We start from the raw sequence: 128118 nt of genomic DNA, 5'->3' as shown, positions 1-128118 counted from the left end.
AACATACATAATATGATGACCCCCCAGATGCCACCCCCAGTCCAGCCAGGGTCCTGTACTGACCACACGTGTCCCCAGGGCAAGTGTGTCACAGCAAACCCCCAACCTGGGGTCGACTTTATCTGTAGACGTCTCCGTATACGTCTTAGAGAATGGGGATGCCCTGTGTCTGCATGCCCCCCATGCCATTCCCCCCTACCCCATCCCCCTCATTCCCCAGAGAATCAGCCCCCACTGAGGTGCCCTGAAGACCGCAGGGCCTGTATGACTGGTGTCTGCACCTTGCCGGCCTCGCTGTCTGGGGGGCTGGACTGAGCAGAGTACCCTGCTGTCCCCCCTCCTAGGCAGCAAGCCCTGTTCCACATGCTGTTGGCCTATTCCGTGTACAACACCGTGAGTGTCCCTGCCCCTGGACCTCCTGCCCTGCGGGTGTCCTTGTCCTGAGTATTGGTGACCAACAAGACTCATAGTTAGGACCCCAGCTCCCACTGTCCCAAAATGCAAGGGAGGATCTCTCTCTTCCACGACCCAGGTAGGGGGCTGGGGCGCAGACCTCCCTGTGGAAGGGAGGGCGCCTGAATACCCAAGTGCTGGGGCTGCCCAGGGCTCTCGCATGCACCGCTGCTGTCCTAAACTTGGGTCTGGACCCTGACGAGATGGGACTACTAATCAGAATGTTGTGCCCAAGATTGTGAATCCGAGAAACCACCAAGGAGCCGACACCGAGGAGCAAGTACACAAGGGTTTATTTACAAGCTCAAGCATGGATCCAAGTATACTCCACACAGCAGAGCAGGGTCTTGGACCCAGAAGTGGGTTACAACTGGGTTTTTTTATGGGCTGGTCTAGGAAATTTTCAGAAGGGGTGGAGGAATTTTTTCCATTCCAATATGGGGGACAGGGTGGGGGAGTTTCTTAAGATGTGATATGGGATTCCCTGCCGAGGACATTCTGCAGTTTTTCCTGTAAAGTTCAGCTCTTATTCACAGGGGCCTAAGATGGCTGTACTTGTGTTAATGCTAAACTTGAGGTGGAATGGCCTTAATTTTCTTGGCTTCCACAAGAACCCTGGGCGGGAGGAAGGCTCCCATTCCCCCGAAGTGCACGAGGTCGTGGCTGACCAGGAGGCCGCTCTCCTTCCTGGCGCATTTCAGAAGGGTCTCCCAAGGAACACCAGCTCAGACGCTCAACGACTCCGTGGCAGGGTCTTGTCTTGGCCCTGCTCCCCTCGTGGGACCCCCCAGGGGCCACAGTCAGGCCCCCGACTGCCCTCATGGTGGGGTCTCCAGACCTGGCGGGTCTCCTGCAGCCTGGCACACCTCCTGGTCTGAGGATGGGGGACCTGGCATGGTAGCTGCAGGGTTTGATAGTGGGGCTGCATGGTGCTGGCACCTGAGCTGGTCTGGGTGGCCCCGCACCCTGCTCTCCTCACCCTCTGGGAGCACCCTCTGGGAGCCTGGGCTGTGAGGGAGCTGTGGGAGCCTGACGCCCACGTGGGGAGGGCTCAGATGGGGCCTCAGGTGTGGACACCCTCCTTGGGGCTCTGGCTTTTGCAGGAGGTGGGCTAAGGTTGGCAGGTGCCAGGGTATAAGCCAGATTGTGGCCATCCTGCTGATGTTCCTGAGTGAGGAGGATGCCTTCTGGGCGCTGGCCCAGCTGATGACCGATGAGAGGCACACCATGCACAGTAGGGGCTGGATGGGCCGCTGGACGGGATTGGAGCTCAGGAGAGCCTCCCTACAGGGTTGTTGTAGCCGTGGGACAGGCAGGGACCCCCACCCAGCCCGCCTCCCCACTGGCAAGGGCACTGGCTCCCCAGGTGGCCCTTGGGGTCCTGGAGCCACAGCCACTGGCCCCACCATTGCAGACCAGTCTTGCATGCCCGTTGCTCCCTCAGCCTCCCGGCTGGCTGCCTTTTCACCCCCCAGACCCCCTTGCCAACCCACAGCCAGACAAAGCCCAGGTGGCAGTATCTCCCCCACTCCCGGGCCTCCAGCCTGACTCCCAAGCTCCAGAGAGGGCCGTGCACATTCATCACTCTCCCCGGTGGCCTGCACCTAATGCCCCTGAGTGCTGGGGATCTGCCTGCCCCTGCAGTGGCCACTGCAGGAAAGAGGGTGCTGGGTCAGATGGGCCTGGTCCTTAGCCCAGGGCACCTACCCTGCGGGGTCTCTGCGAGGATGAGGGTTCCTGGGCCCTGCCACCCCTGCCCTGGAATGCAGTCTTGCTCTCTGGGAAGAGTGGGTCTAGTCAGGGCTCAGAGGGCTGTGGGCACATGGAGGTCAGGGCATGGGGGAGGAGGCCCCTGACAGGATACCCCACCCCCTGCCTGGTGCAGGAGGAGGGCCTGATCGTAGGGGACCTTCATTCTAGGGTTCCCCAAACTGCTGAGGTTCGAGGCCCATCACGAACATGTTCTAGACAGAGCTCTTCCCAAGCTGAAGAAGCACATGGCAAATAGAAGCTCCCCAGAGGCTCCATCCCTGAGGCCGGGGGGCAGAAGGGGGCCAGCACAGCCCTTCTGAGCTGCCCAGAGTTTGGGGTCACGTTCCTCCTCCTGGGGGCCCGTGGGTCAGGACCAGTACAGACTTTACTGCAACTCAGCCTGTGCCCCGTGGGCCAGGACGTGGCTGAGAGAGAGTGACAGCTGGGGAGCTGGTGGCCTCAGGTCACGATGGTCTGTGCAAAGCACCCTGGGAGGTCTGTGCTCCTCTGCCCAGGGGGCCCGGGCTGGCCAGGCTCCGGGGGCGCTTCCTCCCTTCCTCAGGGGTGCCTGTGCTCCTGGGGCACAGAGGGCCAGCGGGGCTATCAGCGTAGCCCTGGAGGGGATGTCAGGACAGCAAGAATTGCAGCTCACACAGCCTGGGCCACCCTCGCTGGGCGGGCTCAGCTTGTGCACCTTGTGCTGCTGCATCTCTCCCACCAGCATGTGGAAGGCATCCTCCATGCTCTAGCAGGTAGGGGCTGGGTGAGGGTGGGGCTCAGCCCGGGGGCCAGGCAGCTCAGGGGACCAAGGGACCCCAACCCCCAACCCACCCCCACTCCCACAACAGGCAGCCCCAGGGCTCCCCCATTTGGCAGCTTTTTCCCTAGGAGCTTCCCCAGAGGGTGGCCCTGAGGTCTGGCTCCCACCTGGAAAGACATGGAGGAGAAGAGAAGCAGTCAGCGCTCAGCTGGGACCCACTGCCAGATACGGGAATGTGGCCAAGCTGGACCTTCAAACTCAGCTGACCCTCCAGTGGAAAGTCACTACACGAGTGAGCCCAGGGTCGACCAGGAGAACCCAACTAGCCACCAAACACCAGCACCAGAAATGATGTTGTTTCAAGCCATTTCGGTGTTAGGATGACACAGCCCAAGGATCAGATAGCTGCACGGCAATAGATACACACACACCCCAAGACGAACAAAAGTCAGAATCCCACTCAATGTTGTCAAACAGCAGCAGAATGGTTACATACACGATGCTCTAGTCACATGATAGAACAGATTGAGATGCTAGAAATCACAACTGCTGAGAGGTGTTGGAGGCATGTGCTTGCTGGGTTCAGACAACAAGCGAGGAGAGATAGGAAACATCTTACAGAGGGTGGGCTCTCTTAGGAAAGGACATCAGATCCCTTCGAAGTCTACAGATGGTGAAATCTATCCTTCTCTCTTTTGTCTTCTGTTTTTCCCCCTACTTTGTTCTTCATAATTATATTTCGGCCTCCACCCTTCATCCAAGCCAATGACCATACAGGCTTTTTTTTATGACATTGGGTCCTAAAGGAGGCAGAGCTTTGGCTACCGGGTTCAGGAATGGTTATTGCCTAGGTTTATGCTGATCCACCTAACTGATGCCTTCACAGCTCTCCTCTCCTTGCAGAACAAGGGGAAACACAGGTCTTACAATGAAGGAAGCCCATTCCTACTCGGGTGGGACCATCCCTTGCGGAGGATGTCATCTGGGCAAAGTAGTGAAAGCGAGGGCAATCAAAAATATGTCACAGGTTGGACACAATCTGGTTTGAGTTTTTCCCTGAAGCAAGCACTTACCTTCGATGTCATGCTTTATTTGTTCATCCATTTATTATTTTTTAAATATTTTATTTTTTATGTCATCTCTATACCCAACATGGAGTTCAAACTCACAATCCTGAGATCAAGATCCACCGACTGAGCCAGCCACGCATCTCAGTGCCATGCTTTATATCTCTTTGCTTGCTTGCCTATCTCTGCATCCAACTGGAACATTGAGTCCATGACAGGGGTGTGTTAGCTACCTCCATATCCTAGAACGTTCTTGCTATATCCCAATACTAGAATGACGTTTGCCATTGAATAGCACTTTAAATAAATCATCAGTAAAATGAATACTGGTAAAGGAAATTGTCAACTTTTCATGTGTGTGGTTCTTACTCCCTGGGCTCCCAGGGAAGCTATGCTTTCTTCAACATTTATCAAGGTCCAAATAACTCCACCGAACCTCAAAGTGTGGGCTCAATTTCTGTCCTGACACATGCTGCATGTCTGGTTCAATTAATAGGTATCAATCAATCAAAGGGAGCCTGGCTGGCTCAATGTGGTTGGTAAGATCATGTGACTCTTGATCTTGAGGTAGTAAGTTCAAGCCCCACGTTGGTGTAGAGATTACAGAAAAATAATGTCTTTTTAAAAAAATCAATCAATATGTCAACCACTAAAAAAAGAGCCTTCCAAACATAAAGATGAGAAAATGAAAGAGAAAACCTTCCTGGTTCTCGTAAGATGAAAGTCCTACAGTCTTGCACATATTAGAAACAGGAAATAAACTCTGTAACATTCTTCATCAGATGACTTGTGCCACTTTATGGAAAAAAACAAAATCAAAGCCATATTAATGTTAAGATACCACAGGAAACTCTGGCAGGCTCCAGGTGAACTAGATGAGAGCTGATACTTGCCCATGCAACCTGTGTGGGAAACATTACAGGATAATAACCAGGGTCTCAGATGGCCATGTGCAGTTCTTTAAACATATCTAAGTTCTCTTGCATATACAATGAGAAAAAGCCAGCTAGGAGACTAAGTGCCCAGAAATGAGGAAGCCCTTTGGTTCCATCAGTGAAGCCCCCACTTTGGGGGAGGAACCAACACTCTCAGAAACACTCAGGCCTCATTTCCTTTGTCTGTTGCTGCAGCTTTGGTATCTTTGCCTGAAACCGGCTGTGTACTACCTGGAAATGGGAAACAACTGATCGTGGTAATGCTATCTTGTGATTGGATTTGTTTTAATAAAAGTATATTTTGATATTATATAAATCTCAGACATCCATCAACATTAGGCTAATTGTGTTTCTGAAAGCTTTCTTGAAGGATCAGTGACACTGGAACCAATATATTGGCAGCTCTAAGGTGAGTCTGATGACTCTTTTCATCCAACTGCTTAGTACTGAAGAAGCATAGTTATATAGACATCAAAGAACAAGCATTTCAGTTCTATTATTCAAATGTTTAAGCAATAATACATTTTTAATTCTAAGACTTTTAAAATCTGAATATTGGGTTTGAGTGTAGAGTGTATGATGTGTAAAAGAAATAGGTAAAAAATTGGTATAAAATAAGTGTTCATAAAATGTGAATAGAGGATGTATTTCACACTATTTCATACCTCCTTTGATTTCCTATAAGGATGTATTCACTGGTGTCCACACACACACACACACACACATCGATGCACAAAAAAATTTTTCATAAAATTAATTATAAAGGTATCTGAGAAGGTCTAAATGTGCAAGAACAGAGTACATCCCCTGACTCACACCTGCTTGTAGGAGCACATAAAAACAAACCATGGTTCAGTCTTATGCACACACACACACAGATACAGATATACTTGTCTGAAATAACTTGCTGACAAATTTTTAAATGTGCCTCACAAAGGAAGCACTGACCAAAGTGAAGGAGGGCACAAATAAAATGCTAATTCATGCAAGGAAAACACCAATATCATAATGCACCATTAGAATAAAATAATGATATATTTTAACATTATCTTATCAGGTAAGGACTAAGAAGGCAGTTGAGAAAAGATAAAACCCTGGTGAGAGGAACTTGTACAAATGTTTTACTGCTTTATAGGATTATGTGTGTGTAATTATATATATAATATACATATATATATATGAATGCTTAATGGCTACCTATCTAACAGATATAAAAATAAAAATCTTTTTAAGTTGAAAAATATGAGGCAAAGGAGATGTCCACTAAACGAGAAGAAAGAATGCAGTTGTCTCCCTATGTTATGGTTGCTTCCAGTGCCTTGTTGGACAGCACAGTTGAAGGGAACTACAATACTCATGTCATAGTCCACCACCTTTTTTTTTTTCTCATTACATTCAGGAAAATTATGAGCCTTTAGTAGCACTGGGTATGAGAAAGATTAGATGGAAAATTGCATTTTCCCGTCTCGTCTAAGGAGTGAGCTCTGCTGATCTGGGTCACTTTATTCCCTTCCTCCCCCTATTATCAGCACCCACCCCCTTCAATCTGTGTGCACCACCACACAATGCAGTCTTCCCAGAGAAAGGATATGTTTTGACTAAGATTAAATGAGAAATTTCATTTCATTTCCTTCTTGCCACATTTAAAGAATTGTGTGATTACAATGAGATACCACCTCATACCAGTCAGTATGGCTAAAATGCATATCTGAGGAAACAACAGATGTTGGTGAGGGTGTGGAGAAAAGGGAACATTTTTGTACTGTGAATGGGAATGCAAGCTGGTGCAGCCACTGTGGAGGTTCCTCAAAAAGTTAAAAATAGAGCTACCCTATGACTCAGCAATTGCACTACTGGGTATTTAGCCAAAGGATACAAACCTAATGATTCAAAGGGGCATCTGCACCCCAATGTTTTTAGCAGCTATGTCCACAATAGCCAAACTATGGAAAGAGCCCAGATGTCCATCAACGAATGGATAAAGAGTGGTATATATATTTATATATATTATTACTCAGACACTAAAAAGAATGAAATCTTGTCATTTGCAATGACATGGATGGAACTAGAGGGTACTATGCTAAGTGAAATAAGTTAGTTAGAGAAAGACAAATACCATAGGATTTCACTCATGTGGAATTTAAGAAACAAAACAGATGAACATAGTGGAAGGGAAGGAAAAATAAAATAAGATAAAAACAGTGAGGGAGAGAAACCGTAAGAGACTCTTAATCATAGGAAACAAACTGAGGGTTGCTGGAGGAGAGGGGGGTAGGGGATGGGGTAACTGGGTGATGGACATTAAGGAAGGTACACAATGGGATGAGGACTAGGTGTTACATGCAGCTGATGAATCACTGAATTCTACCCCTGAAACTAATAATACACTACATGTTAACTAAATTGGATTTATTTTTTTAAATTTTTATTTATTTATGATAGACACACACACACACACACAGAGAGAGATAGGCAGAGACATAGACAGAGAGAGAAGCAGGCTCCATGCACCGGGAGCCTGACGTGGGATTCGATCCTGGGTCTCCAGGATCGTGCCCTGGGCCAAAGGCAGGCGCTAAACCACTGCGCCACCCAGGGATCCCCTAAATTGGATTTAAATTAAAATTTGGGGCAGCCCAGGTGGCTCAGCAGTTTAGTGCCACCTTCAGCCCAGGGCCTGATCCTGGAGAACTGGGATTGAGTCCACATCAGGCTCCCTGCATGGAGCCTGCTTTTCCCTCTGCCTGTGTCTCTGCCTCTCTCTCTCATGAATAAATAAATAAAACCTTAAAAATAAATAAATAAATACATTTTAAATGAGTGCACAAATACCTCTTGTATACCCTGATTTTAATTATTTTGGTTATATACCCAGATGTGGAATTGCTAGATCATGTGGTGATTCTATTTTTAATTTTTTATGAAAAATAGAATCAGTCCACAATGGCTGTGCCAGTTTTCATAACCTCCAAAAAGGTAGTTTCCAGTGTCTCCACATTCTCACCAACACTTTTTTATCTTCTGGGATTTTGTGCTTAACCTTTTTATTATTTTGTGTTAATAAATAAATAAGTAATTTATTTATTCATGAGAGACACACAGAGAGAGGCAGAGACACAGGCAGAGGGAGAAGCAGGCTCCATGCACCTGGAGCCCGACGTGGGATTTGATCCAGAGTCTCCAGGATCGCGCCCCGAGCCAAAGGCAGGCGCCAAACCGCTGCACCACCCAGGGATCCCCCAACTCTGCTCTTAATCAAGGCTTTCTTTATCTGTTTTCACACAACTACAACAGAAATAAGAGAAACAGAAAAAAAGTATAAAAGTATTGGAGAGAACGTGGAGAAATTGGAACCCTCTTGCATTGCTGGTGGAAATGTAAAATGGTGTAGCCAGTGTGGAAAACAGTTCAGAGGTATCTCAGAAAGTTAAACAGAGGACAGCCCCAGTGGCTCAGTGGTTTAGTGCCGCCTTCAGCCCAGGGCGTGATCCTGGAGCCACAGGATCAAGTCCCACATCGGGCTCCCTGCATGGAGCCTGCTTCTCCCTCTGGCTGTGTCTCTGCCTCTCTCTCTCTATGGCTCTCATGAATAAATAAAAAAATCTTAAAAAAAAAAAGAAAGTCAGGGATCCCTGGGTGGCGCAGCGGTTTGGCGCCTGCCTTTGGCCCAGGGCGCAATCCCGGAGACCGTGGATCGAATCCCACATCGGGCTCCCGGTGCATGGAGCCTGCTTCTCCCTCTGCCTGTGTCTCTGCCTCTCTCTCTCTCTCTCTCTCTGTGACTATCATAAATAAATAAATATTTTTTAAAAATAAAAAAAATAAAAAAGAAAGTTAAACAGAATTATGAACCAGCAATTATACTCCTAGGTATATATCTAGAAGAACTGAAAATGGAATTAAAAAAAAAACCTTGTATACAACTGTTCATGGTAGGGCACCTGAGTGGCTCAGTGGTTGAGCATCTGCCTTTGGCTCAGGTTGTGATCCTGGGGTCGCGGAATCAAATCCCACATTGGGTTCTTTGCACTGAGCCTGCTTCTCCCTCTGCCTATGACTCTACCTCTCTCTGTGTGTTTGACATGAATAAAAAAAAAAAAAAAAAACTAGGACAAATGTTCATGAGAGCTATTAATGACATTCAAAAGGTAGAAAGAGCCCAAACACCTGTCACACGATGCACAAATAAACAAACGTGGTATATAAATACAATAGAATGCTATTTAGTTTTTTTTAAGATTTTATTTATTTATTCATGAGACACATACGCGCGCGCACACACACACACACACAGAGGCAGAGACACAGGCAGAAGGAGAAGCAGGCTCCATGCAGGGAGTCCTATGAGGGACTCGATCCTGGGACTCCAGGTTCACGCCCTGGGCCTAAGGCAGGCGCCAAACAACTGAGCCACCCAGGGATCCCTAGTTTTTTTAAAAAAAGAAAATTCTGCAATATGTTATGGCATGGATTAAACTTGAAAACATTGTGCTAAGTGAAATAAGCCATATACACACATACACATATATACACCACTACATAATTCTACCTTATGAGATTCCTAGAGTCGTCAAATTTTTAAAAAAGATTTTATTTATTTATTCACGAGAAACAGAGAGAGAGAGAGAGGCAGAGACACTGGCAGAGGGAGAAGCAGACTCCATGCAGGGAGCCTGATGCGGGACTCAATCCCAGGTCTCCAGGATCATGCCCTGGGTTGAAGGTGGCACTAAATCGCTGAGCCACCCAGGCTGCCCTAGAGTAGTCAGATTTGTAGAGATAGACAATAGAATGCTGGTTGTGAGGTGCTGGAGGACAGAGAAGTGAGTGGTTACTGTTAGGGAGTGATAGCTTGATGGGGACCCAGTCTCCTTTGCTGTAGTAAAAACGATGTGGAGCTAGGTAGAGGTGATGGTTGCACAAAGTTGTGAATGTACTACATGCCACTGAATCCTATACTTTATTTTTTGAAAGATGTATTTCTTTATTTTAGAGAGAGAGAGCACATAAGCGGGGGCGGGGGCAGAGGGAGAGGCACAAACAGACTCACTATTGAGCTCAGAATCAGATAGGGGCTGGATCCCAGGACCCTCAGATCATGACCTGAGCCAAAATCAAGAGTTGGGCACTCAACCGACTAAGCTACTCAGGTGCCCCTGAACTGAGCCACTCAGGTGCCCCTGAACTGCCCCTGAACAGCCACACAGAGAGAGGTAGAGACATAGGCAGAGGAAGAAGCAGGCTCAGTGCAGAGAACCCAATGTGGGATTTGATCCCGCGACCCCGGGATCAGTATGTCACAACTTGACATACTTTAAAATGGCTAATTTTATGTTCCATAAATTTCGCTTCAACTTAAAAAAAAAAGGAGAGGCTTCTTCATGGTGAACAAAGGCCTGGAGACAGTGTGCAGATCAAGAAATAGAAAAGAAAAGAAAAAAAGAGATCTTTGGCACCATGTAGGTATGCAGGCCAGGAGCTGAGCCAGCCAGCTTCCTTACTGAGCAGGCATTGACCAGTGTCATCCTTAAGTGACACGTGGGTTTTTTCTTATGATAAGTACCCCCAGTATTATCCCCAAGTCTGTACTAATGTTTTCTTCATTGTTGGAACCAATATCTTATCTTGAGAACTGAGATGCTTGGAAAACCAAGAAAAGGAACTGTGTATTGCAAACAGCTTTGGTCTGGAGAAGAGGTTGTATGCAGAAAATAGAGCAAGAGTTAAGAACAAGGATGCAGACAGCCTTCTGGAAAACTGGTGGGACAAGCACACATTCAGAGGCCTGAGAAAAGGCTGGACTTCCAGCCTTTGCTCAGGTGGGCTCATAAACTCTTATTATATGGAAATCTAGAGAACTTGGGGACATCTGTGTTATACTGAGAAACACACACACATACAGCACAAACCTGCCTGTGCAGTGCAATTCTGAAAAGGCTCATGGCCCAGAACATAGTCCACCTTCCAGGCACAGCACCTGCCAGTCCCAAGATTGACAATTCTCTAGGTAACCACGAGAGGGAGGAATTCACACAAAGATCAGACCAGCATCTCAAAATCTGGCTCAGAACCCTTGTCTCTGAGACCCCAAAAGTTGCAGGGAGATGGAATGAAAAGTGCCACAATAGGAGGAGTTTCCTGGGAAGGCTGGGGCTTGGTAGAAACTGTCATTAGTTCTGGTTGGCGGCAGCCTGCCCTGGCACCAAGCACGTGGAATCTCTGGGGGATCCAGGATTGTCAATGATGACTCCAAAGCACAGCTGGGGGAGACCCACGGGACACAGGCTATGTGTGGATAGAATGTTGGCTAATGGCACATAGGAGGTGATAAAAATAATTATATGTATCTGAGTGAGAGAGAGAGGAGAGGGCTTGATCCCAGCTGCAGAAGAAGAGGACTTACTGAATTCTCACTAGCACATCACTGAGAACAACTAAAAAGAAAGCTGCTGAGTCAGAACCCAACCCTATCTAAACCCAGAGTGGGGAGCAGCATTGCAATTTCTTCATTACAATCCATTCAACTTGTTGGTTTTTGTTTTGTTTTGAGTAGGCTCCATACTCAGCATAGAGCCCAGCACAGGGCTTAAACTCATGAGTTGAGATCAAGACCTGAGCAGAGATCAACAGTCAGATATTTTACCCACTGAGCCACCCAGTTTCCCCTGTTTTGGTTTGGTTTTCATCCTTCTATTTTCAGATACTAGTTTGTCACTTATCACTCCATAAAAATTCATTTCACAAAAAACTTAAAAAGGGATCAGAAAAATAAGGCTTCAGGAGTTTTTTGTGTCTCCTTCTGGTAGTTTCTTGTATACTCCATGACAGTTTCACTTTAAAAAAAAAAAGATTTTATTTATTTATGAGAGAGAGAGAGAGAGAGAGAGAGAGAGAGAGGCAGAGACACAGAGGGAGAAGCTGACTCCATGCAGGGAGCCTGACTTGGGAATCAATCCCAGGTCTCCAGGATCAGGCCCTGGACTGAAGGCGGTGCTAAACCGCTGAGCCACCTGGGATGCCTGACAGTTTCACTTTTAATATTGAATAAATACCAGCTGTGTAAATTGACTTCTAAGTACCTTACTGGCCATATCTCATGAAGGCCAAAGAAATATGATAGAATGTACTGCAGAGGCACCAGATACTAGGAGCTCCCCAAGACCTCATATGGTTGACCCTATTTTGCACATGAATGGGACCCTCAAGAAGCTCCTTAAACTCCTTTAAAAAGAAGTGAAGGAAGCACAAAATTAAAAATCAAACTCTTTTTTTTTTTTTTAAGATTTATTTATTTATTTCAGAGAGAAGGCAGGGGCAGAGGGAGAGGGAGAAGCAGACTTCCCACTGAGCTTGGAGCCCAATCCCAGGCTCCTGAGATCATTACCTGAGACAAAAGCAGATGCTTAACTGGCTGAGCCACCCAGGTGCCCCAAAGACCAAACTCATCCAACAGACTGTCAGCTGTCAGCTTCTAGCATCCAGGGATGTACAATCCTATGTAGTCTTAGGCTCTAAAACATCCTCTGCTCCCTTCTCAGCCAAAAGGTCTATATTTTTATTATAAACATTGTGCATAGAATATTAGTAAGTCCATTAGATTTCCATGACTACAGTTTTGGAAGGCAACTTGACATTATTAATTAATTATAATTGACAACACATGCTTATACCCAGGTACCCATTTCAGGTACTATAAATATATATATATGTGCAGGCTTACTGATGATGTTCCCATCCCCCCAAAAAAACCCTCAAAATATAAAAAATAAATTAGAAACAATTTGATGCCTACCCACAAGAGAAAGATGAGTTGTGATCTATGCAGACTGAGATACATGGACGCTCACAAGGGGGTCAGAGTCATGTTGGCTGCCCAAGGTTCATACTCTAGGGCATCATATGACTTGGCACTTGCTTCTTTACTGAGACCAGTGAGCTCTGACCTCCATACTGTCCCTCCTGTCCTGCTTGCCTTTGTCACATCAGAGGTTCCCAGCATCCTCATAAAAAGAAGATCCACATACTCTGCCTTAATCTGACTTGGCCTCACAGCCCAATCATCACACCTTTCCTCTGAAGCACTTTAGAATTCAGAAGCTCACCATGTTCACTGTCATCTCTCACCTAGACCATGGCAATAGCCTCCTGACCAGTCTCCTTGTGTCCACTCTGGCCCCTATATCCTATTGACCACACTAGAATTAAAGAAAGCATTGCACCACCCAAAGTATTTTGTCATTCTTGAAACCTCTGATGGACTCTACCACATTTGAGAGAAATTGCCTCACGGAGGCCACACCTCTTGGCTTTACTTTTCTCTCTGCTGCTCTCAATTGTCTCTCAGCCGCCCCAAACTCATTTCCTTTCTGAGCCTTATACAAGTTATTCCTGGTGTTTTGAACACTTACCTTTCAGATCTCCTCAGAAATGAGAATAAAAATAAGACTAAAATTTTTTAAATGTCCATGATAAGAATGAATATATAGTGATAACTCTTTTGCACATACAAAAAATGAGCGTGCGTTTATGTTTTTTAATCTTTTTTGTTTATATTATTAATAAAAAATTACTTACGACTTGGGTCTTTTTTTAAAGATTTTATTTATTTGACAGAGAGAAAGGGGTGAGCACAAGCAGAGGGAGCAGCAGGTAAGGGGAGAGGGAGAAGCAGATTCCCCAAGGAGCAGGGAGCCCCACAAGGGTCTCAATCTCAGGACCCCAGAATCATGACCTGAGCCAAAGACAGATGCCTAATGAACTGAGCCACCCAGACGCCCCACTTATTACTTTTGTTAAAGGTAGTAAGGAAGATGTTAAGTGGTCTACTACAATGGGGTTGTGTAGTTGAGGGAGAGAGAGAGAGGGTTTGACTCAGAATACAGCAAAGAAAAAAGGGAATTTACAGCCCAGCAGGTCAGTGGATAGAAAACTAAGAGGAAACACCAAGGTGAGAGGGGATTCTGGCCAAACAGGATCTTGCTGAATAGGATTCTTGCTGAAAGCAGTCTTAGGATGATCAGATGTAACCTCAATACCACTGGAAGAGGTCATGCCTTGAGCTTCAGTAGTTGGCATCATTGTCAATGAGCTAATAGCATGCTGAGAACAAGTAGTCCCTGTAGGGGAGTGTCTGTGGGCATGAGTCACAGGAAACACATGTGGGGGCCCTGCTAGGGGTAGGAGCCAAGCCTGTCAAAAGAGAAGGCAAAGAATATCAAAGACAAAAGTCACCCAGGAGAGCCCTGCCTCAGCTGCCCAGCAGCCTCTGCCAGCCCTCATGAAGCAAGTTCACCTGGAGCTATTGTTCTAATGAGGAGGTGGATGCCCCAGATTCCTTAGCCCTTTCCATCAAGCAGCTCTGTGACTGCCTGGGAGAACCTTACATGTAAGCATAAAGGTCCCAGGATAAAGATGTAAGAATCTTGCATACATTTTTTTTAAAGACTTTATTTATTTGACAGAGAGAGAAAGAGCAGGGGGAGCGGCAGGCAGAGGGAGAGGGAGAAGCAGCCTCTCTGCTGAGCAGGGAGCTCAATGCAGGGCTCCATCCCAGGACCCTGGGATCATGACTCTAGCTGAAAGCAGACAACTAAGCCATCGAGGCACCCCTGAATCTTCCACACATTTTAAAAGAACTAGAGGTGTATAAAAGACCATCCATCTCAGTACAATCAGGGCTGCCCTGGTTTTAACACTGAGTGTCCCACATCTTGGGAATTCCTCAGTCCCATGCAAACGAGGCCAGATGATCATCTAATCAGAGGCTCTAAAGCAGAAGATAGGTTTGAGCATCACTCTCTCCTCCCTATTACACTGATATGAGATGCTATTTAATAAAGCTGATTTGATTTCTACAAGAAAGCTAGACATTAAGTAAATAGGTTGTGCACATATTTGGTAATTAAATGAGACTACATACAGTCTACATGGTTATCTTATTTCTATTATACAATGACACCAAATATTACAGTGAATTTTCATTAATCTCTCTTCTACTGGATCACTGGGTGATGAAAAGCTTTATAATATATTCTTATGAAAATATTTGCATGAAGAATTTTATTCTTCATGTAATAGTTCAAATCACTTACTCTGAAATTCCACACTGAGAGTTTTTGGATGGAGGAGGTGGGAAGCAATAGCTTTTGATTGTTATATCTCTTATATTACAGTGTCAATGAAACAACATTACTCTTTGAAAAATTGATAAAATCCCTGATAATTTTCCTGGCCATTCAATATTTTATTATCTATAATCTTTCAACACATCTATTTGGATAAAGTGTATTCAGTAATCAATAGATTGCATATATGTCTGTTACAGTGATTTAGATTGTATTTTCCTTTAAGTTTATTGTCTCTGTTTTATGGGTTTCAATAGAGCCCAATGGCTTTCAAGTAGGACTATAAGAAACCCTAGCTTTCTACACAGGTTACATATGGCCATTGGTCTTAATTCAGATCATGAAAGTTGCTTATTTATTTACACCCAGTATAATTAATGTACAGTGTTATCTTGGTTTCAGGTGTATATAGTTGCATTTTTATGGAAACAAAGCTAAACTTGGGATTGCACTCTGAACAAAGGCTCACTAACGGCAGATAAATCATAACCTGACAAGAAATGTCTTAAGGGAAAAATACTAAAGTAATCCACTTTAAGCATTTATGTGGTCATGCTCCCTGTCATTGTCTTTGAAATCATGAAACAATAGTAGAATACAGATCATCCTTGTTTAATATATGAGAACACTGTTTCATGGTTATGAAGTAACTTGGTCACGGTGACACTGGTTATAGTGGCTGAACTTTTGAGAACTGGAAAATAATCAGAGCATTGTTGAAGCTTTATCATGGTGTTGTGATCCATTTTAAAGTCGTTAAGCCAATGTATGAGTATGAAGAAAGACTTCATAAACACAACAAAATGTTCTAACAGGAAATGAGAGAAAGCTTTATTCAGCACTTTTTTTTTTTTTGCAAAAGATTTAAAATAAGCATAAATGAGGTTGATGTACTCAGAGAACTGTGGAATACTTTCATAATTTTTTGAAGAATGGTAGTGACAACAGAGTATCCCAAGATTTCCCAGCTGTTAGTAACACAGTGCTACCATGTGAACATGAATACCAATCTCACAGCTCTTAGACTCTATCACCACATGCACCTGCTCACACTGGCTTTCAATGTAAGTCCACTGTACTGTTGGGTCTCTCTCTGGTGGTGGTACTTTACACTGTAATGTCTGGTGCCCTTTGAGCCCTGGATGCAAGGTCAGTGGTGGAGGCTTAGCCTCCTGTTGCTCCACACAGTTCTTAGATGAGATGAATGTTCCTCTCTTAATCCATGTCTACCTGGGTCATCTGATCCACAGTCTCTGCAAAGCCTATAGAAGCTGTATCAGTAACACAGAGCTGTTTCGTTCATTATTTATCCAATTCGACAAATCCAATTTGTGAGATAATATCAAATTGTGGTGAGAAACTCTGGGGTCATTCTAGCTCAGTTTGAATCCTGGCACCACCACTCATTGGTGGTGTGGCCCTGGGTACCATAATCAGTCTCTTTATTTCTGTTTTCCTGGATTTTATTTTAAGATTTTACTTATTTATTAACGAGAGACAGAGAGAGGCCGAGACATAGGCAGAGGGAGAAGAAGGTTTCCTGAGGGGAGTCTGATGCAGGATTCAATCCCAGGGCTACAGGATCATGACCTGAGCCAAAGGCAGATGCTCAACCACTGAGCCACCCAGGCACCCCTCTTTTTCTGCATTTTAAATGCAGATAATGCCCACAGATTTCTCCTGACGCACTGACTGTGTATTAATGAGTTAGCACAAGCTTGGCTTCAGTTAACTTTCAGTAAGTATGCTATTATTCTTTCTGTATGTTGACATTGGTATACAATTGTGAATAAGACATGGATTTGTCCTCAACATGCTTCTAATTCAGTTTATTTGGGTTGGATGAGTTTATTTCAATTCAACTATTTGTCAACAGATAATAATAAAAAGCATTTTTCTCAAAAAGATGAGAGTCTACAAAGAAATACAGGCTGTTTGGTAAACAAATAGTTGTAATGAGTACAATAAAAGAGAAGTGTGCACAAGATAAAAGGTAGCAGCCACAGAGAAAGACATTAGGAACTTTAAATTTTGTTGTAATGTTAACCTTAAAAATAAAATTGTCAGTTATTTTGCCAGCAAAATAGGTTTATTTGGGAATAACAGAGAATTGCAATTCAGAACATGCAAGCTATAGCAAAACCAAAGGCAAGTCCAACAAACAAAGGAGATAAGTGATTTCACAGAGAAGATGGAGGAAGTTGGGAGGGGTTGTTTTGAGTGAATATCCATTGAAGAAAAGCAAGAGTTCAGGGTGATGAGTTTTTCACTGGCCGAGTTGCAGGGATAGTTGATTTCTTGCAGGAGATGCAGTGAACATCTATTATTATTGGGGCCTGTACTTGACATTTCTTCCCGTAATTGATGTTGAATAGTAGTGCTGGCCCTTGGAACTTCCCCTTCCAGCCTCCCAAGTCTACTTCAGTGAGGCTTTCCTTTATTAATTTCCACAGTAATATGAGCCAGAATTCATTGGTTGACCTACATTTCCCAAACACAATCCACAGAAAGCCAAATGGGCTCAAGTCCTAGGAGCATTCTACCGTTTGAGTAGAGTCAGTGATAAATGGACACAGAAAGGTGAGCTTTGAGCCAACATAGAGAGTGCTCAGGTCAAATCAGTGGACCTAGATCAGCTGACCAGGCTGAGGGGAGAAGCAGCACTAAACATGGAAAGCAGCTCAGTGAGTCAACAGCAAAAAGGTGAGAGTCTTGGCTATGGCTTCAGCTGGAGTTTGGAGGTCTGGAGTTTTCTTCCCAGGCAGTGGTCTTCAGGATTTTGATGGTTGCTTCTTAAAAGAATATTAAATAACAAGCCAACAAACAGAACCTATTCAACACAACCCACATTTTTAGGTTATTTAAATTGCCTTAACGTTAGTTTACAAATACAAAGAATATATTTGCCAGGATATTGCAGACAGGCTTTTAACATAGTATTGTCAAATTTTTGGAGACAATTTGAGTCTTCCACTTTATAGAAAATAACCACCCTTGGACCTACTTGCTAAAGCAGTCCCTCGGTGTCAAACCAATCAGCCAAATCCAACTCCCATTCTGACAGGAAAAAAAATATTTTTTAAGATTTTATTTATTTATTCATGAGACACACACACACACACAGAGGTAAAGACACAGGTGAATGGAGAAGCAGGCTCCATGCAGGAAGCCTGATGTGGGACTCGATCCTGGGACTCCAGGATCATGCCCTGGGCCAAAGGCAGGCGCTAAATTGCTGAGCCACCTAGGAGTCCCATGTGTTGTCCCATTTGTTGAATTCAAATAAACACGGTACTAAAAGTCTGTGACAAGAGACTTGACGGGAGCCTGTTGCTTAGATCATTCTCAAACTATCCTCTTATCAGCCCTCAGAAGTATTTAAATCCATGCTCCACAATCAGATTTCCAATGGATCAGAGGCTTTGGTGAAGTGAGAGCAAGATAGCTGTGGAAGGGAAGTTGAGAAAGAAGAATTTGCAGAACAGAGATGCTTTTTATAACAGGTTATCTGTAGAAAAGAGTACACATGTAAGGTGAGAATCTGGAAATCGGCCATCTAAAAGCTATTCATGGCCATGGAACCTCTGGAAGTCTTCCCATATCCCAAGGGGTATACATGCCCCAGTTAGAACACCAATGATCTGAGTTCCCTTAGGTTCATAGTGTGTGCCAGGATTGAGTGGATTAAAAAGTACACTATCAGGGGGCACCTGGGTGGCTAAGTGGTTGAACATCTGCCTTGGGCTCAGGTTATAATCCCAGGACCCTGGGATTAAGTCCTGCATCGGGCTTCCCACAGGGAGCCTGCTTCTCCCTCTGCCTATGTCTCTGCTTCTCTCTGTGTGTCTCTCATGAATAAATAAAATCTTTTAAAAAAAAAGTACACTATCAAAGTAGTCACAGATAATTCTAGGAAAAATTTCTTCAAACTTGGAAATTAAAAAAAGAGATGCCATATCCATTAATGTTATATTAGAAGACAATTGCTCAACAATCCCGCCTAAGGGTCATCTAACTCTCTAGGAAAAGAACTGATTATTTATTTTTCACTATTTCTTATTAATTAGGCCCAGACATTGTATACCCCTGTAAAGCTAGGAGTTAGCCTATAAGAAACTGATCAGTTGATTTTTTTTCTATTTTTTCTGCATCTAATTTAGCATTAATAAAATAAACGATTTCACTAATACGTGGAATTCGTTTGTAAGAAACAAAACAGGGATCCCTGGGTGGCGCAGCGGTTTGGCGCCTACCTTTGGCCCAGGGCGCGATCCTGGAGACCCAGGATCGAATCCCATGTCGGGCTCCCTGCATGGAGCCTGCTTCTCCCTCTGCCTGTGTCTCTGCCTGTGTCTCTGCCTGTGTCTCTGCCCGTGTCTCTCTCTCTCTGTGACTATCATAAATAATAAAAAAAAATTTAAAAAAAGAAACAAAACAAATGAGCAAAGGAGGGAGAGAGAGAGAGAGAGAGAGAGAAAGACAACCCAGGAAACAGACTCTTAATTATAGAGAACAAACTGATGGTTACCGGGTGTGTGTGTGTGTGTGTGTGTGTGAAATGGTGGATGGGGATTAAGGAGTGCACTTGTGAGGATCACGGGGTGACATATGAAAGTGTGGAATCACTATGTCATAGACCTGAAACTAATATAACACTATAAGTTATCTAACTGGAATTAAAATAAACAAAATATTGGCATGTGCCCACTAACTCTTTGGGTGAGAACTATGTTTTTAACGTTTAGAGAATTACACGTTGACAGAGAAATATGCACGAAGTGCACAGAAGGTATAAGGAAAGGTGTATGATACAGAAGAGGAGATATGAAGAATACTAGGTGAAGGAAATACCTGAGTTGAGGGGGAGGGGTGCAAGTTATTCTAGACAGAAGAAGCCTCAGGTATAGGAGCACAATGACTGGGCATAGAATGATGCCAGATGATGAGGCTGAGAGATGGGCAGACCTAGAGATCCAGGGCATGCTAATGAATTGGAGATTTACCTTGCATAAAATCATGATATTTTGAAGAATTTTTAGCAAGGAAATAACATAAGATATATTTGTATTGGAAATACCAATTTTGTCTGAAGAGTGCATACATAGATGGAAATAAACACAAAGAGACACTAAGTTACTAAGAGATGAAAAGGGTATCAACTAAGCAGTGGCAGTGGAAGTGAGCAGGTGCAGAATGATTTGAGATAGAGAATATATAGGGCACAATGGTTGCTTGGATGTGTGGGTAGGGAAAGAGAGGCAGGAGGTGAGAAAAGCTACAAGTAATATTGGATAATTGATTATGAGGGGGTGGCAAGAAGGAGGAGCCGAACTATATCAGCCATAATTCCTGCTTTGGTCATAGAGATTGTATCAGGTTATAGCAACACATAATCAACATGTGAAACAGAGAAGTAGGGCAAGGAAGAAAGTCCTTAAGTTGCTCACCTTTTACATAGTTCATACACATTGTAGGATAAACACTTTGTCTCTAGCTCACTCAGAATTCCATCCTTCCTTATGAAATATTTGCCTATTCAATCTAATTCTGAATCATCCTAGTATACACTACAGCCAAACATAGTTTTTTTCCAAAAGGTAAATCACAGGTAGCCCTGGTGGCTCAGTGGTTTAGCGCTGCCTTCAGCCCAGGGCCTGATCCTGGAATCGAGTCCCACGTCGGGCTCCCTGCATGGAGCCTGCTTATCCCTCTGCCTGTGTCTCTGCCTCTCTCTCTCTATATATATATCTCATGAATAAATAAATAAAATCTTAAAAAAAGGTAAATCACTTCTACCTTTTAACCAAATTTGCTAAGTGGAATTGCTCTGTAATGCAAGAAATTGAAAAAATTAAGTAAGGATAGTTATCATGAAAAAAAAAGGGGGGGCAACTAAAGTGAATTCTTTCAAATAACAGATTTAGAAATATAGATATGTGGATACATGAGAGGGCCTAGATACATTGACATGTCTGTAGCAACAAGCACACCCACTGCCCAAATCTTGATTTCTAAGTACCACTCTAATAAAAGGAATCAGAAATTGCTGATTCTAAAGATGGGCTAAGAGAGAAAATACAAGATGACCCTGGAGCATCTTGTAATGTCAGAAAATAAAGTTTTTTGTTGTTGTTGTTGTTTGTTTTTTAAAATGTGTTTTCTTTAGAGGACACAGGAGAAAACCTGAAGGAGTCCCCAGTGGCCAAAATGGAATGATCTGAACAAAATAGAATTCTAGGTTGAGACTGACCTTTTTTCTTCTTTCAATACTCTAACAATGCTGCTCCATTGCCTTCTAGCTTGCTTGTTACCAAGAAAAATATGCTCTAATTCTTATCTTTGCTCTTCTATATATGATGTATTTCTTTTGAGGGACTGCTTGTAAGATTTTCTGTTTATAACTAGTTTTTAAAAATTTGATTATGATGTGCTTTGGTGTAGCTTTCTTCATGTTTCTTGTCCTTAGGGATCCTTGGGGATTCCGGAGCTTCTTGGATCTGTGGGTTTATAGACTTCATCAAATTTATAAAATTTTGGCCAATATTTCTTCAGTTTCTGTGCCCCTCCCCATCTTCCTCTGGGGACTCAAATTATATAAGCTAGTATGTGAATCTGCCACACACTGAGGCACTCCACTTCTTTTCCAGTTTTTCTTTTCAATCCGCTTCATTTTGCATAGCTTCTATTGCTATTTTCAAGTTCACTAATCTTTTCTGCCAAGTCTAAAATGTCATTAATCCCATTCAGGGAAATTTTCATCTTTGACATCTTATTATATATTATTAACTCCGATAGAAACCACAGCAGAATTTCTTTGTATAACCTGAACGGCTGATTCCATTATATTCTTCTTAGAAATATCTGATATATATAATGGATTTCTTCAGAACTGGTATTTTTCCAGGCACCTTGCCTTCAAAGAGCTCTTCTAGGAGCTGCCTAGAAGGAATATTACAGGCCCGTGCATGTAGTTGGAGACGTGATTTTGAGCAGGTGTACCTATATGTGTGTGTTAAAGGGAAGATGATGTGAAGTGAGAAGTTATGCCGGGGTTATCAAAGGAATTAAGTCTTGCACTGGTGATGGGATCCTTTCTTTTTTTTTTAAGATTATTTATTTAGGGATCCCTGGGTGGCGCAGCGGTTTGGCGCCTGCCTTTGGCCCAGGGCGCGATCCTGGAGTCCCGAGATCGAATCCCACGTCGGGCTCCCGGTGCTTGGAGCCTGCTTCTCCCTCTGCCTCTCTCTCTCTCTATCATGAATAAATAAATAAAATCTTAAAAAAAGATTATTTATTTATTTATTCATGAGAGAAGGAGAGAGGCAGAGACATAGGCAGAGGGAGAAGCAGGCTCCCTGCAAGGAGCCCGAGTGGAACTCAATACCAGGACCCCAGGATCATGACCCCCGCCAAAGGCAAATGCTCAACCACTGAGCCACCAAGGTGTTCCTGGTGATGGGATCCTAATGTGTTTCACTCCTGCACTCCTGAGTACAGTTCCTTTTACTTTTTGTTGGTTTTCCTAATGTCTGCCACATGCTGTTACACTCACAGAACCTCAGCAATTGCTCTAGTTCCCTTTCAAGGCCCATGACTCGACCAGAAGCACCACTGTCTTTAGTAAGCAGTCCCGAAGCTTTAGTCTCAGTGAAAACTCCACTATTCTAACTATTCCATTTGTGCGCAAAGGATGTGAGGAACCTGGCTATTTTAAGCAGACTGCTCCTACATCCAGTTATTCAGTGAGGCCTTTTGGTTCTGCCTGCAATCTGTATCTTTCCATCCCCATTGCCATCACCCTAATCAAGTCTCCACAACTTACACGGACTATTGAAATAACCTGGTTCTCTTACTTTTGTTCTCACCCTTCTCAAATTCATTCCCTAAAAAGCTACAGAATGATTGGCGGGGAGTGCGGTGGGGTGAGATCTATGTTCTATTATTTCCTTTGGGAATATTGACTAACTTCTTTTTTTTTAAAGATTTTATTTATTTATTGAGACACAGAGAGAGAGAGAGAGAGAGGCAGAGACACAGGCAGAGGGAGAAGCAGGAACCACGCAGGGAGTCCGATGCGGGACTCGATTCCGGGTCTCCAGGATCATGCCTTGGGCTGCAGGCAGCGCTAAACCGCTGCACCACCGGGGCTGCCCCCATTATTTCTTTAAATATACTTTCTATTCCTTTTTCTCTCTTTTACTTCTAGGATATATTGTATATTCCGTAATTCAAACATTGATTTTGTTGACCCTTTCCCATTAATCTTGCTTTCTTCACTCTTTTTCATTTTATCCCCTCTGATTGGATACTTTCAAATGACCTTTGAGTTTGCAGATTTTTCTTCTTGAATGAATGTTGTTGAAGCGCTCTATTGTTTTCCATTTCATTCATTCATCGTATTCCTCAGTACCAGTATTTCTATCATTGTTCTCTAAATTCCATTTCTCTGTGGAATAATTTTTTTATGGTGAAAAAATTTATATTTAGATTTATAGCCGGCTGGACTCAGTTTAGATGATCCCAATCCGATCAAGGTGTTGACCTTGGCCACATCAATGTCATAGAGCTTCTTCACAGCCTGTTTGATCTGGTGCTTATTGGCCTTGACATCCACAATGAACACAAGTGTGTTGTTGTCTTCTATTTTCTTCATGGCTGACTCAGTAGTCAGGGGAAACTTAATGATGGCGTAGTGATCAAGCTTGTTTCCCCTGGGGGCGCTCTTTCAAAGATATTCGGGCTGCCTTCGGAGAAGCAGGGTCTTGGGTGGTCGGAATGTAGGTAACGTTCGGATCTTCTTTTTTTGTGACTGTGCATGCCTTTCAGCACCGCTTTCTTAGCTTTCAAAGCCTTTGCTTTGGCTTTGACTTTGGGAGGGTCAGGGGCTTCCTTCTTTGCCTTCGGAGCCATTTTCGTGAAAGAGGTCTCTGTGGAGTAATTTTATTCAGGTATTGTTTTCCTGATTTTATTGAGTTGACTGTGTCCTTTTGTGTCCTCACTGAACTTCTTTTTTTTTTTTTTCTCACTGAACTTCTTTAAAATAATTATTTTGAATTCTTTGCCAGGAAGTTTCATAGACTTCCACTGGGAACTGTAACAGGAAAATTATTCTCTTACATTGGTGGTTTCTTTTCTTGATTTTTTTGTGTTTCTTATAGCCTTACATTGATGACCTTGCATTTGAAAAAGAAGTCCCCCTTTCCAGACTTTAGAGATTAGCTTTACTGGGCAAAGACTTTCACTTACAGTTGGGTGTGAGGGTGCTGGCTAGGTGGGATTTGGAAGCTCCAGCTCTAGAGAGTGAGGCAGTGTGGACTCTCAGCAGCTCTGTCAGCTGAAGTTAGTATCAGTAAATACCGTAGAGACCCTTGGCAGCTAAGGCTGCAGATGAACATGGTAGCAGCAAGGACTGCTGGAGTCCTCAGTGACAAAGAATGCAGTATTGTTTACTTCATTCTTAAAATTCCGCTGTAAGGAAGCATGATTAATTCATCTATATAGAAAAAAACAACTCAACAAAAATATACAATTAAAATGAATAAATTCTTGTATTCCTCCTCTTAGGAAACAATAACTGTATTAGCAGGGGTGCCTGGGCCACCCAGTCAATTAAACATCTGTCTTCAGCTCAGGTCATGATCTCAGCGCTCTGGGATTGAGTCCCTTGTCCGGTTCCCTGCTGAGTGGGGAGCCTGCTTCTCCCTTTTCCTCTGCCTGCCATACCCCCTGCTTGTGCCCTGTCTTTGTCAAATAAATAAATTTTTAAAAATCCCAAAAAAGAACTGTATTAGCACATTTTGCTCTGACATGGTAATACTGATCATCAACAATTGTTAGAAGGTGTAAGAGGGATAGTAAAGTATCCTCCAGACTGAGAAGTCACTTTAAGACCAAAAAAATGAAGTGAGCTATTCCATATCATTTACACAGTTTTATTCAGGGTAACTTAATGGCAGTGGGGGGTTGGTGAGGGGCATCAGGCAGATGACCATCCAGATGCTGTGCAGCTACTCTCTGACAAGTCTAGACCTTAATCCACAGATTTTACAGAGTTAAAGTTGTGCCATCCGTGTACCAGAGTGGAGGGAGGGGAAGAAACCCTGTTATCTCTCTCTACTAATTATCTAAAATGGGGTCATCTGTGTGCCAGAGGGAAGGGAGGGAGAGAAACTATGTTATCTCTACTAATTAAAGAAATTTAGGGAAGTTCAGAACAAGCCTTCCTGCATTTTGGTCACCGCATACATTAACCTCCAAAGCGCTTGGAACACATAGCCCTGAGGAAGGTCATTGCACAAACACAAACAAGATATGGGGCCAAAGATGGAGTTAGTATTGTTAGCATTCCTACCAACATTATAATGACATCCTTATCTTGTACTGATTTTAAGATTAGCCTTAGTAGAATCACACCTTGCCCCATATATCCTGCCAATGTTAGAGCAAATTTTAGTGGATGCTATGGTAAAGAAAAAATAAACTTCAAAAATCTCCATTGCTCTCTCTAGAACAACTCTACTGTGAGTGTATCTTTTTTTTTTTTAATAATTTTTTAAATTTTTATTTATTTATGATAGTCACAGAGAGAGAGAGAGAGAAAGAGGCAGAGACACAGGCAGGGAGAAGCAGGCTCCATGCACCGGGAGCCCGATGTGGGATTCGATCCCGGGTCTCCAGGATCGCGCCCTGGGCCAAAGGCAGGTGCCAAACCGCTGCGCCACCCAGGGATCCCTTGTGAGTGTATCTTAAGAATGGCTTACAAATTTTTCTGGCTTTTGGAAATGATACTCTAGCTCATCAGTGATATAATTATAATCAACCAGCATGACATTGTGCTCATATTTTCCTTCTTGTTTAGAAAACGATGTTGAGGGGATCCCTGGGTGGCGCAGTGGTTTAGCGCCTGCCTTTGGCCCAGGGCGCGATCCTGGAGACCAGGGATCGAATCCCACATCGGGCTCCTGGTGCATGGAGCCTGCTTTTCCCTCTGCCTATGTCTCTGCCTCTCTCTCTCTCTCTGTGTGTGACTATCATAAATAAATAAAAATTAAAAAAAAAAAAAAAGAAAACAATGTTGAGGGATGCCTGGGTGGCTCAGTGGTTTAGTGCCTTCCTTTGGCCCAGGGCATGATCATGGAGTCCCAGGATCGAGTCCCGCATTGGGCTCCCTGCATGGAGCCTGTTTCTCCTTCTGCCTGTGTCTCTGCCTCTCTCTGTCTCTCATGAATAAGTAAATAAAATCTTAAAAAAAAAAGATGTTGATATTAAATACTCATTCAGAAAAGTAGGCAAATTCTAAGTATATAACTGATGAATTCTCACCAAATATACACATCTGTGTACCCAGAGCCCAGATCCAGAAAGAGACCATAATCAGCCCTGTAGAAACCTCGACAATACTATTACCCTGACTTTGAACAACACAAATCAATTTTTTTTTGTATTTTTGAGTCATGTAAAAGAAATATTGTCTACATTCTTTTATGTTTGGCTTCTTTGGCTCAACATCAACTTGAGATTCAGTGATGTTATTGAGAATAGTTAGAATTCATTCATTTTCATTGCTCTGTGGTATTCCACTGTGTAAGCCACCATGATTTAAGAGATAATGAATATATTTTCTTTCCAAAATAATATGCTGACTGCAATGCACTGTACAAATTCCTTTGTGTAAAACAGGTTTTCTGAACCTTGGTATCATTGACATTTTGGAGCACATAATGCTTTGCTGCTAGGGACTATCCTATGCGTTGTAGGATGTTTATTACTATCCCTAGCCTTTTAGCAATCTCCTCTTTCCGGTGGTTGTTACAATGAAGAACATTTCCAGAAACTGCCAAATGCCCCCTGGAAAGCAAAACTGACTCAGGTTGAGGACCATTCATTTGAAGAATGGAACAATTTCATAGACGCTTGAAACTCATATATGTGCCATTAGAGAGAATCTACTTAAAAAAAATTCCTCTTGTTTTTGCTTAGATTTAAGCATGTGAGCAAAAGTAACCCACTCATAAGTAATGTAACAAAGAGCAAAACCCAATAATATTTTCTTTACAATGTGATTTAATTTTGTTTTGTCTTTTATTTAAATTCCAGTTAACATACACTGTAATATTAGTTTCAAGAGTACAATATACTGCATACAACCCCCAGTACTCATCACAAGTGCCCTCCTTAATCCCCAAGAAACAGACTCTTAACTCTAGAGAACACACTAATGGTTACCAGGATGGAGGTGAGTGAGGGATGGGTTAAATAAGTGATGGGGATTAAGGAGTGCTCTTGAGATACCCAATACTATTTCAACAAGGGAGGAAGTGTAAGTAGCACATTAAAAGAAGCAACAAGGACACCTGGGTGGCTCAGCGGTTGAGCGTCTGCCTTCGGCTCAGGGCATGATCCTGGGGTCCTGGGATTGAGTCCCACATCGGGCTCCCTGAATGGAGTCTGCTTCTCCCTTTGCCTATGTCTCTGCCTCTCTCTCTGCGTCTCTCATGAATAATAATAATAATAATAATAATAATAATGAAGCAACAAAGTCAAAGGCTTCTGCAAAGTGTGTGTGTGTAATATTTTCAAACGTTGCTCAATTTTTTCCAGAGTCACTAGATGGAAAGAATATCCAGAAAGAAACTAATTGAGGGACACCTGGGTGGCTTAGCAGTTAAGCATCTGCCCTCGCTTAGGTCATGATCCTGCAGTTCCTGGATCAAGTTCCACATCGGGCTCCCTGCATGGAGCCTGCTTCCCCTCTGCCTATGTCTCTGCCTCTCCCTCTCTCTGTGTCTCTCATGAATAAATAAAATCTTTAAAAAAAAGAAAATGATTCAGAGCTTTACATAATAATCTCAACTAATTGTCTCAATCATCTCTACATATATATAACCACATAATGTGCTTTCTTTAATCATCACAATGGTCCTAATAATAAGGTAGGTATTAATACCTCAAATTTGTAAATGGGGAAAATGAGGATTAGGAAAATGAGGATTAGGGAGGTTACACCATTTTCTCAAGGTTACACAAGCAATAAGTGGTGAAATAGATCCCAGCGCAAGTCAGTCTTTCAACTACTACCGCTACCACTTCCTTCTGTATATTTCTTAAAAGTTGCCAATTAAAGAACCACAGGGTTTTTAAAAATATTAAATACCAAAAAAATATATATTAAATACCTGATCCACATGAACCTCAACTAATAACTGCAGCTAAAGTTCTAATCCTTGGCACAGACATACCAGGTAAGAACAAGAGGAATGCATCCTAACACTTGTTCACAATTCTTTGGGTTGCCACTTGTTCCACTTGTACCTATGAACATTCCTGTCTTCCAAAACAGGAGGGGATCCCTGGGTGGTGCAGCGGTTTAGCGCCTGCCTTTGGCCCAGGGCGCGATCCTGGAGACCCGGGATCGAATCCCACGTCAGGCTCCCGGTGCATGGAGCCTGCTTCTCCCTCTGCCTATGTCTCTGCCTCTCTCTCTCTCTGTGTGTGACTATCATAAAAAAAAAAATCAATCAAAACAGGATTAACAACACACAATATACTGTAAGAGTCCAATAAAATGAAGGAGGAAAGACTTCCAATCCATATTAGGGGGTCTTCCTTCCTAAATACGGCCTGTTTGAAACAGTATTAACCTGGCTCAATTTATTCTACAAGCATTTACTGAACATTTCCTATGTTCTGGGCACTGAGCCAGACCATGGGACTACAAAGATAAGTGAGAGAAGTTCCTTGTTCTAAAGCATATGGTATGATAGAATTCTAAGATGGTCCTTACAATTCCTGTACTCTAGTGTGCATACCCTGCATTATCCCTCCACTTGACTGCAGGCAGGACCAGTTAATATAATGGAATATCACTGCTGTGATTAGGCTACCAATAAGTTGTCTTTGGGTTAATCAAAAGGGACATTATCCTGGATGGACGTGATCTACTCAAGTGAGCTATTCATAGGAAGGTGAAGTCTGAGAGAAGTGGGAAGGAGCAAACTGTTGTGGAGAGCACCACTTAGCAAGTAACAGAACCAGCCTCTAGATGCTGAGAGCAGTAGCTGACTAACAGCAAGAATATGGGGCCCTTAGTCATAAGACCACAAGGAAATGAACTCCAGCAATAACTTGAAAGAGCTTGGAAGCAGATCTTTATTAGTTGAGCTTCCAGATGAATATGGAGTCAGCAGACATTTTGATTTTATCCTTGTGGACCCTCAGCAAAACCAGTGAAAATCTGCCAGATTCTTGACCCACAGACACTGAGATAATACATTGGTGCTGACTGAAGTCACTAAACTTACGGTAATTTGGTATGTTAACAATAGGAAACTAATAAAAAGTGTATAATTCATTATATTTTTTTAGATTGGGAAACTGATCTGTTTTATTTTACTGATTATAAAGGTATACTATTCCATATTCATAGCCCCAGATCAGAAATTTATATGAGGCATGCCTGGGTGGCTCAGTGGTTGAGCATCTGCCTTTGGCTTAGGTCATGATCCCAGGGTCCTGGAATCGAGTTCCACATTGGGGTCTTGCAGGGAATCTGCTTTTCCCTCTGCCTGTGTCTTGGCCTCTCTCTCTGTGTCTTTCATGAATAAATAGATAAAATCTTAAAGAAATTTATACCAAATACATTCTTAATTCTAGACCCAATCATTTTTTTAAAGGTTTTATTTATTTGTTCATGAAAGACACAGAGAGAGAGAGAGAGAGAGAGAAAGGCAGAGACACAGGCAGAGGGAGAAGCAGGCTCCATGCAGGGAGCCCAATGCGGGACTCCCGGGACCCCAGGATCACTCCCCGGGCCAAAGGGGTGCCAAACCGCTGAGCCACCCAGGAATCCCCCTCTACAAGGTATTAATCAGTGTTTCAAGAATAAAAGTGTTTGAGAAACACTACTTACTATATGTTCTCTATGGAAAATCATGATATCCATCAGCATATTAAAACTAGAGGAGGGCAGCCTAGGTGGCTCAGCGGTTTAGCCCACCTTCAGGTCAGGGCATGATCCTGGAGACCCGGGATGGAGTCCCATGTCAGGCTCCCTGCATGAAGCCTGCTTCTCCCTCTGCCTCTCTCTCTCTCTGTCTCTCTGTCTCATGAATAAATAAAATCTTAAAAAAAAAAAAAAAAACTAGAGGAAATCTGGCAACAAAAAAAGAAAACATTTTAATTTTGTTATTATTTAACACACAGTTATTTCCTACCAGGGGAACATTTTTCCTCCTGCAAACCTATTAGCAGAAGAACATCTTTTCATTAATAATATGAATTCAAACAACGGAGATATCTAAACCACTTTTGGATGAAATAAGGTAACACATGTATCTTTCAGTTACTTTCCTAGAGTCTAAGATGTTGAATTAAATTATGTGGACTCCCAGGTCTTTGACTTTGATTAGTGCAGAATTAATGAAGAGGTAAGGGTAAGGGTCCATTTAATTCCTATGGTATAGCTCTCAACATAATGTAATTATACAATTCACCTTTTAAAAATTACTTTTATGAGTCTCCAGATGAAGGGACCAGACCTCACAGTACCATCATCAATACAGTGTTATATTTATGGCAATGCATTTTAAACAGGATTTTCATAAACTGGTATGCATTTGGAGGATAATCAGGAAAGATGGCAGGTTATTCTTGACATTTTAAACAACTGCAATAACACATTTTTGTGTAGATATAGAGGGTAGAAGGATCAAAGCATAGCTGAAACAGGCAAGCAGTCTTTGGCTCAATAAAAAGATATAATTCCAAAAAATTAAAGCCTTCCATAAGTGAACTGGGTGTGTTATATCCCTTCTCTGGCTATATTTAAGTAGAGGTTAGATGACAACCTGCCTGAGATATTGTTGGGAAATTTTGTACTCTCAATTTCATACTGGTGAGTTCTAACATCCCATCAGTCTTCTATTGTGAACTAAAGAGTCTTCAATCAAGGCCAAGTAGCAACAAGTCCCTTCATTAAGAGGCAATCCAGGTTGGTCACCAGAGATCAAGAACGGTGTTCTTTCAGGAAAAACCAATTTTGGAGATTCATGTGCTTTAGGAGGCAATGTCTGAACAGAAAGTATAAATTAAGCTATAGCTATGAACTAAATTGTATCCTCTCCCAAAATTCATATGTTGAACTCTTAACCCCTAAAGTGATGCTATTTAGAGATACGGCCTTTTGAGAGATAGGTTTGGATGAGATCATGGAGGCAGGAGTGCTCATGATGGATTTGTGTCCTTATCAGAGAAACCGGAGAGCTTGTCCTTGTGAGAACACAGTAAGGTGGCCAGGAAAAAAAGCTCTCAGCAGAATCTGACTACTGGCACCTTGAGCTCAGACTTCCAGCCGTTTGAATTGTAAGAAGTAAATTTCTGTTGTTTAAGCCATCTAGTCTTTGGTACTTTGTTGTAGCAGCCTGAGGTGACTCAGACACCAAAGTTCTACTAGCTCAAGGCCTGGGAGGCACCTAGCCAGTGTGCAGACTATGTCAGAACACACAAAAATCTTTAGGATTGTGCATGAACTGTTTGAAACGTTAACTTTAAAAGTAAGGCTGCCAGTTCTTTTACCAGCAAAAAATGGGCTTATTGAGAAATATCAGAGAATTGCAATCCAGGGCAAGAAAGCAAGGTAGTGTGTCAAAACCACAGACTAGCCCCAAGAACCCAGAAGAGGAAGATTCTCTTACAGGGAAAGTTGGGAGGGCTGTTACCAACAGCAAGTCCACTGGAGGAAACCAGGATATTGAGTATAATGGCTTTTCACCGGTGGGGCTGTTGAAGCTTGGGAGAGAACATTTCTCCCTCTTGCTGGAATAATGCTAAAGCAAAGCAGCATGGACTTGCAGGGTGTGTCTCTTCCCGTTGGGTTTACAGGTGCCGGGATGTGGTGGGGCATGAGACCTCCCCCTTCTGGCTTCCTTTTATTAACTCTCTCAGAAATAACACAAGTTGTAAATCAATAGTGGACTGATTGGACTTATTTCATTGTTAGTTAAATCCATCTGGGTCTCCCCAAGAAGGAGAAAGGCATAAGGTCTTCAGGGTTTCAAGGTATTCCTCTTCTTTCAAGGAGGACTGAATGCTCAACCATCTACCAGGACAAAGTATTCTAACCATATTTGTTCTCCAAACTGGTGCGGCAGCCCAGCCTGTTAGCTTTGTAGTTACCAAGTTACAAAGTAGGATGTATCGTTTCACAAAGTCTCACGACAGTGTAGCTTCCTCCTTCTGCACATCTTCACCTAGCCTCCAGCCACTATCCCTACTTCACACATGAAGTTCTGTGATTCTAGCTATCAGTTCATACTCGCCCTGCTGGAACCATGGGCCTGCATGTTCCCAATACCGCCCTTCCCGCGCACCCCACAGCCTGAGCTCTCCAGCAGCTTCGTTAGAGTTCGGAGAGGAACAGAACACGTTCGTTACAGTGCACGTAGCACTTTCCCGGTTCTGGATTCCAGACCGTGTCGGAACGTGTCCATTTCTGTACCTGGTGAGGACGCCAGGAATCATCCCAGAGGAGCCCTCATTACAAAAACCCCACGCATGTAGGACGGTTTGCCAGACTGGGCGGTGTCGCAGGAAACAGAGCGCGGCCGGCTTCCGTTGCGGCGGTCCTGGGGGATGACGTCCTTCCGCCGCGCGGCGAGGCCCGGAAGCCCCCGCGGCTCCAGAGACCCGGAGGCCCCTCCCGAGGTGGGCGGGGCGCTGCCTGAGCCCTTCGGCGCGGGCGGGGAGCTAAGGCGGGAGCTGAGGCGCGAGCTGAGGCGCGGGGCGGGGCTTCCTGAGCGTCCTGGGGCCGCTGACGCCGCTGGCAGCCACCACAATCGCAGTGGCTGCGGCGGGTACCTCCGGCGGCCTCTACAGCTGCGCTCGGATCCTCACCTCCTCAGCGGCTCCAGCTCCAGCCGCCCTTACAGCCCTCGGCGTCGCCGCTGGCGCCGCCGCCCGACCCGCAGGCCGCCGCGGGCCGCGGAGCCCATGAGGGCGCGGGCCCCGCCGCCGCGTCCGCGGCGTCGCCGTCGCCCCGGAGCGTCCCGAGCCGGCGCGGGCATGGCCGCGGCATGAGCGAGGACCCGCCGCCAGAGCCGGAGGACAAGACGGCGTCTGTGCCCCCGGCGGGAGCCATGCCGGAGAAGCGCCCGGGCGCGCAGGCCGCCGGCGGCATCTCGGTGAGCGCGAGCGCGGGTCCTGGCCGCGGCGCTCGGCCCGAGGCCCCAGACTAGGGGAGGCTGGGCGGGGTTGGGGTACCGGGCTGCAGGGCCGGGGCGCGGCCCGGGGCTGAAGTGCAGGGCCGGGGCCGGGGTGCGGGGCTGGGGCACGGGGCAGAGCTAAGGTGCAGGGCCGACGTGCGGGGCGGCGGCCGGGGCGGGGGTGCGGGGTCAGGGCTGAGGTACAGGGCTGGGGTGCGGGGCGGCAGCCGGGGCGGGGGTGCGGAGCCAGGCGCTGCGCCCCTCGGGGCTTGGGGAGACGTGCAGTGTCCGCGTCGGCTCCGGCTCTCGGAAAGCCGGTCCATTCCGGGCTCAGCCATTGGACTCCTTCAGTGCTGGACTTTCCTAGCGCCGCTCGTCTGCTGACGGAACTCGGTGGTGGTGGGGGTGGTTATCGTTTCAAAGAACGCTAGACACGGGGCTGAGTATAAGTAATTTAGTTCTTTCGGGAATTTGTAGACGTGCGACTGGCCGAGCCTAAATAGATGTGTGTGGGCCTTTGGGACCGTGGTCCGGCCCTCCGCCAGGGAAGTTGGCGATGCGGGCTGGGCAGCGCCTCGGCTCCCGCCTCCTGGACAGTGGGAGGGCGGATCTCGGAGCTATAGCCGCGGCTCTGGAGCCCTGGCTTCACGGGCCTGCGTTCGGGAGAACAGGCTTGGTTGGTGGCGCTGTGCTTTGCTGTGGTGAAGTAAGCCTAGAGAGCCAGTCACTTCTTAAAGACCTTTTTTTTTTTTTTTTTTTTTGTCTTGTTTATTTAGGACAGGAAATATAGCAACTAACCCCGAGAAAACTAGAAATTTTGAGAAAATTAAATGTATGCAGTTTCAGCAGACATACCTCTATTTGCTTTTAACCAATGCTGCATGATTATTGTTTGGTGATGGGAGTCCCCATTAGTAGAATTGGGGGTCGGCGGTGAAATCGAAGGAGCAGTAGGTAGAACGGAGCCAGAAGAGCTGGTTTCTACTCTTAGTTCTGTGGGAACCAGGCTGCACTATCAAGGTCCCGACACAACCCTGCTTCTCAGTGCCCGATCTTTCTGAGAGCTTAGCAATGTTGTAGGACCCTCCTTGCTCAAGTGAGGTCTTAGTTTTGAAAAAGCGTTAGGGGTTCCTCATTTCAAAGAAACATTTTGTAAAGAGAATTTTATTTGGAGGGGGGGAGGAAATTCCAGAGAATTGGTTTTTCTCGTTTTGTTTTTAATTATTTAAAAAGTAGATTTGTCATCTCCCCCCACCCCCCAAACTAAACCAAACTGCCAGGTCCTTCTATCCTTGAATTGACAGACCATAATTACCAACCAGAGGCCATGCTAGTAACATGAGAGGTAGCCTCCTTCATCTCTCTCTGTGCCCACAACATTGAGTGCATTACTAAGTCTAGCAGATTTTACCAGGCCGAGATTTTATGTTATTTTCTTCTCTGCATCCCTATGGTTCATTTCCTCAGCATTTTGACTTAGATTCTGACTTATCTCTTGGGGCCTTTACTTACATTATCATTGGCCTGTTGTCCATAATGTCAGCGTGACCTCACATGTAAATATGATAATTACTGCTGTCTTTAAATTTTTTCATTGGCTCCCTTTGGTTTATAGGATAAAAAAAAATAACCTGGCAGGTTGAAGCAGTATAGCAGAGTGATTAGGTGAGCGTGCTTGGAATCCCATTTCCTGCCTTTTATTACCTGCATAACTTTGGGCAAATTATGTTACTTTTCCCAACTAATAATAGTATTTACCTCAGAGGATTGTAAGGGTTACTGTAATCTTGCATTGAGTAAGTTCTCAGTAAATATTAGCTGTTATTAGTTCTCAGTATTTTTGGCATGAATGATCAGAATATATAGGTGATCCCTGGCAGTCATTTACTAAAAATTAAAGTTGCTAATTTTATGTGTTTAGAGCTGGAACTTTTGAGGGATGTCTACTCAAGGAAACTTAGACTCTTTCCCTAATTCCTTCTCCTGATGCTAATCAGAGGTTAGGGGCACAGGTACATTTCTGTCCAGTTCCTAGTCTCTGAAGATGCACGGAGTCACTATTAATAAATGGTAATGAATACTGTCTTGAGTTTTCTTTTTCTTTTTCTTTTTATTTTATTTTATTTTATTTTATTTATTTTTTTAATTTTTATTTATTTATGATAGTCACACAGAGAGAGAGAGAGAGGCAGAGACACAGGCAGAGGGAGAAGCAGGCTCCATGCACCGGGAGCCCGACGTGGGATTCGATCCAGGGTCTCCCGGATCGCGCCCTGGGCCAAAGGCAGGCGCCAAACCGCTGCACCACCCAGGGATCCCTCTTTTTATTTTTTAAATATTATTTATTTATTCATGAGAGACAGAGACAGAGAGAGGCAGAGACACAGGCAGAGGGAGAAACAGGCTCCTCACAGGGAGACTCATGTTGGGGACTCGATCCCCGAATCAGGATCATGCCCAGAGCCAAAGGCAGGCGCCCAACCGCTGAGCCACCCAGGTGTCTCAGAGTTTTCTTGATGCTTGCTGTGCTTAGTGAAATGACTAGCATGGGCAGATGGCAGAGTTCAGACACTGGTGCTTTTGGGAATGTATGGTGGCTGGGAAAACAAATGAATGCCTTTAATCATGTAGGTTCATGTTGTATGCTGGTACCCCCAAATTATGCATCTTTCCTGCTTGCACTTTCTGTTTAGTATCACTTCTAGGAGCTATGTTCTCCAGCCTCCATGACTTGATTTCATTTAATGTATTGGAATTTCCTTACTGCTTGATTCTAGTGACACTCATGGTTTCAGGTTCTTAGATGCTAATACTTATGGGGAAGACTGCCCAGTGCACAGGGAACCTGCCGACAACTTATTTCAACCTTGTTTGTCAAAGAGATGTATTGACCTGAAGAGATTGGTGGAAAAATGTGTTGACTTGAGTAACAGAAGGGAATCAAGTATTTGCTCAAGAGATCATTGCCTTGTAGAAAAGGGATCTGTGTTTAGCAAATAATTTCTTGTTTTATTATTCCCTCTTTTTTCTATCCTTCCCTAATCATGTGTGTACAAACAACTTGAGGTGTTTTATCAGAATTGTTTGCATTATCATTAAATGTATATTTTCCATTATACTTAGCCTTCGTAGCCAGGTAAGGGAAAATATTTTTTAGCATCATTTACCCATGAGCATCTGATGAAAATAAGGATTTGCTGCAGAGAAAACCCAACTAAGTTTAGCATACTATTTCAGGATGTTCTTGGACTCCCAGAAGCCAATGCCTGGAAATGGGTTAAGAGCCCTGATACAAGGCTTCTTAGGATTAATATTGTTCTGGTGACATTTGATGTCTCAGAAATTGATTTTCCTAAGACTGTTTTGGAGAGTTTTCTATTAAGGCTAATTTTGATTTTTGAGAGCAAGAATATTATTTATAATGTAGACAAAACAACTAATACTGAAGAGCAGCTTCAGGTTAAAAAAAAAAAGCACTAAAGGACACCTGGGTGGCTAAACACTAAAACAACTGTGTTATGTTTGTAAAAAGATAAAAGAGGTTCTAAGAACATATTAGAGAACAATTAACTTTAAGCTATTTTTTTTTAAGGTTTTATTTATTCATGAGAGACATAGAAAGAGGCCAGACCTAGGCAGAAGAGAAGCAGGCTCCCTGTAGGGAGCCCGATGTGGGACTTGATCCCACAACCCCAGGATCATGACCTGAGCCACCCAGACTTCCCAACTATAAGCTTTCAATTCTTTCTTGACACTGTTAGGGAACAGTATGATCATTTCAATAACAAAATAGTACTGGGACATTGGCATAACAACTTCTCTTGAGTAAATTATAGGAGATAAGGGGAGAAACTCAAAGCATTTGTGAGCATTGTTAATATTGCAATTTAGAAAGGCAAATAATATGTGGTGCTTTCAAAGAAACATTTATTATATTTCATATTTAGAATTGTACAAATTTCTGGTCAGTGTACTATCATCACAGCTAGTCTTTGTCATAACACAGGGTTATCCTTGCTGCTGTGTTGTTCTCAGGCCTGCTATAGGCAGGATTTTGTAGACACTGCTTCTTAGGATATTTGAGCATCCTTTCCCATCATTTTTCTTACTAGATTAAATCTTTGAAGATATGGACTACAGCTGTGCATCTTTTAATCTGAACTAGTTTAGGAGACGATCAATAAAAATCAATAAAGAAGTTATTCAGTCTAGCTTTAAGCCAGTTTTTTTATTTTTTCTTTCTTTTTTTTGCTTATCATTTATTTTTATATAATGTGCTTTGGCATTATACAACAAGTTGGGGAGTGCTGGTTTCTATTCTCTGAAGGTTTTGTGTAGTATTGGTAAAATAATTATAGAACTTTATGCCTTAAAAAAAAAAAAGTAGTTGTATAACAGTCTGGGCCTACTATTTGATTTTTTTTTTTTTCTGTTTTACTAAGTTGTATTTTGGTAGGAATTTGTCCATTTCACCTTCAAATTAACTGGCATCAAGTTGTTCCTAATAGCTTCTTAATCCTTTTTAAACTACTATAAGATCCTTACTGTTTTTATTGTTGACAATGGTAATTTTCACCTTATCTTTTAAAAAAGTAATTTTCTAGGGTATTCTAGTCATTAGTTCTGCAAGTGGTAATAATTTTGTTTCTTCTGTATTTCTGTTATATGAACTAGAATATCCAGGGAAAGATTCAGTAGTAATGTTAAAAGTACACAACTTTCTCTTCATAATACATTTTTTTCATTGTTAAGGATGCTGTAACTATATGTATGAGATAAATATGCTTTATTACATGATGGAGGCATCTTTTTATTTCTCATTCTTTCTTGCATGTGTTCTCCCTCTCCTCTCCCCTCCTTCCTTCCAGTTCAGTGTCTCATAGAACCCTCACCAGTAGGTTACGAAGTCTGACACGTGCCCAGGAGAGATTGTGGCATAGTAAGGGCATTGCTTAATGAGAATTGGAGAGAAATGTGTCGTTAATACCTGTAATCAACTGTAATAAGTAACCTGCTAAAACATGTAATATTTGTGAAGTTATGTCAACTTTTCTTTAGCTGCCTGGCTTTTTAATACATAGTTCTCTATTTGCTTATATATATATATATTTTTTTTAATTTTATTTATTCATAGAGACACACACACAGAGAGGCAGAGACATAGGCAGAGGGAGAAGCAGGCACCACACAGAGAGCCCGACGTGGGACTCGATCCCAGGTCTCCAGGATCTCGCCCTGGGCTGCAGGCGGCGCTAAACCGCTGCGCCACCAGGGCTGCCCCAAGTTTGTGTTTTGACATGCGTATACACTTGTGAAATCATTACCACAATCAAGATAGGGAATATATCCATTACTCCCAGAAATCTCCTTGTGCCCATTTTTTTTTTAAGATTTTATTTATTTATTCACAAGAGACACGCAGAGAGAGAGAGAGGCAGAGACACAGGCAGAGGGAGAAGCAGGTTCCATGCAGGGTGCCCGACATGGGACTCGATCCCCGGTCACCAGGATCAGGGCCTGGGCTGAAGGCGGCCCTAAACCGCTGAGGTACCCAGGCTGCCCTCCTTGTGCCCATTTTTACATCCTCTCTCCACCTACCCCCCAGGCAATCATTTATCTACTTTCTGCCACTATATATTAATTCTAATTTTTTAGCATATACTCTTTTTGGTTTTGCTTTCTTTTCCTCTATATAAATTATTTCGAGATTTATCCATGTTGTATATAAATCAGTGCATTCCCATTCTTTAGTGCAGTAGAATTGCTACTAAGTAGTAGTATTCCATTATATGGTTGTACTACAATTTGTCCATTCAGCATTAATGAACATTTGGTTTATCACCAAGTTTTGACTAGTATAAAGTTGCTATAAGCATTTGTCTGCCAGTCTTTGTATGGGAAATACTTTTATAAGAGTGGAATGACTGAATTATATGGTAGGTGTATTGTTTAAATTTTTTAAAAAACTGCCAAACCATTCTTTAAAGTTATTGTGCAATTTTACATTATCACTAACACTATGAGAGTTCCATTTCTTCAACATCCTCGACATTTAGTTTAAGCTCTTGTAATAGATCCTTAATAGTGGTATCTTACTGTGTTTTAATTTGTATGCCCCTATGGCTAATGATATTCAACATCTTTCCATAAATTTGCCATCTTTGTATCCTCTTGGTGAAGTGTCTGTTTAGGTCTTGCCTATTTTTGTTGTTGTTAGGTTGTTTATTAAAATAGATTTTTGAGAGCCCTTTTATATTTGGGATGTGAGTCCTTTATCAGATATATGCTTTGCAAATATTTTCTTCCAAGCTGTGTTTTTAGAAGAGCAGTTTTTGATTTTGATGAAATTTATTAATTTGTTCTTTTATGGATAGTGTTTTTGGTTTTAGATTTAAGAAATGGTTATTTAACTCATTATCACAAGGATTTACTTCTATGTTTTTAGAAGGTTTTTTGATTTTACAATTAGGTTTATGACCATTTTGAATTAGTTTGTAATATACAAAGTCAAAGTGTGGATGGAAGTTCATTTTTTGTGTATGGATAACTGATTTTTGCATGATTTGTTGAAGAGACTTTTTTTTTTTAAAGATTTTATTTATTTGAAAGAAAGAACATGTGGTGGGGAGGGGTACAAGGGAAGAAGGAGAGAGAGAATCTTGAGCAGACTCAGAGCCAAGTTCAGAGCCTGCCAAGTTCAGAGCCTATCATAGGGCTCAGTCCCACAACCCCAAGATCATGACCTGAGCAGAAACTAAAGAGTCCAATGCTTAACCAACTGAGCCACCTATGTGCCCCCAAAAGACTTTTTTTATTTTCTAAATTGTGTTTGCACTGTAGTCAAAATTCACTTAACCCAGATATGTGTCCATATATTCTGGATTCTTTGTTTCATCTATTTGTTTATATCAGTACCACTTAATCTGTATTACTGGAGGTATGTAATACTTGAAACAAATAGTGTTAGGCTTCCAACTTTGCTTTTTTTTTTTTTTTTTTTTTTTATGATAGTCACAGAGAGAGAGAGAGAGAGAGGCAGAGACATAGGCAGAGGGAGAAGCAGGCTCCATGCACCGGGAGCCCGATGTGGGATTCGATCCCGGGTCTCCAGGATCGCGCCCTGGGCCAAAGGCAGGTGCCAAACCGCTGCGCCACCCAGGGATCCCTCCAACTTTTCTTTTAAAATTGTTTTGGCTAGTCTAGGTTCTTTGCATTTTAGAACTATAGAATCAGATTGTAGACTTCTACAAAAACAAAAACCCGGGCAGCCTCAGTGGCTCAGCGGTTTCGCGCCACCTTCAGCCCAGGGTGGGATCCTGGAGACCCCAGATCAAGTCCTGCATCAGGCTCCCTGCATGGAGCCTGCTTCTCCCTCTGCCTGTGTCTCTGCCTCTCTCTTTTCTTTTCTCTTTTCTTTTCTTTTCTTTTCTTTTCTTTTCTTTTCTTTTCTTTTCTTTTCTTCTCTTCTCTTCTCTTCTCTTCTCTTCTCTTCTCTTCTCTTCTCTTCTTTCTTTTCTTTTCTTTTCTTTTCTTTTCTTTTCTTTTCTTTTCTTTTCTTTTCTTTTTTTTCTTTTCTTTCGACTCTCGTGAATAAATAAAATCTTTAAAAACAAAAACCCCTGCTCCTAATTTCATTGGGATTGTGTTGGCTCTGAAGATCTGTTTGGAAAGAATTGAAGACAACATTGAGTCTTCTCATCCATGAAGGAGGGACTGCTCCATTTATTTTAGATCTTATTTAAAATTTCCCACCTGTGTTTTGTAGTTTTCAGCATATAGGTCTTTCACATTGTCAGATTATACCCTATTTCATATATTTTTTATTTCATATTTTTTGATGCTGTTGTACATAATAGCATAAACATATGAAAAAATGTAAACTCTTAAATTCAGATTCACAATTGTTGCCAATATATAGAAATATAGTTGATTTAAGAAATTTTTAATATTGCAATATAATACACATAGCATAAAATTGACTATTTTAAGCATTTTTTTTTCCTTTATTTAAGTAGGCTCCACTGTGGGGCTTGAACTCACAACCCTGAGATCAAGACCTGAGCTGAGATCTAGTCTGATGCTTAACTCACTAAGCCACCCTGGCACCCCTTAAATTTTTTTTAAGATTTATTTATTTATTTATTTGAGAGTGTGAGAGAGAGCATGAGCAAGGGGACAGTCAGAGAGGGAAGCAGACTCCCCACTGAGCAGAACACCCAATGTGGGGCTCCATCCCAGGACCCCAGGATCATGATCTGAGCCAAAGGCAGATGCTTAACCAACTGAGCCACCCAGGGGCCCCAACCGCTTAAGTATTTTTTTTTTTTTTTTTATGATAGTCACAGAGAGAGAGAGAGGCGCAGAGACACAGGCAGAGGGAGAAGCAGGCTCCATGCACCGGGAGCCCGACGTGGGATTCGATCCTGGGTCTCCAGGATCGCGCCCTGGGCCAAAGGCAGGCGCCAAACCGCTGCGCCACCCAGGGATCCCCCGCTTAAGTATTTTTAAGTGTGCAGTTTAGTAGTGTTGAATATATTTATGTTATTGTGAAACCATTCTCTGGAATTTTTCAGTTTGTCAAAACTAAACCTCTACATCCATTACATAGCATTTACCCTGTCCCCCATTCCCTAATAACTGCCTTTCTGCTTTCAGTTTCTGTAAGTTTGACTACTCTAGATACCTCATATATAAGTAAAATCATACACTATCTTTTTGTGACACTCAGCATAATGTCCTCAGTGTTGTTGTTGACACACGTTGAAATATGTTTTCTTTAAGATTGTTGAAGCCATGTGTGTGTGTCTCAGAATTTCCTTTGAGACTGAATAGTATTCCATTATATATATATGCTGCATTTTGTTTCTCCTTTTATGTGCTGAGTATTTCATTGCTTCCTTTTTTTTTTTTAACTATTGCGAATATTGCCACTGTGAACATGATTGTACAAATAAATATCTCTTTGAGACCCTACTTTGAATTCTTTTGGATACCTACCCAGAAGTGGAATTGCTGGATCATTGGATAATTCCATTTTTGATTTTTGAGGTACCGCCATGCTTTTTCCCTTGGTGGCTGCACCATTTTAAATTCATACCAACATTGCACAAGGGTTCCAATGTCTCTACATCCACACCACACCTGTCATTTTCTTGGTTTTGTTTTGTTTTGGAGAGTAACCATCCTGATGAATAGGAGGTACTATCTCATTTTGATTTTGCATTTCACTAATAATTAGTGATTTTGAGCATCTTTTCATATCTTATTGGCTATTTGTATATCTTCTTTGGAAGAAATACAACTTTTTTGCTCATTTTTTTTTTTTTAAGATTTTATTTATTTATTCATGAGACCGAAAGAGGCAGAGACACAGGCAGAGGGAGAAGCAGGCTCCTCACTGGGAGCCCGATGTGGGACTCGATCCTGGGACTCCAGGATCACGCCCTGAGCCCTGGGAGGTGCTAAACAGCTGAGCCACCCAGGGATCCCTTTGCTCATTTTCAAATTAGGTGGTGGTGGTTGTTATTTTGAGTTGTAGTGGTTCTTGATAAATTATGGAAATTACCTTCTGATCAGATACAGGCATTGCAAATATTTTCTCCATAGAAAATATTCATTCTGTTAATGGTATCCTTTGATGTGCAGAAGTTTTAAATTTTGGTAACATCCAATTTATTTGTCTTTACTTTTGCTGTCTCTTTTTTGGGGGTGCTCATATTCAAGATATCATTGTCAAATGCAGTGTTATGAAGCTTTTCCTTTATGTCGTTTTGTAAAAGTTTTATGTCTTATATTCAGGGTTTTGGTTCATTTTAAAAGTTTCTGATTTTGATGCAGCCCAATATCTACTTTTTCTTTTATTGCTTGTTTCTTTTGTTGCTTTGGAGTCATGTCTAAGAATCTATGACCAAATCCAAGATTTACTCTGTTTTCTTCCAGGAGCTTTGTGGTTTTAGCTTAGATCTGATGTGAGTTAACTTTTGTATATGGCGTAAGGTAGGGTTCCAGCTTACATGTGGAAATTCAGTTGTTTCAGTGTCATTTGTTGAAGAAGCTATTCTTTTTGATTGGATTTGGCACTTTTGCCAAAAAAGCAGGACATAGATTCATGGGTTTATTTGTGGAAACTCAGTTCTAGTAGGTTGGTGTATATGACAGCCTCTCTATTCCGCTTTCATGTGGACAAAGTCATTGACATTTACTGTTTACTGTGATCTTTGAGTTGGGGAATCATGTCTGGGACAAATGGGAGTAGCTTTCAACGTTATCTTTTTCCAGTTGAAAGCAGGTGACTTGATTGAGAAAAGCTAGATGCTGGTTCATCTGATGTTTTCTGGTGATGTCGAGAAAGCAAGTCAGGAGTTTGGTGGAGATTGTTCTTTTGCCCAGATACACACTAGCCAGGCCACACTAGTTTGGAAAAGGGGGTGGGTGGGTGGGTAAGTAAAAGGCTGCACTTTGCCTGAGGAACTGTCTTCATTTGGCTCCTGCACCTCTTTCTCAGGTTGCCGCAGTCCAGGACACCTGTCATATGTATGTGCTGATTTCCATTTGTGGAGAACTTTGGGCTCTCTGAGAAAGGTGGTATAAGTATTATAGTGATTAGTAACTTGCACTCTGGAGATAAGTGATTCTCTGGCTGGAATACTGGCTTAGGCACTTAGTAACTGTGCAACTTGGGCGAGTTATTTGATTCTCTGCATCTGAGTTTTGTCATCTATAAAATGGGAATAATAATAGTTTCTATCGCAATTCAGTAAAGATAAAATGGTAGGATCTGTAATTTGCTTTGATTAGGTCTTGGCATAGTGTCTGTGTTGCTTCTGCTGCTATTGTAGGCTAACTTTTTCTTCTGTAATTACTGTGGCTGGAACTCCCAATACTGCGTTGTATATACAGTGTTGAAAGCAAACATCCTCTTCATGTTCCTGATCTTAAAACAAACGTTTTTTTCAGCCTTTCACCTAGTGACTGTGATATTAGGTGTGGATTATTTCCTATATGCCATTTACCATATTGAGATAATTTCTTCTACTTTTTAAGAATTTTCATCATGAAGAGCTGTTAATTTTGTCAAATGCTTTTTCTGCATTAGTGGAAATGATCCTGTGTCCGTTCCCCGCCCACACTTCATTTTAATGTGGTGTGTTCTGTTGATTGATTTTCATATGTGAACTTTTCTTATATTCCAGGAATGAATCTCACTTGGCCATAGTTATTAGAGCCCTTTATTTTTTTTAAGATTTATTTTTATTTATTTATTTATTCATGATAGACATAGAGAGAGAGAGAGAGGCAGAGACACAGGCAGAGGGAGAAGCAGGCTCCATGCCGGGAGCCCGCCGCGGGACTCCATCCCGGGACTCCATCCCGGGACTCCAGGATCGTGCCCTGGGCCAAAGGCAGGCGCGAAACCGCTGAGCCACCCAGGGATCCCTATTAGAGCCCTTTAAATAGGCTGCTGAATTTAGTTTGCTAGTATCCTGTTAAGGATTTTTGTATCGTTAGCATAAGGGAAATTAATCTGCACTATTTCTTGCATCTTTTTCTTTGGTACAGGTAAATGCTTTTTCTTCATAGAATGTGTTAGGAAGTTTTCCCTCTTCATTTTTGAGAGGACTTTGAGAGTGATTGACATTTGGTCTTGTTTAAATGTTTGGTAGAATTTACCAATGAAGCCATGAAATCCAGGACTTTTCTTTATTGGGAGATTTTTGATCACTGTTCCAATACTGTTACTAGTTCTAGGTATATTCATATATCCTATTTCTTTATGATTCTGTCTTAGTAGACTTTTCTAGGAATTTGTTCATTTCATCTAGATTATCCAATCCATTGGCTTACAATTGCTGATAAATATTTCACTTCCAATTTTAGAAATTTAAATCTTCCCTCTATTTCTTGTGGTCAGTCTCACTAAGGATTTGTTAATTTTTTAATAGTTTCATTATTTTTTGATAGTATGATAGTTTGATAATTCTCTGTTGCTTTTCTGTTCACTGTTGTATTTATTCCTGCTGTAACCCATTATTATTTACTTTTTCTTGCTTTGGTTTAGTTTTGCTTTTCTGGTTTCTTACAGTGAAAAGTTAGGTTATTGATAGCGGATTTTTTTTTCCTTTTTTTTTTTTTTTTTTTGAATAATAAGGCATTTACAACTATAAACTTCCCTGTAAGCACTGCTTTAACTGAATTCAACAAACTTTGATATGTTGTTTTTATTTTTATTCATCTGAAAGTTTTGTGACCTTCCTTGTGATTTCTTATTTGACCTATAGCTATTTAGGTGCATATTGTTTAATTTCCATGTATCTGTGAATTTTCCATATTTCTTTATGTTACTGATTTCTAGTTTCATTACATTGTGGTCAAAAGAATGTAGTTTATATGATTTCAGTCTTTTTAATTTATTTAAACTTGTTTTATGATATTTTTGTGTACACATGAGAAGAATGTATTGCTGTAGTTGGGTGGGGTGATCGGTAAATATTTGTTAGGTTTACTTAATGTAGTGTTATTAAAATCTTTGCTTCTATTTTACTTCTGATTGTTCTATCCATTATTATAAGTGGGTATGGAAGTCTCCAACTATTATTGTTGAATTATCTGTTTGTGTCATTTATTTTTAAAGGGTGTAAGTGCCAGTAGGTGAGGGAGAATGAATGATTTAATATTACATAATATAAGTATCTTTGATACTGTGAAGAAGTCCTATAAACATGAAAGATTCCATTCTCCAATGAAAAAATATGCGAAGGAATGAACAGTTTGTAGACAAATAAAAATAACTTTCAAAAAAGTATAGGGAGGAAGTTCTACGTCTCTTGTAATCACAGAAGTGCAAAATAAAATGATATAAACATTAAATAAACAATAAACATTAAAAAGCCTAACTAGAAAATACTTAAAAATTATTTGCAGTCTTAGGATATGGGGAGACAGGTATTCTTAAACACTGTTAATGGTACCACAAGTAGCTCTTACAAATTTTTTTTTACAACGTCTTTGAAGCTTTTTAGTTTTCCTACATTTTGTTATGAATACTCCCCCATATTCATCACCCTACTTCAACAGTTAAAATCATACAAGGCCAAAATAAAAAAACCAACACATAAGGCCAATCTTATTACACCTGTATTTTTATTAAGCTGGTCATTACATATTAGTTGAATTGAATCCAGGTTTTGTGTTTGCTTTGTTTTATCTTGGCAAGGATACCTTATAAGTTATTTATTTCTTGTGTATCTCATCATGCAGCAAATAACCTTTGACTCTCTTTGTGATGTTATAATTGATCAGGTTTAAGGAAGTCTTGTCAGCTTAATTCCCTTATAAAGTAACATATCAACTTCATGGTTGTTGCCTAAATTGACTATATTAGTGAGGTTACAAAGTGGCAAGATTTTTTTTTTTTTTAATTTATGATAGTCACACAGAGAGAGAGAGAGAGAGAGAGAGAGAGAGAGAGGCAAAGACACAGCAGAGGGAGAAGCAGGCTCCATGCACCGGGAGCCCGACGTGGGATTCGATCCCGGGTCTCCAGGATCGCATCCTGGGCCAAAGCAAAGGCAGGCACCAAACCGCTGTGCCACCCAGGGATCCCACAAAGTGGCAAGATTTTAAGTTAATCATTCCTTCATTCATTATCAAAATTCCTAAAAAGAACTTTTCCTAGTCAAATATTTGGTTATCCTAGGATACAGAAGAGCGGGATAAATGCTTCCTTTTTCCACTTTCCTTATTTAGCAGTTTTCAAAATGACGGCTTGGTTTTCTAGCATCCTCCAAAGATTGATGAACTTGTAAAATTGAACACATATGATATGTTTCAATCCATGGCAGATATTACTCTTTTACTCAGTCTTTGTCCAGTAGTAATTCCTCAGATTGGCTCCTGAATCCTTTTGATGTGACTGTAGTTTTCAGTAACATCTTTGCTTTTGGCAAGATAGGTTCCAGAATCAAATAAATTTCTTGCCCCAAACCTGGAATCAGCTTTGTCCAAAAAGCCCCATTTTCTTTTAGTGGGAAATGATATTTGAAAAACACAATCTTGGGCTATAAGGGGTGTTTGCACCTGTATGGTTGCTCATTTTTTCTAGGTCTTTTCAGTGGCTAGAACTAGAAAATTTTAACTGTTTTCTCATTAAGGTAATGTATATCATAGTGTGTATATTTTCTTAAACCAAATTTAGAATTTCAGATTTTTCTATTTTGATTTTATATTTGTATCTTCTCTATTACAAGGGAAATCTTGGTTCTTAGTCACAATAGCATAGTAACTTGTTTATTGTATTCTTATATTTGAAAGTTTCAGAATATAAAAACATTATTACTACCAACATGATTACTTAAAACGGTTTAAGGTTTGATTTTCTTTTTACCCTCCCTTAGAATATAGCTTCTAAGGATATTCATTCAGATTTGGTGTTTTAAAGCAGCTGAACCACAACTCGATAAATAGGTATGTTTGACATATTTAATTTGGATTTGATTTTGTTTTAGAATTAGCTAAAGGATTTACCTGGTTCCAAAGTTTAAACGTATCAAGAAACATATGGAATCTAGCTTCCATCCTGTCACTTTAACTCCCTTCTCTCCTTCCGGTATGTAATAGCTTGGATGCTTATTTTTCTTGACATCTTGTGTTTTGTTTAAGCAAATGTGTAAGCATTCATATTCACATATTTTTCAGTCCTCCCAGGTATAAAAGATACTGTACATTACACATTATTCTGTACCTTGCTTTTTGTTTGGCTACTATGGTAGCCATATGCACATGACACCTCATATTTTTGCCATATTGTCTTATGACAAATCCCTAGAGTGGGGTTGTTGCTTCAGAAGATAAATATGTAAGTATTGCCACATTGTACCATTTCTCATCCCCATTAGCAGTGTGTGGTCATATTGTCAAACTTCTGAAATTTTTGCCATTCCAATAGTGAGGAATTATGTCTAACTATAGCTTGATTTTGCATTTTTCTTATTATGAATAAAGTTGAAGGGCTATTTGATATCTTATTCTATGAACTGTTCATATCTCTTGCCCATCTTTTTGTTGGGTTGTTAGTCTTTTTCTTCTTGATTTTTTTTTTTTAAGAAACATTTTATGTTAGAGATATTAACTGACATAGTAAGCTGAAGTAGTTTTTTCACCCACAGTATGTACAGCTTTTAAAAAATATATATTTTATTTATTTATTTAGAATGCACATGAGCAGGGGGAGGGGCAGAGGGAGAATGGGAGACTCAAGCAGACTCTGTTGATTGTGGAGCCAACGTGGGGCTCGATCTCACAACCCTGAGATCAAGACCTGAGCCAAAACCAAGAGTCTGTTGCTTAACCTGCTGAGCCCTCCAGGTGCCCCTATACAGCTTTTTGATTACAATTGTAATTTTATTACAATTGAATAAATAAAAAGCAATATATTCACATAATGGAGTATTATATGGCCATAAAATTGAATGATGGGGCAGCCCGGGTGGCTCAGCATTTTAGCGCCGCCTTCAGCCCAGGGTGTGATCTTGGAGACTCGAGATCAAGTTCCGCATCAGGCTCCCTGCATGGAGCCTGCTTCTCCCTCTGCCTGTGTCTCTGCCTCTCTCTCTCTCTCTCTTTCTCTCTTTCTGTCTCATGAATAAATAAATAAAATCTTAAAAAAAAATTGAATGATGAACATGGATGATTCTTGAAAACATGCTAAATGGAGGAAGCAAGGCACAGTAGGCAACATATTATATGATTCAATTTGTGAATTCCATTTAATATGACTCCAGAATACACAAATCCATAGAGATAGAGTACATTAGTCATTGCTACGAAATGGGGTGAGGAGAGAATGGGGAGTGACTGCTGATGGATATTAGGTTTCTTTTTGGGGTAATGAAAATATTCCAGAACTAGATAATGGTGGTAATTTTACAACCTGTGAATATACCAAGAAACATTGACCTGTACACTTGAAAACGGCTAATGGAATGGAATGTGAATTATAGCTGAAGAAAAAATTAAAAATGCATATCCTCAATCTAATAATGAGAGTATTAAACAAATTCAAATTGAAGGGCATTCTACAAATGACTGGTAAAGAATATATCAGTGGTTCTCAAAAGTGTAAAGATCACGAAAGTAAAAAATAAAAGCCTTAATAGCTATCTCAGATTGGAATAATCCAAGAAAACATGAGAACAAAATGCAGTGCTAAATCCTGGGTTAGTTCCTAAATCAGGAAAAAGAAAGCGTTAGTGGGGAAAATGGTGACATTCATATAACACATATAAATTAGCTAAAGTAGTATAGCAATGTTAATTTCTAGGTTTGGGTAATAGTACCATAGTTATCAAAGACATTAATATTTGAGGAAGTTTGGCGAAGGATATACCAGAACCCTGTGCTGGTTTTGCAACTTTTCTGTAGGTTTTAAGTTGTTTTAAAATAGAGGTGACTGGGTGGTTCAGTTGGTGGAGCATCCGACTCTTAGTTTCAGCTCAGATCATCATCTCAGGGTCTCTCTCCCTTTCCCTCCACCTGCGCGCCCCCGCCCCCCCATTCAGTGTTTAATATTTCCTGTGATGGGTAGTATACAGACAGTCTTTTAAACACAATACTGGGGACCATGCCTTTTATTCATCTACAAGCTAACTTCAGTATGCTAGGAAAATCACGAGTTCACACCCTGGAGCGAGGGCCTTTTGGCTCCACTTTAGAGAAGTTTCCCTGTGTTGATTTTCAAGTATGTGTGGGCTGAGGGATGAGATTAGAGAACTGCAAAAGGGATCTCAAGACAGTTTTAAGAGTTTAAACTTAAACATGAGGGCAGAGGAGGGGACTTCATCACTTAAGGATTGCTACATAAAGCCAAATTTAGTGGCCTTAAAACAGCAACCATTAATGACAGTTGTTTGGGCTAGCTCAGCTTGGGGTTCTTCACTGGATTTGTTTGCAGTTACTTGTGCTTCTGTAGTCATCTGCAAGCTTGATGGAGTTGTTGTTTAAGTTGTTTAAGACGGCCTTGCTCCTCTGTCAGGCAGTTGGTAATAGCTGTTCACTGGTTGGCCTAGGTGGCCTTAGTAGGGAGGACTTCATATGCTTTCATCCTCCTGTGTCTAGAAGGTGTTTTCATGTGGTCTTGAAGGCCTCTGGAGGCTAGGTTCAGACGTCCATGTTGTCCCTTCACCTGACATCTGTTGGTCAGAGGAAGTTGTAAAGCCAGCCCAGATCCAGGGATATGGAGAAATAGACTCCACTTTCTTTTTTTTTTTTTTTTTTTTTTTAATTTTTATTTATTTATGATAGTCACACAGAGAGAGAGGCAGAGACATAGGCAGAGGGAGAAGCAGGCTCCATGCACTGGGAGCCCGACGTGGGATTCGATCCCGGGTCTCCAGGATCGCGCCCTGGGCCAAAGGCAGGCGCCAAACCGCTGCGCCACCCAGGGATCCCCTAGACTCCACTTTCTGTTGGCATACACAGCACAGTCACATTGCAAAAAGATTACATGTACAGGAATGAGGTTCAGAATTTGTAGCTCAGTTTCTGCCGTCTTCTGCAGGTATCATAGGATGACATGTATATTTTATTTTAGAGTGATCACTCTTGAGTGTAGTATCAAGAAAGATTTGGAGAAGGCAGGGAAGAGAAGTCAGGGTAGGGTTAAGAGACTGTTGCAGTTGCCTGTGGGAGAGATGGTAGTATGAATGTATAAAGACATCACCACATATTTATCATCTAAACATCTCAAGATCTGTACTGATTTATAAAGGGGCAAATGGAGAGAAAAGACATTGAACTGATCCAGAGAGGCTGCACTAGATTAGGTTCAACTAGAAATGATTGGTTAGGTTTTGTTAAAGTTTTTCTGATTAGCTCAGATAATTTAGGGGAGAAACTTGTGATACTGTTTTTATCAGCATACTGGCCACCAAGACCTTAGAAAGAATTGGAGGGAATGCAGATTTATTTTTGTCACCTTCTTATATCCAGTTGCCCACACTAAATTCCCACCTTACCAGGGCCTGCCTGCCTGTCATACTACATTTCTCTTATGTAGCACTGGTATTGGCTAGGAATAAATGATAGTTTAGTTAAAGTAATTTATGTAGAGGTGAGAATAAGAAGGTGTGCGTTTTAGAACAGGTTTTTGTTAAACAATTTCTAGTTGATGCATCTAAACCTATATATAACATGTAAACAAAAAGGTTATTTGTTTTTTTGGTAAGGTGTTAAGATAGCATAATATCCTAAAGATGTATCACACAGATTAAAGTGTTTATCTGTTTTTATGTTTACTCAGCATTGCTGCCACATGGATCTCTATCTCAGTGGTCTCCCTAAATAGAGCTTCATTGCTGACGAAAGCACCAAACCATAGAAACTGCAAATGAGAAATAGGATTGCCTTCTTATGCTTCCTACTGTGTGCTATTTTCAGAGTTTTTTGAGATTCTTGTATGCATGATGCTTAATAAATAAAACAAATGATTCAAGAGCAATAAATAGTTCGGATATTTATTGACATGTTCACCCAGTGTTCGGAAGCAATTGTTCTGTCATGTGGGATGGGTGACTATCAGAATTTTTACCCAAATAACTAGATATTATTAGTAATGCATATAGGCTGATTTACTTTTTTTCATTTTTGCCACCACTTCTACATTTTTTTCTGTAGATTTTAAAACAGATTCTGAACATACTTTTCATTTCACAGATACATTAGTGTGTATCTCTAAGAGAGAAGGATCTTTAAAAAACACACCTTACTTCAATACTATTATTACAAGGAGTCTGCTTCTTTAGTATTAGCTAATACCCAGTCCGTTTTCAAATTTCCATGATTGTCTCACAATTGCCTTTTTTTCCAGGTAGTTTGTGTTAAACTCCAAAGTCTCACATACTGATTTTGGTTAATATTTCTTAAATTTCTTTTAATCTATATTCAAACATAGTTCTCCCTCCTTTTCCTTTTTCTTTTTTTTCTTTGCCCATATTGAAGAAACTGGGCCATCTGCTTCAAAAATGTTTCTACATTTTAGGTTTTGCTGTTTAAAAAGATCAGAGAAAAGATGTTCGTCTCAGAAGAAGAGATCCTTCTTCCATATTTTGTGGAGTGCTTATTACTTTAGTGGGGTGAGAGAAGGGCTGTTTGGATACATCATTGAACAAAGACAAAAATAATTTCCTTCATAGCATTTAAATTACCATTCCATGGGCAGAAGACAAAAATGAATTATGAAGTTTGTTGGAAATCCTCTAGAAAACAATAAGAGCATAACAAGGAGGTAGGGAGATGTTGGACAAGTGGGATGTGGGGTGAATGCCCTGGACATTTCAGAGAGTGGAGCAGAGGAGTTGCCAAGCTCTGACTTCTATTTAAATGGGGCATGGTACTGGCAGCCCAGGTGGCTCAGCAGTTTAGTGCCTGCCTTCGGCCCAGGGCAGGATCCTGGAGACCCGGGATTGAGTCCCGTGTCTGGCTCCCTGCATGGAGCCTGCTTCTCCCTCTGCCTGTGTTTCTGCATGTGTCTCTGCCTCTCTCCATCTTTCTCTCTGGTCTCTCATGAATAAATAAATAAAATCTTTAAAAGTAAATAAATGGGGCATGGTGGCTGATGTGCAGTGGGTGAAGGAGCAAGCGTAGGAAGCTACTCTGTAATTTAGACAAGAGATGCTAGAGGAATAGATGGAAGGCAGTGTGGGGAGAGCAAGGGTGATAGCCAAGTTTCCATGTCTAGCAGCTGGAATGGCTTAGCAGAGGGTCTCAGAAAGCTAAATCACAGGCAGATGCTAAAGAGTTGCTGCCATTTCCATGCACTATTCTGTTAGTAAAGGACTATGGAAATCTAGTACTTTTTGAAGGCTATGTTCAAGGGCTTTTGGCTTGGAGAGTTGAGTTTTTACAAGTTTGTATTTTTAATAACATTTGTTCTTGGCTCTTTGAAAATTTTCAAAACTACAAAAAAAAAAAGTAAAATTATATTCCTTTCATCTAAATTCAGCAGTTAGCATTTTGTGACATTTGCTTTAGGAACTATGTATGTACCAATTTTTTTCCCCCAAACCATTTGACAGTTGCAGAAATCGAGAACACCTGTATGATTATTTTATATAAAGTCCATATGTAGATTTTATCCTTTTGCTCCCCTTCCCCCAGGATCCACTCCAAGATCTCCCATTTTGTTGTGGCTCTGCCCTCCTTCAATATGCATGAGTCTCCTTACCTTCACTTTTGTCTTTTATGACCTTGACATTTTTAAGGAGACCAAGCCAGTTGTCTTGTAGAATGTCCCACAATTGGGATTTGTCTGATCAATCATTTCCTTATGATTAGACTCCAGTCAAGTGATGCAGATTTACTTCTGCCTTATTATTATTATTATTATTTTATTTATTTATTCATGAGAGAGAGGCAGAGACACAGGGAGAGGGAGAAGCAGGATCCCTGTGGGGAGCCCAATATGGGACTTGATCCCCGGACTCCGGGATCATGACCTGAGCCAAAGGCACATGCCCAACCATTGAGCCACCCAGGTGCCTTCTTTATAACTTTTAAAGACTTAAAAATATTAAGCATAGACATAGCATGGATTTTACTGCAGGCATCACTTCCAGTTACTACCAAGTGGTAGGTAGCAAAGCGTGCTAAATCGATTTATTTCCGGAAGTCATAAGCTGCAGACAACTAGCAGAATAGACAGTCTTCAAATGTGACAGAAACAGGGGCACCTGGGCGGCTCAGTGGTTGAGGGTCTGCCTTTGGCTTGGCTCATGATCCCCAGGTCCTAGAATTGAGTCCTGTGTCGGGCTCCCCACAGGGAGTCTGCTTCTCCCTCTGCCCATGTCTTTTTTTTTATCTCTCATGAATAAATAAAATCTTGAAAAACAAAAAAACCCCAAATGTAACAGAAACAGAAAGCTGGATATTGACACCTTAGTATGGACTGTTTTCCTTATTCTTTCTCCCCCATCATTTAAATTATCTGTGATGCCCCTGAAGCTTTTGAGCAAGTGACCTACATGCCTGCCTTTCTCTTTACATAAAAGGCCAAGTTGCTGAGGAACACATTGTTAGCAAGAGACAGAATAGTCAGGTCTTAGAACCTCAGTCTCTTAAAGACCCGGTTGATTCTCAGCCAAAGCTCAGTTATTTGTGTTGATGGGACAAGTAAAAAGTTTATGACTTTGGCATCTTCTATGATTAGGCAAGATTCATTCATCAGGGATGGCACAGAATGAAGTTTCATCGTATATAATATAGGTAGGTCCTAAGTTTATTTTATACAGCATTTTTTCATACAGTATTTTGTTGTTGTTGTTAGATACCATTTTAGCAAAATGGATCTTGTATCTGTCTGCCTTTTTTTTTTTCTGTCTGCTGTTTTTCATAATAACTTTCTTCCTTTTTTAGCTACAAGGCTTTGGCAGACCAAGTGTATACCATGCTGCTATTGTCATCTTCCTAGAATTCTTTGCGTGGGGCTTGTTGACAACTCCGATGTTAACTGTAAGTATTGCTAAACAGGTCCTTGTCTTGAAAGCAGAAGAGAGGTTCTTAAGCATATATCCTAAGGGCCAAATGTCTACCTATGTGTTTGAGAGAAACACTGGGCAGCAGCTTAAGACTGCTTATTCTACTGGTTTGTATCCACTGTGTAGACTGAACTACCTGCAACAAAACACCTGGGCTGCATGTTAAATATTCTTGGAAGTTCTGTGGGTGAAATGTATGTATTTAGGAAGACCATGGAGATGAGATGCACTAGGGGAAATTTTTGCAAAGTTTTATTGAGCTTTGTAACTTAATTTGTATGGATATGATGGCCTTTGACCAAGAACCTAGTAAATTGATTGGTAATTACGTGCCTTGTAACAGTGAAAATGATAATCATAATAATGTCTAAATTTCCATATTTGGTAGCTAACTTACAGTCATTTCTTTGCAGAGGCTCTATTAATTTCTTAGCAAGAACCTGGATGTTTGATACGTGTGTGGTTAAAGGAAGGGAGATGCTTAAGAAAGGATAGGCATGTAGGCTTTGGGTGCTTAATCACTAGTTTATTTTTTAATAAATATTTTATTTATTTACATTTTAGAGAACGCACACATGTGCAAGTGCGTAAAGTAGGGGGAGAAGGAGAGAAAAATCCCAGGCAGACTCCATGTGGAGCACAGAGCTTGACACAGGGCTCAGTCTCAGGACCCTGTGATGACGTGAGCCTTAATCAAGAGTCAGGTACCTATTTGACTGAGCCACGAAGGTGCGCCTCAATTACTAAGAATTTTAATTAAAATATTTTTAAAATTGAAAAAAGAAGATGTTTTTAAATTGACCTTAAATTTCGGTTGTCTTGGGGCAGCCTGGGTGGCTCAGCGGTTTAGCGCCACCTTCAGCCCAGGGCCTGATCCTGGAGACCGGGATTGAGTCCTATGTCGGGCTCCCTGCATGGAGCCTGCTTCTCCCTCTGCCTGTGTCTCTGCCTCTCTCTCTCTCTCTCTCTCTCTGTCTCTCATGAGTAAATAAAAAAAAAATTTCAGTTGTCTAAATTGTTCTTTAAAAATCATAGCAAAAATGAATTATTGGGACTTAACCAAGATAAAAAGTTTCAGCACAGCAAAAAACAGTCAACAAAACTAAAAGACAACCTACAGAATGGGAGAAGATATTTGCAAATGACCTATCAGACAAAGGGCTAGTATCTAAGATCTATAAAGAGCTTATTAAACTCAATACCCAAGAAACAAACAATCCAGTCATGAAATGGGCAAAGGCATGAACAGAAATTTCACCAAAGAAGACATAGAAATGGCCAACAAGCACATGAGAAAATGCTCCGCATCACTTGCCGTCAGGGAAATACAAATCAAAACCACAATGAGATACCACCTCACACCAGTGAGAATGTTGAAAATTAACAAGACAGGAAACAACAAATGTTGGAGAGGATGTGGAGAAAGGGGAACCCTCTTGCACTGTTGGTGGGAATGTGAACTGGTGCAGCCACTCTGGAAAACTGTGGAGGTTCCTCAAAGAGTTAAAAATAGAGCTACCCTATGACCCAGCAATTGCACTACAGGGGATTTACCCCAGAGTTACAGATGCAGTGAAATGGCAGGACACCTGCACCCCAATGTTTATAGCAGCAATGTCCACAATAGCCAAACTGTGGAAGGAGCCTCGATGTCCATTGAAAGATGAATGGATAAAGAAGATGGGGTCTATGTATACAATGGAATATTACTCAGCCATTAGAAACGACAATTACCCACCATTTGCTTCAATGTAGATTGAACTGGAGGGTGTTATGCGCTGTGAAGTAAGTCAATCGGAGAAGGACAGACATTAAATGGTCTCATTCATTTGAGGAATATAAAAAATAGTGAAAGGGAATAAAGGGGAAAGGAGAGAAAATGAGTGGGAAATATCAGGGTGACAGAACATGAGAGACTCCTAACTCTGGGAAATGAACTAGGGGTAGTGGAAAGGGAGGTGGGCGGGGGGTTGGGTGACTGGGTGACGGGCACTGAGGGGGGCATTTCACGGGATGAGCACTGGGTGATATGTTATATGTTGGCAAATCGAACTCCAATTAAAAAGTGTACAATAAATAAAAAATAAAAATCAAAATCATTGGTGGGTTAACTCTTCCCAGTCACCATTTTGCCTTACCAGAGAATCACTTTGAATACAGATAATCTATGTTCCCAAATTAACTTTAGAAAATAGGGAACTTTAGAGGGAGGGTGTTAGCCTTATGTAAGACTTTGCTATACAGCTTTTAATTCTGGCACATACGTATATACATACATACATTTATTCGTTTATTTTGAAGATTTTATTTATTCACGAGAGACACACAGAGAGAGGTAGAGACACAGGGAGAGGGAGAAGCAGGCTCCCCATGGGGAGCCTAATGTGGGACTCCATCCGGTTCCCAGGTTCACGCCCTGAGCCAAAGGCAGACGCTCAACCACTGAGCCACCCAGGCGTCCCTAAATAGTATTTTTCTTGTGGAACTAGAAATCTGCTGTAGTGATATTACAGGTTTCTCAATATAGAGTTAATCCTATAATCAGTCTGTATTAAGAATTCAAAGTTAAGTGAAGAATAATGTTTTTGAGGTCTTGTTAGAAATTGTAAAACCACTTTCCAGACAATTAAAAACTTTGGAGACCTTTTTGGCCCTAGATCACAGATTGTCAGATCTCTTAATTTTTTTTTTAAGATTTTATTTATTTATTCATGAAAAAGAGAGACAGAGAGACAGAAACACAGGCAGAGGGAGAAGCAGAGGGAGAAGCAGGCTCCATGCAGGGAGTCCGACACGGGACTCGATCCCGGGTCTCCAGGATCACGCCCTGGGCCGAAGGCGGCGCTAAACCACTGAGCCACCTGGGCTGCCAGAGTCGATGTGGCTTTTTTCTTACTGCCCAATGCAGCCTTATAAGCCAGCTAAAATGCTGCTTTACTTTCTTTTTGCAGTTTCTGAGCAGTTTTACTGTTTGCAAATATTTGGTTAAAATATACACTTATATCTGTGGAGTACAGGCTTGCTAGCATCACTCTGACACTACAGTGTCATAGAAGATTTGCTGAATTAATAGATGGGTTCATTCTCTTTTTTCTGAGTCCTTCGTGTTGCTAAATTATGCTAAATGTCCTGTACTGTCTTATCTTCCTCAGCCTTTACAACACAGTTTGCTACCTCTGTTTCTGTTCTGATGTGGCAGGGCTGGTTCCTTTCTCCTTTTGGAGAGAAGAAAAAAAAAAAAAGATTTTCTCTGGCATATCCTCTGTACTTTCTACCTTTTCTGGTTGGACAGAGAACTGGTAAGAAAGGGACAAAATTATAGTTTATTTTATTATAGCAAAAGTTCATTTATCCTATTCCTTTATGTTGGGGTTTATTGTTGTCAGATAACTAGTTCTTGACATCCTGCATCTGTCACCCATCATGGTGTTGTAACTATTAGGATGATGGTACATGTGTTTTTTTTTTTTCCCCAAGTGGACAGCATTCTGTCCTGTTTCCATGAGGTGAGAAAAATAGTTTAAGGTAAGGATTTGGAGATACAGAACAGTAACTACATATTAATATTCTGTGCAATCTGACTATCTGCATCCTAGCACACACTAGAAGTGCTCTGTTTGAAGTAGTATAGATTGGACACTTTCCAAGGTGCCAGAGGAATAGGAGACCTCATTTTTGTCTAGTCTCAGGAATTCAGTTAGAAAAGTATCAAATGATTCTAAACACCTGCAAACTCAACTGGAGATCTAAGAAAAGAATTGGCACAACTCTGCAAATAGAAAAGTGACCACTTTCTGCAAGAATGACAAGACAGAAAAACTCACCTCAGAAAAAGAACAAGAAGCAGTACTAACTGCAGGTCCTGATCAGTATGGATTTAAGTAAGATGTTGGAACTAGAGGGATCCCTGGGTGGCGCAGCGGTTTAGCGCCTGCCTTTGGCCTGGGGCGCGATCCTGGAGACTCGGGATCGAGTCCCACGTCGGGCTCCCGGTGCGTGGAGCCTGCTTCTCCCTCTGCCTGTGTCTCTGCCTCTCTTTCTCTCTCTCTCTGTGACTATCATAAATAAATAAAAATTAAAAAAAAAAAAAGATGTTGGAACTAGAGTTCAGAATAATGATTATAAAGTTACTAGCTAGGCTTGAAAACATAGAAAACACTAGAGAATCCCTTTCTGGAGAAATGAACTAAAATCTAATCAAGTCAAAATAAAAAAAGCTATTAATGAGATGCAATAAAAAATAGAAGATCTAGGGCACCTGGGTGGCTCAGTCAGTTAGGCATCTGCCTTCGGCTTAGGTCATGATCCCAGGGTCCTGGGATCAAGCCTTGCATTCAGACTCCTTACTCTTTGGGGAGCCTGCTTGTCCCTCTCCGTACCACTCTCCCTGCTTGGGCTCACTATTTGTGTCAAATCTTTTTTTTTTTTAAGATTTATTTATTTATTTACTTATTTATTTATGATAGACACAGAAAGAGAGAGAGAGAGAGAGAGAAAGAAAGAGCGAGAGAGGCAGAGAGACACAGGAGGAGGGAAAAGCAGGCTCCATGCCAGGAGCCCGACGTGGGACTCGATCCCGGGACTCCAGGATCACGCCCCGGGCCAAAGGCAGGCACTAAACCACTGAGCCACCCAGGGATCCCCTGTGTCAAATAAATCTTAAAAAAAAAAATTGGAGGCTCTAAATGCTAGGATAAATGAGGCAGAAGAGACCATTAGTGATATGGAAGACAAAATGATAGAGAATAAAGAAGCTGAGAAAAAGATAAACAACTACTGGATCACCAGGGGAGAATTTGAGAGATAAGTGATGTTATAAAGTTTAAAAAAATTTGCATAATTGAGATCCCAAAAGAAGAGGGAAGGGGTGAGGGCCCAAAGGTATATTGGAGCAAATTATAGCTGAGAACGTCCCTAATCTGGGGGAGGAAACAGGCATCCCAAGTCCGGGAGGCCCAGAGAATCCCCCCTCAAAATCCATAAAAATAAGTCAATATCCCAGCGTATAATAATAGTGAAACTTGCAAAACTCAGAGACAAAGAGAAAGTCCTGAAAGCAGCTCAAGACGAGATCCGTAACCTACAAGAATAGAAACATTACATTGACAGCAGATCTATCCACAGAAACCAGAAAGGACAGGCATGATATATTCCAGGTGCTAAATGAGAAAATATGCAGCCAAGAATACTTTATCCAGCAAGGATGTCATTCAGATTGGAAAGAGATAAAGAGCTTCCAGGACGAACAGAAACTAAAAGAATTTGTCATCACAAAACCAGCCCTGCAAGAAATATTAAAATATAAAATATATTAAAAATAAAAATAAATAAAAATTAAAATATAAAATATAAAAATATTAAAACATAAACCAGAAAGGAATAAAGATAGTCTACAGAAACAAGGATTTTGACAGGTAATACAATGGCACTAAATTCATACCTTTTCGTAGTTACTCTGAATGTAAATGGGCTAAATGCCCTAATCAAAAGACATAGGGTATCAGATTGGTTAGAAAGCAAGACCCATCAATATGCTGTCTACAAGGGACTCATTTTATTTATTTTTTTATAAATTTATTTTTTATCGGTGTTCTTTTTTTTTTTTTAATTTTTATTTATTTATGATAGTCACAGAGAGAGAAGGAGAGAGAGGCAGAGACAGGCAGAGGGAGAAGCAGGCTCCATGCACCGGGAGCCCGACATGGGATTCGATCCCGGGTCTCCAGGATCACGCCCTGGGCCAAAGGCAGGCGCCAAACCGCTGCGCCACCCAGGGATCCCTTTTATTGGTGTTCAATTTGCCAACATATAGAATAACACCCAGTGCTCATCCCATCAAGTGCCCCCCCTCGGTGCCCGTCACCCAGTCACACCCACCCCCTGCCCACCTCCCTTTCCATTACCCCTAGTTCCTTTCCCAGAGTAAGGAGTCTCTCATGTTCTGTCTCCCTTTCTGATATTCCCCACTCATTTTTTCTCCTTTCCCTTTTATTCCTTTTCACTATTTTTTATATTCCCCAAATGAATGAGACCATATAATGTTTGTCCTTCTCCTATTGACTTATTTCACTCAGCATAATACCCTCCAGTTCCATCCACGTCGAAGCAAATGGTGGATATTTGTCGTTTCTATTACTCAGCCATTAGAAAAGGGACTCATTTTAGACCTAAAGATACTTGCGGATTGAAAGTGAAAGGGTGGAAATTTTTTTTTTTTAAGATTTTATTTATTCATTCATGACAGAGAGAGAGGCAGAGACACAGGCAGAGGGACAAGCAGGCTCCAGGCAGGGAGCCCGATGTGGGACTCGATCCCCGGACTCCAGGATCGTGCCCTGGGTGGAAGGCAAGCACTAAACCCCTGAGCCACCCAGGGATCCCATGGAAATCTATTTATCATCCTAATGGACATCAAAAGAAATTAGATTTTAATTATTTTTTAAGATTTTATTTTTATTTATTCATGAGCGAAACGGAGAGAGAGGCAACATAGGCAGTGGGAGAAGCAAGCTCCCTATGGGGAGCCCAATGGGAGACTCATTCGCAGGACCCTGGGATCACGACCTGAGCTGAAGGCAGATGCTCAACCACTGAACCTCCCAGACGTCCCAAAATAAATTAGATTTTAAACCAAAGACTATAATAAGACATGAGGAAGAACACTAAATCATAACTAAAGGGTCTATCCAACAAGAAGATTTAGCAATTGTAATATTTATGCCCCTAACATGGGAGCAGCCAATTATATAAACCAATTAAGAACAAAATTAAAGAAAACACATTGATAATAATACATTAATAGTAGGGGACTTTAACACCTTATTCTTGACAATGGACAGATCATCTAAGCAGAAGATAAACGAGGAAAAAAAGGGCTTTGAATGACCCACTGGACCAGATGGACTTCAAATGCATTCAGAGCATTCCATACAAAAGCAACAGAATACACATTCTTCTCAAGTGCACATGCAACATTCTCCAGAATAGAAGATTCTGGATCATTCCCTGAATATTTTTGGACCACAATACTTTGAAACTGGAACTCAGTCACAAGAGGAAATTTGGAAAGAACTCAAATACTTGAAGGTTATATAGAGTGTCCTACTAAACAGTGGGTCAATCAGGAAATTAAAGAAGAATTTTAGAAATTCATGGAATCAAATGAAACACAGCTGTTCACAACCTTTGGGATGCAGCAAAGGCTGCCCTAAGTAGGGAAGTATATAACAATACGCTTGTTTCTCAAAAAACAAGAAGATCTCAAATACACAATCTAACATTACACCTAAAAGAGCTAAAGAACAGCAAGTAAAGCCTAAACCCAGTAGGAGAAGAGAATTAATAAAAGATTAGAGCAGAATTCAATGAAACAGAAACCAAAAGAACACTAGAACAGATCAACGAAACTAGGAGCTGGTTGCTTACAAGAATTAGTGAGATTGACAAACCCCTGGCCAGACTTAGAAAAAGGAAAGAGAAAGAACCCAGATAAACTAAATCATGAATGAAAGAGGAGAGATCACAACCAACACCAAAGAAATACAAATAATTATAAGAACATATTATGAGCAACTATATGCCAACAAATTAGGCAACCTGGAAGAAATGGATGCATCCCTAGAAGTGTATAAGGTGCCCAAACTGAAGTAGTGTAAAATTTACTTTTTCTTAGTCCTTTACTCTGTGTAATTTGTTGCCTGTCTCATGTCCTATATTACAATTTTAGTTTATTAAGTACCATGAGAAAGTTCTCAAACCCTAAGACACTAAAGTAGATTTGTAAAGTTGACCTCACTCATTGGCCTTCTGCGAGTAGTAGCTTATGCATAAAAATTACTCTCCATCCCTGCCTTACATTCTACCCTCTATTCAAAAACGTGCATCCTCTTAGAGGGCCTGATCTCATTTTACTGTAAATAAAGCTATCTGATTAATATAAACATCTTTAGATATGTTTAAATAGCACTTATTTCAATAAAGATATACTTAATACTGGTCCTATGAGTGGAAAATCTTATTCTTGGAATTTGCAGATTTTCTTTTGCAAGCTGACCTTCCTCAAATCTTGCTAGAGATTCAAGGATACAGTATACTCCAATACACCATTCTCTTCATACAGTGATCTAATAAAGAATGTTCTTTTTCCCGCCACATTCAGTATTCTTGTCCTTGTTTTGAGAGTATGTGCTCATTTATTCAAAAAAACCCATATTCCATCTTATCTGCCCCTTATTTCCTCTGCAGTCTAGCCTTTTCTGCTTCCTTCACTTAATCCTTTCCTTTTGGGACTTGAGATAAAATGAGTTAGGACTGTTTTTGCCATTTGGAGCATAATATATGTAAGTACTTTGCTCTCTACATGAAAAGGAAGTAAAGTTCTAACTATAGTCACACGGAGGCTTGTCTTGGCTTCTGGAATCAAAATGTTCAGGCTCATCTTATGATTTTGATAGTTTTCTAGTGGTTTTTGACCAAGTACCCAGAATTTACCCTCTTGTGGGTAAATTTACCTTTTATTGTTAAGATGAGATAAGTAGCATTCACTAAGAGTATCTATAATATATGATCATAGTTTTTTAAATCTTTGCTTTCTCTTGCACAGCTCACTGTTATGATATAATGGGCCTTAATTAAGCAGATGTACTGACTTTTGCTTGGCATTTATTTTTGTTCTATTACTGTGCGTCATATGTATTAGTTGTATGTTGTAGTCTGTAGCATACTTTTATACCAGTAAACTTCTGAATGCTTAAATAAAGACAGTGCTGATTTCCAAACTTTCCTACAATTTTAAGAAGAGTTAACATATAAATATAACAGACAGTGGGTCTCCCTATCGTAATATTTATTATATAATACATTCTAATTTTTTTTTACATTCTAATTTTTTAAATAGATTTTTCAGTACTTTTAATATATTATTATATTGCCTTATGGCATCCATTTTATCTGATAGGAAGTTAGCTAATAATAAGTATCTTTGTTCCCCTTTATGTCAGGGGTCTATAAACTATGGCCCATGTACCTTATCTGGCCTACTGCCTGAGTTTGTGTGGTCTGTGCACTAAGGAATGCTTTTTACATTTTTAAATGGTTGGAAACAACCAAAAGAAGATATTTAATATGAAATTCAGGTGGAAGTATCCATAAATAAAAAATTGTTGGACCACAACAGTGTCTGTTGAATGTGGTTGCTTTTGTGTTACAATGGCTGAGTTGAGTTGCAACACAAACCATGTACCCTAAAATATTTACTATGTACTCTATGTCCCTTTACAGATAATTTGTCAGTCTCTAATATATGTGGTGAATTCATTTTCCTTTTTTTCTGCTTAGAGATGTTCTCTTTGTCTTTCAACAGTTTATTCATTAATGTGTCTGAGTGTGGATCTCTTTGTGTTCCTTTTACTTGGGGTTTATTTAGCTTCTGGGGTTTGTTAATTCACTTTTTTTCTTTTTTAAATCAAATTTGGGAAGTTTTGTTACCTCCTCTGTCATTTTGCTTTGTGACAATGGAGCCTGCTTCTCTTCCCTCTGCCTATATCTCTGCCTCTCTTTCTGTGTGTCTCATGAATAAATAAATAAAATCTTAAAAAAAAAAAAAAAGATTTTATTTAGTCATGAGAGACACACCAAGAGAGAGGCAGAGACCTAGACAGAGAGAGAAGCAGGTCCCCACAAGGAACTTGATGTGGGGCTCGATCTCGGGACTCCAGGATCATGCCCTGGGCTGAAGGCGGACGCTCAACCACTGAGCCACCCAGGCATCCCCTAAAATTGCAGGGTTTTATTCAACTTCAGTATATAATTACTGCCAAAATTTTTCTAGAGTGATTTAACCCTGCAACTAGCCAGGCTCTAGCTTAGGCAGGTCAGTTTCTTCTTTTTTTTTTTTTGCCTTAAGGTTAGGTTAGTACTTTCTTAAAATCTTGTTTAAGAAACTTTATTTTTTCAAAGGTTTATTGGTTTCTTTTTCACACATCAATCTGCCATCCATCTAGAAAAAAAATCATTGTGTTTTGTAGAGGTCAAGATTCCTTTTGATTGCATATGAATAATGCACAGTTGAACCAGCCTAATTTATTGGGGAAAAAAATTTCTTTTCCCCATTGTATGTGTCAACTTAATCATAAATCAGGCAACCACATACATATGGATTTGTTTCTAAGTTTTGTATTCTATTCATGTATATGCCCTGTGTCAATACCATGCTGTGTTGATTTCTGTAGCGGTATCTTGTATAACTGCTCTGGCTTGGTTCTTCCTCCTCAAGATTGGCTATTTTATACCTTTTATCTATCTATATGCATTTTATTATCGGCTCTTCAATATTCACAGTGTTGATAGGAAATTTGTCATTACATTGACAATAGATTAATTGGAGGAGAATTGATATCTTTACAGTATTGAGTCTTTTATGTGGTATATCTTCTTTATATCTAGTCTCTAAAATTTATCTGAATAATATTTTATATTTCTCACTGCATAGATTTTTCACTAGTTTTACTCCAAGATATTTAATGTTTTTTGATATAATAGTATAGTTGTAAAGGTTAAAAAAAATTTTTTTTTTTAATGTCTCTGCTGAAGAACTCTGCCCTCCATGTTTCCCTATATACACCTTTGCCCTTTTTTGGAAACAAGGTTTTCCCAGGAATCCGTTCAGATCCAGTGTCTGAGTCATATCCTCTGCTTTCAAGCAGGGAATTTGGTCCAGTCCTGGAGACTGTAGGTTAGGTTTGGCCACAGGGCCCTTTGCAATTTGGTTTCAGAGCTGTTTGGGTATCACCAGGCCTAGGGCATCTGCAGGGGTCCAGCAGAGGATGTTATAAGCTAAGTGAGAGGTTTGGGAAGGGAGCTGGCCTCCTGTCTCCGGCCAGAGAAAATAAAGTATCTCCTTCCCAGATGGTTGCCATTCCCATTGGAAATGTGGACTTTGGCTCTGCTTGTAGTCCACCATCTCACTGCTGCTTTTCTAACTGTGTCTCAGTTCACACTCCAGGGCCGTGAGGCTGTTACTGACATAACTAGGGTACCAAGACAGGTGGCAAGTTCCCAGTCAGTCCCTGAACGCTTGGTGCTTAGCCGGCTAGGACATTCATGGAGAAGGGTAAAGGTTTAATTTTCTGTCATGCTGGTACTTGAAACCATTTATTTTTGTATTTTGACCTTGTATCTGGTGATTGTCTAAATTCACTTATTAATCCTAAGTGTTTATCTGCAGATTTTTACATACACATTCATATATTTTGTGAATAATGATAGTTTTTTAACTCCTTCCAGTCCTTTTTCTTTTTCTTATTGCATTGCTGTGACATCAAGTACTATGTTGAATAGAAGCAATTGTAGTGGGCATCCTTATCTCAGAGATGATCTCTGGTGGTAGAAAGCGATCTAAAATTTACCACTAAGTGTATTATTTGCTGTAGATTTGTTTTTGTAGATATTCTTTATCAGAGAAAGGAAGTTCCCTTCTATTACTGTTTTGCTTACAGTTGTTATCCTAAATAGGTGTTAAATTTTATCAAATGAATTTTCTGCATATAATCAGATAACAACTAGATTTTTCCTTTATTTGAGTAATGTGGTCAGTTATTGATTTTTGAAAATTAGGCTACCCTTCCATAAATCCCACTCACTTAGTTTTGATATTTATTTTTATAACTAGAAGCTTGTACTTTTGATCCCCTTCACCCATTTTACCCTCCATCCCCTGCGTTTGGCAACCACCAATCTGTTCTTTATCTGTGAGCTTGTTGTGTTTTGTTTTGTTTTGTTTGCTTCCACATATATATGAGATAATATGATACTAGTCTTTCTCTGCCTATTTCTCTTAGCAAAACATCCTCAGGGTCCATTGGTGTCTCAAGTGGCAGAATTTCCTTCCTTTTTTAAGATTTTATTTATTTATTTATTTATTTATTTATTTATTTATTTATTTATTCATTCATTCATTCATTCATTCATTCATTCATTTATTTATTTAATATTTATGAGAGACACAGAGAGAGGCAGAGACACAGGCAGAGGGAGAAGCAGGCTCCATGCGGGAAGCCTGACACAAGACTCAATCCTAGGATCCTGGGATTATGACCTGAGCCAAAGGCAGATGCTCAACCACTGACCAGGTGTCCCTTTCCTTCCTTTTTTATAGTTGAATAATATTCCCGTGTGTGTGTGTGTGTGTGTGTGTGTGTGTGTGTGTCACAATTTGCTTTATTTTTATTTTGTATTTTTACAAAGTATGGTATTAGTTTCAGGTGTACATGGTGATTTGACAGGTGTTTTTTATTTTTTTTTTTTATTTTTTATTTTTTTTTTTGACAGGTGTTTTTTAAAAAGATTTTATTTGTTTATTCATGAGAGACAGAGAGGCAGAAACACAGGCAAAGGGAGAAACAGGCTCCATGCAGGGAGCCTGATCAGCACTCGATCCTGGGACTCCAGGATCACTCCCTGAGCCGAAGGCAGGTGCTCAACCACAGAGCCACCCAGGCATCCCATCTATTTTTAATTCTTGAGGAACCTCCATACTGTTTTCCATAGTGGCTGCACCAATTTATATTCCCACCAACCGTATGTGAGGATTCCCTTTTTGTCCACATCCTCGCCAACACCTGTTATTTCCTAGCCATTGATAACTAGCCATTCTTATTGGTGTGAAATGGTATCTTATTGTGGTTTTGATTTGCATTTCCCTGATAATTAGTTAGGTTGAGCATCTTTTCTTGTGTCCATTGGGGCCATCTATAAGTCTTTAGAAAAACGTCTCTTCAGGTCCTCTGCCCATTTTAATTGGATTATTTGTAGTGGTTTTTGTTTTGTTTTGTTTTGTTTTTTGGTATTGGTTTGTGCAAGTTCCTTAAATATTTGGGGTATTAGCCCCAATTTGGGTTTGCAAATGTCTTCTCCCATTCAGTAAGTTGTCATTTGTTGTGGTTTCCTTCACTACTGTGCAAAAGATTTTTATTTTGGTGTAGTCCTAACAGTTTAAGAATTATCAATTCCAATCTTCTCAGAGGAGTTACTTTTGGTTTTTGTTGATTTTCATTATTAAATGTTTGGATTTCATTTTACTGATGTCTTTTTTTATTACCTTTTTTCGTTACTTCTTTGGATTTGCTGTTCTTTCTGTTATTTAAAAAAAATTGTTTTTAAAGATTTTATTTATTCATGAGAGACAGAGAGGAAGAGAGGCAGAGACACAGGCAGAGGGAGAAGCAGGCTCCTTGCAGGGAGCCTGATGTGGGACTCTCCCGGGTCCCCAGGATCATGCCCTGGGTGAAGGCAGAGCTAAACCGCTGAGCCACCCGGGCTGCCCTCTCTCACTTCTTTATATTGAAGGTTAGAACATTGTTTTCAAAAACAAAAACAAAAACAACATTGTTTTCAGCCCTTTGTTGGTTTTCCGTTTTATGTATTTTCAAACCTAAAGTTGGTCTTTAAGCACTCATGAGTTTGATGTGTTGTATTGATACAACCATTCAGCTTATTCTGTTTTCTTTTTTTTTTTTTTTTTTATTTTTTTTTTTATTTTTTTTTTTTAAATTTTTTTTTTTTAATTTTTATTTATTTATGATAGTCCCAGAGAGAGAGAGAGAGAGGCAGAGACACAGGCAGAGGGAGAAGCAGGCTCCATGCACCGGGAGCCCGATGTGGGACTCGATCCCGGGTCTCCAGGATCGCGCCCTGGGCCAAAGGCAGGCGCCAAACCGCTGCGCCACCCAGGGATCCCAGCTTATTCTGTTTTCTAATATTTCTTGTGATTTCTTCTTTGACTCATGGATTGTTCTAAGTGTATTAATTTCTAAACATTTGGGGCCTTCTCTAGATTGTATTATCAGAGAACATGAATTATTTCAGTTCTTTGAAATTTGTTGAAGCTTGTTTTGTATCCTCGTATATGGTTGATTCTTATAAATTTTCTATATGACCTGAAAAGAACAAGTATTCCCCAGAGTAGTATTCTCTTTATGGTAAGTATGTTAAATTTGTTAATTATGTTCGATATATTTTTTTATACCCACTGCTGTCTTTTGTCTGCCTATTCTGACATCTTTTGAGTTACATTTCTCTTCTACTTTTTTATATATTATGCAGCTAATTTCTGTATTTTGTTTTTTAAAGATTTTATTTATTTATTCATGAGAGACACAGGCAGAGGGAGAAGCAGGCTCCATGCAGAGAGCCTGACGTGGGACTCAATCCCTGGTCCCCAGGATCAGGCCCCGGGCTGAAGGTGGCAGCGCTAAACCACGGAGCCATCTGGGCTGCCCAATTTTTTAAAACACTATAGTACATTGTAATACTATGTATTTATCCATTCTGACATTCTTTCTTATTATGTATTTTATTTCTATGCTTTCTCTTGTAATCAGTTCTTGAAGACTTTGATCAGTTCTTGACAACTTTTTTTTAACTGGTTTTGCTTATTTTGGTGTAGGTCCCTGTGTAGCACATTATTTTCAATGTGCGTAGCATTTTCTTGAATGTCTTGGAGGACACTTATACTTATTTTAAACCTTTCAGTGATTTTCACATTTGTTGTTGAATTTTATACATGTTTATATATACAAATGAGGGGTTAGATCAGAGATTATGAAAACAAATGTCTTCTGGGGCTAGGCAAGTAATGTAAATGTCAGAAGTGGGGTAGGAATGTTACAGTTAGAATATATGCTCCTTCAACTGCAGCAGCCACTCTGCTTACTCAGCTAATCAGTGATGTGGTAATTCAAGCCCTATGTTCTGAAATCTTCTTTCTGTGACACGCTAGAAAATCATATGGTGTATGAATTTTCCTGAAATTTACACGCTGACAACTATCTCACTTGAAAAAAAAAAACAAATACAAATAGAAAAGATCAGCTTGCCAATTTGCCACCTGTGCCGTAGGCACCTCTGGTCTCTGGTAGTTGGATTATTGTTCTCCAGCCCAGATGGAAAGTTCTATTCCTCAGAATTGAACACGAGTGTTTCTTGTAGGAGCTCTTGATTTATGACAGTGTGGTTGTTCAGAGAGCCCTCTATACTGATGAAGTAGTTTATTGTAGGACTATAGATATAAGGGATCTGGGGCACTATCATTTTTTTAATCCATTTGGTTCTACAGGGATCCCATTTAGAAGTCCCAGTTCAGAGAATTATGCATTTTGATTCTTGTGTTGGGCACAGATACAGAAGTCAGCAGCTTTGAGAGCAAGATACCAGGAGCTCATTTTATAACCTTATTTTTTTTAAAAAAAAGATTTTATTTATTTATTTGATAGAGCGTACAAATAGGCAGAATAGCGGGAAGAGGGGAAAGAAAGAAGGGAGCCCAATGACACTGGGCTCTATCCCAGGACCCTGAGATCATGACCTGAGTATAAAGCAGAAGCTCAACCAACTGAGTCACCCAAGCACCCCTCATTTTATAACCTTTTAATAACCTGTTCAACTGTAGATGTTTTTCCTCCTCTGGTTCTGGGCTGTTTGCTTTCCTGGACTCTGGAAAATTACGTTTTCAAAGATTTTTCCTTTCACATTTTTACATGTTATTGTTGCTTCAACTTTCACATGTTACCCTAGCTTTCAGGAATACTGTAAATTTAGTGTCCTGTTGGTAAAATTTTAGGTAGAAGTGCAGAAAACCAGCTGTGTATGTGATGTGTATTTATGTACATTATGTATATGTTGTGATGTACATGCAGTTATTTATTAGCTTCATTGTACCAGAAGTCCGCTCAACTCTAAACTTTCAGTCCCTAGGAAACACCATTATAGGGGTGCCTAGGTGGCTCAGTTAAGCATTTGCTTTTGGCTCAGTCATGATCTCAGGGTCCTGGGATCAAACCCTGCATCAGGCTCCCTGCTTTGTGGGGAGCCTGCTTCTCCCTCTCCTGCTGCTCCCCCTACTTGTGCTCTCTCACTCTCTCTGTCAAATAAATAAAACCTTCAAAAAAAAGAAAAGGAAATACCATTATATTTAATGCTTACGATAGTCCTTCTGAAGAATAAAGGCAATATCTTCCTTAAGTTTTATTTTCTATAGGAAAATGTTAAAAATAAAAGCTTTGATTTTTATCAGAGATGTTTAATATACTTTTTATCATTAGGTTTAATTTATTATGGTAACAGTTACTGTTCTTTGCAGTTAGATTATTTGTATAATATATTTAATTTTTTGAATTTATCAAAATGAGTAGAATAGTGCTGTTTTCGTTATGCTGCTTTATTTTATGAAGGTTTAGCTTTTTTTTTTACTGTCTTATTTTGTTTTACTTATTTATCCAATAAAATTTAACTGCTTTCTTTTTTCCCCACTCTACCCTGCATTAGGAAAAAGTAGAAGAGTTTTGAAAAGCACATATCGAAGATTTTTAGAGGAACTTCCTGCATCATGGCACTATTGCCCAGAAATGTTCCCTCATATAGCCAGACATCCCATTAGATCTCTCTAGTGTAATGTACAGCCCAATAAATGCATACTCCATTGTTCAATCATGGATATAGTTTTGCCAGATTTAAGTGGTTTTCTCTTGTTGGTGGATTGTATCATTTGCACAAGTGAATGCATGTGTGGGTTGTTTTGAGTATAGAGTTGTTTTAGGGGGAGGTCAGAGGACAGAGCCGGAGGCAGTGGAGGATGGGCAGTTGTGTCCCTTTGACAGCATGCACGCAGCCCTGGAGTTGGTGTAGTATTTACTGGCACTTCTCCACCTTCTGTTTCCTCCTGGCAGGAACTGTGAGAAAGCTTATGAGCAAGGGGAGTCTCAGAAATGTCTGTAGGTTCTCAGCGTCAGTTTGACAGAGACAGAATATAGAAGGGGAGAAGAGAGGGTTGTGAGACAGTGGATACATCCTACACCTAGTGGCATACCCAGGGTCAGAGAAACATTTTTAAAGATATACTAACTTTCTTGTGTTTTGCTGTTTGACCATATTTTTGTGATGCATGTAACAAATGAAACTACTTCTGATATTGATTTGCATTCTGTTTTCTTTAGAGAACATTTTTGTATTTTGTGCCCTATGAAATCTGTTATTTTTGAGGTTCTTCTGAGAACTTCAATGATTTTTAACTTGAGATATTTGCTGTCCTTTATTTACTTTCCTGTCTTTCCAGTACAAATAGGTAGAATTCAAATGTCACTAGCTGAGATAACAAACCTTTTCTAAACCTTAAAAATAATCTTGTTAGGGGAAAGGTTGGAAATAATTTCTTCGAATGCATTTTACTTTCATAGCATTCCATGCAAACTTACTGAAGTCTCTAATGTCAGTATCTTCACCCTCATCCAGGACAGCAGTGTCAGCAGGAATGAGGTAAAGGAATGTAAACACTTGGTGTTTATTTACCTTGTTTATTCCAATGTCATTACATCTTCTAATTCCACACAATTAAAAATAAAACCTGCAAGACACATCATTTTGTCGTGTGCATCACTGTTTATTTATATTCACCATTTTCTTTGCTGTTTATTTCATCTTGCATCTCACATCTTGCATCTAGATTATTTTCCTTCTTCTGGAAGTGAAGGAAACATATATATATATCTCATTAGGTGGAGTGCGTAAGTTAGATTACTGTAAGTTAGGAAACTAGTTTTTGCTAGGTTGAAAATTGTATTAAAGAACATTTTAACTGGGTATAGAATTGTAGGTTGGCATTTGTTGTCTTTTCCTCATTATGTTGAGGATAGGATAGCATGCTTCTTGTCTGGGCTCCATTGTTAGTGGAGTTACAAAGCCATCTTTTTTTTTTTTTTAAGATTTTATTTATTTATTCATGAGAGACAGAGAGAGAGGCAGAGACACAGGCAGAGGGAGAAGCAGGATCCATGCAGGGAGCCCGATGTGGGACTCGATCCTAGGACCCCAGGATCAGGCCCTGGGCTGAAGGTGGCACTAAACTGCTGAGCCATCTGGGCTGCCCAACAAAGCTATCTTTCTAGGCAGTCTGTCTGTATTTTTCTTGCAGTTTTTAAGTTTTTTGTTTTGTTTTCTGATTGTGAGTTTGGATTTCTTTTTATATTACTTAGGATTTATTACGCTACTTTAATCTCTGCACTAATGTCTGTCATTGGTTCTAGTACATCTTCAGCCATTGGCTCCTGAAATGTGTCTGCCTCATTCTCATTACAAGACAAATTTAATTGAAGTTGTGTCAGATTTCCTTACAGGATCCTCTGGGGCTTTTGCTTTCTCTTTTATTTTTTGTCTTTTTGTCTCCATGCTGCATTCTGGATGGTCTTTTGACCTACTTTTGGGTTCAGAAATTCTCTTAGCCATGTCTACTCTTGTTAAACATCTCCATTGAGTTCTGAACTTAAGTCAATACATTTTTTTCTATTTTGGAATTTTTTTCTTTTTAAAATCTCTGGACTTTCTTATTTCTTACAGCTTCTAGTTCAAAAATTTCAAGCTTATTTTCTGTATCTTAGACTATAGTAAGTATATTCTTCATAAAAAAAAAAAAAGGATTTTGTTTGAGAGAGAGAGAGAGCACACCAGTGAGGGCAGGGGCAAGCAGACTCCCTGCTGAGTGAGGAGTCCAGCATGGGGCTCAATCCCAGGACCCTGAGATCATGACCTGAGCTGAAGTCAGACCCTTAACCAACTAAGCTGCCTAGGTGCCCCAAGCATATTCTTTTTAAAGTCTGTTAAGTAATTCCAGAATGTGAAGTCATTGAAAGTCTGTTTCTATTATAATATATATATTTTTTGTTGCTGTTTCTTGCTCATGAGGTCATATTTCCTTTTGTATCTCATTACCTTTGATTATGTCCTGGTCATTATATTTGAGAAAAAAAAATATGGTTGATTTGAGGCCTAGATGATGCTTTTTCAGGATTGATTTTAGATTTTTTTTTCTGCTAGATACCAGAAGTACTACCAGTCCAGAATCACTGTGATCTAAATTTAAGGCTTGAGGCTTCCTAGACTACCTAGGTCATATGAAGCTAGGCTGCAGGTTCATACTTGAGTTTATATAACCTTTTGTGGTACCTGCTTATAATTAGTGGTGGTGAAGAGTATATCCAATTAATTTATATTTGCTGCAAATGCTTTTGTAAGAAAGGCATCAGAGTGCTCGAGTGTAGATTCTTGCCTTATTTAGATTTCTACCTCATTTTTTATGTTTTCATACTTATAGGATATTTTTCATACTTCACTGATACTTAAAATGTTTTCATTCCAGGGTTCATCTTATTTACCTAATCTAACATTAATAGAGGCAAAAATCTTTCCCTTTAATTTGTTTTTGAATTCTCTTGATGTTTGTTTGCTTTTTGTAGGTTCTACATGAAACATTTCCTCAACACACATTCCTCATGAATGGTCTCATTCAAGGTGTGAAGGTAAGAACAGTTTTTGTGTGGTTCACAAGGAACCAAAGGCAGGAATCCTTAGTAGTTTAACTCTGGAAGTTTAACTGGGATGTAGGGAAAGAATCATTATTTGTTCTGGAGACCTAAATCTAAACTTTTAACTGGATTATCAATGTCAAAATTAACTATATCCCAAGTCCATAAGGCATAGAAAGGTTTACTGGTAAAAGCAGTACTTCATTTTTATTGACATATACATAGCAGTTTATAAAGAGTTTAATTATGTGAGCTTTTAATTGCCCTGCCTATCATGTTCTTATCTGCTTTTGAAATTGACTTTGATATTGAGGAAGAAGGCAGCATCAAGATTTAATTGGCTGAATAATAGTCTTGTCAAAGCTGGTGTGTGTTCTAGTCACAACTAAGTTTACAACCATGTAATTAATTAGCCTTCATTCACTGTTTAAATTTTAATATGACATTATCAGAAAAGCTTATAAATAAGAGGTTAAAATAGAATGTTATATTCCAGTCCCACTTTATATAGTATATTATACAGGAATAGTGTCGGATGTGTCCCTCCCAACTTAGATAGTATTGATCTGTGAGCTCTGGAGTACACTTAAAGTTATGCCCTAATAATTGGCTGAATTCACAGCCTTGAGCAGCATTACTTGTAATGAGTGCTATTTATTCTTTTCCTATTTTCAAAAATAATTTGAGAATGTTTACAATAACGGCTTTTTATTTTATTTTTTTTAATTTAAAAAAAAATTTTTTTATTTATTTATGATAGAGAGAGAGAGAGAGGCAGAGACACAGGCAGAGGGAGAATCAGGCTCCATGCACCGGGAGCCCAATGTGGGATTCGATCCCGGGTCTTCAGGATCGCGCGCCCCGGGCCAAAGGCTGGCGCCAAACCGCTGCGCCACCCAGGAATCCCTGGGTTTTTATTTTTTTAAGATTTATTAATTTCAGAGAGCAAGCATGAGCTGGAGGGAGGGGCAGAAGGAGGGAGAGAATCTTCAGCAGACTCCCAGCTGAGCCCAGCTAGGAGCTCGATATGACTACCCAGAGATCATGACCTCAGCTGAAATCAAGAGTTGGACATTTAATGAACTGAGCCACGTGGGTGCCGCTAAAATGGCTTTTTATTCTTTTTTTTAAGATTTTATTTATTTATTCATGAGAGACACAGAGAGAAAGAGAGGCAGAGACACAGGCAGAGGGAGAAGCAGGCTTGATGCAGGGAGCCTGACGTGGGACTCGATTCTGGGTCTCCAGGGTCACACCCTGGGCTGAAGGCAAGCGCTAAACCGCTGAGCCACCCAGGGATCCGCTTGAGATTTCTCTTCCTCTCCCCTTGCATGCATGCGCTCATGCACTCTCTAAATAAAAATCTTATAAAAAGATAAAAGATCTAACAAAGTGATTATGCAGATAAAATGAGCTAGTATATGTAAAGCTGTTAGCACAATACCTTCATGAGCCAAGTAAAATGTTGCAAAGAGAAATATGTAAAAAACAAAAACTATTAGAAGAAAATTTTGGTGACCATTTTCTTACCAGTTTGGGAAAAGATTTCCTTTTCTTAAAAAAAGAATTTATAAAGGAAAAGATTGAGTCTTTTATATCAGTATTTTAACATTGGTAAGGTCAAAATCACCATCATAAAAATTAAGAAAAATGACAAAATGTTATTTGCGATATGTATAATAGGAGGACTATATAAAAGTGCTCTCAAAGTAAACATGGGAAAATGATTGATATCCCAGAAGGGCAAGGAAGGATGTAAGCTAGCAGTTTACAAAAGATGTCAGTGTAAAAATAGTTTTTTTACTAGTAAGCAATGAATCCTAAATGAAATGAGATTATATTTTCACATAGATATTGGTAGAAAATTTCAACTGACAGTAACTAGTTGACTTTGTGGTAAATTAGTTCCCCATACATGTTGATAAGAGGATACGTTGGTGTAGCTTTCCTGGAAGGCAGTGTTTATTTTTATTTATTTATTATTATTTTTATTTTTTTGTATATTTTTTTTGTTGGAGTTCGATTTGCCAACATATAGTATAACACCCAGTGCTCATCCCATCAAGTGCCCCCCTCAGTGCCCTTCACCCAGTCACCCCAACTCCCAGCCCACCTCCCCTTCCACTACCCCTTGTTTGTTTCCCAGAGTTAGGAGTCTCTCATGTTCTGTCACCCTCTCCGATATTTCCCACTCATTTTCTCTCTTTTCCCCTTTAATCCCTTTCACTATTTTTTATATTCTCCAAATGAATGAGGCCATATAATGTTTGTTGGAAGGCAGTGTTTAAAGAACCTCAAAACATTCACTTATTTTAACAAAGCAAGTCAGTTTCTAGAAAATTGCTCTAATCATGTATTCAGAGGTTTAGGTAAAGGGCTGTTAGTAGTAGTAAATGTGGAAGCAAAAATGCCTTAAACTTAGAAGAAGTACTTTGTGGCACAGCCATATGATGTAATCCTGGTACATGAAGAAAGCATTTCTAAATAACACCACATAATGTGTGAGCCAAAAAGGTTGTAAAACTATAGTATGGTTTTGGTTTTGTTTTTACCAAAATACATATGGTAAGCAGGGGGGTAACGTGACTAAAATGAAGTCACCTGAAGTGTGAAAGCATGTGGATTTATGGATGATCTGCCATTTTCTTTATGTTCTTTCTTTTTAGATTTTCCACAGTTAACTTGTACCTTGTAAGTGTACTGTCATAATACATGGGTGAAAAAGTTTATGTTTAGGGTGAGCACTGCTAAAGGATACAAGAGAAAATAGACTGTGAATTCTCCAATTTTAGGTTTTTCTCTAGCAACTTTATTAAGGGAAAATACACATACCATGCAAGTCAACCATGCAATTAAAAGTATACATTCAGTGGGTTTATTGTGTTTACAGACTTGTATAGCCATCAGCACACAATTTTAGAATATTTTCATCACCCCCAAAAGAGCTCCTATACCCATTAGCAGTCACTCATTTGACCCCCGTCCTCTTCAGCTGCAAGCAAGCACAGATCTACTTTTCTGCCTCTTAGATTTGCGTGTTCTAACATCATAAATAGAACCATACTGGGGGCCTGGGTGACTCAGTTAAGCATCCAACTTTGATTTCGGCTCAGGTCGTGATAGTGAAGGCCTAAGATCGAGCCCCATGTTAGGCTCTATGCTCAGCTTGTCCTTCTGCCTCTGCTCCTGCCTTTGCTTTCTCTCTCTCTCAAATAAATAAAATCTCAAAAACACTTTTTAAAAAAACGAATGGAATCATACTTAAAATGGTCTTTGTGACTGCCCTCTTTCCATGGTGTCATTCAGACCCACCTGTGTTGTAGCACATGTTAGTACTTCATTCTTTTTATAGCCAAATAATATTCTATTGTATGAATATACATAGTTCATCTGTTAGTGATGAACATTTGAATTGCTTCCACTTCTTGGCCTGAATAACAATACTGCTGTGAACATTTGTATACAAGTTTTCATGTGGCTCTGTGTTTTCACTTCACCCTAGGAATACACCAAGGAGCACTAGAATTGCTAGATCACTTGATATTTTGATGGTTTTAATTATGTTTTCAAATTAACATCTTTTTAAACTCTCTTTCTGACAAGTCATATGTGTTCCTCATCCCACAGACTTTGGAGATATGGGTGGCTCAAGCCTTGGACAACAGTTTCCTCTATCTCTACACTCACTCCCTGGATGACATTATCAGACTTAACCACTTTTCAACTCTCAAGTAGATATCTTCCTAGACCTTAGCTCCAGACTTGCGTACCCAGTTGCCTTATTGACACTCTCTTTCCTTGTCTTATAAACATCTCAAAGTTATTACACCAAAACTAGTTCCTGATCTTCCTCTCCAGCCTGACCTGCTCATAAGCCTTCTTCATTTCAGTTACTGGTCATGTCATTCTCATTCAGACCAAAATCCCTGGAGTCGGTCTTGACTCCTTTCTTTTTCCAAACCCATTCCAGCAGCAGATTTTTTGGTTGTACCTTGAAAATAGATCTATGGGGCAGCCCAGTGGTGCAGCGGTTTAGCGCCGCCTGCAGCCCAGGGTTTGATCCTGGGGACCCTGGATCGAGTCCCACATCGGGCTCCCTGCGTGGAGCCTGCTTCTCCCTCTGTCTGTGCCTCTGCCCCTCTCTCTCTCTGTCTCTATGAATAAATAAGTAAAATCTTTAAAAAAAAAAAATAGATCTATGATGAAAATACTCCCTGGTCTCCTTTCAGAAAGTAGAGATCCTGATAACTACAGGTCTGCTTGTGGCTTTTTTTTTTTTTTTTTTTTTTTGAGAGAGAGTGAGAGAGAAAGAGAGACAGACACATACACAGAGATAGTGAGAGAGAGAACAAGCAAGCACAAGCCAGGAGAGGGAGGAGCAGACTCCCTGCTGAGCAGGGAGCCTGATGGGGGGCTCCATCCCAGGTCCCTGGGTTCATGACAAAGGCAGATGCTTAACCAACTGAGCCCCCCAAGCAAACCCCTGCTTGTGGCATTCTTTTTTTTTTTTTTTTTTTTTTAAGGTTTTATTTATTCATGAAAGACAGGCACACAGAGGCAGAGACACAGGCAGAGGGAGAAGCAGGCTCTGTGCAGGAAGCCTGTTGTGAGACTCAATCCTGGGACTCCAGGTTCATGCCATGGGCCAAAGGCAGGCACTAAACCGCTGAGCCACCCAGGGATCCTCTGCTTGTGGCATTCTTAACCAATTCCATCTCTGCTCCATTTTCTACTCTGGCATCATCCCTGGTCTCTTCTATACTCTCTTCTGACCTTGCCCCAACCAAAGCTTCCTTAGTCTGTGCTTGCTTGAGGGCTTTGCAGGTTCTGTTTTTCTTCTGCTTGCTTTCCCCCAAATACTGGCCTCATTCCCTAACCCTTAGCTCTTTACCAGATGTCATTTTTTAGTGAAGCCTGTACTGACTACTGTCTTGAATAATGTAGCCTGTTCTCATCACCTCATTCCCCCTACTCTGCTTTTTCTCCAGAAGCATTATAATTTCACCTCTGACATGCTATATATTTTGCTTTGTGTTGTTATTGTGTATCCTTCTCAACCTTTCTCTTTTAGACTGGAACCTTCTTGAAGGCATGAATTTCTGTCTGCTTTGCTTACTGTTATCCTCAGTACCTAGAACAGTTTTTGACAAATGACGGATGCGCAGTAAATATTGATTTAATATTTCTTTCCAGTCTTTCTTTTTTAAGGCTTTATTTATTTATTCATGAGAGAGAGGCAGAGACGCAGGCAGAGGGAGAAGCAGGCTCCTCACAGGGAGCCTGATGTGGGACTTGATCCTGGGATCGAGATCATGCCTCCTGAGCCGAAGGCAGACGCTCAACCGCTGAGCCACCCAGGCGTCCCTTTCCAGTCTTTTTCTTTTTTTTTCTTTTTTTTTTTTTTAATTTTTCTTTTTTTTTATTTATTTATGACAGTCACAGAGAGAGAGAGAGAGAGGCAGAGACATAGGCAGAGGGAGAAGCAGGCTCCATGCACCGGGAGCCCGACGTGGGATTCGATCCCGGGTCTCCAGGATCACGCCCTGGGCCAAAGGCAGGCGCCAAACCGCTGCGCCACCCAGGGATCCCTTTCCAGTCTTTTTCTATGCATTTTTAAATAGTCAAGATCCAGTTTACACAGAGACTGTAATTTTGCTCTTGTATCCATCAGCAATCACTAATTATATCATAGTAATTTCTCCATGACATTAAAAACTATATGAAGTATAGGCAGCCCTCTTTTTGCACATTCCAGTGTGCACAAATTGGAGTTATTCAAGTTCAGGTAAAAAATACCAGCCCCCTGCAACATTATAGTTCAAATCTCTGTTACCATGGTGTATTAACTGTGAGTAACTGCATAAAGTATGAACTGCTGCTGGTTCATCTGTCCACAGAACACTACAAAAATAAGATGAACCTCATGATCAGTAACCATTCATGGTACTTCAAAATGTTGGTGACTCATCACTGTGTATCTCTTCATTCCTGCACAGACAGCAAAGCATGTAGCTGTGTTGCCTCCTTGTCTCCAGTGATAAACCCATATGACAGTTGACAGAAATGGATTATTGAAAAGGAACTCAGCCAACAAGGTTGGAAGTGCAGTGAGAAGTAATTACTGATAATGCTAGAAGTGAGATCAAATAGAACCTCTGCATAGTTATAGAAGAAATAAGCTGGTTGAGGCGTACAGCCAGCAGAATTTAGTAAAGATAAACTCATCAGTGTAAAGGAGAACAGTGTGATGAGGAAGATGTCCCAGGGGAAGTGAAGTCAGCAGAAGGCTTCACATTAAAGGAATTGTTGGGATGGTATTTCATGACATTGAAAACACAAAGGACAAAATGTTGGAAATTGATTCAGATTTAGAAAGAGGTCTGACAATTTGCCAATGTACAGAAGATAGATCCTCACTGCATGTCATTAGTTATATGGCTTAGTAGGAAGTCAAGCACTGTTTAAATGACTCTTGATAAGTTTTTTTTTTTAAGGTTTTATTTATTTATTCATGAGAGACAGAGAGAGAGAGAGAGAGAGAGAGAGGCAGAGACACAAGCAGAGGGAGAAGCAGGCTCCACGCAGGGAGCCTGATATGGCACTTGATCCCAGGACTCCGGGATCACGCCCTGGGCCAAAAGCAGGTGCCAAACCACTGAGCCACCCAGGTGTCCCTTGATACATTTTTTATATGAAATATACTTTATTTCTTAAGGTTTTAAATTACAGTGTAAATAAATATTGGTAAATATTAGTTTTCATGTTTTTTTTCTTTTCACTAGTATTAAGAGATTAATAATATAAATAATATATATTAAAGGATTTAAGAAATAGACTTCACATGATTTTGGGGCTGGCAAGTCTGAAATATGTAGGGCAGGCAGAACTTTTTCTTCCGGAAACCTCAGATTTTGATCTTAGACCATCAACTAATAGGATGAGCCCCCTCCCATATTATTGAGAGTAATGCCCTTTACTTTAAAACAGACTAAAACAAAATACCTTCACAGGAACACCCACTCTAGCACTTGATTAAGTAACTGGGTACTATAGCCTAGCCAAGGGGACACCTAAAACTAACTTTCTTTTTTTTTTTTTTTTTTTTTTTTTAGATTTTTAGATTTTTTTTTATTTATTTATTCATGATAGTCACAGAGAGAGAGAGAGAGAGAGAGAGAGGCAGAGACACAGGCAGAGGGAGAAGCAGGCTCCATGCACCGGGGGCCCGATGTGGGATTCGATCCCGGGTCTCCAGGATCGCACCCTGGGCCAAAGGCAGGCGCCAAACCGCTGCGCCACCCAGGGATCCCCTAAAACTAACTTTCATAGTAGTTTTAGCTACACTTTGTAAAAAATGTAACACCAAAAAAAAAAAAAAAAAAAAAAAAAAGTAACACCAGACTGAGATGCCATGGTGTGACTTGGCAGATAAAATCTAGTTAATGACTGCTGGTTAATAGCTGGTGGAGTCACCATAATCATTTGCATCATTAAGACCAATTGGTCTGATGACCCAGTGTCTGCCTTGTAACTTCCTGAAACTTTTTTCTTTAGCATGTTTTATATTTATTACAAAATTAGACATCTTTATCAGTGTCCCAAACTCAGCAGGTCATGTGTCCAAGGCTGGATTACACCTAGACTGATCAGTATGCAGTGGGTGGCTCTAAAGCAGGAAGTTATAATCTTTTCTAGCTTTGACATCACAGTGAAGGCTTGGGAAAAGGGAGAAAGTAGAAGACCCAGAGGGCCAGTTAATGGGGTAGCAACAGAGGTTCACATGCAGATGTGCTGCTTCTCAGTCTAGAATGGACCATGAGGGAAATGTCATGTGAACCCTCTGCCAGGATGGCTCTTCCAGGGGTCAAGTTTCTGTAGGCCCAGGACTTGCTCAGCTGTCTCATTCTGCTACTTAAATGAATTAAATCATCGAGCAATGTTTAGCATAGTAGCTTAGCATTAAGGACACACAGAAACTTTGGGCTTATTTTTTATTTGAAAAAAGGTTTATTTGGGTGGCTGTGAGGGTGTAGAGGGAGAGTGAGAAACTCTAGCAGACTCTACACAGTGTGGAGCCAGATGCAGGGCTCAACGTCATGACCCTGAGAGTGTGACCTAACATTCCCTCAAGCTACTCCTTGGTATTAGTAAGTACAGAATAGTTTTCCTACACAAACACATGCCAACATACATATGGAATAATCTTCTTTTTTTAAGATTTTATTTCTTCATTCATGAGAGAGAGAGAGAGAGAGAGAAGGCAGGGACACAGGCAGAGAGGGAAGCAGGCTCCCTGTAGGAAGCCCAATGTGGGAGTCGATCCCGGAATTCCCGGATCATGCCCTGAGCCAAAGGCAGACGCTCAACCACTGAGCCAGCCACCCAGGTGTCCCTACAGGGAATTATTCTTAGTTGGGACAAGAACTTAAATAAAGACTATCCTTTTTATTTGTAAATAAAAATTTCAGACTACCTACTTTAAAAATAACTTCATAAATTTTAAGAACAGTCTTTTCATGACAGACTGCTAGATTATCCATTTAATAAAATAGTTGTGGGGTACCTGGGTGGCTCAGTCAGTTAAGCATCCAACTCTTGGTTTCAGCTCTGTCCCCCTCCCTCTGCCCCTCCTGCTCTTGCTCTCTGAAATAAGTAAATAAATCTTTAAAATAAAAATGTGTAAGAGCGCCCACAGGTAGGAAAGACTAGTACTTTATGTGCTTTAGGTTGGAGACCCTAAAGTGTTAACAGATTATTTTAATAATTGGTTTGAATCGTGGGCTTCAGGGTTAGGGCTCAGATTCTGGAGCCACCTCACATCTGAGCTTACTCCTGCCTCTGCTGCTTATGAGCCTTGGGCTAGCTGCTTACCATAATAACACCTACCTCACAGTGTAAGGACACGCATGGGAAAGGCGTGGAAAAGTTTGGTGTATGTGGATGCTACAAAGTTATTGTTATTACTTTAAAATACACTGGGCTTTCTTGGAGTTAGAATTTGAAGGAGTAGCCCTACTACTTCTAAGATTAAGGAAACATCTGTTTACTTATGTTTTTATTAAAACAATTTAATTTCTCTTTCATCTGCTTTTTGCTTCTTCTTTCCTTTAATGAGTCTTCCGTACTTCTTTTCCTTTATCTCAAAACAAAACACCTTAGCCCTCCTGCCCATATTGTTCTTCCCTTGAAGTCTCTGGCACCAGCTGTTCTTTGACCCCTCTCCAGCTTTGCAGGTTCACTTTTCCAGACTTTGATTGACACATTTCTCATTTGCCCTCTTGCTGATTGATGCATACCCTGTGAAGGGAAGCTTTATACTGTGCAGGGTCTCAGTGGGCCCTAGCCCAGAGAGGACCCTGTGCTGGTATAGATGAAAATACTTGTACTTGTCAATTATACAAATAAAAACACAGTTCCAGGGAATCCTGGGTGGCTCAGTGGTTGAGCGTCTGCCTTTGGCTCAGGTCGTGATCCCGGGGTCCTGGGATCAAGTCCTGCATCAAGCTCCCCACAGGGAGGGAGCCTGCTTCTCCCTTTGGCTATGTATGCATCTCTCTTGAGTAAATAAAATCTTTGGGCAGCCCTGATGGTGCAGCTGTTTAGTGCCACCTTCAGCCCCAGGGTGTGATCCTGGAGACCCGGGATCAAGTCCCACATCAGGCTCCCTGCATGGCGCCTGCTTCTCCCTCTGCCTATGTCTCTGCCTCTCTCTCCCCCTATGTCTATCATGAATAAATCAATAAAATCTTAAAAAAATAAAATCTTTATTAAAAAAACACAGTTCCATTTGTATAATTTTCTCTTTGATCTTTTAAGAAATGAGATAAAGGTCATTATTAGTAAATTACCATATAAAATATCAAAATGAACAAATCTCACTTTGGGGTAACCAGGTCTACATGTTGCAAGTTCCTCATAGTTTATTGAAGAATACTGAGAGTTTGTCACAGTGTGTGAACTTTTCATGGAAAACTGAAATTATCAGAAATTGTTAAATGACTTTGTATTCTATTCTTCAGTGGAGCCACTGCTCCCTCACATTCATTTGCAAAGTTAATTATACTATTTGAAAGAAAAACATTTTTATTTTTTTTTAATTTTTTAATTTATTTAGGATAGTCACACACACAGAGAGAGAGAGAGGCAGAGACACAGGCAGAGGGAGAAGCAGGCTCCATGCACCGGGAGCCTGATGTGGGATTCGATCTCGGGTCTCCAGGATCGCGCCCTGGGCCAAAGGCAGGTGCTAAACCGCTGCGCCACCCAGGGATCCCCGAAAAACATTTTTTAATTCTAAAAATAGTAACCCAACTATTTTAAACATTAGTGAAATGTTTGCCAACTGCTTATGTTAAGGAAAACATTGCTTAAAGCTTTTATGATGGCTAAGAAAAAAATTTTTATGATGGTATATAAAGTGTAAAGTTCACGTATATTGGTTTCAGGTGAGTTGTATTTGTCATTCTTTGTATGTTTTAAAATGTTCAGTGAATAATGGCATTTAATTGAACAATAAACTCTTAACTGCTACTGTGTCAAATTAGAGCTTAAACCTCATGTCAGAAATACTGGCCAAGGCACTTGGGTGGCTCAGTTGGTTAAGCATCTGACTTTTGATACTAGCTCAGGCCGAGATCCCAGAGTCCTGGGATCAGGGTCAATCTCCCTGCTTAGTGAGGGTCGGGTCTACTTTTCCCTCTCCCTCTGCTGCTCCTCCTGCTTGTGATTTCTCTCTCTCTCTGTCAAATAAATAAAATCTTTTTAAAAAGAAGTACTGGCCAATTATGTTACCTTCAACACCCATGTCCTCTGGGAAGTTAACTAACTGCAGTGACTGTGTGAACCATGGGTTCATTTTGCTGTCCACACCACGACTCCTACACACCATGTTGTCTCTAGTACTGGTTGGACTATGATAGCATAGTGTCAGTTGATCCTCATTATGTTTGGATTTATATTTGCATATCCACCTATTCACTGAGTTTATTTGTAACCTCAGATCATTACAGTGCTTTTGTGTCATTTATGCAGCTAGGTGAGGTGGGGAGTGTAGCTGAGGTCCAACTTCTGTCTACTTGTTTGAAGTCCCAGACTGTACATGTATCCTTTTGCAGTCCATTTAGTGCCACATTTTGTGCATCTTTGTGTCTTTTGTTGGTGATTTGGCTATTTAAAATGTCCTCACATGTAGTATTAACTAGTATCTCTAAGTGCAAGAGGTCTGTGATATGCCTTATGGAGAAAATATACTATCAGATAAGCCTGAGTGCCTAAACAGGCATGAGTCATGGTGCTGACTGCACCATGCTTGGCTTTCTCATTTTCTGTTTAATATACTGTCAGATAAGCCTGAGTGCCTAAACAGGCATGAGTCATGGTGCTGTTGGCCAAGAGTTCAATATTCATAAGTCAACAATACATATTAAATAAAGTGTCTTTAAACAGAAATACACACAAATCATGGTTGTGTATTGATTGGTTAATGAAAACGGGTGACCAGAGCCTTGCAGGAAATTAACACTATGTTTCCCTAAGGAGCAGTGGTTCCACATTCTCTAACTCAGTGTTTGTGGCAGCCTTATAGATCATAACTACTGTGGGTAATGAGAATCACAATATTTCTGATAAGGACAAGAGCTTTGAGGTCTGCCTGGTGCTAATTTTTAAACGTTTTGTTCTCATTTGCAAATTGTGTCCTGTCTTCTGGACTGAAAAGTACTTGCCCCATCAGTCAGGGTACAGGTGTCCTCAATGTGCTGCTCTAATAATGAAGCCTAATAGGATGTAGGGCCAGATGGAGGAGTGAAGAAATCACTCTAGGATAGGAGAAGTCTTTGATATTTTAGAAATTCACGTTTTCCAAAGAGGCAAGTACAGCTGACCCTTGAACAAACCTAGGGTTGAGCTACATGGGTCCACTTGTATGCAGACTTTTTGTTTTGTTTTGTCTTTGATAAATGCAGTACAGACTGTAAATGTATTTTCTCTTATGATTTTCTTAACACTTTTCCTCTAGCTTACTTTAAGAATACAGTGTATAAATACATAAAACTTTTAAAATATTGTGAACTGGCTGTTGTTGATAAAGCTTCCCGTTAGCAGTAGGCTCTTAGTAGTTAAGTTTTTGAGGGAGTCGAAGTTACGTGTATCTCTGACTGCATGAGGTCGAGGGTGTTTGTGCCCAACCCTTGTGTTCTTCCGGGGTCAGCTGTGTGGGATTGTATTTTAGTGTCTTAGTAAAAAAGTAGGTTGTCCCAGAAGATACTTTCAATATCTATTGTTGTCAGGAAGAATTTGATTTAAATAATATTTTAATGGATTAATTACCATTTATATCTATAATCTGGAAGACAGAATATTTTTTTTTCTGTAAAAACTATATTATTTTAAATATAATTTTAATGGTTGGCTTTCTAATCTTCTGTTTAAAAATGGCATACAGAGACACCTGGGTGGCTCAGTGGTTGAGTATCTGCCTTTGGCTCAGGGCATGATCCCAGGCCCTGGGATCAAGTCCTACATCGGGCTTCTTGCAGGGGGCATACTTCTCCCTCTGCCCATGTCTCTGTAGAGTAGATGGACAAATAACAAATGTTGAAATGACAGGAGAGAGAGAGGTACCACGTGGGAGGAGTTTGTCTCACACCCCACAAAAACCAGTGTGGGGACCTTAGAGATAGATACAGGAGGAGGTGCTTCTACCCCTGGAGTCGTGAAGAATGTCTGGTGGTTTACCTACCAAGGCCCCCTGTGGGATGTGTGTGGAGATACAGTGCAGGCCCACTGGCACAGAGGAGAGTGATATGCTCAGAGAACTGCCTCTAGAGTCAGAGCACAGGACATGTCAGGTGCCAGATCTGGGAGGGTCCTTTTTGTAGGCACTGCTGAAGCCATTGCAGATAAACAGTAGGAACTATAATGAACATCCATGTACTTCTCACCCACTTTCATTATTTATCAACGTTTTCCTACTCTAGTCTCATCTCAGTTCTCCCCCACCCATTTTTTATAAAAGCAAAGTTGAGACATTCATTATTTCACCCATAAATACCTACTGAAAAATTTAGACTGCAGAGTGGAGAACACTGCAGGGTTTTAAAGATTTTTTTAAATTATTATTTTAGAGTCAGAGAGCGCCCAAGGAGGGGAGGAGCAGAGAGGGAGGAAGAGGGAGAGAATCAGAAACAACCCTGCACTGAACATAAAGCCTGATGCAGGACTCAGTCTTGTGGTCCCAAGGTCATGACCCAAGCAGAAACCAAGAATTCGACCTTAACAAGCTGAGCTACCCAGGCACCCTGAGACTACTCCAGGGCTTGAAAAGAAGGGATGAGAGCAGAGGTTTGCAGCTTATCACGGGGAGCACATATTGTAGGGAGGACCAGGGTCAGGGGCCAGGTGGACAAGAGAGGTCTTCAGTGCAGCAGTTGATTTGGGCTACACATATTTTTTTTAACTGTATTAAGTTTCTGGCCTCTTCCTGTGTGCTTGGTGTGTTCATCTCATGGGTCCCTGTAGGTGGACACAGCTCATACCCCCTCTCTGGTTTCTCCTGAAAAACAAGCTCATCCCTCTTTTTCCCTTTTCTAACAGCATGACTAGAAATTCATTAGAATGTTTTTAAATGACAGTTTGTATTTAATGCTTCAAATTACTCTGTTTTGGGGACAGTAAAATAAATGGGAGCATTTAGAAAGTAAGAATTACAAGTGATTGCGCAATCACGTTGTCAATTTGACCTTTGCTTCTCCTTTCCTCTCCAGGGCCTGCTATCTTTTCTGAGTGCCCCCCTCATAGGCGCTCTGTCTGATGTTTGGGGGAGGAAACCCTTCCTCCTAGGCACTGTGTTCTTCACCTGCTTCCCAATTCCACTGATGAGGATCAGCCCGTGGTGAGTTGCTTGGCCCTCCAACATGACTGACTGTTCTGGATCACATGTGAATAATACATCTGTAAAGCATTTCTTAACCATTTTAAAGCAGTTGATACCTTTATTTTTATTGATCTTTATGTAATACTGAAAGCCTTTTTGGGCTCTAAGGTGTTTAAGATGTCTCTCAGCGCCGCCGTTGTTGCTACCAAGTCACTTAAAGTATTGGGACCCCTGGGAGGGGACTGACAGTCCCTGTACTCACCCCTGTGGCTCAGTGACCTACAAATGTGTTGTCATTTCACTGCTCTAGGGCACTGAATGAACATAGCTTATGTCAATCGATAGCAGTCACTTTTGAGTATAGTGTAATTAGACCATAGCCTGTTTTTTTTTTTTTTTTTAAGATTTTATTTATTCATGAGAGACAGAGAGAGAGAGAGAGGCAGAGACATAGGCAGAGGGAGAAGCAGGCTCTCTGCAGGGAGCCCAGTGTGGGACTCAATCCCAGGACTCCGGGATCACACCCTGGGCCAAAGGCAGGCACTAAACCGCTGAGCCACCCAGGCGTCCCAGACCATAGCCTGTTTTAAATCATACTATGAATTTGAATTTTTTTTAATTTATGATAGAGAGAGAGAGAGAGAGGCAGAGACACAGGCAGAGGGAGAAGCAGGCTCCATGCACCGGGAGCCCGACGTGGGATTCGATCCCGGGTCTCCAGGATCACGCCCCGGGCCAAAGGCAGGCCCTAAACCGCTGTGCCACCCAGGGATCCCTATGAATTTGAATTTGATCTCATTTTTTTTTTTCATGATAAATAGGGAGAGAATATTTAGCATATAACCAAGTACCAAATATGGTTGGAATTTGCACCTGAGCTGTACCATAGTTGTTTTCCTTGGTTCCAGAGGATGGTATTTGGCCAGAATTTCTGTTGCTGAGATGCTTGTCATAAGGTGTGAGGAGCACACCTTAGAATAGAAAATTTTTTGTGTTTCTTTTTATTTTTGAAAAATTTTATTTATTCATGGGAGAGACACAGAGAGAGGCAGAGACACAGGCAGAGGGAGTGAAGCAGGCTCCATGCAGGGAGCCCAATGTGGGACTTGATCCCTGGACCCCAGGATCACAACCTTGAGCGGAAGGCAGATGCTCAACCACTGAGCCACCCAGGTGCCCCTGTGTTTGTTTCTTTCCTCCTTTCCTTTCCCTTTCCCTTCCCTTTCCCTTTCCTTTCCTTCTTTCCTTTCCTCTTTTTCTTTTCTTTTCTTTTCTTTCTCTCTTTCTTTCTTTCTTTCTTTCTCTTTCTTTCTTCTTTTCTTTCTTTTCTTTCTTTTCTTTTCTTTTCTTTTTTCTTTTCTAATGCATTAATATTTCCTTTTTTTGGCTCCATGTGAAAACGTCTTCTTTTGATTATCTGATAATTTTATGTCAGTGTTTGTCATATTGTAGATATGTTGGTTACCCATAGTGTGGATCATTTTATTTTCTACTAGATGATGAGTTTTTATCAAATACTTTTGATACTGAGTCTTTCTGTTCAAGAAGTCATGCTTTTCCAATAAAAGAGGGCGTTTTTAAAATGTCCTCAGTACCGTAAAATAATTTTTCTTTAGATCTTGAAATGATTTTGCCTCTTTCCTTCATTTTTATGTTATTGCTTTTGTTTATATTGATTAATGAATAATGTTAAATAAAAGTGATAATGATGGACTTAATATCTCTTGTCTATAAAGAAAATGTTGTAATGGTTCATCATTTGAGTGTGAAGGGAACTTTGCACTGAAAAATACCTGTTACTATGAAGAGTTATATTAATAGATTTTCTAATATTGAAATATCTTATGTCCTAGGATAAACCCTACTTTTTGTTCTGTGAAATATGATTGAAATTTTAGTCTTAAATACATTGTCTTTGTTGTGATTTCTGCTTTTGGATAGCTCTTTTATTTCTGCTTTAAGATTTTATTATTAGAGAGCACACAGAAGTGGGGGAAGGGGCAGAGAAAGGAGAACCAGACTTCCTGCTGAGCCAGGATCCCCACAGGGGGCTGGATTCCAGGACTCTGGGATCATGACCTGAGCTGAAGGCAGCACTCAACCAGCTGAGCCACTCAGTCTAACCCTTATTCTTTTCATTTTTTCAGCTGCATGTACTGACATCCTTTAAGCACTTAATTGGTGTGTTTCCACTTCTTCCCCATCTTGATTACCATTTTATTAGTTGTCCTTTATATCTTTAAATATACATATACATGTATTTTTTATTTTTATTTAATATTTTATTTATTTATTCATGAGAGACACAGCGAGAGGGAGAGGCAGAGACACAGGCAGAGGGAGAAACAGGCCCCATGCAGGAAGCCCGATGTGGGACTCGATCCCGGGTCTCCAGGATCACGCCCTGGGCCGAAGGCATCGCTAAACCAGAGCCACTGGGGCTGCCCTATATTTGTTTATAAATTTATTTCTTGGTTTATAATCCTTATATGATATCTTTGGCTCTGGTTATAAAAGTGTATGCACACTTCCTCTCTCCCGGGTAATTAAAATAATCTTTTTGTAGGTGGTATTTTGCAATGATCTCTGTGTCTGGAGTCTTCTCGGTCACATTCTCTGTGATATTTGCCTATGTAGCTGATGTCACTCAAGAACACGAGCGAAGTACTGCGTATGGATGGGTAAGATTATAGTTTATGGTTTTTTAACCAGAGAAGTAATGAATTAGCATTCTATTTAAAATGTACTGGAAAAAAATAATAAAATGTACTGGAAAGTAAGATTTAAAATAAATTGTAAATACTGACTTACATAAAAAAATCTAAAGCAGCTGAAATAAAAAAGGAGATTTTATGAAGTTTAAAATAGTAAGATGGAAATTACTAGTAATATATCCTCTAGTTTTAGGGTTGGAAATTTGGCAGGAAGTTGTGAGTTGTCAGTTGCAGAATTGTTTCAAAAGTTGATTTGATTTGTTTCTTGTTAGCTTCTCTCTTTAGGAATCGTAAACAGTAAACAGGTGCTAAGTACAGAAGCCCCTGTGCACCTCTTTCATTTGGACAGGTGCTGGACCTCAGCCATGTCAATCCACTGTTCCTGTATTGCTGGTTGTATGTCTCGGGCACTTATTTGGATGTGGTACTGTAGGCAAAGGACATTTATTCAGCAAATTGTTGGATGCATAATAATAGTTACAGGAGATCTTGTTTTGGATAATTGAGTATTAGAGAATCATTTCTAATTTTCTGAGGTGTGATTGTGGCTTTGCAGTTCTATAGGCGAAGAAAGACTTGTACAGGATAGCAGGCTGAAGCCCTTGAGGTCAGATAATCATGACTAGAGTTCAGGGGGGAAAGATGTCAAGTGAGCAATCTGTGGGCGTGTGTCTAATGGGTGAACATGCTGACATGTGGGCATTGTTGGAGGGGAAAATTTTTCCCTTCTTCCCTTCTAGGTTCTTTGGCTAGCTTAATAATAATTAAATTGACATAGACAGTCTAACAGGAGGAAAACGTTTAATTTTGTACAAAGCTCCACAAAGACCTCAGAGACTCAACGGCATTTGGGTAGTGGAAGCTTATATGCCATCCTGAGCTAAGGAAAAGGGGTAGGGGTCTGGGGCTTCAGCGGGGAGGAAGACTGTTCACAGATGATGAGAGTGTGAACGTTTGGTAAATCATTGTTTGCCATGCCATGCAAATAAGCCTTTCTGATATCAAAAGTTTTCTCTGGCAATAGTGCTCTTCCTGGCAATAGTGCTCTTCCTGGCTTAGACCCCCAATCTAAATTCATTTACACTTTGAAAGAGGCCAGAAAGCTTTCCCTGAGTCCGCTGGGTCTTAATTACCTTCAACTCCAATCTACATGCAACGAGTGTGGTTGGGGTGGTGTATTCTCCCTGACATTGTGCACTGTGCGCTTCTCTCAACCTCCCTATGTTTGAAAATGTTTACGGTGAGAAAAGTGGAAAAAAAAAAAATCTGGCTGGGTTGTTGAACAGGCTGGAGGAGGACTGAAGGCCAGAAACCCAGGTTACTTCTCTCCTTTCATGACCTTTTCTCTTTCTTTTAAATCCTACTTCCTGGAAGATAGTAAGGAGTCATATTGCACAAAGATCAGTTGCTCCTTTTCTACAAAACACACCAGCAGCCGTCACTTTGTTGACTTTAGACATCAGTTTAAAAACTTCTCTTCCTCCCACCGTGCATGTCTCTCTTACCACATCCTAAAACCACATCTTCCATCTGTCATCTCCAGGACACTTAGAAGAGGACAGAGGGACAGGCTGACAGGAAGCCTTCAAAGAAGGCAGGGGTGTTCAAGGGGGCTCATAAGTCAGCAGAATTTAGAAAGTGCCAGGAACCTCAGTTACCCATCTGTACATGATGAGAAATACCCATTGAGGTACGAGCTACTCACTTCCCTCCAATTTTATTTAAATATTTGTTCTTTGCTTTCAGCCAAAAAAAAAAAAAAAAAAAACCCAAGCTAACCCCACTCCCAAATCTGTTGTGCTGAGCATTAGTGCTTTAAGGATAGATTCTCAGTGATGATGGCTTAGTTGTCCTCTCTAGCTCACTTCATCTGTAAGATGGCAGTTACGGTTACAGCTGTTCACAGGGCTGTCTAGAGGAGTCAGTGAGAAGAGTGCTGCCGTCAACTAGCAGGTGAGGTGCCTGGACTTGGTCATGGGACTCAGCATGTTGGCCAGGGATCAACCTTGATGTATACCCTGACTTGTCAGATGTTAAGACAGAACGTAGAAAAAGAAAGAAATGCTTGCAGGCTGCGTAGCTTACAGATAAAGGAGGATTTACTGCCAGCTAATTACAGGATTGTCAGTCAAGTCCAGCTGAGGTTTTAGGGAGAATTTTCAGATCTGTTAAAGAATGTGTAAAATATGTACACCTTCCTTCCTTAATGAAACTCCTCCACTACACCAAGGAGGCAGTTCTTTCAGGGCTGTAGCAAGGAATAGTCCTATTTAAGTGAGTCACTGGTCACTTAGAGATTATTGTGGTAAAATCACCCTTCAGATTTATTTACCAGAGCTATACTGAGTGTGAGGTGAATAGGGATTTAGACAAATATGCAAACCAAACAATAGTGCTGCTCTGAGTTTCAAGAAAGATGCAACGTTTTGTGTAAGAAGGTCATAAGGTCATAGATCCCAGAAGCTCAGTCATCTAGCAAGTATTTATTAAGCTTCAGCTATTAGAGAGGAACATAACTGATCCGATAGAGCAGTTAGGGGACTGTGGCTGCTCTGTACCCCTTCCGATACTTGAAACTTGTTATTTCCATACTCCACGTGATTAAATTGGCTCCCAGGATAATCTCACTATTAGTAAGATTTTATTTATTCATGAGAGACACACAGAGAAAGGCAGAGACACAGGCAGAGGAAGAAGGCGGCTTCCTGTGGGGAGCCGGATGTGGGACTCCATCCCAGAAACCTGGGATCATGACCTGAGCCAAAGGCAGACACTCAACCACTGAACTACCCAATACCCCTAAAGTTTGTATGTTTTATTTATGGGGAAGGCTTTCTCAATTTTTATTTCTAGTAAGATTATTTTTTACTCTTGTAGCTTTTCAGGAAATCTCCAGTTAGTTCAGTTGGTGAACAAGACCTTAAAACGAAAAGACTTTTCTCTTTTATATTTAAATTGTATGGGCAGCACATACCTTTTGTTTTGTTTGAAGCCAGGGAAGGATAGCTCTAGGTACAAGCCTGTGGGACCCTGCATAAGAACTAGGAACGTAGGTGTGCACCTGCAGCAGGTGGACTCGGTGTGAGTGCTTTCCGCATGTGGATATGGTACAAGATGGGGGCTTTCTCCACAGGTCTCAGCCACCTTTGCAGCCAGTCTGGTCAGCAGCCCAGCCATTGGAGCATACCTTTCAGCCAGTTACGGAGACAGCCTCGTTGTGCTGGTGGCCACAGTGGTGGCTCTTCTGGACATCTGCTTCATCCTACTGGCTGTTCCAGAATCTCTATCAGAGAAAATGAGACCGCTTTCCTGGGGAGCTAAGATTTCTTGGAAACAAGCAGACCCTTTTGCGGTAAATATCCTTTTCTTTCTCCAGTAGATATAGAAAAACAATTTAATTGCAAGTAAGAGACTGAAGTTATCTATGCAACAAGGAATTCCTTAAATTTTTTTTCATTAGAGAGCAGGGGAGGGACAAAAAAGAGAGAATTTTATCTAGGCTCCATGCCCAGCATGAAGCTTAACACAGGGCTCTCAATCTCCTGACTGGAGCCAAAATCAAGAGTCAGACACTTCACCAACTAAGCAACCCAGGCAGCCTTAGAATTTATAGTTTTTAATTTTTATTTATTTATTTTTTAGAATTTATAGTTTTTAAGTCAAGTGTGTGATAGCCTAAGGAAAGAATGAAAAAAAACCTCTGCTTAATCCCTGATGAGGGTTTAGGAAGGAAATTGTTTTTTTCTTACTGCATGGGTTGTTTTCACTGTTTTTTTTGTAAACAGAGTGAAGGTGGCCATTTGAAGTGGTGGGTTTCATTCACTTAAATTCAGAAAAGATGAGTAAATTTGGTTCGACCAAAGTAATTATTTTCTAGGTTGTTTATATCCACTTTGATCAGAGGCTTTGAATTTGTATTTTGCAGATTGAATGTATTCTTTGTTTTCTATAACTTTTTGAAATTTTTGGCATTTTAAATTTCTTGGAAGGATCCCACAACTAGAAAAACGGAGAAGAATCTTATCTCTCCCCTTCTCTCACCTTGTCTGACCTGAAATTGTTCTTGAAGAAAATAGGTGCAGAAAAAAATAACCAGAGATTTGATTGCTGCTTTAATCACCCAAGTTTACTTTTTATGAAAAATGTGTAAAAGAAAAAGAACTGATCAGTATCTTATCTAAAAAGGCCCCTCAGGTCATGACCTAGGGACCCTGCTAATGGTTTGTGCCATTATGTCAGACATTGAGAAGGAAACCAGCTATGGACCTGGGCGCCAGTCAGGCCTCCCACTTTCTTGTCATGTACTGATCAAGATACACCCAGAAACTCCTCTGTGAAGTGGGACTACTGCCGTATACTCTTTCAGGGCTATTGTGGGGATTCTGTGAATATATGTAAATTAACTCATGTCTGGTGTTCAGTAAATCTCCACATTAGCTGCTTTTGCTGTTAATCACACAAAGGTTACAATTATGGTGACCCTAGAATTGCAGTGAAGCACTCTCCAGTCCTTAGATAATAGCACACCTTTTGGTCAGCAATTCTGTGTGAAAAGGAATGGAAAAAGAACTTTTGGACAAAGTTGTGACATTCAGAAGTTGTTACTGGTTAGTTCTTGTCACTGACCCCATGGCTGGTGCATACTTATTTGTCTACCAGTTTTACAGGCAAACTGAATATTAATATTTTAAAGAATAGTAAATTTATTTATAATAAATACCCTGAACTGTTAAAGGATTTAAAATTGTTATATTATGAATGAAGGAGAAAGAAAAGGTACTGGAGCAGTGGTTTTTCAGGTCTGTTCATAGGATGTGAACCAGTATGGTTAACAAAGATGAACAAATATTTGTGTGTGTGTGTTTTTTTTTTTTTATTTTGTTTTTCAGCTGTAATACTTCAAAACATGTAACGCTGAAATTAGAAGACTTGTAACCATAGAGTTAATGTTCACCTGCTTTTGTAATACATTCAACTTTTATAATTCGTCCTTATAGAACAAAACAAGGAAGCCAATATTGTGGAATATCAGTGGCTTTATTGTCTCTTGCTTTTTATGTTTTTTCTTTCTGCTTATTGCCAGTCACTGAAGAAAGTTGGAAAAGATTCTACCGTCTTACTAATTTGTATCACCGTGTTTCTTTCATACCTTCCTGAAGCTGGACAATATTCAAGTTTTTTTCTCTATCTCAGACAGGTGGGTAATGTGTGCCTAGTAAGTTTAGAACATGAAGAAAATCAAAGGTTAGGGTCTATCTAAAGGTATTTTGGGGAAAGCAGTATAGAGAAAAAAATGTGTGAGCTTGCTTCTAGTTACTATAAGTGTAGGCACTGACATATAATTAGCCGCTGGGGGCCCTTTAATATAGTATTTTAAAATATTATAAAATGTTTACCCTGGGAGAAATTTCCTTGGGAATTAGCAAAAATAGAACTTATCATAATCTTTTAAATCTTCATTAAATTTCAGGGGAAGTCAAATTTTTTTAATGTGACTTGACCTGGGACTTCTTCAGTAGGCTATAACTCAATGCTGCTGTAGACTTTAAGGGGACTCACAAGCAATAATCAAAATAATCTCTCCTTGACCTTTTTCTTTTTAAAAGTTTATACTTTACCCTGTCCCCACAAAAGGCAGTTGACTTAAAGCAAGTTAAAAACTAGCTCCTTGGGATGCCCAGGTGACTCAGCAGTTTAGTGCCGCCTTCAGCCTAGGGCCTGATCCTAGAGACCTGGGATCGAGTCCCATGTCAGGCTCCCTGCATGAAGCTGCTTCTCCCTGTGTCTCTGCCTCTCTGTGTGTCTCTTGAATAAATAAATAAAATCTTTTTTTAAAAAACTAGCTCCCTATCCATCTTTTGTTTCAGTTCTCTGGGACTGGGGAGACAGGAGTTGCCTTCCATAACAATCCTGCACTGGTCTTTTACAGATTTCCCTAGAAGTCCTTCTAGGGGATTCCTCCATGTGACAGAGTAGGCCTCCTCCTAAGATAAATTCCTCTATTTTTGGAGATTTTTTTTTTTTTTTTTAGAAGATAGGGTTGTGTTTTTTTTTAATTTTTATTTATTTATGATAGTCACAGAGAGAGAGAGAGAGAGGCAGAGACATAGGCAGAGGGAGAAGCAGGCTCCATGCACCGGGAGCCCGACGTGGGATTTGATCCCGGGTCTCCAGGATCATGCTCTGAGCCAAAGGCAGGCACCAAACCGCTGCGCCACCCAGGGATCCCTATTTTTGGAGATATTTTTAATTGAAACTTGTTAAATTCACCACTCTCAGTATTCTGGAAAGTGTGAGACTAATGTTTTATATGGTGGCTTAGAAATAAAACTGTTTTCCAACCAGTTCTATTTTGGTTTTGCTCATTTTGGGTGGGCACATGCTGGAGATTTAGTGGGAAGACTGATGAGATAGCATGTTTAATGTAGATAATTATATGTGCATTTATAATTAAATTAATTGTGCATTCAATGTAGGAAAAATGGGAAAGCTTTAGGTAGTGAAAACAGCATTCCTTCAGAATAAACAACTATGGATATTTTCTTTTTCTACCTTTTTTCCTTACATATTGCTTATGTGACTACCACCAGCACTTAACAATAAATCATAATCATTTTCTGTTATTTTGTAGTTGTGCTTGCTTTTAAGAGCAGTTCACACACATTTGAGTTAAAATTGCATTTGGTGGGCAGCCCTGGTGGCGCAGCGGTTTAGTGCCGCCTGCAGCCTGGGGTGTGATCCTGGAGACCTAGGATCGAGTCCCACATCGGGCTTCCTGCATGGAGCCTGCTTCTCCCTCTGCCTGTGTCTCTGCCTCTCTCTTTGCTCTCTCTGAATGAATAAATAAATCTTTTTAAAAAATTGCATTTGGTATTTGTAAATCATATCTGATAAGGAACTTTTATAATGAAGAATAAAAAGACAACCCAACTGAAAAAATTCTAAAAAAGAATGAACAGATACTTGTCCAAGGAAGGTAACAAATGGCCAATAAACACAGGAAAAGATGCTTAATGTTAGCCATCAAGGAAATGCAAATCAAAACAAGATAGCACTCCACACCTACTAAGATGACTGTAATCAGACAAAGGTATGGAGAAATGAACTCTCACACGACTGGTGGAAGTGTAAAATGGGGCAGAAGAGAATCTGGTAGTTTTCAAGGTGTTTAGCATAGGGTTTCCAGCAAATCTACTCCTATGTATCTAGCCACAAGAAATGAATAGATAGGTCTTCAAAGAAACTTTTTTTCATTTTTTTTTTTTTTAAGATTTATTTATTTACTCAGAGAGAGAGGCAGAACACAAGCAGGCTCCATGCAGGAAGCCTGGTGTGAGACTCCATCCCGGGTCTCCAGGATCACACCCCAGGCTGCAGGCGGCACTAAACCGCTGCACCACCAGGGCTGCGAAACTTTTTTTTTTTTAAGATTTTATTTTTTTATTCATGAGAGACACAGAGAGAGACAGACATAGGCAGAAGGAGAAGCAGGCTCCATACAGGGAGCCTGATGTGGGACTCCATCCCGGGTCTCCAGGATCAGGCCCTGGGCTGAAGGTGGCGCTAAACCCCTAAGCCACCCGGGCTGCCCATACGCTAATATTTGTAATAGCCAAAAAGTAGAAACATGACTCAAATGTCAATCAGCTGATGAAATGGATTGACAAACGTGGCAAATCTGTATGGTGGGGTATTATTGTTTGGCAATGAAAAAGCAGGGAAGCACTGGTACATGCTGCAGCATGTATGAACTGTGAAAATAAGCTAAATGAAAGAAACTGGGGGCGGCCCAGGTGGTCAGTAGTTTGGAGCCTGCTTCTCCCTCTGCCTGTGTCTCTGCCTCTCTCTCATGAATAAATAAATAAAATCTTTTAAAAAAATAATTGTTTAAATGAAAGAAACTGGGATCATATATCGTTTGATTCCATTTATCTGAAATGCTCAGAATAAACAAATCCAGAGACAAGAAGTGTATCACTGGCTGGGAGAATAGGACTCCCAACAGGATACCATGTTTCTTTGAGGAGTGATGACATCTTCTACAATTGAATATTCTAAAACAACTGAACTGTATACATCTAGTGGATGAATTGAAGGATATTTAAGCTCTGTCTTGATAAAGCTGCTTTAAATATGTATATGTTTAGATTTATATTTACAAATACAGGCTCAGAAATAATCCCTAAATAAGGCCACTTCCACTTTTCAGGTTCTAACTTTTTTAGTTGCATTTGATTAGTGGTAATAGGCCATTGTCAGCAGCACTGACTTGGGAACATCAGAATCTATCTCTTGTTAGCTAGTTGTGTGACATGAAGCAAGACAATCATTTAATAAATGAATAGAATGTATACAATAATTTGTAAATCTTTTTTCTGATTTTTATAGGATTTTATTTAACTTTTTAAAAACTTGATATTTAAAACCTAAAAAAGTTTTAGGCTTTTCAGAGTTTCTGTTAAGGTTAAGAGGCTTCAAAATCATTCTCTGCTCACTTTGTTGCTTCTAGAATCACCATGGAAGCTTTTTAAAACATGCCGGGGCCTGGGCCCAGAGTCTGATTTAATTGGTCTAAGCGGGTTACAGCATTTCATTACTCACCCCCTCCCCTTCTCTGTTGCCCACATGATTTTATTAATGTACAGCCAAGATTGAGAGCCTGACTTGGCTACTGAACAGATTCTTACTGGTAGCACCAAAAGTCAGATCATTTTCATGTTCTCTCTAGTGTTTGATGTTATATTGGTCTCTTGGAGGGTTGGATTTTTATAGTGTCTATTATATTATAAAAGTGGTTTTTTGTTTTTGTTTTTTCCATTTCCACAGGTCATAGGTTTTGGATCTGTTAAGATTGCAGCATTCATAGCTATGGTAGGCATTCTGTCTATTGTAGCTCAGGTGAGTGTCATTTTACCCATTTTTTTCTTTAACATTTTTTTTTTCTTTAACATTTTTATTTGGAAAAAACTAGATGTGCAGGAAACTGCAAAGAAATAAATGCTCATGGGGATCCCCAGCACCCCTCTGTCAGTATTCGCCCCCCTCTTCTCCTCCTGCCATCTCATATCTGGTACAAAACAAACCCAGTAAACAGGCATGGATACAGTCTACAGAACCATGTTTTGGGGGAGGGGAGGAGGGGCAGAGGCAGAGAAAGAATCTCGAGCAGACTCCACACACTTGAGTGCAGAGTATAACACAGGTGTCCATCTCAGGACCCTGAGATCATGACCTGAGCTGAAATCAAAAGAGTTGGACGCTCAACCAACTAAGCCACCCAGGCACCCCAAAACCATCATTTTTTAATAGAATGTTGAGGTTGTAATTTAGGAGGAATTTAATACAACTTTCTAGTACTTTTTAGCATGCCTGTTTACTGGGTCAATTCAAATAACAATTTGCTTTTATAACCACTAACAATCGAACTCCAGATACTGCAGAATAACTTAAAATATAGAAACATTCTCCTGATTAATGAGGAAAAATTAGTAGCAGTGAAAAACAGAAATGAAAATCAGTAACTGTTTCAAACCCTGTTATCCCCAGGACTGAAGAACTGTGGTAAATGAGTGCATCTATGAAATGAGTAAAGAACATTAATAAACTTTTCCCCACCTATAATAAGACCACAAAAGGCAGGGCATATGACCTTTAAATCAACTGGCTGATAGGCCTGGGTGTGTTCACAGTATCACATGGAACTTCCTAGGGGCCATTTCCTTGAATTGGCTTCATGCTGCTTTATAGCAGAATGCTCTTCAGGGACAAACTAGAAGGCTATGAAACTCTTTGGCCCCAACTTCGGAACTGACAAGGCTCAAAGGACTATATGAAGACAAAAGCCTTTTTTCTTACCAAACCGTATCAGTGAATGCAAATTTTCAAGTTGCTCAAGATTTTGGTTTGTTTTTATAGCAACTGTGGTTAGTTGATTAGCCCAGATTCCTCTCTCATCCTGTGTCTTTTTTTTTTTTCATCCTGTGTCTTTACAGACTATCTGAGCTAGCCATTTTTAGCAGAGTATTTGTTAAAGTCAAATTTATATTAGTCCAACTTGCTGATACTGTTAACCTCCAGCAGAATTCCACATATTCTCTAAATGTTTGTGCTTCACTGGTGGTTAGGTGATCAGCATTTCTCCAAAGAGTCTGAGTCATGTCCTCCTCAATCATAATTGGTGAACAGCTTCCTTTTAGAAAGTGCAAGCAAAGCATGAGATAAACAGGCTTTGGGGAGGGGGTTATAGGCCCTGAGCCCCAGGTTAGCCTTGGACCTGATTGAGAGCGCCATCAGTACCACGTGGCCTCCTTGCTCTTTGGCCAGGCCATGTGCTGGTAGAGGTCGTGGTCATCGTAAACACGCTCCCCTTATCACGCTTGCATCACATCTGTGCACTTACATGATTTCTCAAGATTCTCCTTTGTTTTTACAGACAGTCTTTCTTACCATCTTGATGAGATCATTAGGGAATAAGAATACTGTCCTCCTTGGCTTGGGCTTCCAGATATTTCAGTTAGCCTGGTATGGTTTTGGATCTCAGGCCTGGTAAGCCTCTTCTTTGGATTCTCATATACGAACAGACAGAAGAAGCATCTTTTAGAGGAACTCGAGTCGGTTGAGTGTTATTAATAAACAAGGGTTATTTTGCTAGCTTGGTACATTCAACATTTCAAAAAGGGTGTTTGGACTTAATTTGGGGAAGAATGAAAGTAGGTAATCTAAGAGTATTTGTTAAGACTGCCTCTGCCTCAGTAAATGGGGTTCACTGCCATAATTAGTGGAGTGACTCTGATAGTGACGTAAGCTCTGTAACATAAAGCATCTGACTTAGATCAGTAAGATCTAAGTCTCCAAAACCATGTGTGCCCTAAGGCAGTTATTACTGGAAGCATATGAGATTCCCACAAACAGGAAGGATGTTCAACATAACCCCTGCAGAGTAAGAAGAAATATGTGTGCCTGTTACCAAGTAACAGTTTCTATCTCTGTTTTACATACTACAGTTGATCCTCACTTTACACATATAAGCTGATGACATAACTTAGAGGAGCTAGAAATCTGGTCAATGGTTGATTCTTGTTCTTTTAGATTTCAGTCCTGTGAACTTTGGTTCAGTACCTAATTCGGTCAGACTCATGCTGCATTTAAAAGAGTTTCTTTTCAGTAAGGATGTGCACATTAGCCTTCCCCAAGGAAGTCTGGCCAAACAAGTTTTCATTCCCATTAGGGCTTCACTTTGTTTATGCTCATACTTCATACTGACACGTTCCTTTCGTAGTGACCCTGCACTTCTCTGTTGTTTGCGCTGGTTGGCACAGGACGCTTTCTTGAGGGGTGGCAATGGAGCAGCTCGGGTCAGTGTGAAGGTACAGAGAAAAGTAAAAATCAGTGAGGAAGATGTGTTTATAGAAACAAATCCTTCTGAACTTTATTGAGCTTATATCTAAAGATAATAATGGGCAAAAAAGGCTGAAGAACAGATTTTGAAGAGGTAACATGAAATAAAACCTTCCCACCTGTGAAGGATCAGTATTGGCAGAATGATGCAGGACCTTCCAGGTTTAAAAAAAAATCAATTTTTAAAGAGGGAAAAATAAATACAACCTAACTAGAAAAAAACAGAAAGCTTTTTGTGGTTTTGCGAGATTGTGCTCTGAAGAGCAAACTCCTTAGGGCTGGCTTGCCACCTGACTGCCGCTGGTCTTGTCATTACAGGATGATGTGGGCAGCGGGGACCGTGGCCGCCATGTCCAGCATCACATTTCCAGCAGTCAGTGCGCTTGTCTCTCGGAATGCAGAGTCAGATCAGCAAGGTGAGGTCACTGTCCTCTTGTTTTTCTCCTTTTGCAAAAATATACCTGAAGTAGAGAGGCTCTGAGCCTCTCCATGTCCCAGAGCAGGTGGCAGCCATCTGGTCCTTTCTCAGCAATTATACCTATTTTCCTTCCTGCTTTGATCTTCTTTAAATCTGGACTAAGCAGTTCAGAATACTAAGGATTAGAAATAGAACTATCAAAAAAAAAAAAAAAAAACTACCTATTTTCTCTTTTTAGTTTTGACTCCTCTTTTGTGTTAACACCAGAATTAACTAATCATTTTAACAGGTATGTCAAATAACAATAGACTAGTTAGTAAAGTAATGAGGTCTTTATTTAATCACTGAGATTTTGTCAATTTGGAATCTGTCAAAGTCCATTTGCTTAATTTAGGAAATGAATTTTTGAGGATAAATACATATGCGTAGTTGTTACATGCCCAGTGAGAAACACAATGAAAATGTAGGTGACCATGGTACCATCTAGACTCCTCATCCTTCTCGAACCTCTGTCAAGTGGGAACCACTGCCAGAATTAATCCTTTCCTTCTCCATCTATTAATAACTCACCTAACTGTAGTTAGGAAGTAGTGAAGTTTAGAAGGAAAATCTTTTAAATGCATTAGAACCCTTTAAGAAGCTTTAATAAGAAACTAGATTAGAAAAGATTACGTTGTACCTGCTTTTCCAACATCAGAAATTAGATGTCTTATTCGTATCCATTTTTAAAGCGTTACCTAAAAGGGCCACAGGTCCTGTGTGTCACCCTGACTGAGAACTCACTTGGCTTTGTGTCCTTGGGGAGGTGTTGTGTCTGAAGAAGTCAGCCAGCTGTGGAGGGTGGGCACTGTCTTCTTGACGTCTGACAGGCACCATCTTGTCTTTCGTGACATGAATTCTCTTTGGCTCTTATGCCTGTTTTATTTTTTTTCCAGTGGTTATTAGGTATTTTATTTATTTTTTGAAACATTTTGTTTATTTATTCAAGAGAGAGAGGCAGGCAGAGACATAGAGGGAGAAGCAGGCTCCATGCAGGGAGCCCGATGCGGGACTCAATCCTGGGATCCCAGGATCACACCCTGAGCTGAAAGCAGAGGCTCAACCACTGAGTCACCCAGGTGTCCCTTATTATGCCTGTTTTAATACAGATGTCTCTAAATGTTAGCATACAGCATTACTGGAACACATTAAGTTGTGTTCTGAACATTTGACTTTTGGAATTGTATCTGAACAGTTTTGACTTATGGAAACATCCTTTTCATATGGTTCAAGCTAATATTTTATCTGCCACATTAGAACCAGAGATACCTAGAAGTGGCACTTCTGGGATTTTTCAGTGAAGATCACCATGAGGAGCAGAGTCTGTGGAGCCTGCTAGGAGTACATAATGTTGGGACTGCTGTGGACTCCCACACAGGGCTCCAGGAGACAAAGGGCAGATATTTACTTTAAAAGCACCATTAGATGAGGAAAGGAGGAAAACTCTAATTCCATAAAAAAGTGGAAATTGCCTATAAATGGAGAACATTTAATTTTTTTCATTTTTTATTCTCCATTTATGGGAAGAATCTAGCTGTTATGGGGGGAATTTAGCCCCAAAAGAGATTTTGCAAACATCACTTCATCTTCTTATAGATCTTAGGGCAACATTAAAAGGACACAGTAAAACCAGTAATACATTTGTGCACTGAATGAAATTATGATGGGCAAGTCCCTAATCTCCTTCCCTTAGCACAGACTACTTATACTTAGTCCAGCTGAAGCAATATATCACAGTTGGTAAGAAAATACCGTGAAATCCCTAATCTTGAGATGCTTTTCTGAAAAGATTGGCTCCCGTCTCTTTGTTCTGATGTAGGAGTTGCCCAGGGGATCATAACTGGAATAAGAGGACTGTGTAATGGCCTGGGGCCAGCACTGTATGGCTTCATATTCTACATGTTCCATGTTGAACTGACAGAGTTAGAACCAGAACTGAATTCTGACAATGCTGCCCTGCAGGTAATTTGGTGATAAGTCTAATTTTATAACAACCATTATGTCTGATTATAGCAAAATCAGAGCTTAAATTCGGAAAATGTTTTTAAGTTTCTATTGTATTTGATAGTAAGTGCTATATGTTCAGTGCTTCCTGGGATTGGGGAAGGATCATTTCAATGATGTAATATCTTCTGCAAAAGCTTTGTCCTACTTTTGTTCAGACTCCATTTTTACCTACACACGTACTCTAATCAGAATGCTGTCTTCTGGTGAAGCCCAGCGAGGTAAAATAAAATCTGAAATGACCTAAATCCCTGCTAGAAATTTAGCTCGAGTGCTTTTTCTACTATTTGATATTTCTTCAATGTAAATTTCTGTATAAAAGTGTTCTTAATGCTCATCAACAGAGTGTATGATGTGAGGTCATAGGATGGGGCAGGAAGTCCACAACTGCCACTTGAGCTATTGAGAAGTGGTGCAAAGAACAATGCCTAGTTGCCCTTTCTCCTGTTCCGAAGACAGGCTCTTAGAATTTGCCTTGGTACTTAATGAAACATTTGCTTATGAGAGAATTTTTTACTTTTTGATTGTTTGGGGGAGTCCAGGGCTAAATTTGTATTACTAATCCAAAAGGATACTAACTAAATCCTTTGTCTCCATTTTTTTCCTGTGTGCCTCAGGGAGCTGTCATCCCAGGCCCACCATTTTTATTTGGGGCATGTATAGTTCTTATGTCTTTCCTGGTTGCCTTATTCATCCCTGAATACCGTAAAGGCAGTGGAATTCAAAAACATAGCAACAGCATCAGCGGCAGCCTGATCAATACCCCAGAGCGGGGCAGTGATGAGGACATTGAGCCACTACTGCAAGACAACAGCATCTGGGAGCTCTCTTCCTTCGAGGAGTCTGGGAATCAGTGCACTGAGCTGTAAACTTGGCAGAAAGGGGGGTTCTGCACACACCTTCTCTCAGAGCCGTGGGGAGCCACACCACAAGGAGACTTCATGGTGCTGGAGGGGAGATGCTAGTGGCATCCTACAGGGCCAGGTTTGAGAAGTGACCCTCTCCATCCCTCCACCTCTTCCTTTTTGTTGCTGTTGTACATTAGAACAAGATTTGAAGTACTTTCCTGCAAATGTTTCAACTCTCAAAGTCACCTGGAGTCCAAACTTTGAAACTCAAATATAAAGATTCCTTATCCCTGGTAGGATGGCTTTCCTTGAGTAACTCTGGAAGAAGGTGATAGCAGTTTTTCCATCTCCTTTTTAGCGGAAGGTGCAGGGTGGAAGTGGACTGCCATCTCTGGCAAGATTTGAAGTAAAAAAAAAATCCCTGCTTATTTTCTTCCTTCCTGTTTCTCTCCTCTGCCCGCTGAGCCCATGGGTGTTTATGAGTGGCCGCTCCAAGAGTCACTCAGTATCAGGGATCTCTTGCCTTTGTTCAAAGGTCAACAAAACCCGAGTCTTACTCTCCTTTCCTTCTATTTCCTATTCTTGGCTAGAATGAAATTCAGCATATACACCTCTGGACATGAATATCGATCAGTGATCACCTTTATTAGATAAAGGGAAATTTTCTTAAAAATTTAAATTCTGAAGAATGAGCAACTCAGATCACTGGACCTGTTTTAGTCAGATCCAAGGTGATTTTACGGAAGAACACACAAGTATTCTGGTAGTAACACAGAACTTGAAGGGAGTTTCTAAGAAAGCTTTCAGTAATATAAATATTCCTAAGTGGGGGTAAGCATTAGTGACTGAAACCAATAAAGTTTATATCCAAGTTAAGATTCATAGAACACACTATTAGCATCTGCTCCTGGCTGCATCTTCTGTCTCCTCAGTTCTTCCTGTTCATCTCACTCCTGCCTTAACTGCTTTGTTGTATGCATCTGTTTTCAATTGGTCTTTTTGTTTATCTGACTTTTGAATTTCATGGGAATATGCACATCAGATTCTTTTCTAAAATATGGTGGTTTAGGAAGCTCAGTTTCACAATAAGTGTCTTGCTAATTTTTCGAGATGTTTTATGGACAGAAAACTTTACAGATTTATATGTATTTTGCTGCACCAGTATGGACCATTAATTAGGGCCCACCCACCTTTAACAGAGCACTCCTCTGGAAGTTTTATAGGTATGAAATATATGTAGATATTTGTAAGGAGTTTTAATTTTTTTTGATGGGGTGCTGTGTAAATCTTGTATTTATAAATGTAATGAAGGTGTTGAAAGAAAAATATATATACAACTTTTATAAAAGGATTGTGTACTGACTGAATACATTTAAAAGAAAATATATTTTGAAACCTGTTCTGCTATGAACAGAGATAACATATCTTTTTACTATGCTGTTGGTTTTTAAGTTAAGCTTCCTAATGCATAATAAATTTGCAATGGATACTTCTATGTCTTTTGTGTTTCTTTAAAGCAAACAGTACCATTGATCTTGGGGTTCTCTTTTAAATTCTTAATCTTTAAGCTAATGCAAACAAAAGACGTATATTTTAAAAAATACTAATTTGTAACAGACTCCCTTCAAAAATAAATCATAACTTTTTCATTTAAAATAAAATTTGTACACCCATTTATTCACAATAGCCAAAAGGTGGAAGCAACTTGAACGTCTGCTGTTGGATGAGTGGATAAAGGAAGTGTGGCATTTATATACAATGAGACACTCGGCCTAAGGAAGGAAAATTCTGACTTGCCACAACATGGATGAACATTCAAGACACGCTAAGTGAAGTAAGCCAATTACAAAAGGACATATAAGTGTGTAAGTGTGCTTCCATTTATATGAAATATCTAGTCAGATTCAGACAGATGGAAAGTAGAATACTAACTGCCAGAAGTAGGGGAAAGGTAAAGGGGGGAATTACTGTTTAATGGGTAATGTTTCAGTTTTGCAAGATGAGAAGAGTTCTAGAGAAGGATGTGGTGAGTGAGAATGGCTGCATAAAAGTATGAATGTACTCAATGCCGCTAAGAATGGTCAACTTTACATTATGTATATTTTGCCAAAGTTTTTTAAAAAATGCTCTCATGACATGCTTAACTGCTACATATCAAAACTGGGATAAAATATATCATTTTAACCATTTACAATTCAGTGGTTTTTAACTTACAAGATTTACAGCTGTTAAGGCTATCTCCAGAACATTTCCATCATCCCAAAAGAGAAACCCCATATCCATTAGCAGTCATTACCAATTCTACTTACCCCATCAGCTGGCAACCAGTAATACATCTTCTGTCTCTATGGGTTTGCCTATTTGGGACATTTCCTATAAATGGAATCCTACAATATGTGACCTCTTGTGTCCAGCTTCTTTCATATAGTGTGTTTCCAGTGTTCATCCATGTTGAAGTATGTGTCAAATTTTACTCCTTTTTCAGGATGAATGGTACTCTATCGTATGTATGTATATATGTGCATTTCCTTTGTTCACTTACCAATCAAATGTAAAGGCACACTTGGCTTCTTTCCATTTTTTGGCTATTATGAATAATGCTGCTATTAACAATCTTGTCCAAGTTTTAGGTGAACACATTTTTAATTCCTCTTAGATATATACCTGGGATTGGAATTGATACGATTTACGTAGTAACTCTGTTTAACTATTTCCAGAACTGTCCCAAGTGTTTTCATGGCAGCTGCACATTTTACATTCCCATCAGTAATGTAGGAGGAGGCTTCAATTTCTCCATATCCTTGCCAGCACTTGTTTTGTCTTTGTTTTATAAATATTCAAGCTGGTTTAAAGTGGTATCTTCCTGTGGTTTTGATCTGCATTTCCCTGATGCCAGTTATGTTGAACATCTTTTCATATGTTGTTAACTAGATGTGTATTTTCTTTGGAGAAGAAATCCATTGCCCATTTGTGAATTGGGATGTTGTAAGAGTTTTTTTTACATATTCTGGACATCAAGCTCTTATCAATATGATTGGTGAATGAATGTTTTCTACTGTTCTGTGAGTTGTCTTCTCCCTTTCTTGATCATGTCCTTTGAAAAGTTTTAATTTGGGGCTCGTGGGTGGCTCAGTTAAGCACTGGACTCTTGGTTTTGGCTCAGGGCATCTCAGGGTCGTGAGATCGATCCCCATGTTGGGTTCCATGCTTCAGATTCTCCCTCTCCCCCTCCCCCCCACTGTCTCTTTCTCTCTAAAATAAAATCTTTTTTAAAAAAAGTTTCATCAGAATTTAAAAATGTTGCTTATATTTTTGGTATCTAAGAATCCATTACCAAATACAAAGTCATGAAAATCTGCCCACCATATCTTCTAAGGATTTTATACTTTGACCTTTAACATTTGTCTTTGACCCATCTTTAATCACTTATGTGATCTGAGGCAGATTTCAATATTCTGAATGAATCAGAACAGTTCAGAGGTACATGAATATTCAATAAGGTCAACATCACTTGTTGAAAGAGATTCTTTGCCCCTGAAAGTTGTTGGCACCGTCAAAAATCTGATGAACAATGACGTGTGTGGTCTATTTCTGGACTTTCAATTCTACCCCACTGGTCTGTCCTTATGCCAATACCACAGGATTTTGATAGCTACTATTGTTAAACAGTAAGTTCTGAAAACAGGGCAGCCCGAGTGGCTCAGCGGTTTAGCGCCACCTTCAGCCCAGAGCCTGATCCTGGAGACCTGGAATTGAGTCCTGCGTCGGGCTCCCTGCATGGAGCCTGCTTCTCCCTCTGCTGCCTCTCTCTCTCATGAATAAATAAAGATTAAAAAAAAAGAAAAGTTCTGAAATCATAAAGTATGAGTCCTCCAACTTTGCTCTTTAAAGATTGTTTTGCGGGCAGCCCTGGTCGTGCAGCGGTTTGGCGCCGCCTGCAGCCTTGGGTGTGATCCTGGAGACTCGGGATCAAGTCCCACATCGGGCTTCCTGCATGGAGCCTGCTTCCCCCTCTCCCTGTGTCTCTGCCTCTCTCTCTCTGTGTCTATGAATAAATAAATAAAATCTTAAAAAAATATATTGTTTTGCTATTCAGTGTCTCTCATTTCATGTGAAATTTCATATGAAATTTAAAATCAGCTTTTCCATTTTCTGGAGAGGGAGGAAAAGCAGTTGCTATTGTGATAGAGAATGCACTGAACCCATAGATCACTTTGGGTACTGTTGCTACATGAACAGTATTTAAGCCCTCCTACGGCCATGGGGTATCTTTCCATTCAGATTGTTCATTACTAGTGTACAGAAATACAATGGATTTTTGTGTTTACGGTGTATCCTGCAGCTTTGCTGAATTTATTAGTGCCAATAGTTCTTTTTCTATGGACTTATCCGGGTTTACGGTATATTAGATCGTGTCATCTCCAAATAGATATAGGTTCTTCCTTTCCAGTTAGGTATTTCTTAGTTATTTTTGCCTAATTTTCTTGCTAAAACTTATGGTTGAGCAGTGGCAAAAGCAAGCATACTTGTCTTGTTCCTGATTTAAGGGAGAAAGCTTTCAGCTTTTCTTCACTGAGTATGATACTATTTGGAGGTTTTTCATATAATCCCTTCATCATGTTGTAGGAAGTTACCCTCTTTTCTTTTTGTTTGAGTTTGTGAGTACTGTTTGTTGAGTACTGTTCTTTTTGTTTTTAATTAGGAAAAGATGTCAGATTCTGTTAAATGCTTTTTCTGCATTGAGATGATTGTGTTTTATTCATTCTATTAATGTGGTGTCTACACAGATTGATCTTCATAGGATGATCCACCCTTTCATTAATTACTGAGATAAATCCCACTTGGTCATGGTGCATAACCACTTTAATATGCTGCTGGATGCAAAGTACTATTTTTTGTTGTTGTTTTAGGATTCTTGCATCTGTGTTCTTGGGGGCTACTGATCTTTGCTAGTGATATCTGTGGTAATGTGTCATGTAGAATGACATGGGAAAAGTTCCCTCTTCCATTTTCTCAAAGAGTTTAAGGAAACTTGGGTGTTGATACTTCTTTATGCATTTTGGCAGAACGCTACTCTATTAGGGTGTCCCACACCAGTTATTTAAACAGAATGAAATTCTTTTTTTTTTTTTTTAAATGAAAACTATTAATTAGGCAACCAAGACTGAACTGAGAACTTGAAGGCACTGGTTTTCAAACTTCAGCATTCATTAGGCTCAGGTGGAGGGCTTATTAAGCATAGATTCCTGATCACACATCAGAGTTATGGACTTAGTAGACCAGGTGGTGCTTCAAAATATCTATACTTCTAGCAAGTTCCCAGGAGAAAGGGACATTCCTGATCACAGGACCACAGCTGAGAACTCCAAGGTACTGAATACAGTTTCCCTGGGCTGAGGGAATGAATGCAGTTTTCCTGGGAAAGGCTGCCACCTGGCCAGTAATGGGATTTCTAGGTTTGGATAAGTTCTGTGGGGTGATGGCTGGGGCTGACACAGTGTACCTCTTTCTGCATGTGTTGGAAAAGCTGCAAACTGGGTTTGACTGCTGCTCTCGGGAAGAACCGTCACTGCAAGCATGAAGGATCGTCATGAGAATAAAGCTGTGAGAAGTAAAAAGACAGTAAGGAGCCAGTTAATCCCCCCTCTTCTGCAGTCTACCGTTTCTGTCTAGCATCCTATATTGGCTAACACAGAGCCAGCTGACAAAGCAGAACATGAATGCCAAGTAAAGGACAGGCTGGAACTAGAAGACAATAACTGGCACCTCAACAATACCTGTTACACATATATGTGCTTCTGGTCCTTGCCAGCACCTCTCCTGTGACCCAGGTCTGCATTTCTAAAGGAGCTGGATCTTCCACAGTCCTGCCCCATTTTTTGGTAGCTATCGTTTTCCCCTAACTTTTCTACTGGGCATTAAGTACAACTGAACAATGTTGGGATAAAAGTACCCCCCCCCCCCATGAAGTCGAAAATCCACTTGTAACTTGCTGACCAAAAACTGAACTACTAATAGCCTACTCTTAACCAGAAGCCTTTTCAATAAGTCAACACATATTTTGTCTGTTACATCTACTACATACTGCAGTCTTATAAAAAGTAAGCTAGAAAGAAGAAAATGTTAAGAAATCTTAAAATACATTTACAAGATCATTTCATAAAAAGTCCATGTAAAGCAGAAGGGAGTCTGTTTTCTCCCCTTCCGTCTGCCCTCCCCCCCCCCCCCCACCGTGTTCTCTCTCTCAAGTAAAAATCTTAAAAAAATAAAAGGACAATTCACCATGATCAAGTGATATTTATCACTGGGATACAAAGAAGTTTCAACATACGCAAATCAACCACTGTGATACATTACTAGAAGAAAGTCTATAACTCTCATCATTTTAATAGATGCAGAAAGAACACTGGCCAAAATTCAACATCCTTCGGTGATTTAAAAAAACTCTCAAATTATAGTGGCACTCTTGCCACTCACTATTGAGCATAATACTGAAAATCTGAGCCAAAAAATCAGGTAAGAAAAAAAGGCATCCAAATTAGAAAACAAGAAGTAAAACTGTCTCTATACAGGTGATATGATCTTAATACAGAAAACTCTACAGACTATGGAAAAAACTATTGGAACTAAAAAGGTTGGTAAAGTTGCATAATACAAAAGCAATAAAAAATCTGCATTTCACGACTTCTGGGAAGATGGTGGAATTGGAGGATCCTGGGCTCACCTCGCCCCATGCATGCAACTAGGTAATACCTGCATTAGTGTAAATAACCCGGAAAGTGACTGAAGCCTGACAGAATAGGCGCTCCACAGCTAAATGTAGAGAAGAGATCACATTGAGGAGGGCAGGAAGGTGGACTTGCGGTCTAGAGCCAAACAGACCCATAGGACTGTCCACAGAAGGGTGCCAAGGGCGTAGAGAGAGGAATAAAGCAGATGCTCCCTCCAGGCACCTCAGACATGAGAACCTGCCCAAAGACGACAAATCCTCTTACCATTTGACTCAAAAGACCAAGGGGGCCTGATTTAGCAAGTTCTTTCAACCAGTGGGCCTTAGCATCTAAAATTTTAAGAATCAGTGACCTAGGCTCTGGGAGAGCAGGACAGTAAAAGTAAACTGAATCTCTGCCCTTAAAGAGACAGCACAACTGGGCAGCCTGGGTGGCTCAGGGGTTTAGCGCTGCCTTCAGCCCAGGGCCTGATCCTGGAGACCCGGGATTGAGTCCCACGTCGGGTTCCCTGCGTGGAGCCTGTTTCTCCCTCTGCTTGTGTCTCTGCCTGTGTGTGTGTCTCTCATGAATGAATAAATAAAGTGTTAAAAAAAAAAAAACACAACAAACAACCCCACTGAGATACAGCACAGACTCAGCAGTTCCAAAAATGCCTGGAGAATACAGGAAGATTTACTAATCTCAGAGTGGGTGCTTGAGGGGCAGGAATCTTTGGAAGATGTCTTCAAGAGCAAAGGAGCTGGTGAGTGTCATCCAACATCCAAACCCACAGCGTAGATACAGGGACATCTATGGGACCCAGCGCAGTTGAATACCCTCTAGCTTCCTAACAGTGCAGGCTGGCCCGTGTCCTTCTGTGGACTCACCCCTTCCATCTCCGCCTCCACGGGCTTCCTAGGTGGCTGCAGTTCGCCTCACACAGCAGACTGGCAGAGACTTTAAGGGCACTGCACCCTACCCCCATGTTCTGCAGATTCCCAGCCTCCAAAATATCGTTACCAGAGTCCATTCAAAGCAGCGCCACAAGCATGGCAGTGTGCAAACAACCCCAATAGAAGCCAGCACCACTTCACAGTGACTTAATGCCAAGTCTGCCATTAAGGATAGGAAAGATTAAGAATTTACTAGACAAACATATTAAAAGAATTCATTGCCACTAAACTAGCCTTACAAGACATATTAAAGGGGACTATGTGAGTGGGAAAGGAAAGACCATAAGCAGGAGGAAGAAAATTAAGAAGCACAAAAGCAATAAAATTCAGCATATCTATAAAAATCAGTCAAGGGATTCACAAAAAGATGCAAGGTATGACACTATATACCTGAAACATGGGAGAAAGAGAAGTAAAAATTTAGTGCTTTTAGAATTCAAATTTAGGCAACCATCAACTTAATAGAGACTGCTATGTGCAGAATATGTCATGTATACAACTATAATGGTAACCACAAATCAAAAACTTGTAATTCATATGCAAAAAATAAAGAAAAAGGAATCCCAAGTATATCACTAAAGAAAGCAAACCATGAGAAAAGAGCAATAGAAGAATTACTAAAACAACCATAAAGCAAGTAACAAAATGGCAATAAGTACATACCAATCAGTAATTACTTGGAATGTAAAGAAACTAAACATTCAAGACATGGGGTTACAGAATGGATAAAAAATAGCAAGACAAATCTATACTTGCCGACAAGAGACTCATTTCATCCCTGGGTGGCTCAGCAGTTGAGCGCTTGCCTTTGGCCCAGGGCGTGATCCTGGAGACCTGGGATCAAGTCCCACGTCAAGCTCCCTGCATGGAGCCTGCTTCTCCCTCTGCCTGTGTCTCTGCCTCTGTCTCTCTGTCTCTGTCTCTGTCTCTCTCTGTGTGTCTCATAAATAAATAAAATCTTAAAAAAAAAAAAGAGACTCATTTCAGAAGCAGAGACAAATATATGTTGAAAGTGAAGGGATGAAAAAGCAATTTTCATGCAAACAAAAGCTAAAAGAAAGCTGAGATAGCAATACTTCTATAGACAAAATATACTTTAAAATAAAGACAAGAAACAAAGAGGAGTGCCTGGGTGGTTCAGTTGGTTGAGATGCAGAATCTTGATTTTGGTTCAGGTCATGATCTCGAGGTCCTGGGATTGAGCCCCATTTCAGGCTCCACACTCAGTGGAGAGTCTTCTTGAAGATTCTCTTCCCCACCCCCACCACCCCTCACACACGTGTGTACTCTTTCTCTAAAATAAGTAAATATATCTTTTAATAAAAAAAAAAGAGGATGCTACACAATCATAAAGGGAACAACCCCACAAGAAGCTGTAACAATAAATATTTATGCATCCAACAGGAGCACCCAAATACATAGAGCAACTATTAACAAACATAAAGCAAAAAATTGATAGTAATACAGAAATAGTAGGGAACTATAACACTCCACTTACATTAATGAATAGATCATAGAAACAGAAAATCAAGGCAGCCCGGGTGGCTCAGTGGTTTAACGCCACCTTCAGCCCAGGGCCTGATCCTGGAGACCCAGGATCGAGTTTCACGTCAGGCTCCCTGCATGGAGCTTGCTTCTCCCTCTGCCTGTGCCTCTGCCTCTCCCTCTCTCTCTCTCTCTCTCTGTTTCTCATGAATAAATAAAATCTTAAAAAAAAAATCAACAAGAAAGAATGGGTTTGAATGACACACTAGACAGATCTAACAGATATATACAGAACATTCCATACTAAGCTAGAATACATTCCCCCCCTCCCCTAAGTGCACAGAGAACAGACCCTTGAATAGTCATGTCAGGCCACAAAACATGTCTCAACAAATTCAAAAATACTAAAATTGTATCATGCATCTTTTCCAACCAAAATGCTATGAAACTAGAAATCAACCACAAGAAAATATATGGAAAGAACAAATATACATGGAAGTTAAATAACAAGCTACTAAGCAATAAATGGGTCAACCAAGATTATCAAAGATGAAATAAAACGATACATGGAGACAAATGAAAATAAAAACACAATGAGTCCTGCATCTTTGGGATGCAGGAAAACTTGTTCTAAGAAATCATAGCAATACAGACCTAACTCAAAAACAAAAACAAAACAAAAAACTCAACAATCTAACTTTATACCTAAAAGACCTAGAAAAAGAAGTACAGAGCCTAAACCCAGTAGAAGGAGGAAAACAATAAAAGAACAGAAATAAACAAAATAGAAAAGCAACAGATCAGTGAAACCAGGACCTGGTTCTTTGAAAACAACAAAACTGATAAACCTTTAGCCAGACTCAACAAGGGGAGGAACTTAAAAAAGGAGGGCAAATAAACTAAACCAGAGAGGGAAAATAACCAATACCATAGAAATACAACGGATTCTAAGAGACTACTATCAAAAAAGTATATATGCCAACAAATTGAGCAATGCAAAATAAATGGATAAATTCCTCGAAATATATAACCTCCCAAAACTGAGTCAGGAAGAAATAGAAAATTTGAACAGACCAATTACTAGCAATGAAATTGAATCAGTAATCAAAGAATTCCCAACAAACAAAAGTCCAGGAAGAAATGGCTTCGTGGGGAAATTCTACCATTTAAAGAATACCTATTTTCTCAAACTATTCCAAAAACAAAGGGAAAGAGAAGCTTCCAAGTGCATTATATGTGGCCATCATCACCCTAATACCAAACTAGATGAAGACACTTAAAAAAACAACACTACAAGCGATATATCTTTGACAACAGATGCAAAAATCCTCAATAAAATAATAGCAAATGGAACAAAGAATACATCAAAAATGTCATTCACCATGATCAAGTGGAACTTATTCCTGGGATGCAAGGATGGTTCAATATTTGCAAATCAATCAATGTGATACAACACAAAGAATAAAAATCATGACTATACCCAAAAAAAAAAAAAAATCATGTCCAGTACATTAAATGCAAAAAAAGCAGCTGGTGAAGTAAAAAACCCATTCAAGATAAAAAACACTTAACATGGGATCCCTGGGTGGCGCAGCGGTTTGGCGCCTGCCTTTGGCCCAGGGCGCGATCCTGGAGACCCGGGATCGAATCCCACATCGGGCTCCCGGTGCATGGAGCCTGCTTCTCCCTCTGCCTGTGTCTCTGCCTCTCTCTCTCTCTCTGTGACTATCATAAATAAATAAAAATTAAAAAAAAAAAACACTTAACAAAATAGGTTTAGAAAGCACATATCTCAATAATAGATATATATTTTAAAAACAGCTAACATATACAATGCTGAAAAACTGAGAACACCCCCAAAGGTCAGGAACAAGTCAAGGATGTCCATTCTCACAACTCATATTCCACAAAGTACTAGAAGTCCTAGCCACAGCAATCAGACAAGAAATAAAAGGCATCCAGACTGGTAAGGAAGAAATAGAACTGTCACTATTTGCAACTGACATATTATGTATAGAAAACCCAAATTACTTCACAAAAAAACTGCTAGAACTGATAAACGAATTCAGTAAAATCATCAGATACAAAATCAACATACAGAAATGCTGCATTTCTATACATTTAATAATGAAATAGCAGAAAGAGAAATTAAGAAAGCAATCCCATTTACAATTGCACTAAAAATAATAAAATACCTAAAAATAACCTTAACCTATCTGTACTCTAAAAATATAAAACACTGATGAAAAGAATTGAAAATGACACAAATGAAAAGAATTTCATGTCCATGAATTGGAAAAACAAATACTCTTAAAATGTCCCTAACAGGCAGTCCTGGTGGCCCAGTGGTTTAACACCGCCTTCAGCCCAGAGCATGATCCTGGAGACCCGCGATCGAGTCCCATGTTGGGCTCCCTGCATGGAGCCTGCTTCTCCCTCTGCCTGTGTCTCTGCCTCTCTCTCTCTCTCTCTCTCTCTCTCTCTCTCTCTCTCTCTGCCTCGCATGAATAAATAAAATAAAATCTTTAAAAAATAAAAAATAAAATGTCCCTACCACCCAAAGTTATCTACATGTTTAATACAAGCCCTATCAAAACATGAACAGCATTTTTCACAAAGCTAAACAAACCATACTAAAATTTGTATGGAACCACAAAAGACCCCAAATAACCAAAGCAATTTTGAAAAAGAAAAGCAAAGCTGGGGGCATCACTGTTCTGGACCTCAAGTTATATACAAAGCTGTAGTAATCAAATCAGAATGATACTGGCACAAAAACAGATCAATGGAACAGAATAAAGAACCCAGAAATAAACCCACAATTATGCGGTCAATTAATCTTCAACATAGAAGAAAAGAATATACAATGGAAAATGGACAGTCTTCTTCAACAAATGGTGTTGGGAAAATGGGACAGCTTCATACAATAGAATGAAACTGGACCACATTCTTACACCATACAAAAAATTAAACTTAAGATAGAGTAGGGACCTAAATATGAGGCCTGAAACCATAAAATTCCTGGAAGACAACATAGACAGTAATCACTTGGATAACAGTCATAGAAAGATTTTTCTAGTATATCTCTTTTGCTAAGGGAAACAAAATAAAAATTAAAGTACTTGGACTACACCCAAATGAAAAGCACTTTGGCTCAGTGAAGGAAACCACCAACAAAACTAAAATTAGACAACCCACTAAATGAGAGAAGATACTTGCAAAAATATATCTGATAAGGGGCTAATATCCACAATATATAAAGAACTTATACAACTCAACACAAAAAAGACAACAATAAAAAAATCCAATTAAAAAAGTCCAAAAGACATAAACATTTACCCAAAGAAGACATGCAGATGGCCAGCAGAACATGAAAGATGCTCATCATTCATGAGAGAAATGCAAATCAAAACTACAACATCACCTCATAACTTTCTGAATGGCTAAAATCACATAGAAACAAGTGCTGGAAAGGTGTGGAGAAGAGGCAACCCTTGTGCACTGTTGGTAGGAATGCAGATTGGTGTAGCCACTATGGAAAACAGTATGGAGGTTCCTCAAGAAGTTAAAAACAGAGCTATCACATAATCCAGTAATTCCACTACTGGTATTTACCCCAAGAAAATGAAAACTCAAATCCAAAAAGAAATATGTACCCCTATGTTTACTGTAGCATTATTTACAATAACCAAAATATGGAAACAACCCAAGTGTCAATTCATAGGTGAATGGATAAAGATGATGTGGCATACACACACACACACACACACACACACACACACACACACAATGGAATAATACTCAGCCATAAAAAAGAATAAAATCTTGTCATCTGCAACATGAATGGATCCAAAAGTATAAAGCTAAATAAAATATACTCAGAGAAAGACAAAAACCATATAACTTTGTTATGTGAATTTAAGAAATCAAAAGAGGCAAAAAGACTCAAATATAGAGAGCTGGTGTTTGCCAGAGAGGACGTGGGGGGAGAGATGGGTCAAATAGGTGAAGGAGATGAAGAGACAATTATAATGAGCAGAGTAATATATAGAATTACTGAATATTGTACACCTGAAACAAAACTATATGTTAATAATATTCAATTAGAAAACAAATGAAGGGATCCCTGGGTGGCTCAGCGGTTTAGCGCCTGCCTTCGGCCCAGGGCATGATCCTGGAGTCCCAAGATTGAGTCCCACATCAGGCTCCCCTCATGGAGCCTGCCTCTCCCTCTGCCTGTGTGTCTCTGCCTCTCTCTCTCTCTCTGTCTCTCATGAATGAATAAATAAAATCTTTAAAAAAATAAAAATAAAACATGAAAATTTTAAGAAACTTTTTATAGATTAGTGTGTTAGCCCTTTGTGAAGTAAATTGCAAATATTGTTCCAAATTCATTATCTTATTCTGATTATATTTTTGCCATAGTGTTTTTTAATCAGTTGCATTTTTAATTATCTTTTAAAAGATTTTTAAAAGATTTTATTTATTTATTCATGAGAGACAAAGAAGGAGAGGGAAAGACAGAGAGAAGTGGGCTCCCTGCAGGAAGTGCAATGTGGCCCTCGATCCCAGGACTCTGGAATCATGACCTGAACCTAAGGTAGACAGTCAACCACTGAGCTACGAGGTGCCCCTTACTAAAAGGTCCTCACCCATACTCATGCTATGAAAGAATTCTCTTTTTCTCCTAGTAATTGCATGGATCTGTTTCTCCCATTTAGACTTTTTTTTTTAAGATTTAAAAAAAATTTTAATTTATTCATGAGAATACAGAGAGGAGAGAGAAAGAGAGAGGTAGAGACACAGGCAGAGGGAGAAGCAGGCCCCATGCAGGGAGCCTGACGTGAGACTCGATCCTGGGTGTCCAGGATCAGGCCCTGGGCTGAAGGCGGCGGTAAACCACTGAGCCACCCGGGCTGCCATTCAGATTTCTAACATACTTGGAATTTGTTTTGGTTTATGTTGTCAAGTATGGACTCAATTTTATCTTTATCAAAATGGTTATCTTGTCCCAATGATATTAAAGAATTCATCTTTTCCCCAGTGATTTTTTATGGCATAGTTCATATACACTGTCCAAATATACTTCAGTCCATTTCTAGAACTTATGCTTTATTCCCCTTGTCTATTCATACTCTAGCTCTATAATGTTACAATTATTTAGAATCTAGCCTATGTTGTTAGCAAAACCTCCTTCACTTGTCTGTCCTTTTCAAGATTTCCAGCTTTTTAATTGTTAAATTTTTTGCAAATTCAGCTTTTATCTCCAACATGAAACCTTGTTTGCTTGTTTGGGGAATTATGTTAAAGTTCTATATCAACTTGGAAAGAAGTGGTATCTTTACAACAGCATTTGACAAAGTCTATTTAAGTTTTCTTCTTATACATTTTCACATTCTGGTTTTAAGTGTTTTCTCTTTTCAAAAAATATCTTGAGATTTCCCTTATTGTCATAACATATGTTTCAAATAAAATGAAGGCTATTAATTTTATGTATTTAAAATCCTGATGCAAAAAAATAAATAAATAAAATAAAATAAAATAAAATCCTGATGCATCACTCAGGATTTTTTTAATTGACTGTTGAAATTTTTAGATATATTTTATTTCTTCTGCAAATAGTTTCACTTCTTTCTAAATTTATACAACTCATTATTTTCTCACTGATATCACTGGCTAATGACAAAAGTAAAAAGATAACATACTTGCTTTGATTCTGAACTTAAGAAAATGTTTCTATTGTTTTACATAATTACATTAATTCCTAATTGTCTTAGGCCTGGGATATATCAATACTTATTGCAGTGATCTTTTTTTTAAGTTAGAAATGGGTGTTGAGGGGCGCTTGGATGGTTCTGTTGGGTCTCAGATTCTTGATCTCAGCTTAGGTCTTGATCTCAGGGTCTTGAGTTCAAGCCCCACCAAAAAAAAAAAAGGAAATGGATGTTGGACTTTGTAAAAGATCTTTTCAAGTGCTTCGAGGAGAAATTCTATGACATTTTTCCTTAGATCTATGTATATGATTAGTTATGATAATTCAATTCCAAATATTGAGGTGTCCTGGCATTTCTGGATGAATTCAACATGGTGAGATTTTATTTTAATATACTGTTGGGTTTTGCCAATATTTAAATTTTTTAAATCAATATTCATTACTGAGATTTGTCTACAGTTCTTTTTGTATATTTTCCTTCAGCTTTTGGCCCAAATATTTTATTTTATTTTATTTATTTTATTTTATTTTATTTTATTTTATTTTATTTTATTTTATTTTATTTATTTTATTATTTTTTACTTATGATAGTCACACAGAGAGAGAGAAAGGCAGAGACACAGTCAGAGGGAGAAGCAGGCTCCATGCACCGGGAGCCCCACGTGGGATTCGATCCCGGGTCTCCAGGATCGCGCCCTGGGCCCAAGGCAGGCACCAAACCGCTGCGCCACCCAGGGATCCCCCGGCCCAAATATTTTATGTGGAAAAGCTAAAGCTTTTCCATCTTCTTGGTAGAATTCTGTGAAACTTTCTGTGACTGATGCTGTTTGGTAAGAGGTTACATTTCTTCTAACAAAATCTGTTTATAAATTTATGCTTTTCACCATAACTTGTCACTTTAGATAAATGGATTTTCCTAGGAATCTACTAATTTATCAAAGCTTTATTTTTACTCTCATTTTATTATTTTACACAAAATTGTAAAAATAGAGATGTCTGGGTTAAGAGGGTTAAGAGTCAGTTAAGCCTTCAACTCTTGATTTTGGCTCAGGTAATGTTTCTGGGGTGGTGGGATCAAGTTCCAGTTCAGTTCAGGGCAGAGACTGCCTGGGACTCTCTCTCCCTCATATAAATCAGTCTTTTTTAAAAAACAGAATTGTGAAAGTAGTTTACCGTTAAAACTTCCTCTTTCACAGCTATTTCTCCTGGTCACTTCTTATATTTTTCTTCATTTCTTCATTTTTTTTCTTAAATTATGGTGAGTGGTTGGACTATTTTGGTTTTTATTGCACTTCATTTTTTATTGCACTTCATTTTTTACTTATTATTCACTTATATACTTTTCATTTCTCTTTTAAGCCTTATTAATTTTGCTATTTACTTTTATAATTTATTAATTTATTTAATAATATAATTTATTCTCTTCTGTTTTGTTCTGGTTTACTTTGTTGGGTTTTTTTTCTCCTAAACTGAAATCTTAGTTCTCTTTCTTATTGTCTTAAGAATTTAAGGATGGGCAGCCCCGGTGGCCCAGCGGTTTATCGCCACCTTCAGCCTGGGGTGTGATCCTGGAGACCCCGGATCAATTTCCACATCGGGCTCCCTGCATGGAGCCTGCTTCTCCCTCTGCCTGTGTCTCTGCCTCTCTTTCTCTGTGTGTCTGTCATGAATAAATATAAAATCTTAAAAAAAAAAAAAGAATTTTGGGGATCCCTGGGTGGCTCAGCTGTTTAGCGCCTGCCTTTGGCCCAGGGCGCGATCTTGGGAGTCCCGGGATCAGGTCCCATATCGAGCTCCCTGCATGGAGCCTGCTTCTCCCTCTGCCTGTGTCTCTGCCTCTCTCTCTGTGTCTCTCATGAATAAATAAAATCTTAAAAAAAAAAATTTAAGGCTATAAAAAAAATTTAAGGCTATAAAAATTTAATTGCTTTAAGTGTGTATTGTAGTTTTTGACATTTTGTGCTTTATCAATTTTCTTTTAAAATTTGCAATATCGGGATCCCTGGGTGTCTCTGCCTCTCTCTCTCTCTCTGTGTGTGTGTGACTATCATAAATAAATAAATTTAAAAAAAAATTTTTTTTAAATAAAAAATAAAATAAAATTTGCAATATCATTTTGCATTTTTTTCTTTGGATGAGTTTATTTTTGGAAGCTTCTTAAATTCCAGGTATATGTCATTTGAAAAATTAATTTCTAGTTTGGGTAAAAGAGTACTCTTATTCTTTGGAAATTACTTTTTTCTTTGAAATGTATGTTATTAGGGGCACCAGGGTGGCCCAGTGTCTGCCTTTGGCTTAGGTCGTGATCCCAGGGTCCTGGGATGGAGTCCTGCATTGGGCTCCCCACAGGGAGCCTGCTTCCTCCTCTGCCTGTGTCTCTCATGAATAAGTTAAAAAAAAAAAAAAAAGTGTATTATTAGTTATATGAATGTTTCACATGCACTTAAGAAGATGGTATTATCTTCCTATCACAGTGTTAAAATCAATATTTGTGCATAAAATCTACTTTATGTTAGCTGTTTTAGATCCTTATTTATTTTTTGGTCCTGTGAACTGATAGCTGATGTTTCTCCCTACATACAGTTAGGGTGTCTTTCTAGTTAAGGTTTACATTTTTCTGCAGTGTTCACATTTTTTTTTTTTAAGATTTATTTACTTATTTATTCATGAGAGAAAAAGAGACAAAGGCAAAGACACAGGCAGAGGGAGAAGCAGGTTTCCCAAGGGGAGCCCAATGAGGGGCCCCATTCCCTGACTCCAGGATCACGCCCTGAGTTGAAGGCAGACTCTCAACCACTGAGCCATTCAGGCTACACTGTTCATAGTTTTCCTAAAATAAGTCTTATTTCAGGTTGTTTATTTCTATTCTTATTAGTATCTACTGTAAAGCGGGAAAGGGGGTCTTTACTTCCATTACATCCTTAAACTATTGTTTTAATAATGTCATCAGTAAAATTTTATCCCCAACTATCCTACTGGATTCTATTATTTATAATCAGGTGAAGAATAATGACGGTGAAAATAAATGGAAAACAAATCTTCACAGAAACGTGTTAAGTGGTCTGTGAACTGTAAACTGGTCGAGCCACATGTCCGATTGTGTTCAGCCTCTATTTTGAAGCAGTTTTCTCTTCGGAAAATGAGCACACTATCTGACCTAGGCACTCGCCATCTTCCTCAACTCTGAGCTCTTTGTACACACTGCCTGGTGAACCTAACTGCTTTACTTTAGCCCAAAGCTGGCAAATTTAGGCCAAATCCTTGGAATCCCCAAATATCCATCAAAGAAGAGAGTGAACATATTCCCTCACAGCTTTAGCCAAAATAGGGGCCTAATAGGGGCAAAATATTCTTTCTTTAAAAACAAATTTGGATTTTGCACACATGCTGAAATAAACGTGTTTTTATCTACTTTAAATGCTTGCTGCAGCTCCACATGTGAAATATACTGCTTCTTTGACCGGTCAAAGAGGAACGTCAGCGGTTTATGGCTCTCGTATACTCACGAACCTCCTGTCCCATCACCTGACCCACCTGCCGGAGTCACAGCACCTCTCTCCACCCCCGTATCCTCTTGGATTCCTTTACCTGCCAGAGTCACAGCAACTCTCTCCACCCCCCGTATCCTCGTGGATTCCTTTTTCTTAAGATTTTATTTATTTATTCATGAGAGACACACAGAGAGAGGCAGAGACATAGGCAGAGGGAGAAGCAGGCTCCATGCAGGGATCCCGACGTGGGACTTGATCCCGGGTCTCCAGGATCATGCCCTGGGCCGAAGGCGGCGCTAAACCGCTGAGCCACCCAGGCTGCCCTCCTCGTGGATTCCTACTCAGCATCCCAAACGGTCTCACCTGCAGACACAGCCCAATCCTGGCCCAAACACATATTCTTTTTTTTTTTTTCTCTTTGCTAATATTTTTTTAATAAAATAATTTTTATTGGTGTTCAATTTACCAACATATAGAATAACACCCAGCGCTCATCCCGTCAAGTGTCCCCCTCAGTGCCCGTCACCCACTCACCCCTCCCCCCCGCCCTCCTCCCCTTCCACCACCCCTAGTTCGTTTCCCAGAGTTAGGAGTCTTTATGTTCTGTCTCCCTTTCTGATATTTCCCACACGTTTCTTCTCCCTTCCCTTATATTCCCTTTCACTATTATTTATATTCCCCAAATGAATGAGAACATACACTGTTTGTCCTTCTCCGATTGACTTACTTCACTCAGCATAATACCCTCCAGTTCCATCCATGTGGAAGCAAATGGTGGGTATTTGTCGTTTCTAATGGCTGAGTAACATTCCATTGTATACATAAACCACAGCTTCTTTATCCATTCATCTTTCGATGGACACCGAGGCTCCTTCCACAGTTTGGCTATCGTGGCCATTGCTGCTAGAAACATCGGGGTGCAGGTGTCCCGGCGTTTCATTGCATCTGAATCTTTGGGGTAAATCCCCAGCAGTGCAATTGCTGGGTCGTAGGGCAGATCTATTTTTAACTCTTTGAGGAACCTCCACACAGTTTTCCAGAGTGGCTGCACCAGTTCACATTCCCACCAACAGTGCAAGAGGTTCCCCCTTCTCCACATCCTCTCCAACATTTGTTGTTTCCTGCCTTGTTAATGTTCCCTATTCTCACTGGTGTGAGGTGGTATCTCATCGCCAAACACATATTCCTAATGGCCCAAGTTCCCGAACACCGCTAGACCCCTCCCCGGCTCGCGGAAGCAGCCGCTCCACCCACCAACACCACATCCTCGATCAGCCCGGCACTAACCGCCACCGAGAAGGCCCGGAGCTGGGGCAAACTCAGAATTCCTCAGGGGCGACCAGGCAGACGCGAAGCGGCAGAGGGGCCACCTGCCTTGTGGGGCCGGCAGCTCTTACCTGCGCGACTCTTCCCGAGTCCCAGCTCCCGAGCTGAGCGCTTCCCTCGTCCTCCCGCCGCTTTCACGGCGCTGCGCGACGAGGCAAAGGAATGTGTGCCTGAACCCGGCGTCTCGCTCGTCGGAACCACAGCCTTTACGGCTCTGCGCGACACTTCCCGGGAATCCCCGCAGCGCGTGCCCAGCGCCTCCCTCGGCAGTCCCCGCGCTTCTACAGCTCTGCGCAACGGTTCCCCGATGTTTGCGGAGTGAATCGCCGCGCCGCTTGGCGCCCCGGCAGTGGGCTCCCCGGGAAGACGCTTCTCCCGGGACCATCCGGGACTGCCAGGTTAGCTGCCGCCCGTGAGAGTGGGCTTGGTACAGGCCTGCAGGTACGGGCCTCGCTGTCCTGAGCCACTGAGCGGGCGACGCACCCCGTTTCTCTCAGGCTCCGCCTGGCAACTTGTTACCCCGGGGTTTGGGCGCTTCTTTAGGGGTTGGCGGGAGAATTCGGCCTCTGTGGGCACAGGTTCTGGGGCACAAGCGCATCAGATCGGCAGGGCAGTGTGGGTCGTTCACGACTGCGCCCGGAGGACACGGAAAGCGGGGGCTTCCCAAATCCTGGGCAGGGCGACCTGGTGAGAGCTTTTGGAGGGCGAGGGGCGGTGGTGGAGGCTAACGGAGGTGTGTGCGGCCGCCGTCGACCCCGAGGGCGTCGGTGACCATCTGCCGCACCTGGTGGGGGCGGGGGGCGCCTTTGCCTCCAGCGCCCCTGCCAGATTCCTTCCCAGACTAGCCCCTGTGATGCGGGGAGTTGGCAGGAAGGCCCTGCGTGTGAGTAGTGGTTGGCCGTTGGTAGGGGCTGGAGCTGGGTAGTTTCAAATTTGGTCAATCTAGAGCCCCAAGAAAATCTTGCCGTCTTGTGAATCTTCCACTTTCCCAGTTGGACCCTTCTCCAAGAGGCGCCTGGAGGAGAAAGGAATGGCCGTTGAAGATCTAAAAACCACTTGTGAGTGAGGTAGTTTTAGAATATAGGTGAGGTTTGGTGGGATGAGGTAACTGAGGACCAAGAAAAAACTCTTGCAACGTCTTTGCAAAAAAAAAAAAAAAGGTGTTTTGTTAAAGCACTGGGAGAGGACCCTTGAGCAGAAAGAGCTGCTACGAGGTTGTGAGGGGCGGCTGATTATATACTTGGGAGTTGGGGGAGTTAAGGAAAAGGGAGGTTTCAAAGGATTTTCATGTTTTTTAAAGATTTTATTTATTTGAGATAGAGCGCCCAATAGCAGGGGGAGAGGTGGGAAACTAGAAAAGTGAAAATGAAGAACAGACCAAGAAAAATGAGAAAGAAAATTTGTTAGAATGTTAATTCTATGTGTTGGGGCCAGGCGGGAAGAGAAACTCCTCAAGATGGCGGATACGCCAAAATGGCTGAGGTTCCTGTCACCACCTCCACTTGGGACGACAGCTTGAGCAGACCCTTACACCTCTCCTTTGGACTTCCCCAACCGAACCCAATGCCCTTCAAACCCCAGAGGAGGAAGTCACCTTTGACTGGTCGAATTGCAATCCTTCCTTTGCATAGTGAGGGTCACTCTGACTGGTTGGATTGCAATCCTTCCTTTGCATATGAGCCAACCAATAGGAAACCGTTCTGCCTTACAACGTTATGTAAACCCCCTACCACCCTGTCTTGGCGCGACTTCCTCGACTCACTCTCTTTCCCCGTGAGTCGTGGAACCTCGCCCGAGGGTGCCTGCAATAAAATCTGTTCTTGGACCCTCGCTTGCCTTGGCGGTCTCATTTCCGTCTAGTTACTAAAAAACTTAACACTATGTAGTAGGTATATAGTTGTTTGCCACATAACCCTCAAAAACCTTTTAAAATCTGGGGACCTGGGTATCTCAGTTAAGCTTCTGACTCTTGATATCTGCTCAGGTCATGATTTCAGGATTATGTTATCAAGCCCTGCAGCAGGTTCACTGGGCGTGTAACCTGCTTAAGACTCTCATCCCTCTCTCTCTCTCCCTCCGTCCCTCCGCACACCTCAAGTCTTTTAAAATCTACATAGAAAACAAATTATAAGAAGGATATTAATTTGTTTAATCTTGTATGTGGAGAATACTTATAAGACAGACATAAAAATAAGAAACCACAAAGAAAAAATATATATGATTAAATGGAATATACTTACACATTTACACACGCATTACATACCCAAATATATACACCAAATGATACCAAAGACTAAAAAACTTCCAAAAAATGATATTCAAAGTAACCCAAAAGCTTATACAAAATAACAGTGAAAAACCTAAATGAAAGCTGTGAAAATGTTAAAGATCAAAAATACTTTGATTGATATTTAGTATTTGTTCTTACTGTACAAACCTTGGACCCAGGTATTCTGATCAGGATTGTTGATATTTCCAGCCAGGTAATTCTTTGCGGTGAGGTGGGGGGCTGTCCTGTACATGGTAGGTTTAACAACAATCTGCCCTATAAACCTCCATATTTTTAACAATCAATTGTTATGAATGGGAGGGGAAAGAGTGGCCTGTGTGAGAGGCACTGCTCCAGCATTTTTAACAGAATAATGTGTAATATAATGAGCTGATATCTGTCCCCTCCAGGTGTTACCTGTAAAATTAACTACATCCAAAGAGAAAAGATCTATAACTATGTTATTCCTTTATTAATTGATGTCTTCAGATACTTCTACCTTGAATCAATTTGTAACATAAAATTATGCCTTTTCTCTAGATTTTCAAATTTCTTGTAATAAAATTAGTATTACAAACATCTTCACATCATTATAATTCATTTCTCTTTCATAGTGTTGAATTATGACCAGTTTTTTTTCTGATGTGACATGACAAAGTCTACTCCAGCAAATTCAAATAAACTAGATTTTGTTTTCATTAATCTTTTATTAGA

At 40.5% G+C, this 128118-nt stretch overlaps 1 protein-coding gene and 1 long non-coding RNA gene across 8 annotated transcripts; one reads left to right on the top strand and one right to left on the bottom strand.

Annotated features, from left to right (window-relative positions):
• The first annotated feature begins 32861 nt into the window (after nucleotides 1–32861).
• Nucleotides 32862–108518, top strand: MFSD14B (major facilitator superfamily domain containing 14B). 6 transcript variants are annotated; one of them, XR_003126883.3, is made up of 13 exons: nucleotides 32863–33267; nucleotides 54694–54789; nucleotides 74096–74158; nucleotides 87928–88055; nucleotides 90604–90718; nucleotides 93885–94103; nucleotides 95835–95948; nucleotides 99578–99649; nucleotides 101184–101296; nucleotides 102030–102117; nucleotides 102467–102564; nucleotides 104425–104567; nucleotides 107145–108518. XR_003126883.3 is itself a non-coding variant. In XM_049093341.1 (12 exons), exons 1-12 carry the CDS (start codon nucleotides 33160–33162, stop codon nucleotides 107164–107166), a joined length of 1236 nt encoding a protein of 411 aa, XP_048949298.1. In that variant the 5' UTR covers nucleotides 32862–33159; the 3' UTR covers nucleotides 107167–108518. The 6 variants fall into 6 exon arrangements, 4 of the variants coding, with proteins under 4 accessions (XP_048949298.1, XP_025279489.1, XP_025279487.1 ...); XR_003126882.3 differs by lacking the exon at nucleotides 107145–108518 and adding an exon at nucleotides 105227–105363 and having other exon boundaries at nucleotides 32864–33267; XM_049093341.1 differs by lacking the exon at nucleotides 104425–104567 and having other exon boundaries at nucleotides 32862–33267.
• Nucleotides 46401–125339, bottom strand: LOC118350747 (uncharacterized). 2 transcript variants are annotated; one of them, XR_004805131.2, is made up of 3 exons: nucleotides 125207–125339; nucleotides 110961–111059; nucleotides 46401–50964 (listed from the first exon to the last, which is right to left on the bottom strand). It is a non-coding gene; the product is annotated as an uncharacterized LOC118350747 (long non-coding RNA). The 2 variants fall into 2 exon arrangements; XR_007401877.1 differs by lacking the exon at nucleotides 46401–50964 and having other exon boundaries at nucleotides 106210–111059.
• Between the last annotated feature and the right edge of the window lie 2779 nt (nucleotides 125340–128118).

This window comes from Canis lupus, chromosome 1 (assembly GCF_003254725.2).
Source record: "Canis lupus dingo isolate Sandy chromosome 1, ASM325472v2, whole genome shotgun sequence".
Lineage (NCBI taxonomy): Eukaryota > Metazoa > Chordata > Mammalia > Carnivora > Canidae > Canis > Canis lupus.
This window is presented reverse-complemented; position numbering and strand designations above follow the sequence as displayed.

Coding starts and splice junctions, on each gene's coding strand:
- MFSD14B (XM_025423702.3), top strand. CDS start 33,160: ATGAGCGAGGACCCGCCGCCAGAGCCGGAGGACAAGACGGCGTCTGTG. Junction 94,104..95,834: donor AACAAGCAGACCCTTTTGCG/GTAAATATCCTT, acceptor GCTTATTGCCAG/TCACTGAAGAAAGTTGGAAA. Junction 99,650..101,183: donor TTCTGTCTATTGTAGCTCAG/GTGAGTGTCATT, acceptor TTGTTTTTACAG/ACAGTCTTTCTTACCATCTT.